The 144,179-nt window shown below is 35.7% G+C and overlaps 6 protein-coding genes and 1 pseudogene across 17 annotated transcripts; 3 read left to right on the forward strand and 4 right to left on the reverse strand.

Annotated features, from left to right (window-relative positions):
- Positions 1-3,160: 3,160 nt before the first annotated feature.
- On the forward strand, positions 3,161-5,176 carry LOC18425165 (expansin-A1). Its single transcript, XM_006829733.4, has 4 exons — positions 3,161-3,220; positions 3,395-3,525; positions 3,655-3,967; positions 4,380-5,176. The coding sequence occupies exons 2-4, from the start codon at positions 3,399-3,401 to the stop codon at positions 4,681-4,683; spliced, it is 744 nt and encodes a 247-aa protein (XP_006829796.1). The 5' UTR covers positions 3,161-3,220; positions 3,395-3,398; the 3' UTR covers positions 4,684-5,176.
- Positions 5,177-17,328: 12,152 nt separating this feature from the next.
- On the reverse strand, positions 17,329-24,360 carry LOC18425166 (alpha/beta-Hydrolases superfamily protein). The gene is made up of 4 exons (XM_006829734.4): positions 23,076-24,360; positions 21,849-22,186; positions 18,722-18,921; positions 17,329-17,676 (listed from the first exon to the last, which is right to left on the reverse strand). Exons 1-4 carry the CDS (start codon positions 23,479-23,481, stop codon positions 17,355-17,357), a joined length of 1,266 nt encoding a protein of 421 aa, XP_006829797.2. The 5' UTR covers positions 23,482-24,360; the 3' UTR covers positions 17,329-17,354.
- Positions 24,361-28,151: 3,791 nt separating this feature from the next.
- On the reverse strand, positions 28,152-37,926 carry VAR3 (zinc finger (Ran-binding) family protein). The gene is made up of 5 exons (XM_006829735.4): positions 37,375-37,926; positions 36,898-37,015; positions 32,113-32,396; positions 31,381-31,479; positions 28,152-31,103 (listed from the first exon to the last, which is right to left on the reverse strand). Exons 1-5 carry the CDS (start codon positions 37,848-37,850, stop codon positions 28,502-28,504), a joined length of 3,579 nt encoding a protein of 1,192 aa, XP_006829798.1. The 5' UTR covers positions 37,851-37,926; the 3' UTR covers positions 28,152-28,501.
- Positions 37,927-42,115: 4,189 nt separating this feature from the next.
- Positions 42,116-44,240, reverse strand: LOC18425168 (Presenilin-1). 2 transcript variants are annotated; one of them, XM_088864041.1, is made up of 2 exons: positions 44,075-44,240; positions 42,116-43,539 (listed from the first exon to the last, which is right to left on the reverse strand). In XM_088864041.1, the coding sequence occupies exon 2, from the start codon at positions 43,521-43,523 to the stop codon at positions 42,153-42,155; it is 1,371 nt and encodes a 456-aa protein (XP_088720167.1). In that variant the 5' UTR covers positions 43,524-43,539; positions 44,075-44,240; the 3' UTR covers positions 42,116-42,152. The 2 variants fall into 2 exon arrangements, with proteins under 2 accessions (XP_088720167.1, XP_006829799.1); XM_006829736.4 differs by having other exon boundaries at positions 42,116-43,553.
- Positions 44,241-46,251: 2,011 nt separating this feature from the next.
- LOC105421900 (pentatricopeptide repeat-containing protein At2g02980, chloroplastic pseudogene) lies at positions 46,252-47,511 on the forward strand (annotated as a pseudogene).
- A 5,569-nt stretch (positions 47,512-53,080) lies between these two features.
- Positions 53,081-68,457, reverse strand: LOC110006450 (uncharacterized). Of its 8 annotated transcripts, none has more exons than XR_016053764.1 (5): positions 68,138-68,457; positions 65,947-68,016; positions 62,363-62,417; positions 53,407-53,496; positions 53,081-53,287 (listed from the first exon to the last, which is right to left on the reverse strand). XR_016053764.1 is itself a non-coding variant. In XM_088864181.1 (2 exons), the coding sequence occupies exon 2, from the start codon at positions 67,887-67,889 to the stop codon at positions 65,976-65,978; it is 1,914 nt and encodes a 637-aa protein (XP_088720307.1). In that variant the 5' UTR covers positions 67,890-68,016; positions 68,138-68,457; the 3' UTR covers positions 65,810-65,975. The 8 variants fall into 8 exon arrangements, 1 of the variants encoding a protein (XP_088720307.1); XR_016053623.1 differs by having other exon boundaries at positions 62,317-62,417; XR_016053720.1 differs by lacking the exon at positions 62,363-62,417.
- A 3,444-nt stretch (positions 68,458-71,901) lies between these two features.
- LOC18425173 (putative apyrase 5) lies at positions 71,902-100,238 on the forward strand. Of its 4 annotated transcripts, none has more exons than XR_016053857.1 (8): positions 71,902-73,152; positions 78,557-78,669; positions 79,503-79,605; positions 81,033-81,075; positions 96,941-97,126; positions 98,694-98,791; positions 98,882-99,078; positions 99,890-100,238. XR_016053857.1 is itself a non-coding variant. In XM_011630953.3 (8 exons), exons 1-8 carry the CDS (start codon positions 72,528-72,530, stop codon positions 100,155-100,157), a joined length of 1,638 nt encoding a protein of 545 aa, XP_011629255.2. In that variant the 5' UTR covers positions 71,902-72,527; the 3' UTR covers positions 100,158-100,238. The 4 variants fall into 4 exon arrangements, 2 of the variants coding, with proteins under 2 accessions (XP_011629255.2, XP_088720483.1); XM_011630953.3 differs by having other exon boundaries at positions 79,503-79,610; XR_016053832.1 differs by lacking the exon at positions 81,033-81,075 and having other exon boundaries at positions 79,503-79,610.
- Positions 100,239-144,179: the final 43,941 nt, after the last annotated feature.

Here is a 144,179-nt window from a genome sequence, read left to right on the forward strand (position 1 = left end):
AATTCAAAATGATGTTAAAAAAGAAGTAACAAAATAAATTTTAAAAAATCAACTTGTGGGTATTTTTTATATAATTAAAAAAAGATTGGAAAATTAAAAAATAAATATTTATGGCCTGAACAATTTTCAATATTTGCGTAAAAAGCATAAAAAATCATAGTCCAAATAAATTTTTTTTATATTTTTATAATTTTTATTTATTTTTTTTAACTTTTTATTAATATTCCTAAGTTGGACACCTCCGCCGAGGAGAGATTAGACAGCCAAGTTTTCAATCACTTGCTCCTAATATAATAGACACCAAAAGGTGCGGTTATTCAAGCCAAGAGTGGCCTCTATGATATTGAGTCTTGGGAATAGAGTGAGGTGATCCGCTTCATAATGGAAGCATGCATGCAAATCATATGAAACTAGAGAAAGAGAGATAAAAAAAACCCGAACTCAAATTATATGAAACTAGAGGAACAGACATCAAAAAAACCCGAACTGAGATCAAAGACCCGAACTCAAAAGGTTAGCATGCTCATCCTCTCTCTAAAATATAAATCAAACAAGAGAGAGAGAGTTCAAACTGGGGGCTTTTGCCTACAGTAATGATGAGCGGTTTGCTCTACAGTTATGTCAACCTGTAAAGACTGCACATTCCATTTATAAAATGGAAGGAAATAGTTTTTGGATTGAGAAGTCCAGGTGGTCACAGCTTGCAGTTGCAAAGTTAGAGAGAGAGAGAAAGAATGTGTGTGTGTGAGAGAGGGAAAACAGTTTCAAATAAAGCGATGACGAAAATTTGAATGGCCCATAAAGAATCAGCTATGCATGTGTATGGTGCTCCCGGGGGAGCAAATTGTTCATTTGCTCCCTCAGGCAAAACACCGAGAAGTATTTTCTTATTTTTTTAAACCAGAAAATTCCAACCCACTTTAGAATCATGAGATGAGTAGTTTTCACATAGGAAAAACAAAGTACTTTGAGTTCTTGTAGACCTGTATTTGACTCGGCAAAAATTAGACAGTCTATGTTCAATCCTGAGGTGTGAATTTGTTTTTTCAGACAATTCCATAGTGCGTATTTAATTTTTTTTGGTTTTTAGGTTGCTCTCTTTGTCAAATAGTACCCTATCTCCAAATTTAGTGTCTTAAAAGTACTACAAGATAGATTTTTTTTTTTTTTTGCCAAGGGAGCAAAAGTACATTTTGCTCTCCGAGGGAGCACAAGTTTTTCTTTTAATTTTCAAAATAGGCTAATTGTCACTCTTTTCTTTTTCCAACTTTTTCAAGCTGGACAATTTTCCACATGCAGTGCATTACAAGCAAGCCTAGGTCTCCTTTTCTAGATCCTGAATTTGAGGGTATTCAAAAAGAAATAATCTTTTCCACAGCTTAGTCATTAACTAACATTAACAAACAATGTTTTGCTCCCTCTCTCTCTCTAAACTTAATTTTCAATGTGAATATCTCTCACTAAAAGTCAGATAACAGTTTCCAACATGGAGGGCCAAAGGAGCAATTAGGGTTTCCTTGACTTAAGGCAGTATTTCATCACCCATGTGCATTGTGGGGGCCTATCAACTAAAGATAATCCACCAAAAACCAACATTGATTTTTAAAATCCTTTGATGAAATTGACCCTCATAAACAACCTCAAATTGATTCCAATTAGTTGATTTAATCCAATTAAGCAAACCCCAAATTCTCCAAACTCCCCCATTTCATTACAAAAACAAAAGCCAAATGGAATTTAACTTTTCTCTCACTTCCTTTCTTTTGCCTTTTCTATTTCATTTCTTTTTCTTCTTTTGAAATACCTAACAACCATTCAACAAAATATGATAATTAAGATGGGTTTACCTAAATTCCATTTAAAGGATGTTCTTTTAGTGGTTTCCAACATTGATGGTGCATGTGGGTCAAAAAGTTTATGTCCCAGCATCAAATTTATCTTGTAGGATAAGGTTCTCTAGGACAATTTTTATTCAAAGAGAACATGTAGGGTGTTATCGCAGGAGCACATTATAGATTTATTCCCTCGGGCAAAAGACATGTAATTTGGAAAAAATTTTGAGTATGAATTGATCTATATAACAATATCTATATGAGTAAACTGAAAAAGAAAACACATTATGAGTTCCAAAACTAAGGATCTAACCTGAAAACTAAACGAGATATGTCGATGATCGGGGACAATTCTTTTGGGCACATAAAAATGAGTATGAAATTAAACATTCAAAGAGAAAATTTTGAGTGCGAAATATCCTTTTTTTTTTGGATGTTGGTCTATGTCAAGCAGGTTAATTATTTTGAGTTCCTAAAAATACTTCTAGATAGGGTTTTTCCTGAGGGAGTGAATGTACAATTTGATCCTTGCGAAGCATCTGATCATTTGAGAATATCCCTAAGACAAATGGAAAATGAATAGAAACACAAAATGGGGAAATAAGAAAAAGAAAGGCCTTAGGAAACAAAAAAGGTCAAAGACAAGAACAAGTGTTTAAAAAGGAAGAGGAGAGAGAAAACATAAGAATAATAGGAAGTCATTTTCAATTGGCACTTAATAATAAAGGAAAAAGTTTATACAAGCAACTATAAAAATGTAGAATTACACATGCATCTCAAAAATATATCGGAAAGACTGTTTTAATGTTGAAAAACCTTCTATTTGATCATTTCGACATCGAGATATATAAATATGTAATAAAAAAAATTTGAGTTTCATAAATAGTGTATCTTGCAACACATTATTTAGGTCGTCCATTTTCAGGATTTTCATATGTTTATAGATCTCTTTTATTTTAACTATTTTTGAAATTTAAAATTTTCTAATTAAATATGAAAATAGATTTTAAGATAATGGTAGAATTTTTTACAATCAAATTACATGTTATGATAAAATTTGGAGATACGCCATAATTGGATTGTTTAAAATTGCAACCTTATAGAAACTGCACCCTAATATAAATTATTATTAGCTTTTAATCTTCTTATTATTTTTCATCCTTTTTTTTTTTTTTTTTTTAACAGTTTAGTAGTGTCGGTTAGTTGTTAGGATACTATTCTTTCTAGTTCCCTTTTGAGATTTAAAAGAGAAATTCATTTATACCTGTCTCCAAACCCCCCCCCCCCCTTCCACCTCTATATATTCAACCCTTCCCCTTTACATTTTTGTTCATCCCTTCTTTTCTTTGCCTTCTCCATATTTGGCAACTGGACTTTCCTCCTCCTTTGTAAGTCTCTCTCTCTGGAAATCTTTCCCCCCTTCTCTGTCTCTCTCTCTCTCTAGATTTCTTTCCCCCTTCTCTCTCTCTCACTCAAATTTATTATGTCCCTCTAGAAGCTATCTCCTTAAGTTTTAACTCTCTAAACACTGAATAACTGGTGTGCTTTTTGGTTTTGAGCAGGGCAATGGCTTTTCTTGGATTGTTCTTGGCTGCCCTATTGAGCATTCTCAAGCCTGCTCTTGCTGATGGTTATGGATGGAATAGTGCCCATGCAACCTTCTATGGCGGTGGCGACGCCTCCGGCACAATGGGTAACTTCTTCGGCATCTTCGTCTTATGGGTTCAGCAGTAGTGGGGTTCTCTCTCCATACAATGAAGTAGGTTCCCTGTTTTATCTGGTTTTGACCATTAATGGCCCTCGTGTGTGGTTTTTTTTGCAGGTGGGGCTTGTGGTTATGGGAACTTGTACAGTCAGGGGTATGGAACAAACACTGCAGCATTGAGCACTGCTCTGTTCAACAATGGACTGAGCTGTGGAGCTTGCTTTGAGATCAAATGTGTTGATGACCCAAGCTGGTGCCTTCCTGGGTCCATTATTGTGACTGCAACTAACTTCTGCCCTCCAAATAACGCATTGCCTAACAATGCAGGGGGGTGGTGTAACCCTCCTCAGCAACACTTTGATCTTGCTCAACCTGTCTTCCAACAAATTGCTCAATACAAGGCTGGTATTGTCCCTGTTGCCTACAGAAGGTATGCCTCTAGAGAGAGAAACTACTCCAGGGAGAGAAAGATTCCCCTGTTTTACTTTAGAGAGAGAAAGTAGAGAGAGAGAGAGAGAGAGAGAGAGAGAGAGAGAGAGAGAGAGAGAGAGAGAGAGAGAGAGAGAGAGAGAGAGAGAGAAATCTTCCCCTGTTTTACTTGACCTATTTACTCTGTTTTACTTTACCCATTTGTAAAACTTAGAACTGCCAAGTGCTGAACACCCTGTTCCACTTTTTACACACTGTCGTTAGAGAAAGACAAGAGGCGTTTTGCCCTTGGACACTTGACACATCTTCATCACAACCAGAGAGAGAGGAAGAGGGCCCTTTTTTATCAAAACCCAATGCAAAGAATTGAATTTGCAGCTGACCCCATCTCACCATTTCCCTTCCTCTCACAGGGTCCCTTGCCAGAAGAAGGGTGGGATCAGATTCACCATTAATGGCCACTCCTACTTCAACCTCGTCCTCATCACCAACGTCGGTGGTGCCGGCGACATCACCGCTGTCTGGATCAAAGGCTCGAGCTCCGGCTGGCAATCCATGTCGCAGAACTGGGGTCAAAACTGGCAGAGCAACTCCTACCTCAATGGCCAAGCCCTCTCGTTCAGAATCACCACCAGTGATGGCCGCACTCTTGAATCAGACAATGTTGCCCCTTCCGACTGGAATTTTGGCCAAACTTTTAGTGGCAACCAGTTCTAACTCCCAACCCCACAATGCTTAAACCACTTTTAAATTTAGGGGTTCCCTCCAACTTTAGCTAAACTCTACTACTACTATTAGTTCAAATCTGATCACCATGGGTCTTTTTTTTTTTTTTTTTGGTCATGGGCTCATTTTTAAAATAGCCCTGATTTTTTTCTTTTTTGAATTGGGATTTTGGTTTTTGGCACTAAATTTAGGGGAAGAGTCTATAGGTGGTGCTAAATTTGGCAGAGGTGGACATTTGTGGTGTCACCCGCCCCCTTAAGCTTTTATGGTTGGTGGGTTTTTTTTTCTATTCCACCTGTTTCAGCTTGGTTGCTGAAATTTGTGCTTGGGAAAAGTAAAATGTAGTTTATATGATTACATATATGGTGTCAAATGAATGAGAGTGTCTAAGTGTGTAATGGACAGGGTCCTCTATGTAAATGTATCTTCCTCAAGTGATAATGACAAACTACTTGAGCTTTGTTAATGGATCTTTATTGTTTGCGATGGCTTCTCTTTGTTTCTCTTGATTTATTCCAAGGCCTACTACATGAGAAGTGCACACTTCTTCTGCTAGAAAGAGAGAGAGAGAGGAAAAGGAGAAGCTCTCATAAATTATGTTGATTGTTCTGAACTTCAAATGAATATATAAAATTATATTGATTGCTCTAAACTTCTGATCAATATGAGAGAGAGATATGAATGAAAAAGTTATCATAAGTTCTCATAAATCAAGTTGATTGTTGTGAACTTCTAATGAATGTCTAAATTATGTTGATTATTCTAAACTTCTAATGAATATGAGAGAGAGATGAAAAGAAAAAGCAGTTGTCTCATGAATTATGTTGATTGTTCTAAACGTCTGATGAATACGAGTTACAGTGACGAAAAGAAAAAGCAGTTCTCGCATGAATTATGTTGACTTTTAAGTACTACTAATAATTGGAATAATTAATAAACTTTTTACTTGGGAAGTGAGTCTTCCGCATTAATTGTACGGGATTTTCCTGGATTCTAACGTTAAAAGAGTGTGTGGCCCTTGTAAATTCCTGCCCTTTTTGACCCATTCCTACGAGTAATGTGAATTGTGAGAATATGAGGTCTCACAAATTCTGTTGAATTCAAGGGAGAGAGTCAATTTTCATTAATTAATCTAATTTCGAATTGGAAAAGGGGCTTAGGTCGTAACATCCGCACACTTTAAACGTCACGTTGTGGTTGTCATTCCCACGATTAATATCATCTGATAATACTTTTAGCCGACTTGAAATTTATTTGAAAAAATAAATAAGGATTGTATTTCTCATTGAATTATTTAAAAAAAAAAATCTAATTTCAAAATTTCAATAGAAAGATTACGAGAGGATGAATCTCAAATTCTAATGATTTCAAACGAGATAAAGAGCGTAATTCTCATAAAATTTATTGATTTGAAGAGATAGAGTGTGTTGTTGTGTTATCATCATCAACCAATTAGGGTCGGCTATACCAATTTTGATCCGTCATTATGTTCTATTAGGAGTTATACTCTCTCTATGGTCATAAGTCTTTATATCGTTTCTCACAACTTTCAAATGATTTTTTTTTTATTTACTTTTTATTTTATTTTAGCTTTCGATTTGAACTAACTCACACTTCCTAACAAATATTGTACCGGATCTGTGTGGTTTTGTATCTCCCTCCCAATTTTAAAATAGAGAGCGGTCTCTTTCCTAAAGTTTTAGCGAGAGAATCCCTCTTGACGTTTATGAAAGAGAGAAGGCTCCCTCTTCTAGTGTTTTACATGATAGAGTCTCCCAACTTCAATAAAAATGATTTAATCTCAATAATTCAGTAATAAGAATCAAACTTGAATTGAAAAGTGGTGCTAAGGGAGATAATACCCTTGCTAACTTTCCCATTAAAGAGAGTTTCCATTTTCAAAAGAGAGGGAGGGAGTCCTACCTAATTTTAAAGGGATAGCAACAGGCCCGGACATGGACTCATACCCAATTAGACATGATTAAAAAATTAATGTATTTGTCTATATTTAACTATAATTTATATATTGTGATTCAAAAAATATTATCAGATCTGATTTCAAATAGTATTTGGGTTCAAAATTTAAACCTCAACCGAAACCTACCGGGTCTAGTTTTTAAAAAAATACCCGGACCTGACCGGGTCTACCCCCGTCAAGTCCTTTGATAGAGAGGAGAGAGAGACCCTCCCTCCAAATCTTGAAAGATTTGACGCTTTGTGTATAAAAAACTATAAGTGTGAGACTTATTTTTTAGCCCATTCAAAGAAAAATTAAAATCGAAGCCATCATCTTCCAAACTCGGGTAAAGAGCCTGGAATTTCCATGCAGTCGAAGAACTTTGGAAATGACGGCCCCCCCTCTCTCTCTCTGTCATTTTTCTTCTCTCTCATCGAAGACCGTGTTAACATGTTCCTCTCTCTCTCTAGAAAACTTTCTCTCTCTCTCTATCTATCCCTTTAGAAAACTACAATTCAGTGAGGTCCTCAGTACTTTCTTGGGAAAGTCACCACATTCTTTTCAATCTTTGGTTCCAAATTTTTAACTGTAGCCCCACAACCGATTTTTTTGAGTTTTTTTTGTTATTGGGAAAATGGTTTGATAAGGCTGTAGCCATATCAAAATAAGGAATACCTCGCTTAATAAATTGTAATTCAAGTCTTGAAAAACCTCTAAATCGACCATCTCGGCTTTAATATTATGATCGTAAAAGAAAAAAAGGATTCTAAACTTTACAATAATTTCTATTGCAAGAAATTGTCCATTTCGTCCTAAAACTAAATGTTCACATATTTACAAGACTTTGTACGATTTTTTGAGTTTCAAATTTTATTCTTGGTATTGAAATTGATTTTAGATCCATCATGAATATTTTCGACGCTTAAAATGCTTTTGGGACGAAGATTTGAGGGGAGGTTTTGTTTTGGTTTCATAAAGCCTAGGCCATCTAGAAACTTGTATCGGTAGGTGAGTTTCCTTGAATGAATTTCCACAAAACCAACCTTTAATATGCCAAATTTAAAATAAGTGAGAAGATTTTGAAAAGGAAAATGGATGTCAAAATTTCAACCTTAGGTCTTGACCCAAATTAGTGACTCTTGAGGCTTAGATAAAAAAAAATTACTATTTTTTTCTTCTCTTTTTTCCTTTTTTTTTATGCTAAGATTTCAAAATTCATACCTCAAGTCTTGGCCCAAATCACGGGTACTGATCCTTATTCTTGGCTCTCCCTCTTGACTCGTGAGAGGGTTCCAGGTCCCTCCCTGGCTCCCAATTTGGGTCAAACAAGGGTCATGAGGCCTTGGGCTGAACCAGTGCTTGCAAAGTCAGCCGGTCCAACTTAGAACCGGCTGGTCAAACAAGTTCCGAGCACTGGCTGATTCAATTTTGGTTAGTTTTGGTGGTCTGATCGGATATTTTTGAAACAATAAATAATAAATATAAAATTTCAAAAAATAAAGGATTTGTTTGTAATGTGTTTTTTAAATTTTTTTTTATCATTTTTTGCTAAGATTGGAAAGTGTTTTGGCCATGACTACCTATTTTTATATTTTTTAGATTTTTTTGAAATTTTTTAAAAGTACCCATTGCCACAAATCGATTTTTTAAAATCCATTTTTTTTTACTGCTTTTCAACTTCATAGGGATGTTCTGTTTTTTAATAAGCTTTGAATACCTCTTTCATATTGTTTTGGGATTTTTTTTGCATTTTTGTATTTTATTTTTTAACACTTTTTAGACCGGCTGGGACCTGCCCGATTAGGGCCGGGTCCGAGTAACCGGTAAACGAACCTTTAAACTCGGCCCTGTTCGATTCTCTTCTCCCTGAAAGAAACTTTGTACTTTGCAATTTGTTAAATAAATACACGAGATATCGCCATTCCTTACAGGATCTCTGCATTTTCGTGCTAGTCTTAAATACCCCTCGTGTCCCATGTGAAATATCCATCCCCCTCCCTATCTAGCACAAACACGCTGGTACTCCGGGATCGGAGATCCGATGGGTCTACTAGATAGGCTTGTTGCGGACCTGGATAATGGACCTGACGAGTTGAGTTTGGGTCTACTTGACCTAGACCCAACTCGGGTTGGATCTGGGACCGGGTCCAAGTTAGACCTTACCGAACTTGACCCTGTATTTATCATATAACTCTTTTTTTTATTATTATTATTTCTAGAGTTGGATCTACGACCAGGGCGATCCAAACCTCAACCTAACCCATTCCTAGCCCAATTTATGGATACCTTGTGTATCCCAATGTCATCACGCGATAGTGTTTTGATATTTTGATAGATTTTGATAATCCTCTAGGTGTCTTTCATGTGTCTGTTTTTTTTTTTATATATATTGGGTAATTTAGTGAGGAAGAGAGGCCCTACCAATTTTTTCAAGTAGATTAAGAGTTAGCTTTTTGAAAGTATTAATGGGGTGGTGTTAGTGGTGGGAATGAGAATGAAAGCCACAATATGATGACTAAGGTATGGGGTGCTACCACCATGACCCTAGCCATTTGTGATACACACAATGTTACCGCACTATGCTATTTCACACAATATCGTCCAAAGTGTCCACAAATAAACACACCTTCACTTGTGGCTTAAATTTTAAAAATAATTTATTATGCAATTTGAACATGAAACCTCTCATGTTTGTGACTGCTATTCTATATTAGTATTGATATTGGAAATTTTTTTAAAAAAATATATAAAATAAATACAAAAATTTACAATCCTTTAAATGATTGTCTTGGCCGTTTATCTTTTGTATATAAAAAGACACAAACTCACAATTATTCTTGTCTTTTAAATTGATTAGATACAAAGTTCACGAAAAAAAAAATTCCTGGACTTCGTAATTCAACTCAAGTTATCAAATATGACATCTAACGAGTGTAAATGATTGTGACATCTATGTACATAAAATAAATGATCTCTTTATAATCAATCTCATTAATATAAAACTCATTTTATCGTTAGGTTTTATCATAATTTCAGATTGTATCTTTTAACTTACACACACATCGCGTATGAATTTTACATGCATAATTTGAAATGATCTTCCCCATTAATAACTATTTATCATTAAAACACAAACTCATTAGAAACGTTGCCTCTCTTAGAAAAGGAGATAATAAATAGGAAATAAAACACCAAAGCTCCACGATGTAATATGTGTAAACTTAAAATTTGGAAATAAATAGAAGTTGTCGCTTTCGTCAAAGGCCTTGCATGTGAACCTTTGTACTCTGTGAGGTTTTATAAGGTGTCAACCTTATACTATTGAAGTAAGATGTACCTCAAAACGATGTCGAAAATGTAGTTTTGGTATGGCAAGGCCTTGATATAAATCTAATGTTTTCTCCAATTATAAAATTTTAAAGTTATAGAAATGTGACGATCAACCAGATCTATAAATACTTGAAAATCTTGAAAATGGACGGTCCAGATAATGTTTTAGAAGATGAACTATTTTAGCACTAGGATTCCTTTTTTTTTTTTTTTTCGCCTATGTATCTTGAGTTGAGATTACGGAGTTGAGGGTTTCCGGTATAAGAACAACCTTCACCATTGGGTTTGTTAAACAATAATAAAAATGAATTAATTATTTTTATAATAATAAAAATATTTTTTTTTGGTATTTTCACAAAAATGAAAGTATTCATTTTTTTTAAAATGAAAATGAAGTTTATTGCATGAGAATTTCGACCTATATTTTGCTTTAAAAAACGTAAATGTGCCTCAAAACTGATTGTACGGCACTCCATTTCCCGGTAAACAAGTACCTAGGGCTTCTGCCCTTTTCCATTAATTTTATCTTGATAAAAGTCCCTCCTTTGACCAACTCCTAGTTTTGGAGAAATCTGTTTATTAAATTTGTTTTCTCCGATCATTAAATCTATTTTTCTGTTAAAATAATTGCAATTTTTTTATCATTTTCTTTCTATTAAATCTTTCTGTCAAATAGGTATTTTTTATATTTTTTGTTATTTTTATTGCAGTGAATTTTTATGTATTATTTTTTGGAAAATATGGATACTTTTATAAAATAAATATTCACCAATATGCAATATGATTATCAAAGAAGAATTTAAATAAAAAAAATTTAAATTACTAATGCATCGAAAATTTAGTAATTAACGAAGCTGACAATTATTATTAATGCATCACAATATAAAAAATTACTATTTATCTTAAGTGGCTTGAATTTATGATTAATTTTTATTTAGATTTTACACCTAATTTTTTTAAAAAGTATATGATCATTAATATTTAAAATGAAAATTAAAAATTAAAAAATAATAATATTTTGAAAAAAAATTTAGACCATTAATATTTACTTTTCTTTAAGAGAAAAATCACCACTTCACATTTAACTTTAAGATTGGTGTGGGGACGGACACAAATGGAGGATTGCATCAGATACGCATAAAATACTTTTTCGAAGCTAAATAATTTTATGATAAACATTTATCATTAAATCTGTAATTATCAGTAATAAATACCCAGCAACTCACCTTAACTAATGAATTAAATAAGTGTTTGAAGATTGATTGAAATGGAGAAATTAAGGAGACAAAACAACTCCTGTGTTTGTCAGTTTGTTTGAGGTGGCGCCGCCCTTAGCGGCGATTCAAGCGGCGTGCTTGTGGCCGCATTTTGTCGCTTATCTCTCTCTAGAGTCTAAGCTTTCTCTCTCTAAAAACCTCTGGACAAAAGTCCATGAAAGTGGAATAGCTCTTTCTCTCTCTACAGTCTCTGAACTTTCTCTCTCTAAATATCTGTCTCATTGCTCTTGATGTAACTCCGCGGCGGGTCGAAGGAGGTCCGGCAATGAGATGACCCTCTCCCAATAAATAGTTGGGAAAAATTGTAAAAATCTCTTTTGACTGAACTTATCCCTAACTAATTTTTAAAATATTAACAAAATAATTATAATTTTATAATTATTTTTATTTTTTGTAAAAAAAAAATTATTTTACCAAAATACCTACATTTGACCTATGTTTGCGATACCCACTTTTTTTTTACTGAGAAATGAATCTATACAGGCTTGGCAAAAAATAGTGCCAAACCATGATTTTATAGTATCGGTCCAACAATGGACCGAAAAATGAGTTTGGTCCGATACAAAAAATATGTTGGATGGGTCCGGCTAGACAAGCCAAGGATCAATAAAAAACAAAACAATAAAAAAAAGAAATAATTAAAATGAAGATGAAAAGTTGGATTGAGTCATCTTTTCTTGTTTTATCAGCATCATGTGTTTATCTCAATTACTCGGGGTTGGCTACATGAATCTTATTTCATGATTATGTTCTATCAAGGGCTTAGATAAACCGGAGATCAATAAAAAGATAGTAAAAAAATTTAAAACATGAAACAATTAAAATGAAGAAGAAAAGTTGTATTGAGTCATTTTTTTTTTATATATACTTATTTCATCATTATCAAAGTCTTATCCCAACTATTCGAGATCGGCTATGTAAATCTAGTTCCTTCATTATGCTCTATAAGAACCCTACCGTTAGTATGACTATAAGTTATTTTATCTTTTTCACTACTTACGTCCCTATTTTTTTTGGGTTTTCTTCATACATTTTTAGAGCCTTTCACTTGAACATTTTTTTTATATTTATTTAATAATCTATATTAGTGTTCAATTGCACGAACTGCTCAGAGAAACCGGCCATGGGCTAGGTCCGGGTTACCTAGAACTGGTTATGGTAACCAAACCGAGTCGAGCAAGTATCAGCTGGGCAAAAAATATGTTAAAAATTAAAAAATCCAAAAAACATGAAATTTTTGTTTAATATAGGATTAAACAAACACATGTAAATATGGTTAAAAAAAATATTAAAAAAATTGATTTGAAAAATAAATTGTGATCGGGGGTATTTTAAAAAAAGATCAGAAAATGTAAAATAAGATCCGTGGCCAAAATACTTTCTAATCTTTGCCAAAATGGTGGAACATGTAAAAAGACATGTTACAAATAGATTTCTTATTTTTTGAATTCTTTATATATTCTAATTTTCTTTAAGATCCCCGAGTTGAACCCCCAATTCGAGACTCGGTCGCGAGCCTGAGTTACTCGACTGGACTCTCCCAGTTAGTCTAACATTGATTTAAATTTTAAATCTAAAAAAAACCTGAAAAACATTGGTAGCAATGTAAATGAGAGAAACAAACTTTTCCCCAACTGAATAAGGGAATCAGCCTGGCTGCATCCAGTTCAATACAGATCAGTGATTTTTAAAACCTTGATTTAGAGTAAATTAGTTTGAATTGATGTCTTCCAAATCCAAACTATATTATTACAAACAATAGAAAGAAGACACAATTGTTAGAGAGAGAGAGAGAGAGAGGTGTTCAGGGCGTCTCCCATGGTTAGAATGAAATTTTTTCCATTTGAAATTTTGATATGTACCTAACAATTACAAGATGAAAGACAGTAAGTTTTTAACTACTTAACTGTCAAGAATTTGGATTGTAAAAATCATACAGTATAATGTTTAATCTAATGATGGTTTTTAAGGCACAAATGTAGGAAATGAGTAAAGGGAATGCTCCACTCAGATCATACAATCTCTTGAATTTCTATATATTTGATGGAAATGGAAAAATTAGAGAGAATACAAGGGCCATAGTCTTGAGAGAGGGGATCATTTTTTTTGCTTACTCCTATATATCCACGAACATTTAATTTTTATTGGATAGTTGGGATCTCAACACAAACATTGTGTGTAGATCAAGTAGGAAAATTCGAACCGGAAAGGTTAATCAGACATAGGGATGGAAGCGGTTATTTGGTATTAATCAAGTTGGTTCAACTAGCCTAACTGGGTAAGTCTTGGGCAGTAAAAAAAGTGATAAAAAAATACAAAAAATCTAATAAAATATAAAAAGTATAACTAAAACATGATCAAATAAAGCACATCCAAGTAAAGTTGAAAATTAATGAAAAAAATAGATTTTAAAAAATCGATTTGTGCTAAGAGTTATTTTTGAATTTTTTTAAAAAAGGTGGGAAAATGTGAAAATAAGTATTAATGGCCAAAACAATTTTCAATCTTTGCCAAAATGATGAAAAATATTAAAAAATATATTACAAACAAAGTCCGTTATTTTTTTAGATTTTATATAATTTATTTTGATTTTTTTTAAATACCCAATTGATTCACCAAAACAGGATCCAACCAGACGGTTAGAATTTAAACCGCCTGATTTTTCCTACACTAGTGGAGACACACATTCCGGTAAAGTCCTCCCTAGTTAGTCACTCACTTCTTTAATTATCAATACAAGATCTCATACTTTTGATTTTGCCACCCATGTCATGGGTGACTTAATCAAGAGAAGCCTCTAGATAATTAAAAAAAAGTGAATGGTCCAATGCATCCTCCAATTTTAGAGGAAACTTATCAAAATACACTAAATGTATCAGTTTCTTAGCATTTTATCCATTTTCAACTATTCTTGATCGACCAGGAATTTTAAATGAATATAAATATATAAAATATTTCATCTCTTACATACATTTTAATAAATTTCTCAAATTTATATTAAGAAATTTGGAACTAGGGGTATTTTAGGAAATAATAAATTCAATAAAAAGATACAAGTATCAAATATGAAAGAGGCATTTTTTTAATACCACAAAATATATAAGATACTTGAGAAAATTCCCCATTTTCTATTAGTGCTCTCATTTTAGCTGGTGATTCATTTTTATGTTTTCAAGGGAGAAACATTTGTCTTGTTCCTTAATTTATTTTGCGTTTTTAAGGGGCAAATCAAAAGAATAGGACAATACCTTTACTTTATTAATTTTTAAAATGGTTTTGGAGATTCCAGTGAAACAAACTGATAGTAAAAGAGACAAAACAGCAAATACAAAACCACAATCACTTGATATCTTTCCTTTGAATCTTTCATTAATTTGTTATTGACAAAGAAGACAAACATGATGCAAAAACTACTTTTGTTTTTTGAATATTTTGAGTTTACAATTATTCCCCATTCCTTATGTGACAGCCGTTTCTTACACCACGCTTGAAAGTTTTCAGTAGCACTTTGGGGTGTGGTTTGCATAAGGCCGTGGCCTTAAACAATCAAAGTAAGGTGTACTTTCAAATAGTGTCAAAAAATGTTGTTTCAATACTGGGAATCTTTGTGATGGCTTGAGATTTTATTTTTATCCTTAATTATAAAATTTAAAGCTCAAAAAACAATGTAGATCGAGCACATCTATGAACACTTAACAGTCTTTAAAATTGACGGTTCAAAAATACATTACAAGATGCACTATTTCTAAGACTTGAAATCTATTTTCTCTCATGTCCATACATCTTGAGGTCCAGATTTGAGGATTTTTGGATATCGAAACAACCTCTTCTAGTGATTTTTGAGGTGCGTCTTAATTTGATTGTGTATGGCCTCACCCTTATATTGTACTTTTTCCTTCTTTATATTGGGAGAACCCTCTTGTTATTTTCCTAAAAAAAGAGAAACCCTCTCGTTATTTACCCAAAAAAAGAGAACCCTTTTTGTTTTTTTTTAATAATCTTTTCCTAAATATTCATAATTTTAAAGTGATCCCAAAATTTCAAATCAAAACATTGCCTAAGTAGGTCATTTGAGTTTTTTTTGCACATATGGAAGCATAGAATATGACTTCGCATGATCATATACAAGATTTTGAAATCTTTTGCTTTTCAAAATTTACATTTCAACTTTGCAATTTGAGATGAAGGATGAAGGCTTAGGTACTTTTGAATATGTCAAGCATTCTTACTCCAATATGCATAGAAGAAAAACCTATGAGACCAAAGAATTTAATATCCAACCCTTGATACCTAAGAACCAGTGTGAGGGAAATTTTTCTATGTGTCTTTACATACATATAACTAACTAATGTACGGTAAGAAATTCACAATTTTTATCAAATGGCTTGGTAAGACGAGAACTATATCACAATTTGTCACTAACAGCCTCTGTCAGATGATAATTGCCATCGCAGCATGATTGAATTGGCAAGTAACACTCAATTGTCCAAACAATAACACGGTAGGATGTCTCGATACATATAAACTATGTGTGTTCATGACTCTCAAAATAAATGAAATTCATTGCGGATCTATGACTGACATTTGCAAATTCGCTAAATATCACTAGGACTCTTAAGACTCTAAAACTGTCTTCGAAGGAAATTGATTTAATCTTGAAAATTTTAAGGCACCGTGCGAGCCGCCAGGTCTATTTTGACTAGCATTAATTAATTTTATTTCATTTATTTGCTCATTTTTGTAAGGAAGTCACCTATATTTAGGCTTCATTTGCAACACTTCTTAACAAGTGGGCTTGGAAAGTGGGTGCATACAAAAATGACAAGGAATAGTTCTCACACCAGCATGTTACAAAAATAGAACGATCAAACTACTCCTTAACACTATATGCAAACAGGAGGAAAGATCTCAATATAACTCCTCTAACATTTCCTTACTGTTGTTTTGGAACAGTCATTTGCAAGAGAGAGTTGATATTAATTGGGGAAGTATTGAAAGTCCTACCTTAGGTAGAGAACTGCTTCCCTGTTGATCTACTCAAAAAAGAAAAAATAAAATAAAAAATGACGAGAGAGGGAGGGATCTTTAGACTCCAAAGAGAAGAGATAAAGAGTTCTTTAGACCAGTGTTGTCAAATTCGCTTCATTCAAATTTTAAGCCTAGACCGAAGCGAAGTGAAGTTTGGTGCTGTTGTTTCAGTGGGTCTACTTCAAGCCGATGCGGCCGAAGCTTCGGCTTCTTCTGCTCAAGCGAAGAAATATTTACATAAAAATATTTTTTTTGAATTTTTTCATTATTCTTATATATTATATATATAAATATTTAATTTATTTATATTAAAATTTTTTAAGAAAAAGTTTGAAGTCTCTCCCCCCATAATCAGCCGAAGTACCGAATTGTTTCATTTTTCTCACCAAACTGGAAAAAACTTTGAAGCGAATATGACAAAATTGCTTTAGATTCCAAAAACAACGACATTTTAGAACCCGTTTGAAGCAAAGAATCTCTCCCACTACAAAACAAAAAAGAATTTGCCGGATGAAAGAGAGAGAGATTTGCTTTGGAAAAGATCGGAACAATTCCGGAACATGTTAGAAGCAGAGAGCATCTCCCCCGCCACTTCAAAAATAAAGAAGCCAAAAGATTTCATGATGCTCCTATAGGAGCATCCTATTTATGGGTCCCTCAGGTTAAACCAATTTACAAGTACTTTTAGGGGCTTCAAATTTGGGGATATTACTGGTCTCAATAAATTTTTTTTTGCCAAATTCACACATTATGGGCTTGAAAAAGATAAAAGTCTCAAAATTGAATGGAGAGTCCAATTTTTTAAAGATGCATCTTGGGCTAGAGATTCAAAACTTTTTTTTTTCATAATCAACAAATGATTCTTAAGTGGTTCTCAAAATTTCATATGGAAAATTTTCCTCCCAAGTAGAAGCAAATCTTCTATCTGAGAGAGTAAATATATAATATACCCCAGAAGAGTTATAATGCATGCACTCAACAAAGAATTGATTTCTTTGAAAAAAAGATAAGAGAGAATTTTAGAACAAAGAATATATCTCTCACTGCTCCATAAACAAAGATTCATTGCTTCAAGTGCTTGCAAAAGCCCAAAAGTGTTCAAGATCTCTGGTGAATTCCCTTTCTCTCTTTAGAATCACAGTACAATGATCTGCATTAGGGATGACTTCCACTTCAGCTGAAGGGACCTTTTGCTTAATTTGGAAGCCACATTTCATGGGGACCAAATGGTCATTCCCCCCTAGCAAAATTTTAAGTGGGCACCCTGATCTCTTTACAGTTTCTAAGTAGTTATCCATGTACTTGGCTCCACCACATATCACATTGTGCATATTGTGCCAAGCAGAATGATGTGTGTGTTTGGTCAAGTCTGAGATAATGAAATGCATTCCCCTGAAACAGAGTGTATAACAATTAGGTCAGAGTAGTTGTAAAACTAATGGAACTACATAAAGAAGTGTATTATGGGTTTGTAAAGTCGTTTATCTCGAAGATAAGAAAGTTGCAATCACCCTTAGCAGTCAAATATGAAATTAGAAAATTACAATCACTTTATTATATGTGATATCAATTGGTTAAATTGTGATGCTTTTCTCTCTGCTTGTATACACGTACACAAGCAAATCAAAAGGCTGAAGATGTGCCATGAATAATTAGATATGTCATTTCTTTGTACAGAGTTCAAGAAATACTTTCTTGGACTTCGAGCGCGGTCTTTGACATACCCCATATCCGCCTGATTGCACATCTTATAGCTAGAGCTAATCATTGTACATCCTGTGGCAGGAGCTTATCGTAATCATATAAAGGTAATGGCGTCATTGTAATTCCCTACAAGTGTTATTGTTGATCACGTATATTATGCCTCCTCCGAAGTATAGTTTATTTCTACTCCTTCGATCAGAAGATCTACTGAGAAGGATTTTTTCAATTTCAATTTCGAGGATTGCTAAAGAATTACTAGATTATTATCAAAAAAAATTGAAATTTGAGTTTTGTAACACTTAGATTTCACCAACTAAAAATTGGATAGTCTCCATTCGACCTCGAGCCATCTTTTTTTTCCAAGTGCATAAAGTGTACAATTAGGAATTTTTATTTATTGAGGTTAATCTATGGGTTGAAGATATCACATTCCCTTAATTTGGAAAATTAATTCTAAGTGGGGTTTTACCCGAGGGGTATGAGAATAGAATATCTTTCGGCTTACTTGTTTTAAATGAATTGGCTCTAGGAATGAGCAGCAACGATGTCAAGGTGCCACTGTCTATGGTTCCATTCCTACCAAGGTCTAAAACAAAAAATTTATGCTCACAGATTGCCCAATTTTTCTATCCTCCTTTCAGCAACACTCAAGCTAGGAGCATTGTGAATGAACTATAGGCCCTTTGAGAAGAAGTGAACAAAAAACTCAGATAACTAAAAGGCACAGAATTACCTATTGAATGTGAAGAGCTTGATGATCCATGCCCAAAATCTATGGTGCTTGCATATTATGAAGCACACAGTTCTCCCCAAATGCTCATACCATGACATTACTGATGACCAGAATAGCAACAATGGCCATATTCGCCTTTCTGCCAATCCGATTAGAGCTGTGAAGCTCGCCTTCTCCATTGAAGAAGTGGGAAAATATGGCTGAATTAAACAAAAAATATATCAGATGAAAATCATATACGAGTATAGCATACTGTCATGAGAACACACTATACTCTTACCCTTCAGGTAAAAGAGCTACTCGAGGATTTTTTCAAAATGAAATTTTGGGATCAATTTTGAAATCACCAGATCAGAATCTTTTGTTTTTTTTCTTTTTTTCAAAGAAAGGATTTTAAGTTCTTAACCGCATAGATCTGACTATCTAAAAATTGAACAATCTCTACTACTTATTTCGGCTTTTTATGTACATTATCTACAGCACACACGTTCGTACATATGCACTATACAAGAAGCAATATAATGTTGCTATCTGAGAAAAATCAACAATGCTTATCACTACATTCATGCCCAAACACTTCTTCTCTTTCTTTCTTTCTTTCTTTTATTTATTTATTTATTTATTTATTTTATTTTATTTTTTTTGTAAATATCAACTTCATTATTGTATCAAAAAATGATGCACAATGAGAAAGATGTTCAAGCTATATACTCAAATTGATACAACTAGACTGTCCCTGTCCTGTGCTGCCCTAAAGGAAAAGGTTTTGTGATGCTTATAAACATGCCTACAAACATACATGAATCTACAGGCAGTGGTATCGATACTCTGCTATACATACACATCACTAATACATTCATACACATATTATGATGTATGCATGTACCATATACCAAATTAGTACATGTGTACATGCATCTCACATGCAAATGTTACATTCACATGTAACATACATAGATTCATTTACATATCCTAATATAAGGGTGAGTTAAACCTATACATGTAATCATACATGACTTGACACAGCCATAAGCCCCAGCCACAACCAATAGTTCATGGTCGGGCAAAGAAGGGTCGTAGGACCATGCGGGAAAAAACCAAGCAATAATTTAATTAAGAAAATTATCTTAATTTCTTTTTTCTTTATTTTAGTTGTTACTTTTGATTTTAGTAAGGGCAAAAGTCCATCATGTTAATAATAGATGGTTAGGATTTCGTAAGATTTTTTTATGGTTTCGAGTTACTTAAATACTTGTTCTTGAAGGTTTAGATAGAGAACAATTACATCATAAATGAAAAATATACAATGAAACCATTTATCTGTGATACAAGATAGTCACAATTAATCTTAACTATTGGATGTGAAATTAGATGGTTGCATTATTCCATTGGCCAAGCTCAAACTTCAAAATAAATTTTTTCGAATTTTGTGACTTACCCAAACTATCAGATTTCATATCAAATGGTTATAAGTAATTATGACTTTTATGTATCAAAAGTAAATGGTCTCATTGTATATAATCCCTTATATATATATACTTGTTCCTTAGAGAACTTTGAGCTAATAAAATTTAGGGGACAAGCTTTCTATGCTTCCTCTACCGCATAAAACTTATATACTTTCCCTTATCCAACCATCCATTCTGAATGGAGGGTTAGGATTGCCCCAACCACAATGTTACGTCAGTACACTATTTTATTTTTAATTTTTTCCTATAAACTATTTTGACACCAAATTTCGGATGTCGATCCTTTATTAACCTCGCACTAACGAAAAATACTAAAAAAATATTTCCAATAAAATAAAGTGACCAAAATATCCCTGAAAGATTCAAGTGGTATTTTGGTCATTATATTTTATCGAAAACTTATTTTTAATATTTTTTATAAGTGCGCCCCAATGAGAAAACGACACGTACCAAATTTCATATTCATACAATTTGTATTAAAAAACTAAATATAAAATATTTTGAAACGTCGGATCTAAGATCAAACGGTGAGTGACTCCATCAAAATTGGACGGCTGAATGGTAGGGAAAGCATAGAAGATCTATGCTATAGGGGAAGTATATAAACCTTTCCCAAATTTAGGAGGTAGAGTACTTTCTGTTTTTACAATTTTCTTCCTTCTCTCCTCTTCTTTTCTTTTTTAAGGCTTGTCATCTCCGAGAGTTTATGTTAATTAAGGTGATGATTTGGGAAGAATTGATCTTAACTTGCATCTTAAAATTTTATTTTTGAGATAGATTTTGTGACTTAATTTTTAAAGACATGTAATCTCTAAAATGGAAATCATGAATATGACAAAATAAATAAATTTTAAAATTAAAATAATAATTCTATTAAAAAATATATTTGGACCACCTATTTGCATCCATATTTAAGATGGATGATTTATACGTTGGAACCACATATTGTAGAAATGTGGTTCAGTCCTCATGAAACAGTTTTCCTAACTTTATATATGCATAAAGTCTTCACCCATACGTAACTAATATGCAAGCACACATGACAACAAAGTACAAACATACACAAGAATGTCATACATGTATAACATGCATATACCACCATTGATACATGCAAACATGTAAAACAAATATATAAATAAATAAATAAAGGGTTGTTAATGTCATACATGTATAACATGCATATACCACCATTGATACATGCAAACATGTAAAACAAATATATAAATAAATAAATAAAGTGTTGTTTTGGGCTACTCATTTGTGGTGAAACTTTTTATGTCCTATGAATGTTAAAGTCCGTTAAATGAATAATACAAGCGGGTCACCGATTTAATGCAGGATTGTCGAGACCGAACCGGTTCTGAAATGGTATAGGTTTGGGCCCGTCTCTCAACCCGCTTTCATTTTTATTTATTTATTTAAGTTTGTCTAATATTTTTTGTAGTCCTCACCAAAATACTCACCCTATAAACCACTATTTTAATTTCAATTTTATTTTATTTGTTTATTTTTAATTTTTTTGGATCACCGATCCAAACGATTCGAGATCGATCGGGATTGCCAATCCAGCCGATCTGGACTGAAATTGGAGGTGGACGATCGGCTTCACTAATTAGTTATTTTAAAACATTGATATACACACATACATATATACATACCGGCCCAATTATTGTGATAGATTTAACAGCATTTGGGTATTTTGCAGCTAAGGCCAAGGCAATGATGGAACCCATGGAATGAGCAACCAGATGGAAGGATTCAATGCCAAAAGGCTTGATCACAGAGTCTTCAATCTTTCCCAAGTGGTCTTTCATTCTGTATAAGCTCTCAAATGGCTTGGGGCTTCTCCCAAAACCCAAAAGGTCCGGCGCGAAAAGCCGGAATTTTCCGTCTGCATTGTTTGAGAGATTGTGAAAGACTGTCTCTGTAAAAATCAGTGACGATGATAGGATCCCATGTATGAGAATCACATCTTCAACCTTGTTTCCTTTTGGACCTGTCCCAAAAAAAAAAAAATTCATAAAAACACTTGCATGTTTTGAATAATTGACCAAAATGGAAAAGGGTGTTAGCCCAAATTGTGATGAATACACTGAAATCAGGTTTAATTTAGTGCCCTTGGAGCTAAATCTTTTCCGTTGTGTTTTGTTATTTTTATTTTTTATTTTTTTAAAAGAGAATTCTCTTTTCTATTTTTTTTTTTACTAGAAATTTTCGGTGAAATTTGATTGAAAATTTTAGAAATTGCGAACCAAGGTGAAATTTAGAAGGGGAGAGAGTTTTAAGTAATTGAGAAAGTAGAAATATGGGTGGTAAAAGAAGTCTGGCAACTGGTGTTGGTTTTTTCACTACACACTGCACATTTGAAAAATCGAACCGGACTCGGAAACCGGCCAAGGGCCGGGTTTGAGTAATCGGTAAACCAGACCCTTCAACCAGCCTAACCGGGTAGGTCCCTGCCCGTCTAAAAAGTATTAAAAAATAAATAAAAAATTATAAGAATTCAAAAAATATATGAAAAATATATTTAAAATATGATTAAACAAAGATAAAAAAACATGAACTTCATAAATCTATTTGTACCCAAGAATGGGAAAATATAAAAATAATTATTCTTGACTATAATATTTGTCGATCTTTGCTAAAATGATAAAAAAACATTCAAAGACGCATCACAAATAAATTCTTTATTTTCAAGATTTCCTTTTTTTAAAAAAAAAATTTAAACAGAGCGGCCGAACCACCCAAACCGGATGGGCCAGTAGGCCATTCCGGTTTGACCGACCAAGTTTACGAACACTACTACAGAGAGAGAGAGAGATAGAGATATGGATGCTTTTAAACTTTTTAAGGAAGCAAGAAATTGAATAGAAGAAATCCTGTACCTGGTGCTGGTTCTCTCACTGCAACATGAAGCAGCTGCTTCTCTTTCCCAAGCCATGACACACAGGCTTCACAGTGACAATCAGACCACCTTGGCCTCATTAAAGCACCACCTGCTTCCTCATTTCTCGCTTTTTCTCTCATTTTAAGGAAACCCATTTTCTGAATTCTAATCAGGAAGGCTCTGAATCTGTTCTCTCTCCGGTTTAGAGTCTCAGAAACCTCATCTTCTTCATCAATGGCATCGCGTACCCTGTTTTCTGCACTATTTTCATGGTGGCAATAACAGGGGAGACTTGTTTCTTCAAGTAATGAATCTGCAAATTTGTAAAAGAAGCAGAGAATAAGGTCCAAGAAGTCTAAGAAAGCAAAAACTATGGAGCTCAGCGCTGGAACAACGGAGTTCATGAGTTCTTGTGACCAATTCAATGAAGGAATACCAATCCATCATCAGGGGTTGGGTAATTTATGACTAAATCTAAGATGGAGAGAGAGAGAGAGAGAGAGAGAGAGAGAGAGAGAGAGAGTTGTAGTTGCTCTGATGGGTAATTTTAACTATTATTTTAAGATATGTAGTTGCTCTGATTGATTGTTCTTGAAAAATATATTGCACTTTTTTTTTAAGAACTTTTGGCGAAATTTTTTTATGCTAATTTCTCATTGTATACTTTTTCTATCTTTAAATCAAAATTCAAAGATATCAATCAATGAAGAGATAAACAGTCATGAGAAATGAGTTTTTTTGAAAAAAAAAAATTGAAAAAAAGATCAAATTCAGATTTATGTCGGTTCCATTAAAACAATATCAATCAATGAAGAGACAAAATCTCACGCTTTTTGTTTAAATTTTAAAAATATATTTTTATTGTGTTGTTCTTCTTTTAACTCTAACTACTACTTTAAGATATATGGTTGTTTTGATGGATTGTTCTTAAATAATATATATTGCACTTTTGTTACGTACTGGTGAAATTTGTTTTATGGCAATTTCTTATTGCATACTTTTCATATCTTTGAATTTTGTGGCAATTTCTTGCATACTTTTCCTATCTTTAAATCAAAATTTAAAGATATGAAGAGATAAAAGTCATAAGGAATAAGTGCTTTTGAAAAGTTTTGTTGAAAAAGATAAAATTAGGAAAAAAAAATCAATTTTTTTTAAAAAAATAATTTTTTAAAAATCTCTTGAAAAGTTAGAAATTTTTAACAGATTTTAAAAATTAAAATTTTTTTTAAAAAAATCATATTTTAAATAAGGACTTGCTAACTATGAGTGTGACAACCTTAGAGAGAGAAAGAGATGAAGAAGTAGATGAAGAGATAGAGAGAGAGGCATTGATGTCGTAGAGTTGGGGAGTATACTGGTGTTGAAGCATTTGCCACGTCTACTTACTTCCATACACAATTTAGTGACAAGCAAAAGGCCCTATTTTGTGAGCCGGCCGGTGTACATATTACTTTTCGCTGAAAGGCCAATATTGAAGGAGATGGGAAGATATGATATGAACGGCCAAGAATATATTTTGTCACATATTTTTTGTGGGGTCAGGTTTGCGTAAGGTGCCCACCTTACACTATACAAGTGAGTGCACCTAAAATTTATGGGAAAATGTAGCTGCGATGTTTGAAACCTTCCATTGGCTTGAAAATTTATGTTCAAACCAAATGATGAAATTTAAAATTTCAAACACGGTACAAATCGATTAGATCTATAAAAATACAAAAATCTTGAAAATAAATTGTCCAAATAAACTCAAAGAAGTGCAATATTTTTTAGTAAGGTATGGAAGTTTCGAATTCCTCATCAAATTCAAGCTTTCCTTTGAATTTTTGTTCAAGAAAAAACTTTTAACTATTGGTAATTTGCATAAGAGATGAAAGATATTGGTGAATGTTTATTTTCTTTGTAAAAGGGATGAGGAAACTTATGAGCACTTTTTTTACATTGGTCCTTTACTAGAGCCTTGTGGGAGTAGACATTTCAGTTGATGGGGGTGCGGTTGTTGTTGCCTAGGAGTCACCCATATATTATGATGCATTTGGAGTTGCCTAATTTGACGAAATGTGAGGGTGCGGTTTTGGGGGTGGGGATAGAAGAGATATAATAGAGTTTTACATGGCTTGTGGATTTGGTTTTCAATATCCAAAGAAGGAGATGGTGTTCCAAAAGTAAATATTTGGACTAATATAAAGAATATCATCTCTAATTGTTGGATATGGTGATTATCCAAAATCACTTACATAAGAAAATCTCATATTATGTGTGATTGGAATTGATATTGATAAGTTTGTCAAATGAAATAGAATCCAAACAGATTAGGACTTTGAGATATATCTTTTGGTTCTTGAGATATATGTAATACCTATATGAAGTTTCCTATTTGATGTTTTCTAACCTTATATATATATGGAATGAAAGAAAAGAGAAAATGTATGCTCTATTTGGATCACTATATGAGAAAGGTGGCTTCCTCTAAAGAGAGAGCTTGGGCCGCCTTTGCTTCAGAGGCAAAGCCCCTCCTTAAAAAGAAGAGAGCTTCCTATAGAGAGAAACACCATGGACGAGCCTCATGTACCTTCCTATGGAGAGAAACACCATAGATGAGCCTGCTATAGATTGAGAGGCTGGTTTCTTGTAGAGAAGCGGTTCTTATGTAGATTTTAGGTGGTTTCCTCTTTTAGTGAAAGACAGTCTTGGCTGCTCTGAAGGGTCTCTTCCTAGAAATCGGTTTAGCTATGGAATAGAGATGAGTCTCTTCCTGGACAGTAGCTTAACTGTAGAATTGAGATGAGAATTCGGCGATTCGTGCCGATCGGGAGAAACCACTGTGGAATTGAGATGAGAGTTTGGCGGGTCGTGCCAATCGGGAGAGCGGGTCTAAAAGGGTTTACTCAATTGGTTTTGTCGAGGGTTAAAGAGGTATCTCTATGTCCCAAAATCTGTAACTTTCATTGGTATAGGTATAGTGGATTTCAATTTGCCATGCCCGTGGATGTCACCCTTTTGGGTGAACCACATAAATCTTTTCGTTCTTGTGCACATATGTTTTATGTTTTATTTTTCGTACTATGGCTCGTAGCCATGCCTATTTTGTTTTTAGCTAAATAAGTAAATGATCTTGGTGGAATCCAATTCTTGATATTCATGTTTCCACATCTAAGAGGGCTCTTAAATCCTACACTAATGTCACTTGACAGCTAAAGCCAAAGGGGAGATGGAGAGTGTCAAAATTGAATTTTGATGGGAGTTCCCTTGAAAATCCGGGGATAACAAGTTTTGGAGGAGTGCTTAGAAACTCCGAGGGCGATTGTTCTTTTGCTTTTGCAGGATTGTGTAGGGTGGCAACAGCAAATGCGGTGGAATTTAAAAGTCCATTGCAAGGATTAAAGGTTTTAAGCTGTGAGATGGCAGTATTAACTGTGTTATTTGGTATTAGTTGTGTTATTGAAGGAGATTCCCAAAACCCAATTAATTGGTATAAGAAGATTAACAAACCACTATGGAAGTTGCTACAAATTTGGGCGAGGTCAGGGGTTGATTGCTTCTTTTCACCTTGTCGATTGGGAAGCTAAAAGTATGCAGCCGGTCTTGCAAAACAGGAGCGCAATTGACATGTGTTCTTGTTGTTGATGAGCTCATTATTGATGTTGTTGTAAGTTATATTTGATTAATAAGATTCATATAATATTGTCAAAAAAACAAAAAACCTTGTTATAACATGCATTATTTTTAAGACGTAAAATTTTTTTTTTCTTTTATATTCATACATCTCAAGGCTAAGATGATTAATTAGAAGGTTTTCCAACTATGAAACATTCTTTCCTACTAGATTTTTGAAGCACAACATACTTCTATAATTTTTGTGGCACACCTTACTTCTATAATTCTATAGTGTGAGGAAAAGAACCCAGGTTTAATTGGCTAGTGTTCTATACTTCTATAGTGTGACGAAAAGAACCCAAAAACTTAATTGATTAGCACTTGACAATTTGCAACGCTATGTCTTAGACTCAATTCCTACCACGGGTAAGGGCCCTCTCCCCACTTACTCACCCAAAAAAGACTCAATTCCTACCACAAGTAGGGGCCCTCTCCCCACTTACCCAAAAAAAATAGCTGCAACCTTGTGTAAACCTTTTCCTTTTTTGTGTATATGTATTTATTTTTGTGTATATCTATTTTATTTCTTTTAGTTAAGAGTACCTAAAAGAAAAGAAGCCAAGGCTTCATTTTTCTCTAAAAAAAATTAGATAAACTCACAAAAAAATAAGAAAGAAAAAAACAATGGGTTATAAAAGTGGGGGAGGGACTGAACCCATAACAGATTCAGTCCAAGCCAATTCCCATTATGGATAATTAAGTTTTATGGACTAGAAATAAGTCAAGAACTAAGCAAGGCGGTTTTTTTGGCAGAGAGAGATAGACTTGAGAAACAAGGAATATAATAGGGTTTCTTGGTAAAACACTAGGTTTTTTTCATCGATGAGAAATAGAGGGTTGAATTCTTGAATTTTGTAGTAAAATTAAACACAAATCAACGTACCCTCTTAGTATCAGATACCACTACAGAGCAAAAAAGGTTTGGATACCTTTGGGACGTACCAGTCCAAGTCGCCAATTCAACTTGGCTCCCCCATAAAGCCCTCCTTACTTTTTTTTCTTCTTTTGTTTAAATTTATTTAATATTTTTTTATAATTCCTGTCCCCATCCCATAAATCCCTATTTTGATTTTTGTTTTTTATTTTATTTACTTTATATATTTTTTAGATCACAAAGGGCCAATCCAAACCCAATTTGGATCCCCGATCTAACGATCCAACACGATGAACAATCCAAACCACTAATCCGGGTTTTAAAACACTGGGAAATACAATTTTAAAGGAAAACGTATTGGCAGAACACAAAAAGGACCCCAACCCCTTTCCATGCTTATCGCACAACCGCAAGTTCTCTACAGTCCATTACCTCCCTTAAAGCCTATGCCGCTTTTGAACAAAACGTCGCTCAAAACCAAGATTACATGTGAAAGGACACTATAATTATGTGATGAATTAGAAAAACAAAATAGAACAGATCTGTTCACAATCAAAATCCCATCTCATAGTAGATAAAATAACAATCTACAATCCCAAGGCACACCACCAATTTAAACTCACTAATACATTAACAGAAGACGCCATTTAGCAGCAGCTATTTTCAGTAGATGACTTATTCCAGACAAATCTCCATATGATAAAGCTCAAGGATTTAACTCCTGCTCCTGCCAATCTGAAATATTCTGCAACAAAAGCTATCTTTTTTCTTTCCTTCTAGGGATAAGTTAAGCTTGCTTCCTACCGACTCAACAGACAAAAAATTCAAGTACTCGAGGAAGCTCGAAAAAGAATTGTTTTCCAAACATAAATAGCATACCTGGGGTTCTTATTTCAGTTTGTTTTGTCTTTCTCAGGATCTGAACTTATAACAGGCAGGTTCCTTCTGTATTGTGGGGAGGTGAGCCTTCTCTCCAACGGAGTCTTCCTCTTGCTTACTACAAATCTGTTAACCCCTTTCCTCATTGGCATTATCTCAGGGAAATCCTCATCAGGGATCTGACTTAGTTCTGATATATCCTTAATTTGAGCCACCCTCCTGAACCATCTTTCTGCTTTAGCTTCTTCAGACATGTCAAGTGGATCTGGTTCTTTCACTGCTGAACCCTCTAAAGACTTCCCAGTAAATCCTTTGTACCCACTCTCTCTCTTACTCTCTGAATTATCAGATTGCTGGTTTCCATAGGCTGAACCATCCAAGGTCTTACCCGTAAACCCATTGTACCCATTTTCTCTCCTACTCTGAAAATTATCGGGCTGCTGATACCCAATCTCTCTTCCACTCTGCTGATTTTTGGGTTGTTGGTATCCATAATCCTTTGGGGCTGAACCCTCCAAGGACCTCCCAGTGAACCCATTGTACTCGCTCTCTCTCTTACTTCCCAAATTTTGGGGTTGTGAGTACCCATAATGATTAGTTCCTGATCCTTTGTACCCACTCTCTCTCTTACTCTGTGAATTATCAGATTGCTGGTTTCCATAGGCTGAACCCTCCAAGGCCTTACCAGTAAACCCATTGTAACCATTTTCTCTCCTACTCTGAAAATTATCGGGCTGCTGATACCCAATCTCTCTTCCACTCTGCTGATTTTTGGGTTGTTGGTATCCATAATCCTTTGGGGCCGAACCCTCCAAGGACCTCCCAGTGAACCCATTGTACTCGCTCTCTCTCTTACTCCCCAAATTTTGGGGTTGTGAGTACCCATAATGATTAGTTCCTGATCCATCCAAAGGTTTCCCAGTAAACCCAGTGTACCCACTCTCTCTCCTAGTCTCAAAATTTTCCCGTTGCCCATATCCATAGTCCTTTATGGCCGAACCCTCCAATGAGCTCCCAATAAACCCACTGTCTCTCCTACTCTGTAAATTTTCGGGTGGTTGTTGGTAACCATGATCCTGCATAGCCGACTTCTGCAAATGCCTCTCCGAAAAACCAATGTTCCCAAATTCTCTCTCTTTGTTGTTTGGAATATTATTATCAGAGTTCTGGTACCCATAATTTTCCATGGCTGGACCCTCAAGAGGTTTTCCAGTGGAATTCATGCATTGAATCTCTCTCGTAATCTCGAAATTTTCAGATTGTTGGGCTCCCCCAACAGAAGAGTCGCTTTTGTTTGTCTCTTGAGTCGTCGAAACACCAGAAGTAGCAGAGGAAGAGGTCTCTGTTGAACCAGATGGCTTATCCTTCTTTGCAAAGTAATCAGGTGGAAAAGGAACAAAAGGGACAAAGTTGGAGGAACTGTTTGCTTGCTCCATGGCAAGGCGCCTCTTGTATTGAGGCGAGGTCAAGGACCGGTCCTTCTTCTTACTTACCACAAATCTATTCTCTCCCTTTCTCATAGGCATTATCTCAGGGAAATCTTCATCAGATATCGCAGAAGCTAAGTCATTAACATCATGGAGCTCTGATAATTTCTTGAACCATCTCTCTGATAGATCAGATGGTTCAGAATCAGTATTCTCAACCTGTTTCACAACTTGTTTCTCAGAGACCAAGCCACTGCTAGAACCAACACTCTCAGATGAATCGCCAAGAACTTCGCTAGATTTGGGGGTCTCTGCTACACTACCACTACCTTTATCTTCTGTCATGGCCTTAGATTTCTTACCAAACAAGCTGGGGTCTAATGGAGTGAATGGAACATAACCAGCATCATTCCCTTGATAAGCTAAATTGCGCCTGTACTCAGGTGATGTCAGCCTCCTTTCAGATGGAGGCTTTCTCGTACTAACCACAAACTTACTCTCCCCTTTACGCATGGGCATGATTTTGGGGAACTCATCATCAGGTGTTTCTTCTTTCTCATTGCCCAACTTCGCAACGTTAGAAAACCAGTCTACACTGGGATCATTATCATCTTTCTCACTCTTACTGGTTTCAGAAGAGAGAGAATTCGAATTTCCTTTTTCACTCTCACAGGTTTCTGAAACATTTGAGGCAGATCCAAGTATTTTGTCCAAACTCTCACTAATTGATGACTCAGTAGGTCTATCAGAATAAGCCACATTGAAAGAATTCACACCATTATCATCAACGTTCCTCCTATATTGGGCATTAGCCAACCTCCTCTCTAATGGTGTCTTCCTCGTGCTAACCACAAATCTGTTCACCCCTTTCCTCAAAGGCATAATCTCAGGGAAATCTTCATCAGCTATGGTGCTGCTCAAGTCAGAGGCATCATTGAGTTGAGAGACTTTACTGAACCATCTTTCTGCCTTTGCATCATTCTCAGCAAGCCTTCGCTCTCTCTCAGCATCAGAGGAAGGTACACTGTTGAATACTTGGTCTCTATTTGGGCTCGGAGAGTAACCATTGGTAATGGGGGGTGTTGTATTATATGAGTTGTCCATGCTTCCATTCACTATAGTACCGGCTGGACATTTGCAGTCACACCTTAAGCAAACAGCATTCCGTCCATAATTGAAAAAGTCACACCTGAAAACAGATCGAAAAATGTTTTTTATAACTTCGCTTTATAGAATGAGAAGAAAATAGGTAAAGCACATGCAAATCGTTACCAAATGAGAAAAAAAAAAACGCACTCTGCAATTTGATGACTCGAATAGAGAAGTTTTTCATTAATAAGAAAATAAAGAAAAAGAACTTTGTCAAAGGTGGGAAATAACTCTCTCTCCTTCTCCCTCCCTCCCTCTGCCTGACTTAGCTTGGGAATACAGAGCAGATATTATGATTATTGCCCGAGAAAACTTACTGAGGGCACTCCCACTCTCCTCCAGTTAGCTGTCGCTTTGGCCGTGCCTCATCACATTCAAGGCACCTCGTGTTCCTTGCAAAGTTCATGAAACTGCACCTGCTCAATAAAAAAAACAAAAGGCGATTATATTTCCTCAACCCAAGAATGCGTGAAAATAGATCTCACAAAGGCTACCTAATTACAAAATCCTCCATGCAATAGATGCTACTGAAACAGTGCCATGTCATTATTGTTGTTGTTAGTGTTTTTAAAGACACTTCGTTAAAAACATTCATTTAGGATTTTTCTGCAAGAATTTTGTAAGAACAAGCAGCAATTTGAGGTTGAGTGTGTGCGCAAGCGTGCACTAGTGCGTATCCATGCTTCTTCACTTTTCAATCTCTTTAATCTACAAGTACAATGAAAAGTTTGGATGGCTGGCATCACCACCACGCAAGTTGCAAACCCATATAACCAGGGGCACAATAGCCTTAGCCCCACTGGAAATAAGATTGAACTCTTGAATTCATAAAATTCCACAAAAACATCAAAAAATTTGCAACAAACTGTATGAACCAACCAAAGTGATTTCATGAAACTGAATCAATCATGTAGAACTATCAAAATATTAAAATGAGGCAACAGAATATCTACTACTCAGATTGGGAATCTAAAGGAATGGCTGTCAGGATATGGGCTCTAGTATACTGAATTGATAATACAACTTTATGACCTCATGCCAAAACTTACTTTGCACATATCCAATCACCTCGCTTCATTTCAATATTTTGTCCCAAAGGCCTTGGTGGCCTTCCATATTTATCAGAAGCCAGTGGGGCAATGGAGTCTGAATAGTCAACCTTTTGGAATGCTCCAGTCACTTCAACCAACTCACGAAGAAGCTTGCGAACAGATGCTTCAACAAGATCCTTGTTCTGTATCTCATTTCCCTCTGTGGAGACAAGAGGACTGGATGCATAGCTCAATAAAAAACGCATCAGATCAATTGTGCCTGCTTTGTCATGCTCCAACACCTAAAAAGTTTTGCAGCGCCATCAGTACTAACACACACAATACAGGCTAACAATACCCATATGAAACTGTTAGCATCATTTGATAACATCACCTACTCATAAAGATGATACAATCATTAGCTTGTGAAGACTTATGCTATACAATTAATCAGAGTCTAGAATCACCCCTGCAAGGCATTGGAAACACATGCAACACAAGTGCGTGCGAACACTTCTAAATTATGTAGAAATTATAAAAAAATCACACCAAGGTAAAATAGTCAAAGATGAGTTCCTTTCCCTCGGCACGTTCCCTTGAGACCATAGAGAAGTATCCTCAGTAACTTGCTTTTAGTATCCATTCAAATCGCTTTGAGTCAAGACCTTTCTTTCATTTTATTCATTTCAAACCTTGACACAAGTGTAGTAAAAATGGATTGGAATTTAATAAGCCCTAGTTGTTTTTGTATATTTTTCAAAGAAAGATTATTATGTATGGCATTGGGGTCAAGTTGTTTCTATTAGAAGTCTAAGACTGCCATCAACATGGTTGCCACTAATATGGTCATGACAATCCACCCATTCAAACTGGTTATTGAGCCAATTTAGACCTTTCTTTTGCCTTACGCATTTACAAACCATGACACTTACGGATAGTCGACATAAACTGCAAGTTCATTAGCTCTAATTGTTTTGCTTGTTTATCACAAAGAATTTATTTTGTATAGAAATCTATGGGGTCATGTAGTTTGGCAATTTTGGTTGATGTCCACTGGCTCTTAAGAGGTTTCACAATTTCTTCACTCAATTATATCATGCAAACATGAAACGTCGAATCCATAGTCCATGTTTGCTATCCAGATATAATTGAGTAACGAAATCAACAGAAAAACCAAAAATTTCCAACCTTACATGACCGATATGTAGCCAAGAATGTATTACAGTACACTAGGGAAGTATTTCCTCTTACAAATTTTCATATTTAAAAATTAAACTATTTTTCAATGGCTTAAAAGAGAAGTTAAAGATTCCCAACTTGACTTGGAACTCAGCTAGGAAAGCTGGCTAAGACCAGGGTGATTCCCAAGCCTTGTCCAAGATTCCTAACTTTAGAAACATGTTGCCAAGTTATCACCTAAAGAATGAGACAAGTATTACACATGCAGCCAATGCATCATGATATGCAAGAAACCAAAGTGGTTGAAATTCACCATCCAATACCAACCTAATGCAGGGAAAAAAGTAATAATCCAGTAAAAATAAATTATAAAATAAGGGACGAAAGAATTATACCCGCTCTCAGGGTCCGCAAGGGAGTCCACCCCAAAGATCTCTTCACAAGATCAAAGAAAACTCTTTCTTTACTCAATTCACTTCCTTACAAAGAAGGAACCTCTTTCCCTTCAGATACCACTTCAAAGAAATAATAAATAAAATAATAATAAAAAAACCCACAAAAATAGACTCATCACGTAAGTACCCTTTCACTTTCCCTTGGCTCTCCAAAAAATATAAGCCTCCTATTACAAGGTACTTTTTTTTTTTAACTATCAACCTATTCTTAAAGATTACCTACTAAAAAAAACACCACTCTATCTTTCTAAAAAGAAAACCCATACCATGTTTTCCCTATCTCTATCCTCACGCACCACCTCCTCCAACCTAACTTATCCTCAAGTACCACTTCCTAATCCTAAGAAAAAAATAAACAGAAAATAATACAATTAAAATTTTGAATTTTCCTAAAAAAAATTTGCATCATTCTTGGGGGTTTGAGAAGCTCGACCTTGAGCTTGAAAAGTCGAACTTGATTCAAAGCGCGCCCCCTTCATCGCCATGTACAAATATTTTTGGAACTTGATCTTCTTCTTGAACTTCATCTACTTCTTTAGCCAAGTGTACCTCCGTCTTCTTTTTTGGGCATTCATATGCACAGTGTGCTGTTTCATTGCACCGATAACAAGTATCATTTGCAATATCCTTTTTTTCTTCACTACATTTTGGTTGGCACGAAAGCTCCTTCTGGGTGCAAAAGCGCTTATCAAAGCTCCATTGGTATTTGGATTCTACTCGTAAAGCAATTTGAAAAGTTTCACTTAAAGCCCATGGCCGATGTAGAAAGACCTCATCTCTAATGGTTGGTTGAAGCCCATTTACCTCAGTCTCTCAGAGGTTGTTTCGAGCTACTAGTCTATAAAATTCCCCAGTATAATCCTCCGATTTCTTTTCATTTTGTCGAAGATTTTGGAGTTCTTGAAAGAAAAATTTGATCATGATACAAAGGAAAAAAATTTATTTCAATTTCTTTTTTTTCTTTTGCCAGTCAGTAATTTTTGCCACCCAACTTATCCTCACGTACCACCTACTAATTCCTAAGAAAAAAAAACAACCAGAAAATAATAAAATCAAAATTTTGAATTTTCCTAAATTTTTTTGCATCATTACAAGCGTCTAGGCACCTTTCTTCCTAACCAGGTGTTTATGAGAGACTGTGAACAAAGTGCCACTTACGTGAAAGTGGAGATTTACAGTACATCCTGTGGGAATGGAGTCGAGGACTCCAAAAATAACATATTTTCCTTGTTTTCTTTTTGTTTGTCCACTCCTCTTCAAGCCTTATTATTCTTCCGACTTCACTCGAAACTGGCGCTCCATCCCTAAGAACACTCCAAAATCCAGGTTGCACTTGTGGTTGGCTCCAGACCCCAGCACCATCAGACTCAATTTTGATTGTTGCTCTCCAGGCAACGTGGACGAGCTTGCTTGGCAGCCATTTCAGGGACAACACTGCCATTGTGTAGCTCAATTTTAAGGGTCCGTCCAATTGGCAAGGCATCTTTGACCGAGGCCAAGAGCCCTCCTCGAAGGCCTGATCGACCCTAGGTGGGTATCTTCTTTGGTTGTAGAGGAGGATTCCAAGAATGTAAGCAAAGAAGAGTATCCATGAACCCTTGGAGATTAGAACAGATGTTTGATCATTCAGACTTCATATGTTGATAAAGGTCTCCTTTAGGCATATATGGGGAGAGTCCAATAAAGCAGCAGATTCTTTAGCCACAAGGGGTGTTTTGAACAAAAGTTTTGTAATAACCAAAGTTACCACAATAATGAGTTCCGTAGTCAAAAAAGATCCGAAATCCCATGTTAGAATCTTTTCCTCAAACAACCACGTCAACCATGAAGTAGCCAACCACATAAAGACAACCTCTCATGTAATCATTGCTCAATGGAAGTCCAATGATTATCCCTCATTGCATTATAACAAGATATAGCCAGATGAATGCAGAACTAGGCTACAACTGCATGGTTTGTGACACACTAACACTATAGCATCCAAGTTCTGACTAATGCATAGAACTTGTGGTACATGCTATGTTACTTGGACACCCCATTCACACTGCCCTTTTGCGTGTCAACACGACACTGTGTCAATGCTTCCAAGCACAAATGAGATCTGGCATTTGAACCCAAGACACCATGTCCCATGTCATGTAGTCTACCACAACATGAATCAGATATAACTCTAATAAATAGGAACTATTTATTTTATGTATATAAAATATACTATTCTATTATAAAATAACAATATCCTCACATGTCTCGGTTCTTGGCTGCTGCATCTAACATGTAGACACACATCAGATTGTGACACCTGTGTGAGTGTACAAGGAACATAGGCTACATGAACCATAGGAAAGAAAAGTATAGCAAACAATACTATAGGAATTCAAGGAAACTGTCCTGCTTCCGATCATGAGTAGAAAATAATTGCAAACACCAGCATTTGACAAAGACTCAGCATTTACAAAACTAAGAGTGAAAGTTTCATGAAAACATTTTTCTTGAATTAGTTCACGAAAGGCATTTGTGCAAAAGAAACTTAATAAGAAAGCATCCAATACAATATTAACTTAAATATGCTACTGTTATTGCCCCTTCATATCCAGAAACTTCATCTTTTTGTTAAAATATCATGGGTCAACATGTGTTGGCACTTGGACACCATGTCACACTTCCAGGCACTGGAATGTTACAAAAAAATGTATATCGTATTGAGCACAAGGAGAGTACAAGGGTGGTGTTTGAACAACAACATCCTGTGCCAAGTTTGTGTGGCATAGCACTGAGCCAACATAATCCGAATAACAAATATGAACAATTTATTGTACATACATTAAGATATCTATTGTTTCATTGTAAGGCAATAATTACAAAGATAAGTCTTTCCATATTGGTTTTCTAGTCCAAAGTACCAGAAACTAAGACAAGCATTAGAGTTCGACACCTGTATTCATGTCAGGATAGCATTACTACACCCAAGTCAACGAATTTGATCAAAACAACTCAAAATTAGAGTTCAGAAAGACATGGACTTGAACAACATCCTGATCCTTTCAACACTCAATGGAAAATCAAAAACTCCGTAGATAATTAATAATAAAACAAAATTTATTTTCTTGGATGATGACTAAAATTCATTATCAATGCTATATAATAACAATATGAAATTCTAAAAGCATACATTTGCATGGTTGGTAATCAGGAAGTCTCTCATCCTCCTTGTTGAGCCTGTACCATCTTTGAACAAGAAAGGAGACCCATTCTCCACTACAACTTCAATATCCCTCCTAGAAAGTGACCTGTGCAACAAAAATGAACAAGTGAAAAATACACCAACTTTGAGAACTCGGAGAAAAACTTAAGCAAAGAGATTTCCATCAAATGTATAGATAACTGAAACTTTCAAGACTGAAACTTTAAAGACTGAAACTTCAACGCTGTCCCATGACTAACAGAGTTGTAAACGCCAAGAGAAAGAGAGAGAGAGAGAGAGAGGGAGAGAGAGAGAGATTCCCTGCAAGGAGGGGGAGACACATATAGAGAGAGACAGATAGAGAGGAGAGCACGCAAAGCCATCAATTTTTAAGGGTGATTACAGATAAAGAATAACAACAAGAAGAAGACGAAGACGAAGACGAAACAGGAGAATAAGGGTTGCCTGATTATATCCGAACGATCGTGAGCAAACCCCAGACAAGCATTCACCGCCACAGCAAACTCATCTGAAACCCCCTCCAGCTCTTTGATGCCATCCTCTTCCCCAAATCTCTGGTCAATCTCTCTCTTGAAGTACCCTCTCTCTCTAAGATGATCCACAAACCTCACCCACTCAGGCCATGGATGAGACGGAACCCTAGAATTCTGAACAAACAAAGGCGTAGCCTCTGCGAAATCTTCTCTAGCCACCTGTGTACAAAACCTCTGAGAAACCCGACCATTAGAGAACCCACCAATCCTGATGGGTCCATTTCTTTTGGAGAGAGAGTGTAAATTCCTCGAATTTGCAGAAAGAAGGGCGGCCCTGGCATGGCGATAAGATGAGCGGGAAGAAGGGGAAAGAGGAGAGAGAAACCTAATGTTAGAGGAGGCGGGGTGGGTAGAGAGAAGCATTAGGAACTTTGATGCACCGCCCATTAGAGAGAGGAGAGAGATAAAAAGAGAGAGGAGAGGTTTACGAGAGGGGTTTAGGGTTTTGGAGCTATTGGAGCTTGGAGATCTCCATTGTGTGGCTTAGGTTTTAGCAGTGGGTTGCCACCCATCAAAGAAGATTCTAGAGCGAGAGTAACAGGGTTGTGGCTTCGACGATAAGAGATATTTTATACGGAGAGAGAGAATGACGAGTTTTACTTTTTTTTCTAAGAAGCCCAAACTCGATTCGATGAGTCGAACCGGCTAGCCAATTATCCCGAGTCCAAATATATTAAAAATAAAAGAGTAAAAAACTTACCAAAGTATAAGTTTCTATCACCAACAATAAAATCCAAAACTTAAAAAATGATAACACCAACAATGAAATCCAAAACTTAAAAAATGACAACACCAACAATGAAATCCAAAACTTAAAAAATGATACCCATCTTGTAGATCTATAAACACTATTTTTTAGGGAGAAATGGACGGTTTAGATAATTTGTTACAATACTTATATTTTTAGAGCTTGGAATTTTTTTTATTTTTATTTTTTAACAACTATAATTTTCAAACCAAAATGATTGAGGTAAAAGTTTTCTAATCCTTAAATTGTAATTTTCGATAAGTTATAATGTGAGGCTTTATTTATTTTGATAGGGTTGCAATCCTATCAAACCATTTTCCATTACCAAATGCAATGTCATTTACTTACGCGCATCACCTCTCCCCTCCCGTTGGGAGGCATCAATTACCAATTGGGATGTTATTTGTCCGAAATTATGAGCACCACCCCTTACTTTTAGCTATGTTTTTTTTTCTTAAGTGGCCCCATGTTCAACGATAGAAACACCGGTGTTTTTTTTCTAGATCTTTCCAATATTGCTCAGTATTCTCAATACCAAACAGCTATATGTTACCCCCAAAATTAATTATTGCCAAAATTAACGAGCCCTCTTTGAATGTAGCAAGCTCATCCATGGCACCTCACCCTACAAATCTTGGGCGTGCACGGAAGCTTTCACACTCATCAATGAATCTTTCTCTATCTCTTCAGTACCCCTCGATCTTGAGCTGACTCATAAGAATATTAGTAAACTTAGCAATTTCATGGTTTTTTGTATTTTAGACGATTTCAAAGTTGGAATTTTTAAACCATCAAAACATAATTTTTTTTGTGTTTTGAGATGTTTGAAAGTTTGACATTTGAATCATTCACAGTGGCATTTTTTTTTTTTTTTTGATGAACAATTGAAAAGTTAGATTTTCGAGATGATGGAGAAATGGAAATAAAAACGCTTGAAAAATAGGGCTCACCATGGATCATTTTGTGGTAGGTTTATCTTTTTTTTTGTTGAGAGAGGTACTTCAGAGTTTCGATGAGAATTATGATCATAGTAGGATATTTTTTATTTTAAAGCTATAGAATTTCCCTTATTCGGAATTCATTTTTAGAGAGAGAAAATCTAGGGAATTTAGAGGAACGAAGTGAATAAAAGAATTCAAATATTGCACCCAAAATTTCCTATTTAGAGAGCGAAGAGCGATCTTATATTTTCTTATTTTAACTCAAATGGAGTTAAGAAATACGAATTAAGAGTACAAATTTCTATTTTTATTTTCACCTAATTTTTATTTTATTTTTTTTGAAACTGCACAAAAAAAATTATATCTAGGGGAGTCATTTGGGAAAAATGAGTTAGGATGAGAAATCAAAATTCACCATCCTGTTTATTTTTCCTCCCATAATATGGACTTCTTCACTCAATGACCAAGTCCAAGCAAATTGAAAAGATTTAACTTTTTGCACTGTGGGAAGAAGTTACTGGTGTGTACATATAAATGACAGAGAGAAGTTTATGATCATGTGTAACAAAAGCATTATGGGGTTGTCTCTTTACATATTTGGGTTCTGTAGATGTGAGAGAGGGGGAGAACCACTACATAGAAACCAAGAGTGTCCTAATTTCTATATAGAAACACGGTGCAATGACAAGAACAACCTATTTAAAAGAAGAAAATGTATACAATGATATCATTTATCTTTGGTACAAGGTGATCACAATTAATCTTGATCATTGGATGTGAAAGTGGGTGGTTGCATTTATTCTATTGACTAAGATTAAAATTCAAAAGAAATTTTCTCGAACTTTGTGACACATCCAAACTATCAGATTTCACATTCGATGATTATAAATAATTGTGACCTCCTTATTCAAAAAGTAAATAGTCACATTATATACATTCCTTCTAAAGAAGCATACCATAATTAAATGTACGGATGTACCACACTAAAATCATAGCAGTTGTCATCACCGTCCAATGGAATGATAAACGCTAATGGAGAGGGAGTGGCCCCACCATAACCCACCATTTTCATCGGAGATGCAGTATCTTTCGATGGTCATTTGAAAGTAGTACAGCTTCCTTTAGTTTTGTACTCTTTCCCAGGCTATCCAAGATGCGTAAAACCCAGAACCAGGCAAATTGAATGCATGACTTCGAAGTTAAAGTCATCAGATAAGTGAATTTTCTTTCTTAGAAAAAAGCAGGAAAAGGTGGCAAGCTTTCTGATTCCTCAATTGAGCAGAAGATACAGGGCGTATGTGAGCATCTAGGAGTAAACCAGAGAGCAGTTTTGTAAAAAGGATGCCAGAAGATTTCCTAGTTGGAGGAAAATCCTCGTAAACTACTATGAGTGTGTATCTATGAGAAGCCTTCTCATGTAAAAAACATGAATTGGGTGATTGTGATGGTCCATTAACTGATGGCCTAGGTCAGGCCTCCCTATGTTCTAAATGAGAAGGGTTCTCATGGATATAGCAAATACAAATACAAATAATCTAATTGAGAATTCAGGACAGAGTTTTCTTCCAAGGATCCCAATGCCACCACCTGAATATATTGAATTACCTATCCAATTTAAAAGAAAACAATTTTCTTTACGACTAGCTCGCAATGACTATTAATAAATCCCACGGACACAACCAATAACCAACATGAGCTCATATTGTGCAGCACTCTTTGAGTCATCCAAGATATTGAGCATGATATCTCAGTTCCTTTGTAGGAGGGCAGGGCTTAGAGATCTCATAATTTGGAGTATTGTCAAAGTCAGGTTATATCACTTTACTGGGCCTCTATGTTGATAAATTCAAATTCTTTTAAGAAAAAATAAGCAAAAAAATATGAAAATTATTTTGGCCAACAAGATTCAACGAAAAAATCATTGATATTCAAAAAGGAAACAGGCGACCTAGAGGAAATCCATGTCAAAAACTCAAAGCCCTGGCTTCCACTCCATAAATGAAATGGCAAGAAGTATCACAAGCATTGAGAATCAAATCCGTGTTATGACTCTAGATCTCACGGATCAGTATCTGAAAACCAAAAATGGTTGAGAGGAGGAGATTGTGGAGACAAACCCCATCTCTCATTGTTCTGAATAGAATTGAATTGCTAGGTCCTTTCCAGGTATCCTACTCTTTTAGTATGCAGTGCTTATTCCTGGAAACCTAATATGACTATGAAAAGATACTGAACAAATGAAAATTTAAGGTGTAAAATGTACATTGATGAACCTCCTTCAATGAAGTAAGAGCAATTTAGAAATGCGTGTAGCAAGGTAAAAAACATGATGACTTTGTGGGTCAGAACAGGATCCATGGACTATTAGACACCAATAATCTTTACCCAAAACAAATCCATTAATAAGCATCAGATCAAACAACCAGAAAAAAATCTCAGATAAAGCCGTTAAAATAATCAGATACCATGAGGAAGTTAGTACAAATTATCATCATAAGAAACACATTCAGAAAAGATCATGAATCTTAATGATGTGAAACCTACTAAAAATATTCAACAACGGAAAGGATACCAAACTCCAATAGACTATGGAAAGAGCATAGTCCATCGCATCTCACCGTCCAATGAAATGAAGGATGGTGTGGGAGAGAGAGGGATCCAACATCAGGCCATCTCCTATTCTGGTGGGCCACACTCTCAGCCCATCACCACCCATCATTACAATGGAGGGCGATGGTCCATAGGATTGTAGAAAAGATCATCTTTTTACAGATCTTAATCACCACTTACCTTGAATAAGAAAGACTCATTATATAGCTTAGTTCCATTGCAAATTAATTTTGAGGTTCTTTATTTCCAGATCTCAAAGAAGCATGATTTGATGATGGTAAAGATTACATTAAAAACACCAAGCAAATAAATTTAAACAAGGTACTTTAACAACAGAAAAGATGTACTCATACTTTGCTATATAAAACGACAAAATTGTATTATTGTGTATCAAAACATCAATAAGTTTGTTGATGCTCCAACAACAAATGGTTCCATTAATAACCGAGTCAAGAAATAAAACATGACACCTAGTGTGATAGAGACTGGAAGAGCAGGCAGAGCGTGGTTGCACAGGGATAGCAAAATAAGTGTGCACCCAAGACCAGAAATTATTGCAATGTAACAAGCATATACCGTCAAGAGATCATACATGGCTGCTCTACCTACAAGAACACTGTAAAAAATGAAATCTCCAAGACCCAATTTGATTCCCCTTGAAGCCTCAAATTCAAGAATCCGACCCTCTCCCCTCCTGCCTCTCTCATGTACACCTGCCCTGTCTCTCTCATGGTTCTCTTCCACCCTCTCTGTCGCATGACTCAGGTCATGAGATTCACCTCCACGAATAACTAATGGGGACATCTCCTCATTAACATGCTCTATCTCTCCATGATCAGCCCTTTGAGCTCCATAGCCACCAAAACTAGAAGAATTACCATCTACGGTCACTGTCGAATACCCACAAGTTTCAGAGGCACGATGGCTATCAATGCCATCGGAAGATTGAACAAATGACCTAGATGGTTGAAGTTCAACTGATAAAGCCGACTGAGACTGTGAGTACATAGTCTCTGAAGACTCTGAGACACCACCCACCAAAAGATTCATAGCAGACTCTCTGGGGCCACTCCCCGTAGAAATTGTAGGCCTTGCCTCATAAATCAGAGCAGGGAGCTCTTCTTCTCGACTCGAAGCAAGATCAACTAGCATCTTCAAAGGCCCACCAGGTGCCAAAACAGCAACCAAATCATATAGAGCCAACGCTACAAGAATAACCCAAGTCGTCCACTCTGGTAATTTTGTGAACCACACAGCTACTATTATGCCCAATAAGACCATATAAACCTGGCGCACGATAATTGGAACACCACCAGAGAAAACTGAGAGGACCCCAATTACACAAAAGTTGAAGAGAAGGATAAAACAAGTGATTGAATCTATAGGGATGGAAAACTGCTCTATAATCGATAAGAAGATGGGTCCTCCCATGGAACCAAGCACGAAAAAGGCCGAGAACCTCATGTAATTCTTCAAAAAACCAGTGAATCGATAATAGTAAAGCATAACCAGCAAGAATGTGACTAGTGCAATGAGAATTACAAAGACCCCAGCATTTAGAAGAGCCCCTTCGAACTTCTGGGTGTTAGAATCAGTGGATTTTTCTAAATAAACCAATGTTGCTGCTGTTCTAATAGTAGAGTCTGATCCTTGAGAGGACATATTGTAAACCAAGAGAACAACAAGGAACATACAGGCTGATACAGGGGCCATTACCCCTATGATTTCAACACCAACAGCCTCCAAAATGCTTTTCTCCATAATTTAGTAGAAGGGCCTTCAGATTTACGTCTGGGTATCAGAAAAACCAATAATTTTGCAAGCAATTTGATGAGAAAAAGAAGTTCAAACTTCAGAACATGATTTGGGCTGAGGGTTTTTTGAAAAAAGAGTTGCAAAAAAGGGCCCTCAAATTGCTTTTCTCCATGAATCAGGTTATGGGTCTTTCAGATATGGACACAGAATGTGCCCTTTTACAGAAAAAAGAAGCAATCAATTTGGGTCATGCAGATTTAGAGAATTTGTTGCAAAATTAAACCCCATAAAATGGGTTTTCAGATTAATGTGTGTCAATAAACAAGTAATTGAAAAACAAATTTTCTATGTAGAACTTACTGCAAAAACAAGAACAACATTCTACCAGAAATGGGTTTTCAATAACAAGTCATCGAATAAGGGGGAACGAAAAAAAACAATATTCGTGCATAGAATATGGATAAAATGATTGGAGGATCAATGAAAATTACACAGAAAATAACAAAAATAACCAAAAAACAGATAATTGGAAAGGTCTTAGAGATTAGAAGACTCACTTCTTTCTAGGCCTTAAAAATTGCTTTTCTTGATGAACGAAATGCATGAATTTTAAGGGAAAAATACTGCATATAAATGAAAAAAAATTATATGAGGGTGAGGCCCTAAGCAATCAAATTAAGGCTTGTGCCTATTGACCAAACACCAAACACTAAACTGGACGTTGTTTCTCAGAAAGCAAGATGATGAGCTTTTTAGAGTGAGAGAAAAACCCTTTGACCAAAGTAGCCATAGATTTGCAAAAATATTACTGTCATTACCCCTGCTCTTGTCATAACGCTCTCTTGTTTAATAGGTTGAAACTTGAAAATTGTTAAAAGTGGGGTGGCAACGGGTCGTGTCTTGCTGGTCCCCGATTCAGACCCAAATGGTATTTGGGTCCAAGTTTTGGACTCGGACCGATTTTTCGAATTCAAAATTTGGATCCATATCTGAATCTGAGGTTAGATCTACCTGACGGGTCCATTGCCTGACTATGAGTTTTTTTTTTTGGCTTTTTTTAATCATCATACACCAATATTATATATTATTGACAACAATACAGTATTGCACAATATTTATAAATACCCGCATTCTTTATTGTTTTACATAACAACTGTAAATTTTTAAGAAACAAACGTATTGGCAACATTTATGAATACCCACATGTACCCATATTATTCGGATTAGGTCCAGCTACACTCTCGACCCGAACTCGTGCTCTGATCCGACCTTTCAAGTCCAAAATTTGAACCCATACCAAACTTGAGGTCTCGGGTCTGGTTGGGTTCATTGCTACACCTACTCCATCTTTTTTGACATGGCAAAAAACACCCAATATTTTCAAGATTGCGGTGCGATTTTTAAATTCGTCTCCATTGCTCTCTTTTTTTTCTTTTTTGAAATTTCTACAAACTTCAAAACTCTCATTTCTTAAAATATTCACATCTTATTTCTTAAAATTTCAAAACTCTCATTTTAAATAAGAGTTATGAATTCTTAAAACAAATAAAAAATCATCATTTATCATTTTTTTATTTTTTGTTATATATCATGCAGTGAATAGGATATTCTTTCCTAAAACTAACTAATTTGAAAACAACTCATATTATAGTTTAAAATTAAGAATTTTATCATATATTAGATACAATGAGGGGAACAATTTTCAATTGTTGTTTAAAAATCCAATTGTTTTATGATAACAAGAATTATTCAACAATTAAAAAAATTATAAATAAAAATGTAAGAAATTACAGCTTATAAATTAGAGCTATGTTTGCCGGCTAGTCCTATAGGTAACATTTTCTTAAAGATACATGAAGAAGTCTACTTTGTATATATGTAAGGATCTCTCTCTCTAAACCATACATCATCACCTCTCTCCATTATTATGTTTTTTATTTTTATTTTTTTAATCCTTTTCTCATTGTGTGGCAAGGGACTCCATCTTTGGCTGAAGCGAGTTATTTTGGCTGCATTCGTGGTTGAAGCTAGTTATTTGGCCAAAAAAACCTTAAATAAATTTTTAAAAAAGGAATTTTTTAAATAAGTAAAATAAAAATTACCAATATTTTTAAATATTAAAATAAGTTTAAAAGAGCAGAAAAAAATAAATTTAAAAAATTGATTTATAATTTAGGATATTTTTAAACATTTATAAAATAAAATATAAAAACAAGAACTATGGCAAATAATACTCGCCACCGAAAACAGCCAAATTATATAAAAAAAGTATATAACATATATAAATTCTTTTAAAAAAAATTTATATGTTTTGTATACCCTTAATTATACACACAACTCATGGTACGTAGTCAAGTTTCTCGCCCAAGTCCAAGTAGACTCGGGCGAGTTATGCCAGTGGGGATGTGGGACTGTTACGGCTCTATTAGAACTATTGTTGTACCGCCGCAACAATAACATGTTTGTGACATTCAATTTTTCATTTTTATCACAACGGCTCTACTATGGTGAATACAATAACAAAATCACTATTTATTTCCGCCTATAAGTATTAAAAAGAATTTTCTTATATTATTATTGAGCAAACAATGTACTGCTCCCACGTGCTTAGAACGACAAAGAAATTACAAAAATCTCTCTTTCTAAATAAAGACATTATTAGTGTTTCCCTCTCTTAAATAAATGAGTGTTAGCCTCTCTCTCTCTCTGGCCAATCCTTGATCTGCACGAATCCATGATCCGGGCTTACTCTTCCTGCCATGGGACCAGCCTTCAATTATACTCCCGAGCTCACAGATGTGGTATTTTTCCGGACCATTTTGCCCTCCCTGCCGCCCTCAAGGCTTGTGCTGAGACCCTTAACATGACCATGGGCAAACAAGTCCATGCCCAAATCATCAAATTTGGGCCTTTATCAAACATATTTGTGCACACTAATTTGATTTATATGTATGCTAATTGTGGTAGCATTAGCGATGCACACTTAGTATTTGCTACTATTCCTCAAAGAAATGTGGTCACATGGAATGTGATGATATCAGGCTATGCTAAGGCTGGTCACATGATGGAAGCCCTAAATCTCTTGAAAAATATGAAAAATGAGAATTTAAGACCTAATGAGATTAGTATTGTGAGTGTAGTTTCTAGTTGTGCTCATTTCGGTGCACTAGACTATGGTGCCATGATGCATGGCTATGCATGGAGACGTGGGTATCATGGGGTCATGATCATCAACAATTCCATCATCGACATGTATGCGAAATGCGGGCGGTTGTGCATGGCTCGAGCGGTATTCAACGAGATGCAGACGAGGAGCATGGCATCTTGGGGGGCAATGATGGGGGGTCTTGCCATGCACGGACGCGGCATGCAGGCACTTGGGTTGCTATCTGACATGCTCGAGGAAGGCGTGAGGCCTGATAGGGCGGCTTTCACTAGCGTTTTGTGCGCGTGCAGCCACTCGGGGCTGGTGAACGAAGGGAGACTATGGTTCGTGAGGATGGTTCGAGACTTTGGGCTTGAGCCGTCGGTTCAACACTACGGGTGCATGGTGGACCTATTGGCTCGAGCCGGGCTCATGGACGAGGCCTACCGGTTTGTGATGACAATGCCTATCGAGCCAGATGGTGCAATGTGGCGCACTATGGGGTGCGCTTGCCTGGCTCATGGTGACTTAAGGATTGGTGACATTGTGATTGAGAAATTGCTTGAATTGGACCCAAACAATGGGGGTGACCTGGTGCTAATCTCTAACATGTATGCATGGTTGGGGAGGTGGGTGGATGTTGCCAGGGTTAGAAAGGAGATGAGAGATAGAGGGGTTAAAAAGAGTATTAGCTATAGCATTGTTGAGGTGAACAATGTTCTTCATGAATTTGTGAGTGGAGATGAGACACACCCTGAAGCTAGAGAGATCTACTGGATGGTAGATCACTTGGTAGAGCAACTTAGGCATGTGGGTTATGTTTCATGGCCTATACTTATGGATACCTAGTCACTGATTTTGTATTTTTAGGGCCCTTCTAATTATTGATCAAGCATTACTTTGAATTGAGCTTGCTTCTTTTACTTCACTTTTCCCTTTCTTAAAGTATCTTGTAGAGTGATTTGAAAATTGTTGATTCGGATAAGGAATCAGTGGGGACCGACTCTTGGCTGGAATTAAAATTGGTCAAACCGGGTGTGTCTGTCATGGAACTAGACAATCCAGAACGGTGGAGTAACCCAGTTCCCATCTATTTTATTTTTTTATTATTTTTTAATTTTAAAAATATTGTTTCAATTTTTTGAATTGGTTCCCACATGAGAGAAGTGGTTGGATTGGGTGCCATATCAAATAATTTGTCTGATCCAGATCGGTTTAGCTGGTGACTTATGTAGCCAGTCTATCTTGGTTTTAAAACACCATTGTCATGTATCCTAATATTTTCAGAGAAAAAGAATTTTCCAGCATTTAAGATTACTGTTGATAGCGGTCGATTTTATGGTAAGCATGCTGCAGAGATGGGGGTATTTTTATGTAGCCGAAGCATACCAAACCCCCATTTCTTTTACTTTAAATTTACCTGATAGCACTTGGGAGGTCGTGTTAGTTTACTTCCCTCCAAACAGGCCTTAATGTTCTTCACAAATTTGTGAGTGGAATTTCTCAATGCCAGCCCATTGAGGAAGCAACTTAACAAAGCATCATATGGGCTACATTGGGCTTGCATCACCCTTAATTATGGATGTTCACTATTTTAATAAAAAAGTTTATATAAGTTCAAGACTCTAAACAATCAAACTGAGACGCACCTCAAATTTTTATTTAAAAATATTTTTTTTTATGCCAAAAGAAAATCATCAAATCCAATCATCTCAACCTTGAGTTGAGATATATGAATGTAAAAGAAGAAAAAAAAAGACTTTAAAATATTTATAAAAAATAGAAAAGGTATATAACGAGACCATATTACTTTTGGTACAAAACGGTCACAATTCATCTTCATCATTAGATGTGAAATTAGGTGGTTGCATTTATTTTATTGACCAAACTTAGGGCTCAAAAGAAATTTATCGAACTTTGTGACACACCTAAGCTATTAGATTTTGCATGGGATGGTTGTAAGTAATTGTGAGATTCTTGCGTCAAAAGGTAAAATGATCTCCTTGTATACAATCCCAAAAAAATATACTTAGAATAGTTGTACTAGGACAAAATTTTAAAAAAGAATTTAAATAAAGTTGCAACCTTAAAATGTAGAAATAAAGATGCACCTCAAAAATCTATCGAAAAATATTGTTTTAATGTTGAAAAATCGTGTAATTGATCATCTCAACATCGTGACATATGAATATGAAAAAAGAGGTATTTTGAGTCCCATAAATAGTGCATCTTGCAACACATTATCTAGGCCGTCCATTTTCAAGATTTTCATATATTTATAGATCTACCTGATTTTAGCTATTTTTGGCGTTTAAAATTTTATAACTATGAGAATAGATTTTCAAATAATCATAATAATTTTTTACACAAAAATTCCAAGATAAAATTCAGAGGTGCGTGGATTATTTTAAGGATGCAAACTTGCAAGAACCACACCCAAATTTTAATAAATAGTTTGATAAATTTTGATTTTTTTTTGTTAATTTTTCTTTTCAAAAAATAAATATCCTGAGAAAGTACCCGCCTTGGACCCAAGCGCTCGGAATTTCTCTCTTCCTTCTCCATCGATTCAAAGCCCAGATTTTGAATCAGTTTTCCCTTCCCAACCCATTTCAGATCCCATGTGAATCCATCTTCTTTCTCTCTCTTCCAATCCGTCTATTACTTTCTCTCTCTTCCCATCTCTGTGAATTTCACACACCCTTCTCCCCATTGGTAATTCATCGCCCTCCTCTCTCTCTCTCTTTCTATTCCGTTCTTTTTTTTGGGTTTCTTTTTATTAATTTCTCTGATAATTTCGTACAAATTTCTGAGCTCCATTAAGGATTTGAGTACCCCAGTTATGGCATTAACGCAAGAACCAGAGTCGATTTACTCTTTGAGACACCGCAAATGCTCCTTTAATCCAATTCTCCTCTCTTATTTTTCCATTTTCTTCTTGAATTTCAACCACTTCTCTGTCAGTGGACCCATTTCACAGCATTCTCCAAATCTCTCCAAGTCTCTCAAAGAGATAGGGTCCGGTTTTTCTTCTTCCTGAACCTTTGAACCTTTGACTCTCTCTAACAAAACCAAGAACCAAGTCATTGAGCTTCTTTTGCTCAAGCCTATTTCTTCTTTTTGTATGCACCTATAAGGAAAAATAATGCATAAATAACTACTATGAGTCTACGATCTTCTTACATTTATGAATCTATATTACAAAATGAACTTATAAACAAAAAAAACATATAAATCGTAAAAGTAAAATATCATCTCAAACGAACTCCAATTGCGCTCACAATCTTTTGGAGGTTTGGAGCGTTACTCCCATGTTGTCTCCACCATTGGGCTGCAATATGTGGGCAACCTTTATAATTAATTTAGGTATTTAACATTATTATAACTTGAAAGAAAATCATACATTTATATTTTATAAAACAAAAGTCAAAAGAATAGTACCTGGTTTGTCTTTGTTTCTCTGTCTTAATGCCATATCTTTCCCAAATGACATCAAAGAACACTTGTACGAAATTAGCCCTTCAATTGATATCTTATCTTGGATATATGGATCTGGAACTAATTTCTCAAAGCACTCATTAAAACCATCCATAATTACCCCTTTTAACTCAATATCTGCATCTGCATAAAAGAATTTGATGTTCAAGTAGTACCCCGCTGCATGCAATGATCTATGGAGCTGCCTATCCCATTTGTCATCTATAATCTCCTAAATTGGGGCAATTGCCCAAATTCTCTGCAAACACATTCTTAGCCCTTTCCATTGTTGTATCATATATAAAGCCCATGGAAAGCTTATCAGCATCAACCAAACGCAAGACCTTCACTAAGGGAATAAATAGTATTATCGCATGCTTCACCCCACACCAAATATATTTTGAAAGAACAATATCTCTTGCCTTTTTTCCCTTAGCATTTCTAGACCACTTACACATGCACCACTCCTCTAAAGCAAACATAGACCTTAATGTGATTCTCCTCCTATAAATGCTCTGTAGACTAAGGTAGGCAATGGCAAATCTAGTGACCTCAGGCCTCACTAACTCTCTTTTTTTTGTAAACTTGCGCATCATGCTAAGTGTAAGTATGTGACTGTATATAAAGATTGTAACATCCTTGGCCTTAAAAATAATTCTTTTAATAGTAGGCAATTCACCAATTGCTTCAAGCATAAGATCTACGCAATGTGCAGCGCAAGGAGTCCAAAATATGCGAGATCTCTTCTGTCGAAGCAAATGACCTGTAGCTAGATTGGGAGCAGTATTATCTGTCACCACTTGAATTATAAGTTCCTCCCCAACCTCCTTAATGCCCTTATCAATGAAAGAAATATATAATGCGCATCATGAACGTCAATGAAAGCATCTATTGAGCGCAAACTAACTGTACCCGTGATACAATTTACTAATAACTTCATGTTACTCCTCCTATCACTCCACCTATCTGTCATTAAATAAACCCCAAATTTAGCTCATCCCTCCTTATGAGTATTGAGATATTCGTTAGTGTACTCGACTTCTTTCTTCAATAGTGGCTCTCTAATCTCATAAGGAGTTTGAGCTTTCAAACCTGACCCAAATTGCCCAATTGCTTCCAACATTGTATGGAAGCTATTCAAGCGAGCAGTGTTAAAAGAAATGCCCGTATGGTAAAACCACCGAGATACACTAAATCACCCTGACTCTATCTTCCTTCTTAAACCTATTTTCAATTGTCACTTGTTTTTTCCTCTTTCCTCCATTGCCTTTCTCAATTACTGTCTCAAGGTTAAATGTAAAAAAACTATCTATAGGCCCTCTCGTACGAGCCTTCTTAGACCCAAAAGCCCTATTGGTCATAGAACTCTGAGTACGACTCATGGCTACCTCTTCTTCCCCATCTTCATCCTCTTCTTCAGTGTCAATATTATCATAAAAAGTATGGACCCCTGACTTTAATTCTGCTATATCCTTTTTTTTTGGCAACTTTTTTACTCTTTTCAACTTCAATGTACTCCAAAATTTTTTTCTTTACAAGATCTGAGACTTTGTTGCATGGGGCAACATCACCTCTAATACCAGCAAGATGTTTCTTAAATCTATTTATGACGGCATTAGAAACATGTCCACAGAAATTTTATTTTTGTCATTCTTATCAAGGTTAACACAATATTTCTATCCCAGATCTCCACCTCTAGTAGACCCCGCAGAAGACATCTCAAATTGGAAAAATAAAACTCAAATAAAGATTACAGACTGACATTTTCTACCCAATCTCTAATCTTTGATATTGGTTACCTCAATCGAGCTACGAATCAACTGACTAGTCTTCTAATGCCATCAATAGCACCCTAAAAATAATTTCAATCAGAAAAACAAACTTTTCAATCCACAAAAAATACTTTCGACTCTCATAAATAAGTTTAAGTTTAAGATTAAGGTTTTCTTGTTTTATACAAACTTGGGGTCAAAATGACCCCCTTGCCCTTTTGGGCGAAGTTAAAAACAAAAAAAACGCCCACTTTCATGGGCGACCGCCTAAGTACAGCCCCCCGTGTTGGGTGTCCAGGTCGAAGCGTGCAGAAATTTTTTTCTGGGCACCTAGGTCTCGGGCGGACCGTTTTTTGAAACATTGGATGGCACAACCAAAATCCATAGGATCCCACTGCCTTTTAAGTTCCCAACAAAACCTGAGCTACAAGAACAAACTTTTTTTTTTTTTTGATGAAAGCTACAAGAATAAACTATATGTGGGCAAATCCACCACCACAATGGTCACTTGTAGGAGGGAAACCATTCACCATATAAAACCAGGACATTTGAAAATCTCCTAATCTAGTGACCTATATCTCACACTGTGACTATCCAGATAATTTCATTTTTATGGACAACAGCACACAATAATTACCCATACAAACAGCAATACCTACACAAGCATCAGCCTGCAAAGATGTCAGTATTACTTCCCTTCCAAAATCTCCATAAAGCAAATTTTTGGCTGGGTTAAAATCTTCATAAACCTATCATTATGCAATTCCATGAAAGAGAATAACCAATCAAGTTGCACGGTAACCAGATCCATTCCAACACCAAACCATCTGAATTCAGTGGCCTCCGCAGACAACTTCAAAGCAAAAGCAAATAACACAATTCAAAACTCTCAATGCATGACAATCATTGAGTTCAAAACGAGGTTTAATGGGTATGATATGCAGCAGAAAACAGAATGTTTGAAGGCATGACTAAAGATTTCTCCAGAAGAAACTCCGCACTCTGACCGAGAAAAAAGAACAGCTGTTTTTAAGTTAGCAGTTTTTAAGTCCTTCTGAGTGAATGGGTCTGTCCTATTTCCATGTGAATTGCAAAAACCAAAGAAATATGGATAATAATAATGTGAGTGTGATCGACTCTGTCAAGCCATGTGAGTGTGGTTAGGTGAATTGGCTCATCAATAGACAGAATTGCATTCTCTTTAATTAACAGTTACATAGGTCATTGAGTTAACTATTACAACAACAACAAAGTGACACATTAATTAACAACTTACTGCACGCGCCAAAATCAAAATATAGCTACATAAATTTTTTCAAATCATACAATACCTGCAACTTAAGGAATGCATTTTCATCTCGAAGAGAGATCACTTCCTGCCAATTAACAGGACCAGCAATCATATCAATGAATAAAAACATAATAAGCATTTCTCAGAGAAATAAACATTAATTCTCTTAATAAATGAAAATCTATGCAACCATACTCATCTAACCTGTGGTAACTCTCCACTAGCCACAGCAATATGTGGTGCATAAAGCTTTCTAATATCTTTGAGCATACATTTCTTCTTACACTGTGGACACTGTAAAGAAAAACTAACCGTTCAATGAATAAAAGATGTAGCAAGGGCAGCATTATTAGCATCCTCACAAAACAAAAAGCATGTTCCCTCACTCATATTAAACAAATACTATCTTTCCATTATTTCTCCCACACTGTTGAATCCATTTTTCAATGCAGGACTGTCCATTTAAGTGCCCACAAGAAAGACAACTGCAATCATGAAACATCAGAAAGTGATCTTTTCAGATGACAAACTATAGAAAAGGAAAGCCAATAGCTGAAGAAGCACCCAAGTGCTCAAAATTTTCAAATCAATTGACAATTGCAAGATATATGGGAAGTACTCAGTGCTTCACAATAAATAGCCAAAAGAAATGGACACATGAAACATATACACATCTATTGCAGGTTCACATCTCACAAACTAAACCTAGAAAGCAACAAAAACTAGAAAGACTGTCGAGATTGCAGAGTCAAAAGCAAAATAAATTTTAAAATCATATTCATCATCATCATCATCATCATCATCATCACCATCATCATCAGAGCCTTTTCCCAATTCTTAAGGTCGGCTACACGAATCCTGATCTGCCATTCTATTCTATCGAAGGTCATACCCTTAGCGGGGCCATAAGTCCCCATATCTTTTCTCACTACTTCCAATCATGTCCTTTGGGCCTACCTCTTGCCCTTTTTAAGCCTTCAACTTGAATCAACTCGCACCCCCCTAACAGGTGTTGTTCTAGGTCTGTATTACACATGGTTATATGTGTTACACATGGTTAACCCACCTAAATCTACTTTCTCTTATCCTATCGCCTACTGTAGCTACACCTAAGTTCTCCTGAATGTATATATTTCAAATTCTATCCCTTCTTGTCTTGCCACTCATCCATCTCAACATCCTTATCTCAATTACTCCCATCCTATGGGTATGTTGTTTCACGACCATCCAACATTCTGTCCCATAAAGCAAAGTTGGTCGTACATTTGTTTTGTAGAACTTCTCCTTCAGCTTTATCAGTATGCGGCGATCACATAAAACTCCGCTTACATATCTCTACTTCACCCACCTGGCTCTAAGTTTATGTGAGACATCATACTCAATCTCTCCATTTTCCTAGATTATCGACTCAAGATATAAAGTGACTCTTTTTGGTATTTCTTGGCCGTCAATCTTAACTACTTCCTCGTCCTTACTCCTATTATTACTAAACAGGCATTCCATATACTATGCTTTAGTCCTGCTAATTTTTAAACTTTTAGATTCTAGAGTATCCCCCAAAGTTCTAACTTTGTGCTAACGTCGTTTCAGGTCTCAATAATCAAAACCATGTCATTCGTAAACAACATACACCATGCTACCTCATCTTGTACGTGCCTAGTTAAGTTGTCCATAACTAAGATAAAGATGTATGGGGTTGTCTCACGTGAGTCGTAACTCTTGAGTTAAGACACCAAGATGTGCCCTTGGGGTTGGCTAGCAAAGTTTCGAAGACCACACATGCAGTTCTTTTTGGCCCCAGGATTTTTGTTGGACCAGCAATCTCTCGCTATGTGGCCCACTCTCTTGCATATGAAGCTAGTTCTAGTCTCTCTCTTTCCCTTATAATCTTTCTCTCTTTTCTTTTCCTCTCCTCTCTTTTAATTTTTATTCTTGTCCTTCCCCTTATAAGGTGTAAAGAAAGGTTGAGATTTTACCATGTGTACCGCTTCCTTGTACCGGTGCATTACATGTGTTCCTCCTTTCTTGCTCACCTTTGAGCAATGTGATGAGCTCCTCCATCCTTGGAGCCATTTCTCGGGCTGAGAGAGACGTGACAAAGGTCTCCCAAGAATTGGGGGAGTGCTCCGGCATGTGAACCACTTGCATTGGTTCCAGGGGTCGCTTATTGATTGCCTCCATCTCTCGAACAAGTACTCGGAAAGTATGCACATGTTCCGATATTTTTGTACCTTCGACCATTTTCATATTGTTGTATTTCTTCATAGCCACTGACTGCCTCATGAGAGAATATTTTGCATATACCGTCTCGTGCATGCCTTTTGTAGTCTTGATTGGCTCATACTCTAATGCGTATGAGTCATTCATAGAGCAAAGTAAGATATGCCTAGCACGCATATTCTTATGCTTCCATGAAGCATATGCAACACTTATAGCTTGAGATAAATTGCTTTTCGGATGATGAGGACGATGCTCAGTTTGTATCTCGTGCAAACCCTCCTCATAAAGCACATAGTCAATCTTGCGCTTCTATGAGTAGTTTGTCCCATCGAACCTTTCGATATTTAGGGTCTCCGACATAAAAGTGTGTGCAGTCATATTTCTTTTCCCAAAGCAAATACAAGACTCAAATAAAAAAAATAAAAACTCCTAACGGCAACAAGAAATCTTGCTTTGATACTAATGAAATTCGGACAAGGTGATCTATCATGGTGTATATAGTTCTTTATTTTTCTTTTTTTCACCGACTAGAACACTTCCAAAGGTCCAAGTACAATAAGCCTTACTTGAAATAAACAAATAAATAACTGAAAGTGGTCCTCACTTGCTGCCACTAATTACAACTTCTTTTATTCATCAAATAAAACCAACATAATGCCTATGGGAAATGAAAGCATAAAAATAGAAGTACTGTAGAGCACAAAATAAAGATGCTGAAAGATTATCTAAACCGAACTTAGTACAACCCACACCAGGTCTACTACTCCAATGGCGCACGGGATTAATGGTCTATCTTGGTTCTACCTAGCATGGAAAGCATTGGCTACTACCCTAATATGTATGAGTGCTATGGAACCTTGGACCACAAACTAAGCCTCAATGCCTTAGGCTATGGGGCGTGTCTCCCCTCTTAGATCTAGGTGGGGCGTGGCCCCTCTTTCTTTCTAACTATTATGCTAAGGGAGAGATGAGAGATTTTAGAGAGAAGAGAGAAGCCTAGGGGTGGCATACCACGCTAGAGAGTATAGAGAGCGAAATGAGAGAGAGAGGTATAGAGATTTGTGAAGAGAGAGCCCCTATTTATAGACTCAAGGGGTCACGATTTCCTTAGGGTTAGCCATCCTTAGTGTGATTAGATCCAAATCATTGATCATAGGAGACTTGTGGGGTAAGAGATATGAGTCATCCAATCTTTAGATCAGTCATTATGATTCAAAGGAAGGTGCTAGAACCTTATTCTTCAGCTTCATAAACCTAATCCCATCAAATAATGAAATATGGAAAATATTATCAATCTTGTTTTAATTTTCTATAATATTCTTACACATGATATATCGATTGAAATCAAGCTTCCTTAATTTCAAATCATATTATAATTTATCAACAAGCCTCGGTGGCTTGACAATGTTATAATAAGTAAGAAGCAATCTAGGTGGGGCGTGCCACCCTAGGTAGCCTCATGTGGGTCCCATCAATTTTTCCCTGTGATTTAATTAATGGTGGGCCTAAAGCTCATCATGGGACCCCAGATGTCTAGTAACTTATAAAATTCATAAATTGATTTTTAAAAGATTGAAAATAAACTTTATTTTTCTCTGTTTATTTAAATACTTAAAATTGAATATCAATTCATTTGCAAAATTAAAATATCCAGATACTCATAAAAATTCAAATAATCATTCTAAAAATTATTTAACATCAAAATAATCAAAATCGAATAATTTTAATGGGAATCAGATCTGACTAAGTCTAGCAATTATAATATCGCTGAAGCACTTCATCTTCTACTGTGAACTATACTCAACACTTGCTTTCTCAAACTAACCTAACAGTTTCCATGACCTACAGACCACTGCAAGGGTTCATGATTGGGCTACCAAAGTCAACCAATAGGCAAGGGCACAATCTCAGTCTATGGATTACATGTTCTCCTCTAGAGACGAGTCCAAGGTCACACAGACCTAATTCAATCACAGCTTTATGGTGAATAGGGGTAATCTCTTGAACATATACATGCTTCACCCTCAATGGTGACTCGCTTTCCCGATACGGCTATCACATGTGCATGACGTGTGCTGGCTTAGTGATGAGGCTTTGGCCCTCATCTCTAGAGGCCTACTATCACCCACAAGGGTCACACAGTCCCTTGGTTCACTCTCCTGAGCAACTCAGACCTCATAAAGGGATGAACCTTCAAACCTTCATTAGTTTAAACCCATGCCAGGCAATAGAGGTTTTCCAACTTGACTGGCCTAGAATGTTAAGCTAAGTATGAGTATACTATTTGCCTATAATGTTATAAACTCCCACTGAGTTTATGTTCAACTCGACTGGCCTAGAACATTAAGCTAAGTCTGAGTATAAACTCCCACTGCGTTTATGTTTCATTGCATCAAATATTTGAATACAAGCTCTCATAAGGCCTTTAATGGCCACAGAAACCTCTCAGATTGACCAATCCAAACGTCATGCCAGAACAACACCCTAAAAGCCTTATGGGGTCTAAAGCGGATACTAGCCTTGAAGAGGGAGAGACTTTTACTGATAGACCTGCAAATGCCTAAGGCATTGCTATTGAGTTACCTCTGAGGAGCCATTCAGAGTTACAGCAATGGTATTTGTGTCTCAACACAGCTAGCCAAAGGTGGTCAAAGTGGGTGGCCGAGCACCACCACCATTTCCCAACGAGGGCCAGATTGTTTGCTCAGAGAGGTCGAATGCCCAGACCACCTTTAGAGTTAGGGAAACAGACATTGACCCAAGAGATAAGATGGAACTTGTGGTCGCCTTCTCCCGAGCAAAGGAACTTACTCATAAGTTGTTCTAGCCTTGTAGTCACTGAAGCTGGAATATGGAAGAGGGACTTTTGGAACATAGGAATATTGGCTAGGGTAGCCTTGATTAGAGTCGTCCGTCCTGAAGAGGAAAGATAACGTCCTTTCTAGCCCGCAGATTAGCCATCCTGCAGAGGAAGATAACGTCCTTTCTAGCCCGCAAATCTGCTATCAAACTTATCTATAAGGTGACTCCACAAGTTATGTTTGGACTTGCTTAGGCAGAGGGGGAGACCAAGATAGGTTGAGGGTAGGTGGTAGACTTTACAACCCCATTTGCGGGCGAGTATGTTGATAATGTTAGGGTCAGCTGCTACCCCAATCATTTTGGTTTTGTCCATGTTTGCTTTTGAAACCTGTGGCCAGCTGGAAATATTTGATGAACAGAAGGAGGTTTTTTGTTACGGAGAGGCGCTGCAGAAGACAAGAGTGCTGTCGGCATATTGGAGATGGGGTACAATGGGACCTTGGTTGGCGATCTGGAAGTCTTTGAGAAGACTATGCTTGAAAAGGCTAGAGATTAACCTACTGAAAACCTCAGCCACAATTGCAAAAAGAAAGGGCGAGAGAGAGTTGCCTTGCCTGAGTCCTCTCAAAGAGGGGAAATATCCTTTGGGTGAGCCATTGATTAAGATACAGAATGAGGGGCTAGAGATGCACCCCTGTCAGTGTTTCAAAAAGCGCTAGGTGGCCCCTAGGCGGCCATGGGGGTCCAAGTCGCCCAACGGCTAGGCGGGCGCCCAGAGCCTAGGCAACCCAGTTGAAAAAAAAAAAAACTAAGACCATAATCCCAATATTTTGATAATCCATAAAACCATAATCTATATTTTTCATACAATGCTAAAACAGTAAAACCATACAAGCATACGCTGATAGTCTAATATACTGTAGACTCTACACACAAAAGTTAGATAGTAGAACTAGAAATTAGAAAGTAGAAACTAAAAAAAAATATACAGAAATTCAGAAAATATACAGACACAATAGTCAACACTCAACACAACAATAACACTTAACACCAAGAGTCTTCAGTCATCACCATCATCATCATCATCAGAAGGAATAGGGTCAGCTTCATCATATGCATCAGAATTGAGACCATCATCATCAGAGTCAGCTCCCTCTTCAATATAACGCTCTTCCTCCTCTGTTCTTCTGAATTTGCCTCTTCCTCCTCTTCTTCTACCTCCTTCTTACTAATATGTGCAGATGAGGTCCTAGGAGTCTGGGCTGCTCTACCCTTTTCTATCTTTTTGTGCTTCCCTGAACTGAAATATTGTATAATTTCCTCCCTGGTAGCCTAGGAACATTTTTACATGGGGCAACGTCCCCCTTAATACCGGTAAGGTGTTTTTTAAACCAGTAAATGCCCCCATTAGTATCATTTCCACAATAATTACATTTAATACGATTTTTGTTATTCGGATTCGGGTTATAACCATACTTCCAACCTGGATCACCACTTCTAGAAGAATCTGGAGAAGATATTTCTGTAGAACAAGGTTTATTTTCATCATTTTCTGGTTCTTTTAAATTCAGAAGTTGTCCAATCTCATCTCGAATAGCTTCAAGAACATTTTTACAGAAAGCAACATTCCCTTTAATATCAACAAGGTGTTTCTTGAATCAGTTGATACCCCCATTGGTATCTTTTTCACAAAAATTACACCTTATACAATTTTTATCGTTTGGTTTTGGGTTATAACCATACTTCCAACCCGGATCACTTCTTCTAGACGTAGCAGAAATAGATCTATTCAAATGACAAGGATTGTGTTCCTGTTTTGGTTTTACAAAACTCATATATTGCTTAATCTCCTCCCTGATAGCTTCAGGAACATTTTTACAAGGGGCAACATTTCTCTTAATACCGGCAATATGCTTCTTAAACCGGTCTATTTCCCCTTTCGTATCTTTTTCAAAAAAATTGCATCTAATGCAATTTTTGTCATTTAGATTCGGGTTATATCCATATTTCCAACCCGGATCTCCACTTCGACTAGATCCTGAAGAAGACATCTCAAAATAAAACAAGCAATCTAAAAAATAAATTTTTGCACTTACTTTGATTGCTCGAACTCCAAACTCCCACCTCTGAGATGTTTTCTAGTACTAAAACACTAAAAAACACCCTCTAATAGGATTATAAATCTCCAAAACTAAATCAAATTTACCTAAGTGATGTTTGGATCCGTTTTCTATAACTTTGAGAAGCACTTCGATCCAATGAAAGTCACAAAATTTAGTTTTCTTGATGTTTCTTTCTCTCTAAAATGGGTTCTTGTGGGTTTAGGTTTGAAATGAACCTAAAACCTATCCTTCAAACCTTTTATATTTCAAAAAAAACAATACAACTTAAAAAAGAAAAAAAATCCGCCCTTGGGCGGGGCTCAGGCCCTGGGTTCCTGCCTGGGCGGGTTCCGTGCTACCTAGGCAGCCGCCCAAGGTTGTTCGCCCAGTTTGGCTGCTGAGGCCTGAGCGATGCGCCCAAGCCTTCCGAACGGCCTAGGTGGGCGGTTTAGTTTTTGAATCACTGACCCCTGCATCCATGCCCACCATCGGAGACTGAAACCCATCCGAGCATGGTTTCGTCGAGAATACCCCAGTTAACATGGTCATAAGTTTTTTCCCATTCGAGCTTGATTACCACCACATGAACCTTGGCGATGTGTCTGAAATGGACGGCTCCATGAGCCACTAGAGCCCGATCCAAGATTTGGCGTTCTTTGATGAAAGCTCCCTAGAATGGGGAGATGACCTAGCCAAGAACTTTTCTGAACCTGGATGCCAAGACTTTGGACAAAATCTTGTAAGAGAAGTTGAAAAGACTAATGGGGCAGAAATCTTTGAGTACTTCTGCCCCTTCGATTTCGACTAATGGGGCATAAATCTTTGAGTTCTTCTGCCCCTTCGATTTCGAGGATAAGGGCCATAAATGTCATGTTCATGACCTTGTGGATGGTGGTCCTAAAATGAAAGTCATTGCAAAAAAACAATAAGTCCGGTTTTAGCACTTCCCAAAAGGATTTGAAAAGAGCAATGGGGAACCCGTCAGGGCCAGGGGCTCGGTCATGGCCCAAAGATTTGATAGCCCTGAGAACTTCGTCTTTTTTGAAAGATTTCTCAAGCCAAGCAGCTATGTCAGGAATAGGATTTTAAATTGAATGCGAGCCATGGTGGGTCTGGGCCCTGTGTGAGCCTAGAATAGAGTGCATATGTGATTAGTGAAGTCTATGTCGATCTTTGAGGCCAGGTTCAGTGTATTGTTTCCCACCTTGAGTTGGGAAATAATGTTATCCCTTCTCCTGTAATTTGCTATTATATGGAAGAGTCTAGTATTGTGATCCCCTAGTTTGAGCCACTTGACTCTCGACCTCTGAGACCACTTCCTTGCTGAGGAGTACCTGGAATAAAAGTTTCAGTTGGGATACGATATCCCTTTCACTTAGGGTGAGGGGGCGACTCTCCTCAACTGTGTCCCAATAACTGATGGAGTGGAGAATGGATTCATTTTAGGGTCTGAAATTTCAATTTCTTTTTTTTTTTTTTTGAACCCAATTAAGTTAAATGGAGTCGCCCGAGTAACTCGGCTCGGTCAAGGGCCGAGTACCTTGGCTGAGTCATTTTTCTGTACATCGGGAAAATGCAATCATGGTATTGGAGAGCTATTAAATGAGCATGATGCAGAACAAATCATTGCAAGGGATCTAAAGCAAAAAAAGGTACACTAGCTTCTTATAGCTACCAATGCAAGTGCCTATAACAAATGGAACATTCCGTACATGGACAGAGATTTACTTTCCATGAAGAGGACAAAAAATCCATTGAGTCCCTCAAAATCCATGATATCAACAGCCACAGAATCAGAGTTGAAGATGACAGCTATGGCTCATATAGATATCCTAATGATGAGCATAATGGGGATGATAATATTATATCACTAGCATGTGTTCATGCCTTAATTAACTTGATGCAGAAGTTGAGAAATGCAATTTAAAGGCTTGAACTGTGACAATCAATCAAAAAGTAGGGGAACTTATGCTTTTGGACCACAACTTACAAGGCAGCAATTCGAGCAGCCAATGATGCTACGAGAAAGAACTCACTGAATGAAGACTGCATTATGGTGCTTGTGACCATGCTTCTCCGTAGATTTCCCACCTAACCAGATGTTCCAAAAAACATATAATTGGATAAACATTAAAATCCCTGGAGCTCATAGTTTCCAAAAAAATTATGATTGGGGAAACATTAAAATATCTAGTGTAGAAAGAGAGAGAGAGTTTAAAATTCCTAGCGCAGAGAGAGAGCATAATAACAAACTTGTGACAGCATTTTGATAAGGAGCAATGGAGTTTCAACTATGTGAAAGTCTCCTACAAGCATAAACCAGAATATGAATGACGATCACTTATTAACAGATTCCAGTCCCACGAAAGTGTGGTAGCAGCCAGTTTATATGAACCTGATCACATGACGGACATTTGAAAGAGTGGGATGTTGGAAAAGGCGGCTGTGATTAGGGCTATGTGGCCCCCCAAGGAGAGAAACTGGCATCGCCAGGTTGCAGGCTTGCACTCAAAACTTTCCACTACCAACCCATAAGGTTGTTGGGATTTGCCTTAGCATGGTGGTAGGCCTAGCTATTTGTTGGGTTGGTCCCACACCCATGCATTAGTCTAATAGGATGATTATTTCACTATATACATGTGTCTAACGCACGCATGCACACAAATTCATACACATGCACGAGCACACTCACACACAGTACAATGTTGAGTGACTCATTCGGCCTCCTCAATAACCAACATAATTCATGAGGGAGCGTACATTTTTTGTTTCTCTACAATGAGCAGGCAAATCAATTGAAATACAATTGGGATACAATAAATGATCACCATGACATAAATTCAGTGCCAAAATAATACAGTAATAATCAAGGCACTATCAAGGTAATAATAAAACTTTCAGTTTAATGATGGATACATTTACATTAGTTCAATAAACATGGATATTAATATCACCAACAGACAAACAGTCAACAAGCAGTTACATGTGGAATGAAACATAATAGTGACCTCAATATAAAATAATGCAAAAGCCTAATACGCCATTTCACTCACCCCCTATAGTTGGTGATGGATCCCCTACTATTGATTAGTCATTCACAAGCTTGACCAAGACACATTTTTCTTGATAAGCATTGAGCAAAATATTTCATGGCAATTGGTTTAGTGCATAAATTTGCAACAGACTAAATGATCCCCAAAAGCAACCTACACTGTATGCATGATTCTCACTAGTACATGGAAGACCTAAATGGAAATGAAGAGAACTATATATTAAATACCAATCATAACCTCTGGTTTTACACTTCTAAAATGCCATAAAATCAAATCTCTTTTTTGTAGTGTTAAATAAAAATCAAACTGTTTACTGAGAAAAAGTTCTCAACTAGCACGGTAGCTGAGTGCTTCCAAGTCATTGCCGAGTGTGGCACCCGAAATTCAGAAGGCTGTTGACTAATCTCGAAATCCCAGAATTTCAGGCCCTAACCTCCCTCCTCCACTCCACTTTCTTGCCTTTTGAGGGGGATGATAAAATTGATAAAATGATTTGGACCCCCCCCTCCCCCCCCCATCTCTCTTCTAGTTCCCCTACGGTGGTCAAGGCCTGGTTCCCCTTGGTTCCTCCCAAGATCCCAAATGTTCAATTGGATCACATTGTCTGAGAGAGCCGTGACTATCGACCAACTTCAAAGAAGAGGTTTACCTAATAGGTGCACTATGTGCCTAGAAGAAGAGGAGACTAATGCCCATTTGTTCATCCATTACCCTACAGCCAGCTCTGGTGGGGGGCACCTACTTCAGCTCTTTGGCTGGTCGTGGGTGACCCCATCATCCATTTCTCAGCTGGTCAACACCTTCCTCTCTCCTCCATGGACCAGACAGGGGAGATACCTTGGCGTGCAGCGGTTGCAACTACCCTTTGGGTGATCTGGTTAGAGTGCAACAATCACACATTTAGATGGGAGAAGTTGCACCCAATGGCACTATTTGATAAAGTTATAGCGCTTGTTATATTCTGGGCTAAGAATCATAACCTCTTCGAGCATTGCCCACTCTCATACTTCCAACTCAATTGGAGAAACTTACTCTCCCTCAAAACAGCTCACATATCTTGTTCCTCCCTTTGGAGACCCTGGAACAGGGCCAAGTCAAACTTAACTTTTGACGATTGCTCTCTCAGCAACCCTGGCCCTGCTGGTCTTGGGGGCACCTTCGGAGATTCTGGGGGCTCCACGCTGTTTTTTTTCACCCACTTCGCGGGATTTACAGACTCCACGGTAGCCGAAGCCTTGGCCCTCTTGGTGGGAGTTCGCTGCTTCAACCCCACATTGGGTGCAACTCTGATTGTAGAGGGGGATTCAAAGAATGTAATAGCTTCGGCTACCAGATCCTCCCTTGGCCCATGGAGATTGGAACGCATCTTTGATGAGATTTTCCACCTTTGCAAGGCTATGCAGCTGGTTCGGCAACATACTTGGAGGAAGGCCAATGCCATCGCAGATGCCCTCACTAAGGAAGGCGCCTCTCAGCAGAACTAGTAGGAGGCTTTTGAACATCTTTTTGAGCTCTAGATAGCACTTTTGTTTTACTTATATACTTGAGCATGCATAGCATATATAGCATTTTTTGGACCCCATAAGGGGTTTTTGACACCTGAACACCCAGTCTGTGGGTGGTTCATTATCTTGTACACCTCCCAAATCAATACAGTTAACCGTTTCAAAAAAAGTTCTTAACTAGAATTAAAATCAAAATCTTTGCTAAGAAAGGTTCTATACCTAGCACTAGAACATCAGTCATAAAGGACTCAAGCCCAGTCAACATGAAATAATGAAGTATCTCAAGCAAACCAAATGAAAAAGAAAACTACCAATTGTCACTAGCTTCAATGTAGCTGTATTTTATCGATAGAGGTCTAGAGGCTTCCCAACATGACCATCTAGTGGCATATAGAGGGCCAAAAAAAAAAAACTTTCATATATATGGGGATAATTTACAATCCACAACCCTTCAAATTACAAAGGTTAATGTTAGAGTGAGCTGTGAAAGGTGGATTTACTATGTGGTTTCTTTTCTAAACAAAATTATTTTTTGTTATATCTTGTGCTCATCAAGTAAGTGTGTTTATATTATTAAAAAACAAGAGGTACTTTTGTCATTTTTATAAGGGATAAAGTTAATTTTTTACTGAAGGACAAGGTACCATACAGATAAAATTTCTCGACACTGACTTCTAAACTACCATTATATTTTTAAAAAAAATGTAATTTGCCCTTACTTAATGATTACAAAAAGTAATGATCTTTTTTTGATAAATACAGTCATTACAACTCATTCTAACATTAACTTTTGTATTTTGAGAAGTTAACTCTAAACAAATTCATATATATATATATATATATATATATATATATATATATATATATATATATATATATATATATGCAGAGAGAGAGCACCTGACTAGCAAATCGACACAATTGCTGCTAGAAAAAAGCAACTCAATACAACAAGCAATAAGGACACCATGACTGGTTGTCATCACTCTTTTAAAACAAAGAATAACAATGTACAACAATAAAATCCAAGGAAAATAAGAAAACAAAAAGATGGGTTTTTACTCTTTTGTCTCTCTTTACCAGGTCTCCTCTCAATGGAACCTGGACCCCCTTGACTGGTACAACTCAAGCCTTCCTTTAGCTTCGGGTAAAAGCTCATCCAGTATTGGGTCCTGAACCCTGGGCCCCTGTTTTGAAGCCCGTTCTAGCACAGTCAAAACCTCTGCTTGAGCAAGAGCCTCACTGTCAGGGACATTGAGAGCAATGTAACAGAGCAAAACAAGAGATGGGGTTTGAACCATGGATTCAAAATACACCAATTGAACCAAATGCTTGGCTCCACCTGCTGCTATAATGGCTTTAGAGTGATCGACATGGAGATAATTCTCCGTGCAAGCGAACTTGGTCAACGCAATGGCTGCCTCTCTCATGATTTTCTCTTCTCTATCGTCTAAAAGCGTAACCAGAGGACCAATGACCCTGGTTTCTCGAGCTTGAAATGTTCTAGCCAAGCAACCTATGGCAATGATACATGGGACCAATAGATTGGAATCAGCTTGCTCAACCACTCTTAGTAATTGATCAACCACTGCCTTGGCGGCTGGTGAATTGGGTTTGAAGGCCGACCGCCTAAGCTCGGCATCTTGCTCTGCAACCGAAGCTATCTCCATTAAAGCCATAGCCGAATTTTTCTGAACCTCATCAGGGCCCTTTTCGAGCAAAACAGCAAAACAGAGCAAGGCTTTCGATTCAGTTATACTTCGACAAATGACCACATTCCCTTTGGCCAATTTCGACAAGGCCTTGGCAGCCATGGCCTTCATAGAAGCCTTAGTCGCTGGGTCCTCATACTCTCTCCCCTTTAAGCTCACACCTGACAGCGACAACCCCTGTTTCCCATTCGACGAGGTTAACGAAGATGAAGATGACGAGTTCTGGTGATGCGTTTTGGTGGTGCTAGACACAAGAGCATGCATTCGAGACTGACTAGAGGACGGATGAACTGGGGTGTGGTTTCCAATACTATGGCCACGGTCATGGTGATGATCCCCGTGGTCCTCATGTGCATTGACAACCTTATTCGCCATGACCACCGAGTGAATCGACATGCCTCCCACCCTCTGCGGTGCCGCAACCGTGTATTTGCTATGCTCTTGCACTGTCTCAAAGGCGAGGTGGCTCACCAACAACCTAATTGAATTGTTTTGGGCGAAATGGTCCTGGCACTTAGGTTGATTGGCGGCAAGCTCAGAGACCGCCCAGGCCACCACAGCTTGGACCTTCATAGGCCCATCTTTCAGAAGCTTGGCGAAAGCTGAGCACACGCCGGCATGTATCATGTGATCGACACTCTCCGGATCTCGCCCCAACAGTCCAATCGCCAGAGCTGCGCTCTCTTGGCCTTCAATTTTCCCCTCCTTCAACAATTTCAGAAGAGGGGGAACCCCCCCCTCCTCAATAATAAGCTTCCCATAGCGATCATTATCCCGAGCCAAAGATACCAGAGATGCGGCGGCGTCTGCCTTCTCCTCCAACGATCCAGTGAACAAAGTAGCGATTTGCTCCCAAATAAGGCAGAGAATTGGCTCGTTCTGCGCAATAGGAGGGAGCCCCAGATCACCTCTATCCTCGCCACTCGCCGAGACCCGCAAGAGCCACGACACATCCCCAATCGAGTTCTCAAGCAGAGCAAACATCTTCTTGAAGGCAGCAGCCGGTATGATGGTGAAGACCCTCTTGACCAGGCCGTTGCCCTTGCATTTGCAGACAAGGGCATAGGCCTTCTCCAGCACCTGCTCAGTGTCGTCGATGATGCGGCGGGTGGGGCGCTCGTAGAGATCCGCACTGGCCCTCGCCGCCTGCCGGAGGAGGGCGGCGAGCTTCTCGGTCTTCGCCTTCAGCTCATGGCAGTCCTGCTTGCACGTTTGTGTGTCCTCGGCCGCCTTCGAAACGAGATCCGCTAATTGTATGGGCTTTACCAATAACTGCTTCACATTGTCAGCCATATTGACTTTGCAGTGACAAAAGCGCCACCTCTCCCTCTCCCTCTCTGAAACTCTACCTCTTCTTCTCGACTTTGCCGAGACAAAAGCGCCGCCTCTCCCTCTCCCTCTCCCGCGACAAAAGCGCCACCTCTCCCTCTCCCTCTCCCTCTCCCTACGAGGATCTCAATTACCAGAAAGTGCGATCTTTCGACTTTGCCGAGACAAAAGCGCCACCTCTCCCTCTCCCTCTCCCACGACAAAAGCGCCACCTCTCCCTCTCCCTCTCCCTACGAGGATCTCAATTACCAGAAAGTGCGATCTTCTTTGTTGGTTCAATCTTATGGAAAAATAGGAATAGACCTGAAAGAACGTTATTCGCTCATTTTTCTGAACATTACTTATGAAATAAGATCAGTCTCGAGCTAACATCAGTCTCAGTCCCGTGCCGCGACGCCACCTCTCCCTCTCTCTGAAACTCCTCGTCTTCTTCCTCTCCCTCTCTCTTCCGACGCTCTTCGTTCTGTCCTCCGCTTCTTCCTCTCCCTCTCTTCGGACACTCGTCCTGCAAATACGTTTTTGTCTTCCCATTGGTCAAAGAATGGGAAGGTTGTTATTTATTTATTATTGGGAAAATGACCTGCCCATGGATACTCCTGCGGGTCTGCCTAAAACCTGTAGTCCCCCCTCCAACTCAATAGGAACAATTGTTTCTGGGACCGCATTTTTGCAATATGCGGTCTAGAGGTAACCTCTAGGGGTATAAAGTATCCATCTTAAAAACCATTGTAACTAAGGGTCCAAATGTTTTTTTAATATAATTGGGGTAGGGTTTGTATAGAGCCAAGGCTCCGAACAATCGCGCACCTTCAAATAGTATCAAGAAATGTGGAAATCTTTGTAATAGCATTAAAATCTAATTTTATAAAAGTTAGAGCTTAAAAAACAGTGTAAATCGAGCATATCTATGAAAACCTTGAGACAATCAAAAAATGCGTTACAAGACGCATTATTTCCGAAACTTGAAATCCATTTTTTTCTCATGTCCATGCATCTTGATGTTGAGATGATCAATTTGATGATATTTCGGCATCACAATAACCTGTTCTAGTGAAATTTTTGAGGTGGGCTCCAATTTGATTGTTTAGAGCCTCAGCTCTATATAAATATAATTATTATTTTTATTTTTAAATAATTATATTCATGATCACCATATGAAATATTATATATTTTTTTAAAATTAAGATCAAATTATATTTAAAAAATATATTTATTACCAAACCCGCATTTCTACATATGCAAACTAGGCCACAAGTCAATCCTTGTCTGAAAAGTACTTTGAAGATTGAACATGTAAATTCCATTGTGGCTTTAAAATCAATTTTCAATACTCATTATAAAATTTGATGCACAACAAATTATAAGTACGAAAGAACACTTACTTTTGGGGTCAAAATAAACATTCTAGATATATTATAATATATATTTATTTTAAGGATGAAATCTTAAGTACTTTTTAATACTTTTTTTTATAGAAGGTCAAGATTATCGATTTGAAGGTTTTTCAATGTCTCCATATTTTTATGAGTTTTGAGATGAGACTTCACTTATTTCAACAAGGCCGCAGCCTCATCAAAATAGGTTCTTTTATTTATTTCCGTATAATATTATTCAAAACTAGTAAGATAGGGAGGAGAGAGGATAAGCCCAACGCTCATACTATGCTCCCGCAAGACCAGAGACTACAAATGCTCCCTGGGTTTGAAGGCTTCCTTGCTAGGTATTGACCACGTCAAACGGTTTTATTTCTTTGGAAAAGGTTAGGGAGAGGATGAGTCCGGCCCACCATCTGCTGGATCATAGTGTACATATGTTCCGTCGGTTAGAAAGCCTACGAGGTATATTTTTTTAATGTGACATTTGGAATCACATATGACTATTTTCAGAAAAAAAGCATTGGATTTTTAGTTTCCTAACCCTTAGATCTGACCCTCAAAAACTTAGATGATCCCAATTCAGTATTGAGATAGTATATTTTTCAAGAGTACATGAATAGCATAATTTATGACTTTGTTTGACATTAGTCTGTAGAGAAGGGATGCGCTTTGTATAAAGCTGGGCCTTAAACGATCAAAATAAAGCGTACTTTCAAATAGTATAGAAATATGTTGTTTATTGTGCTGAAAATATATGTGATGGTCTGAAAATTTATTTTCATATTTAATTATAAAATTTAAAGATTAAAAAATAATGTGGATGGAGCATACTTATGAATAATTAAAAATATTGAAAATTGACAGTAAAAAAAAATGCATTAAAAGATACACTATTTTCGGACTTGAAATACATTTTTTTTCTCATGTCCATACATCTCGAGATTGAGATAGTCGATTTGAGGATTTGTAGGCATTGAAACAACCTCTTCTAGTGAATTTTTTAACTGCACCTTAATTTGATTGTTTAGGGCTTTACCCTTGTCTAAACTTTTTCCATATGGAAAAATTACATCTAAAAATTAAGGGTCCTAAGATTAATCTTAGAGTAGGTTTCACCGGCGGGAGTAAGTGGACAGTTTACTCCCTCGGGAGCATATCTTTGTGACGGGTGTCTTCAAGCTGTCTCCAAGCCAAGAGCTATTTCCGACCGCGAGGGGCCCGTCTCCGTCTCTTTTCTGACGTGTACCCGGTCCACGTCAACCATTGTGATGCTGCCACGTAATTCATTCGTCTTCTGATTTTACACGTGGCAAAGACCCAGATGATCAAGCCCATGCAGCCTCCCAGTATTCACTGTATTCTCAATCCGATGTATTAGTCAATAAATTTCTCATCTTGAAATAATTTCAAGAAGGATCACCACTGTTTCCCATTTTTTTAAATAAAATTTAAAACTAGGCAATTATTATTAGAAAAAGTTTATATACGGTGTTTGAAGTAAGTTCCCCAATTTTTTTATTACAATTTAAAACTAGCAATTATTATTAGAAAAAGTTTATATAAGGTATCGACCTCGATCTATTTGAATCAAGATGTATCTCAAAAATTCTCTAAAAAGGAGTATTTCAATGTTAGAAAATCTTTCAATTTAGATCATTTCGACCGTAAGATATATCGGTACGAAAAAAAAAAAGCATTTCAAATCTAAAAATAATATAGCTTCTAACAAATTGTTTAGACCGTCTATTTTCAAGATTGTCGAGTGTTTATAAATTTACTCAATCTGTACTTCTTTTAAAATTTTAAAAAAAATTACAACAAAAAAAAAGATTTTCGAGCTATCACAAGGTTTCTGACACTAGAACTATAACTCCAAACAAATTCAGAGGTGTGCTTTATGTCTACAATATAAGGATATAAGGAGGATGCCTTATACAAACCTTACTACCTATTATTATTTTTGATTGGAATAGCAGGAAATTTAGCCTTTTTTGCCTTATCTAAAATCACTTTGGATTTTATAACGAAACAACAAACCTTCTTTAAATAAATTTGGTATTTTCTTGATATTTATTGTAAAAGATGTGAGTTTTATATAGAAGGTTACAATAATTTTTTACCCAAAAATTACATGTTATGATAATGATAAATTTTGAAGGTGCTTACCTTAATTGGATTGTTTAAGGATTCAACTGTATACGAACCACCCCCAAATTTTAATAAAGGAAAAAGTTTATATAACTTTGCAACTTTAAAATGTAGAATAATAGATGCACCTCAAAAAACTATTAGAATGTTGTTTTAATTTTGAAAAACCCTCTAATTGATCATCTCGACATCGAAATGTATAAATATGAAAAAAAGAAGTTTTTGAGTCTTCGAAATAATGCATAATGCATTATGCATCTTGCAACACATTATTTACGTCGTTTATTTTCAAGATTTTGATATATTTATATATCTATTTGATTTTAAGCATTTGAATTTTAATTTTTTTAATTAACTATAAAAATAAATTTTGAGATAATTTTAAAAATATTTTATAATAAATTTATATGTTATGATAAAATTTGGAGGTGCACGTTAATTGAAATGTTTAAAGTTTCAACCTTAGAAACCGCACCCTTTAATAAATATTTTGATAAATTTTGATTTTTTGTTAATTTTTCTGTTAAAAAAATAAATATCCTGAGAGAGAAAGTACCCGCCTCGATCCAAGCGCTTGGAATTTCTCTCTTCCTTCTCCATCGATTCAAAGCCAAGATTTCGAATCAGTTTCCCTTCCCAACCCATTTCAGATCCCTTGTGAATCCATCTTCTTTCTCTCTCTTCCAATCGGTCTATTACTTTCTCTATCTTCCCATCTCCGTGAATTTCACACACCTTTCTCCCCACTGGTAATTCATCTCCCTCTTCTCTCTCTCTTCCGGTCTCTTTTTTGGGTTTCTTTCTATTGATTTCTCTGATAATTTCGTACACATTTCTGAACTCCATTAAGGATTTGAGTACCCCAATTATGGCATTAACGCAAGAACCAGAGTCGATTTACTCTTTGAGAGCCACTCCAAATGCTACTTTAATCCAATTCTCCTTTATCCCTTTTCCATTTTCTTCTTAAATTTCAAACCACTTCGCTCTCACTGGACCCATTCACATCCTCCAACAACCCATCTCTCTCTCTCTCTAAAACCCATTTGCTCTCCCTCTCTCTCACTCTCTCTCTATAATGGATTTCCCCAACCTTCAGTCTCGTTTATCAGTACCTTACATCCCACCTCACAAAACCCAAGTCCATCCTCGAATGCACGCTTTCTCTAGCTTGCCCCCACCAAATGCAAGGCCTCCAAATTACCTATATGTCTCCTCCAAGATCTGGTGGGTCATTCTCTCTGTAATGATTTTCTTCTCTCTCTTCTTCTATGTTTTAGCCATAGCCAGAGGGATCTATTTCTCATCGAATTACCACACCCCCAATACCAAAAGCTATGGCCTCATCATTGATGCAGGCTACAAAGAGGCTCGAATCCATGTCTTGGAGTTCTTTGTGGATGGGAGATTCCCTTTTATGGGGTTCGAAGGAAAACATTCAAATTCTTTTGCAGTGAAGCCTGGGTTATCAGCTTTTGAGCGTAATCCTAAAATTATGGGGAATTCAATCGATGGGCTTTTGGAATTCGCAAGGAAAATGGTTCCAAAGAAGGTTTGGGGTGTTACCAAGGTTCAGTTGATAGCTCATGGAGGGCTTCGATGGCTAGGAAGTGACAGTGGTGAACTCATATTGGAATCCTGCAGGACTAAGTTGAGATCATCAGGGTTCCAGTTTCAAGACGAGTGGGTCTCCTTTTTAACTGGTCTCTCTCTCTGTCTATCCATCATGATGAAGCATTTTGATGGCAATACTTGTAGTGGTTTGGTATAATTAAGTTGGTTTGTACAGAATTAAATGTGTAATTCATTTATTAATAGTTGCCTGCTTCATATCCTTGATGACATGATTGTTTCCTTTTTCTTATGTCCTTCTTTTTATTGATATATGAATGGAAGCATTGCTATTGATTTTCTTTCTTCTTTTTGGAAGTTTGTTCGATTGCCTTTGGCACTTTATTAGTTGAAGACTCTAGGATGACATCAATTATAATTGGTTTGGGTAAATCTTTTTGCAATAAGTTTGTTAAAGTTCAATGATCCTTATATGGAATCAATTATGGGCCTTTTTGTCTCTGAAGTTATTGAGAGAATTATTGTCATTGACTGCAAATTATTGAATGAGAGTCTTTTGTTTTGAGAATGTGGGCTGTAAACTGTCAATCCACTAGGTTTTCATAGTTTATGTTTTTCTTACCATCTGTTTATGGCTGATCAGTATGAGTTTTCTTATGCAAATTTACTCAGCTAGTCTGTTGCAAACAATTGCAATGAAGGATGAAAAGATGGAACGTCGATATCTAGAGACATGTGATATGTGTCTATTATGATGTTATTACTCATTGTGGCTCATGGTTCTAATCTATGTTGTGGTGAAACAAAAATTTGGATTTCAAACCCTTTTTCTGGCTGAATTGGGTCTTGAGAAATTGATGTCTTAGTCGAATAAAGGGGGAGTTGGCCAAAATCCTGGATAAGAACTTTGGTGAAATTTCCTGTATCTGACTGACAGAGAAGGTCTTAGAAAGTAACCCATAACCTGAGTCATTAAACATGTTGCATTATGATACACTATAGATTATTGGCTTTGCCCTTGTGTGTGCTGGAGCCGATCTTACTATCATCCTATTATTTCATCTAAATTTGAAACAATTTTGAAAGAGTAATGATCCTATGAGGCCCTCCCACACCCATGTGTGTAGGACCCCAAAGGATCACCATTAAATTTGGCACAAATCTCTAGAAAAGTTATCACATGGGTGTGGGACTTGACTTTTTTAGAGATCTGTGCCAAATTTAATGGTGATCCTTTAGGGTCCTACACACATGGGTGTGGGAGGGTCCCATAGGATCATTACTCATTTTGAAATTGAAAACTTTTATAATTTGCAACCTCAGCTGAGCAAATATTGTTGGATTTATGGCCTTTCAAGGCTTTAAATCTAAGATTCTCTCACTCAGTGGGAGTGACTGAGAATGAATCTAAGTACTTGATGCACTGGGGCTCATATTCATGTATCTCGAGTACATGAGCCAATGAGCGTTTTACAATTTAAAAGAGAGAAATCTCTTGGGGAGGTGTGAGGGTCACCTCCAAGTCAGGGCTATGTTGATGAGTATGCCTCATGGTTAGTGTGATTGGCTTGGGCTAGGAGATCCAAAAAGAATAAAAGAACTTGAGTAATTTTTGAGTATTGGCCTTGTGTGGGGTGGTCATGACTTATGGGACATGAGTCCGTACGCTGACAGGAGACCACCATACGGCATGTGCACTCACAGTCACATGGAAAGCCACTCTTCTAATATTTGATCCAACTAAGAAGAGCTAGTGCACATGTGCCATGAGAGGACCCCTGTATATGAGCATTTATATATCCCACAGGGGTGCACCTGTAATCCATTGAAAATCGGGTGATGGAAAGCTTGATTGGGTTGACTTTGATGATGCCAAATTATGTGTCTTTGCCATAAATTGTAGAACATAGGCCTATTGAGTCATTATGAGATAAAGTGGACCACCATTCTGGACTAGTCCAATAGAATACTCAAATGCTTAGATCTAAGCTTAGAGATCTCATTTACCAATTGTCCCATTTTATTATGATGCAAAAATATTTATTTATGGTGGGGAATCATTAGGAAATTTTTGGGAATTTTTGAGAATTTTTGAGATTTTTTTTGGAATTTTTTCAAAATCCAAAATGTGGTTTTTAAATTTTTTCGGGGGTAATTCCAAGGAAGGACAGCTTGTGGGGTGGTCCCACGTGCCACCCAAGTGGCCATAGGGTGGGCCACGTGGCTCTTATGTCATCCCCACACTGATGACACATCATGATGTCATCACAAGTGGGAGTCTTGTTTTTAGAATTATATTATTTGGTCACTTAAGTTGTATAGTTTCAAGTAAAAGTTTATTTTATAACTTAAGTCAAATTATTATGTCACACAGAAATTTGACACATGTGAATTGAATAGCATATGCCAAGGGTTAAGGCTAGACATGATATTTTGGCTTAAACCCTAATCCATGAGAGAAAATGAATTTAAAGTGGCTTTTTCTGTGTCATTATCTCATTGGCTAAGTCAATATGAAGTTTATGAAATGACACATTGTGATTGACCAATCTATGGGATATTGTCCTAGTTGGAATACCTTTTTCAAATTACCATTACGACATTGCTCCTACCCTTATGATTTTTTATTATTTAATAAAGTTCTATGGTTAATTATGGAATGGTTAAAGGACTTATAAGAAAACCTTTTATGAGATAAGAACAATTGGTAAAATGGCTAATCTAGGTAGGGTTTTATGGAGTGATAGTGGTGTGCAAATCACATCTATTGATCTTGATGGCTAGATATGGGTGTGTGGCTAGGATCAAAGTTTTCTCATGAGCCATAGATGAAAAACATCATTGGTTAGGATTGACTCACCCAAAATATCTCACCACCTCACAGCTATAAATACCCTTGCTCACCCCCATTCTCTACACACTTTTGAGTTATTGTAGAGAGAGAAATAAGAGAGAGAATTACGTTCCTTGAGTCTCTTCCCTTTTCTTTGGCGAACCTCCTTGTCATAGTGATGGTGTATGCCAAATCTCATGGTGTCTAGTTCTACTCCTTCAAGGTAATCACCTCATCCATTCTCTTTCATTTTCTTGCCTTATCCTTTTTATTTCCTTGTTGTAATTCATCATTTGTAACAATATTTTAATTACATTTCATTAATCTTTGGTGACCCATTATAGTCCTCATACTATGCATGTATACTTTGAAGTATACATTGTGTAGTCATCACCTTCTATCACTAGACACTATTTACCTTTGAGCTTTAACCCCTGTTTATTTTTTTACGAGATTTGGAACTTTATTTTCATAAATATTAGTGAATATTCATGGCATTTTAATCATTATTAGCTGGAGATTGGAGTTGGATAAAAGTGTATGATGTTATGCAACTATATACTTCACTACATTATCATATAACTAGTGTTTCTTATGAGCTGATTTTCTAAGCTTTACCAAACCATTTTGGGCCTCAAAATTACATCCCTCTCTCTCTCTCTCTCATTTTGGACAATATAAAGTGGTGAATTAGTGATTTCAAGCTTCCCATTGGTGTGAGTGAGTAGGCCCTTGAGTTTGAGCCATCCGTGCTTTCATCTATGGGACAATAGTAGGTTCCTAAAAGATCCAATTTGTAATCCGGGCATTAAGGATTCAATTGTTGGCTCCCCTTTGCAATTTTGGTACTCTATTCACTGTGGTTTTAAGTTCATAATAGTTGTGAGTCATTGAGCTTTGAATTTGTGTTGTTAGTGATGTGTATTCGATGATGGCAAAGTTACATGTGTAGTCTATGTAAGAGTGCTTGTAATTTGATTTTTTTATACAGCGAGTGCTTGAGGTTTTATGTAGGGACTTCATTGAGTTGTAATTTTGAGTTTTTCAAGTGATATGAGAGTCGAAAGTTGTTGTACTTTGTGAGTGTAACAGCTGTGAAGTGTATTTGCACTTTCATTTGTATGTATTGGTTGTATTTTTTTTCAAGTGATATTAGAGTCAAAAGTTGGTGTACTTTGTAAGTGTAACAGTTGTGAAAGTGTATTTACAAATAGTTTGTCATGTATTTGTAACAGTTGTGGATGTCCTTTGCATGTTTATATATTGGTTGTAAAATTTTAAATTACATTCACAAGTCAAGTATTGTATACTCGAACATCCCACCCTCTATATTACTTCAGATATTACTTGGGTAAGTTGTTAAGGATAGTTTGAGATTAGTTCAGTTAGAATCCAGAGGTGTGTTAGGGGACCACCTTGAAGGGCTTGAATGTGAATATGCACTAACAAAATAGTCTCTCAAGTGATCCTGTTAGAAGTAGACATCAAAATAATTTTGAGTGTGAGAACTTGAAGATGTGAGGGACAGATACTGAATAATGTGCATGGGGAGATGCTTGAAAGTTGAAAACAGCTTCGTATGGCATTGGTCTCTGTTGATTCACGTTCTTAAAATGGGGCTCTATTACTGTAAAGAATTTTCCTTTATTCAACTTGACTACAAGGGTATGTTAATTAATTTGTCTTAAAATTATGGTATCTATAAACATGGAAAGATGAGTTTTGCTAATCCATTATTGACCTGAAACATTGAGTAGATCTTGACATTTTTAAATGTATGAATGCATGTTTCTTAATGGACAGATACAGACCCTAAACAATGTTTAATAGGCGCCATGAATTTCCAAGTACTGTGAATTGGTAGCAACATTACATGATACCTCACGTGAGTGTTTGCTGGTAATAACTCCAGAACTTGAACTTTAAGCATGGATATTGACAATTTGTGCCAAAATTAGTATTTTTTATGTTATAGGAAAAAAGTGAAGCTGGAATATGTGAGTGGTTTGACAAATTATAAGGAATATTTGAGTGCTGGTGGTTGGATGTTGGAAAGAGTGCTTGGGTGGATCCTCTTGCAAGGTTGCTTGAATCCCATGCCCCCTGCCCCCCCCCCCCCCCCCCAAAAAAAAATAAAGAAAAAAAAAAGGAAAAAAGAACTCTAGTGAAATAGTACTTATCAAAAAAGAAGAGAAAGAACTTATCAAAAAGAAACAGAAACTAATGAGAGGAAATAGTAGATGGAGTGAATAAAAGAAAGTCTCTGAAATATTGTGACAGGGAAAGCCTATGGTCTGTATCTATGAAGTTAATAGTTATATGATATGTGTATCACAAATGCTTCATAAATTGAGTGGTGATACTTTGTGTAAGACTGTGCTTTTTGGAGTCCCTTTCAGAAAGGATCATTGTTGCCTTTAGAATAAAAAACAAAGTAAGGCACCTTCTCCAGATTGAAATTTTTTAGGGCTTCAAGTACATGTTTGGGAAGTTCTGATCACTCACATGCTTGGGGCTTAATTCGGTTCTTTAAGCTCCAAAACCTCTCACATGTGTATGCAATCACAAGGTTTTCATTTATTTAACATGTGTATGCGATCACAAGTTTTTCATGCATTTTTTTTTTAGACTTCCAGAAATATTTGCAGCTTGCATTTTCTTGTGACACGTTGATCCTTATGATTTTTAGGGTCCTGGTGCAGGCCCTGATGAAGGTCTTTATACTTGGGTTGCTGCAAACTATGCTCTCGGAACCTTGGGAGGGGATCCTCAGAGGACCACAGGGATAATTAAACTTGGAGAAGATTCTACTGAGGTTTGTTTGCTATCCTTATTGAGCCCTATGGATTGACGGATTCTTATTATCGTTCCCCTAATGTTACTCACACTGCATGAAAATGTTGTTTAAATTTTATGAATAAGTTTTTTTTTTTCAAAGATTAATGTTCTCACAATCAACAGAGGGGAGAAATCTTGTATAATTTATTGTGTTTTTTGCGATGCTTTTATCGGAGTTTTCAGTAAATTTCGAGTTTTTTGGTTGTTTTATTCCACATATCATGGTGAACTGCTTGTAATATGTGATTTATCATTTTTTTTTTTTGATTGTTTACTGTGATTTCTTTGCCTAAAAACTGATGCACAAGTATGATCTTACATGAATTGAGGCTTTTAATGGTCAAACTCTGCATTTAATTTGGTGTAACATTTCGATATTAGTGCCATTTCATGCTCCGAGGTGCTTGAAACATATCACCACAGTTTCTCACTTCTTTTATTTATCATATCTCTTTCTTTATATGTTCCACTTGCCCATCCATGAATCCATATGTCCTGTCTCCTGTCCATGTTTTTTCCACCCGTCCTTCCTCTTCATATATGACTTTCTGCAGAGAGCAATCTATTCCATTCATTTCTAGGCAATGATGTAACAGAAAATATTCATATAGAGAAAATGGAGATTATTGTTGTATTCTGGCAACCTTTTTTTCTCTTTAAGCTTCATGCTACCTTGCCTTAACAGTGTTCAGGAATTTGTCTCTAATATATTGCCTGTGGGTGAATTTTGAGCCATTATAGAATATGTTTGTTTTGGCCAAGAATAAAGTTGGACTTGTATGTTTTGTCGACGGAATTGTTATTCTGCAGGTCACTTTTGTTCCGAGGGAACCAATTCCATTGGAGTTTTCTCGAACGGTGAAAGTGTCAGGAGTCACATATAATCTTTACAGCCACAGCTTGCTTCAATTTGGTCAGGTTTGCTTGTATAATTTTGCTGCTTTCCTTCAGTAGCTTGTCGTGATTTTTTTTCTTCTGGATTTTTTAACAAATAGAATGATTAAGTTTCATATTTTTTATGCAATCTACACGTTGCGACATGGATTTTCTATGTAATTTAAAGGCACGTTTGAAGATTCTAGAGATTTCTTTATTCACATGGAAGTCAATGATGATGCTGTTTCTGTAGCCTAGTTCAAGAGGGATAGTGTTACGTTTGAGATTATCCTCCATCCTTTGTAACTTGACCTGTATTATGCGCCCTTGTCATATCACTTAATTATTGATAAGTTAATCATAAAAAGATGTTGCACAAAAAATTAATCATTAAATGATGTTGGGAAATATGTTGGACAAGAATAACATGAAGAGAGGGGCCTTTACTTGGCAAGAGGTTGACTTGGGGGATGAGTAAATCGTTGGAACATATTAATTTGAATGAAGTGATTGCTGTGATATGGTTAGGCATTACATGTGTATATAAGGTTCATGGCTCTGTTGTGTTGGTAACAAAGGCCACAGTGGGTGATCAGGTTCTAAATAAGAACTCCCTCCTTTACATGGTGTGTCTAAATTTATATGGGTGTCATGTAATCCATGTGACTGCATGGGTGGCATGAGGGTCATCACTGTCCAATGTAAAGGTTGGATGGTTATTGAGACAGAGAGTGGGACCCACCTTAACATGGTTATTTTTCACCATCATCATCATTAGAGCTTTTTCCCAACTATTTGGAGTCGGCCACACGAGTCCTTGTCCAATATTATACTCTATCAAGGTCCATACTAGCACATGGTGATGACACATGGTGATGATGGTGGTGGAAATTTAGGTGTGCATTTTGTGTTCTCGTGATTGGTAGGTTCTGCATGTCTTTTCTGAATGGATATGCATTTGAGTTTGAGTGTTTCATTGAGCAATAGATGTTTAGTTTTGTGGATCAAAATGTTATATAGCATTTCAAAATTGCATTTATTGTGTTTGATATCATAGAGATATTATATTTATGTTATTTTTTGATTATTGGTGGTTCTTTTGTGTGCTATGTCTCTGAAATTGAATCATTTAATTCAAAATGGCATTTAGAAATTGGCAGCAGTATAATAATATTATAAAATGTGATTGTTAGTATTTAGTGTTTACATATAAAAATATCAAATTACCATTTATATCCTTCCTATAATTTTTCATGTGATTTGTTTGAGAAAATAAAGTAAAAAAAAAGACTTATTATGTTTTTTGTACTCAATGGGTCGTATTGTGTAAGAATGATGGGAGCTACAAAACTGAAGTGCGTCAGTGTTACTTTTGTATTGATTTGTAGGGGGGGAAAAAGTTATTTTTTGATGTTTTAATGATGGATATCATGTAGCTGTTTGTGACCTACATTCCTTGTGCAGGATGCAGCTTGGAATTCACATTTTAGTGGAAGAAGAAACTTATGTAAGCAATTTAAGTTCTTCTTGATATTAAAAGATTGAATGATTCTATAATCTAATGAGAACAACGAATTTTCATAATGATTGATGCAATCTATTTTGTTGATTATCATGCCAATCATTTTACTTTTGTATCATCTTAATGTGATTTTTCTTTCTTGATTTTCAAAGACCAAGTAACGATTGACTTTTAAAAGAAAAGGCCAAGTAATGGTTGATTCTCTTTGTTGCACAAAAGATTTTCTTAATGTTTTCCTTTCATGAAGTTAACCTTTCCTCAAAAAAAAAAAAAGATTTTTCCTTTCATGGTTGTTTTATGTAATGTTGTTTTCACGGTGGGTTTGTGTACTAGAAGAATTTGATCTTCGTTATTTGATGCGGAGACAATATATCTCATGGAATACTTGATTTGTATATTGTATCTGCATTGATTATCGTCAGTTTTAGTTTTTTCCTTGATAGCTATTATATATTAAACAAGAGGAGGACCTCAGTTATTCTTTCACTAAGTGCCCATTTTATTTTTCAACTTTGTACTTTTAATTCTAATTTTATACCCATTTTGTCCTTATTGGTTTATTCTTTCCAACTATTTATCCATATTTCTATCTCCCTCTCCCTCTCAATGGATTCTCTCTCCCACTCTTTCATCTTTATCTCTCTCCTATATTCATGGAATATTTATTCTCGCTCCCCTCCCCTAACATGCATGCCTTCTTACATGTAAATTTAAGTTCCTTCTATTATTTTGGAGACATTTCCATACTCTTTCCCTCTCTTTTTCTCAAAGGATTCTCTCGCTCTCTACAATCTCTCTTAAAGAATTTCTCTCTCAATATTATGTATGCTTACTATTTTCAAAGAATCCTCTTGAAATGGTAACCTGCAACTATTATTTTTCATAAATAATATTCATATTTTATATTTAATCATGCATTCTTTTTATTCAATACTTTTGCCAATAATTTTAGTTAAATGTTATAAATTTAAATAATAATTTGAAATTATAATTTTTAATTAATAATTATAGGATAATTATTCCATTACTTTTAGGGAAAATTGTCTCATGCGGTCTAGACCGCATGATTACATATGCTCTTCAAAAAGTGTAAAGCATTAAAGATGGATGCAAGTAGGTGTTTCATGTAAAAACAATGGAAACTAAAGGTCCAAATGTTTTTTTACTAAAATTATTATTTCTGGTTTTTTAAATTTACTTATTTTTTCATATTCATGATCTCCATGTTAGAGATTACATGTTCTTAAAAATTAAGTCCAAAAATCCATCTCAAAAATAGATTTATTAATAGGCTCGCATTTCTACATATGTTGGCTTGGTCGCATAGAAACCGGGTCCTACTTTTAATATTACTAAAAGTGAAAGTATTGATACAATGTGTTCACAATAATCATGACCATTGGATGTGAAATTGAGTGGCTGCAATTATTCCATTGACCAAGCTCAAACTTCAAAAGACATTTTCTCGAACTTTACGACACATCCAAGCTATCAAATTTCACATCAAATGGTTGTAAGGAATTATGACCACCTTGTATCAAAGGTAAATGGTCTCATTGTAAACAATCCCTTACTTAAATTAGTATTATTTGATGATATATCCCCCATATGATGTTCTATATAGTAATACTCAGTTAGAAATCATATTTTGTTGATTTAAGTAATAATTTTTGGAAAAAGTTTATATAAGGTTGCAACCTTAAAATGTAGAACTACGGATGCACCTCAAAAATCCATCGAAAAAGGTTGTTTTAATGTTGAAAAACTGTTTGATTGATCATCTCGACATCGAGATGTATGACCATGAAAAGTAAAAAGATTTTGAGTTTCAGAAATAGTGCATCTTACAACATATTATCTACACCGTCCATTTTCAAGATTTTCATATGTTTATAGATCTACTTGATTTTAACCATTTTTGGAATTTAAAATTTTATAATTTGATATAAAAATGGATTTTGAGATAATCCTAATAACATTTTACATCAAAATTATATATTATGATAAAATTTGAAGGTGCACCTTAGTTGGATTGTTTAAGGTTGCAACCTTCTGGAAACCACACCCATAATTTTTAGTTAATATTTGCTAATAATTTTAACTTAATAGTTATATTTTTAATTAATAATTTTTGAAAATTATAATCTATAATTAATAATCGTTACATAACTATTTCTAATATTACTTGTATGAGTAAATATATATTTATTATCGAGTAAATTATAAGTTAAGCTTACCTTTTGTATTGTAAATTTTGTAATTATAATCATAATTTCTGTCATGAAGTTTCTTTTGCAAGGAATATTTCGATGATGCTATAAATTTGGTAAGTGTATATAATTCATGCCATGGTAAAATTATGACATTTATGAATAATATAAATTATGGTAAAATAAATATAAAATTATTCCTAATTTCATTGTAATTAAAATAAATACATTTTGTATTTTATAACGATCAGATATGCCCATATAAGTAATTAAGTGATTGTATAGTTATTAGTAGTAAAATTATCATTATTATAATTTATAGTAGAACAATTTTTAATATTAATAGTATATATTTTATATACACATTTGTCTGTCTATCTATCTATCTATTTATTGTCTATCTATTTTTCCTTTCTCTTTTGTCTTTTTTATTTTAAAAGTAATTCCTATTTTGTCAAATCTCCAATAATCGACTATTCATTTGAATAGGTCTGGATTTTGTAGGAATATGTTTTTCATCAAAATTTGGGTCATATGGCAGTTCCACCATATGTTGCTTTCTATTCCAAAAAGTATTAGGAATATCAGCACAAACTTCTTTTTCAAGCTGTTCTTAAAATATTTTGATTTCATTTTGAATAATAGAAGATTTTAATTTTTTCTCTATTATTTTATAATTTGTTTCTTCTTTCAGGGAGAATAAAAATTTTTATTTCTTTTTCAGGTGATTTTGAACCTAATTTATTTCTTTTATTTTTGGTTTGTCTATAAATTCAAATTTTACTTTATGACCGTCAATTTCTGATTCTGACCTGTATGGTCTAAAAGTTTTATTGGATATAAGAGGTTCAAAAAGGTGTTCTAAGTATGACAGCTTGTGATAGACCTTTAACAATTATAAACAGAAGTATAAAACAGGCTCCATTATTGTAAATTGCTGCATCAGAAAGTTCATAATTAATTATCATTCTCTTACCATCATCAGTATTCAATATTTGTGTAGTACTGTCAAAATATTTAGAAGGGACAAGACCTTCATTGATACAATTTAAATCGGCGCCTGAGTCAATTAAGGCGACGGTCTGGAAGTTGAATTCTTTATTTACAACAATTGTAACATAGGTATGCCATCTTTGAGATATACCTTTATCAACTAGATTGACATATGTTGAGGTTTTCAGATTTTTATCAGAAATATGATTGTTTTCAGTTAAAGGGATATTCAGATCTTCAAATTCATCCACAAGTGAGACAACAGGTTCATTTCCTCCTGTATGAAGAGTTTCTAACTGTTCAATTCTTATTTTAAGTTGTTTTATTTCTTACTTAATATTGTTTACTTCATATTTCAATTTTTCCATAGTGGTATCTTTGGAAGTTCCTCTTGATTTTTCCTTTTATTTCATCATACTTATAATATTTTTAAATTCATAAGTGGGTTTAGTATAACCATCTTTTTATTCAAGAAAATCTTCATTGGGTTTTTGCTTAGAAATATAAGTAAGTAAAGCTTCTCTTTTAACAACAGGATCCTCAATTTTGTCAATAATATTCAGAATAATATTTTCTTCCTGGGTTAGAGTATTTATTTCTAATCCATTCGTAAGACATATTGATTTATAATAATCACATTAGCAATTAGAAGTATTGCCTAATTCTTCCTCAGTAGAAGAGTCAGCTTCATCAATAATATTAATAGCTTCTTTTAAAAAGGAATCCGAGTCATCATTAGAGGTTAGGAGAACCTGACAGAGTTGCCTTTTAAGGCCCTCATCAATATTTAAATTATTAATCTTTCTTTTGGTTCTACATTTATTAAAGCAATGTCCAAATTTACCACATTTTCTGCAGATGATGGGTTTTCTTTTATGCCTGGAAGGTTTTCTTTATTATCTTCATCAGTACCTGTCTTTTTTTTTTTAGAAAATTTTTCCTAAATCTTTTAGATTTTTTCTTGTATGCGGTTTTATCTTTATAGATTCAAAATCAAATTGTTCACAGAAATCGCCTAACTCTTTTTTTCTTGTTAGGTTTTGTTTTTCTAATTGTTTCTTGAGTTTAAGGTCTGTACATATTTCTAGGCTTGTGGCACATACTTCAGCAGACAATTCTCCTAGAGTATAAAGGTCATAATTCAGTTCACCATTATTTTTAGCTTTTAGCTTGTTTTTAGCCTTTTCAGCAAATAATCTAGGAAGTCCAGCAATGAATTGTCCTTTCTAATAACTAGCTTTACAGTCCTCAACTGTAAGGAGTCTGGACGTAAACGTATCTTTATACCATTTGTAATGAGAAAGGGTAGGACATTTGAGGTTTTGCAAGAGATCTGACTGTCTTTGAGTTAGTATACTTGTATTCCCTATAAAATGCAGGGCAATAGTATAAATTAGAGTATTCACAAACTCATCTTCAGTAACCTGAACTGTTTGTATTTGGTCAGGTTGTATTGCTCTAGTTCTTGTGTATTGCTTCTTAGCAGTCAATATAATTTTTTTCTGGCTCAGTAAGATAATTATCCCACCATCCTCTAAGTTGTCCTGTAAATCCTACTATACTTGCTTTGGCCACATCCAGGTCTTGATTTCCATTATTAATGCTAGCTGTGGCATACATCATCATGTGTCTAAGCAAGGTAAGAGTCTGATATTCATTGAGAGTATCTAAATTCCATTCCACGATGGCTTTGCCATCATACATGGCAGATGCCATTAGGATGTCTTCTTCATGTTGGATATCAACAGGGGAAGGTCTCGGATAATACATTTTTGTAGGAGCTGTTGGTCTGGTTTTAATCCCATATCCTACTTTATTGATTTCAGCAGGCTCAATGTTGATTGATTGTTTAAATATTTGCTCTAGACTGTCAATATCTTGTTCAGAACAGTCATCAGTAATGTCTTCAATCATGTTATTAGAAGTCTCTGGAATTTTATCAAGGGATTTACCTTTTTCATCTATTTTCAGATTTCCTAATCTAGATATAATTTCATCCAAAAATTCTGAACTTACAGGCTGTAATCTAAACCTGTTTTTAGGTAATTCAAGTGAGGGTTTAAAAAGTAAGGGAGCAGTAGTTTTTATGGAAGATGGTGTTTTGAAGATGAAGGTTTATCTTTCAGAGTAACTTACTTAGATACTAAATCCTCTATTTTGTTGGCTTGCTTTCCTATGGATTTGAGTTAGAGATTAATATACTTATGTTGTTCGATAATTGTTTTAAACCCTTCCATATTAGGATTATCAGAAGGCTTTTTATACGGGGCAGCAGTGGTTCCCTTAACATCTAATATAATATCTTCTGGAGGATGCCTAGATTTTATTTCTCCTTTAGTAGTTTTGTAAGAATTGTATCGAGAATTTAATGTATTGGTATTAGGAGATTTTCTAACATATCTTTTTCCTATATATTCGAATGAAAATGTTAGTTTATGTTGTCTAACTAAGACTTACCTAAATCATCTAAAAAAGAACATGTTTCCTTTAGCCGTATTCATGGTTTCAATATATTTTTCCTTAATATATTGACGAGATTTATCCGTTCCTTTATCAAGAAACCATTATGTGATATCTTTATTATGATCATAATTAAAATCAGCTTCAATTTTTTTACAATTAATTTGAAATGTGCTAATTTCAATAACATTAATTTGAAGATCATATTCCACATTAGAAAAAGTTGGTCCAGGTGATATGGGCTTGGAATTGTCTGTCTTTGGTGTTTCAACATCATAAATGGGTTGTTGTATTTCACCAACCCTTCTTAATTCCTATAAAATAGCATTGATATGCTGATGCTCATATTTCGTATTTGGAATAGATGAAGTAGAACTCCTAGCAGGGATTCTAGGACTTTGTGAGGCTATATGAATTCTAGCACCCCTTTGGGGATTGAATTGAATTTGGACTTCCCCATTAGGGAATTCAACTATAGAGTTGACATTAGAATTCTGCACAGGTCTAGAAGGAGTTTCATTTTGTAGATTCCACTGTGCTGGTAGATTAACTTGGTTCCAGGTTGTAGTCTTAAGAACATTTAAATTTGATTTTTGAACATTAGTTTGAAAATATATAGTTTGGCCTCTTTTATCCATTTTCTTGACATCAGGGCAAATTGTATTCATAACCTTATAACAGATACGATAAATTATAGCAATGTTTTGTGAGCCAAAATCCATATCAAACCCTTGAGTTTTAAGGTTTAAGGTTAAAACCTTTAAAAGGTTGGGATCAGTTAAAGAAACTGAGAAATTGGGATAGCAATTAAAGTAAATTGGGCCTTCACAAAGTCTAGATTCAACAATTCCTAATAAAGAATAAGAAAAGTTTATATGTCTAATATCTCTTAAGCAGAGAAGGACATAATTATTTAGTCCGGTGCGAGTAAAGGGTTTAACAGCAATTTGGACTAATCCTATATGCAAATAGTTGTATCCTTCTTTCTATGTTCTTCTAATCTGTCTTTAGATAGAAGAGAAAAGGTATCTTGTGATTCAAGGATGGAAACAGTTTTTTCAACTGTTTTTATAGCATAATCACTTTTAAATTGAAATGATCATTTTCTATATATTTCACAAATTGGGACCTTAGGAATGTTTCAATTTTGTATACTCTTTTCTATATTGGAAATAACAATTTCTTCAGTATTCTTGATACTACTAATATGAGAGCTAGAAGAACTAGCTTCATTGTTTAAAGTTTGAGATCTGTTCCTAAATAGATTAGCCATTGAGTCAATATTGCAGTTATCTTTTTTCTGTTTCACAGTCAATAGGCTAAATGCACTGGCGACTTATCTTATGCGCTTATGTGCTCAGCCACGACTTAGGGTTCCATAGGATTAGGCGTACTGTCTTTTACGACTTTAATGGCTGGCTTATTTTGGTTTAGATCAAACTTTAAATAATAAACTAATAACTTGGCTCTGATACCATTTTAGGTGCAAATATATAAAATTGGACAATCAATAAATTTATACAATACACAAGTAATTAAAACAAGCTATATTTGCGAGACAGATATACCATCAAGACAGATATACTATGCATATAATACAAACTTACATTTCACAGATACAAAAACTTGTAAATAGCTCTAGCTGCTCTGGAATGTAGTTTGTTTCCTTCCAAAAGCAGTCACACATTCATAACAACACTCTTAAAACTTTTCAAAGTTTACAGACTCCAATGACCTCTAACTGAAACATTCAGAAAACACACTCAGAAAAACACTTGGACTGAAACACTCAGACTCTCAAAATCCCTTCAACTTCGATGCCTTGAAATGAGGCTTCCTCCTCTTTTTATAGGCGAAAGGCGGACTTCTAAATTTTAATTTGGAGTCCAGAACGAGATGAGGATGGCAGCATCTCCAGGTGGTAAAAGGTAACAATAATCTTTGAATTATTGTGCCGACACTACAGTAACATGTCCTTGCTATAGTGCCCTTCAATTGTTGTGCCGACATTACAGTTGTCCTTGCTACAGTACTGCTACAGTACCCCATGTCGGTGGAGAGTGTTGTCTTGGCTTACGTCATCCTCTTTGGGCCTTCGTGTCCTAGATTGTTATGGAGTCGGGCCGGCCCATTGTATTTGTTTATCTTCTAATAGGTGTAAGAACTGCATAGGAGTCATCTTCATTTTTTTCAGCATGGTCTTCCTCTCTTTTGAGGAGGTTAAGGACATATCATCTAGCTCTTCTTCATTTAGAGTTAATAATAATTATCTTTTAATTTTTTTATCTGATAAACTCGGATTATACTCTTTTAAGAGCTTAAAATACTCATCAATCCTATTAGGATTTGGGGTTTCAAAATTAGCTTGTATAAGCTTTTCAAGTTTTATATTTTGTGGGTGAAGATAAGTATCCTCGAATGAATCCCACCATTTTATCATGACCTTCATTTCCAAATAAGGGAGATAATCTCATTCATTATTATTAGGAGTTATTATATATTCCCATCTCAGAATCCAAGGGATTTCATATAGTGCTGAACAATGCATACATATATTTACTTGATTTATTCCTCTATTAGAGGCCTGAAATAGCTCATTCTTTTGGGGTTTTTGGATAGATGTCTGGAGTAGGTCCCCAATACAACGTCCATCTTTTAAACCATTGCGGAAATGCACTTATTTTAGTGATTAATTGGAATTGTAAAAACCAACTATGGGTCCTTTGAGGATTTTGAAATAGCAAGACTACATCCCAAGCTGTAATGTAGTCATGATAATTATAAGCCCTGACGTTTAGGGCTCCTGAAAGATATTTATGTTTCAGGGGATCAAAGCCCCATTCTTCATAAGTAATGATCTTTAAGATCTGAAATTTTGAATAGCCAATAATTTTACTATTCCTATTATAATGGAAAATCCTTATTGACTCTGTTTCAGTCAATATTTTTTCATAATATTCTCGGGTTTTATATCCTGTTTCAGGATGCATATTATCTACAAGATAAAGATCAACTACTTGATTAGACTATTTTAGAGCATGCTTATTTTCAATAACCATTATAGGTATTAATGCCTTTTCAATATAAGATGTTCTAGGCTTCGTATTTGGGCTTTTAGCCTTTTCACTAGCTTCCTTATTATAAGGAGAAGGTCTATTCTGATGGCTGCTGCTGGATGTATTAGCTTCTATTTTCCTTTGAGTGTCCCTGTAAGAACTCACGGGTTAAGAAGTCAGGCAGGGAATTAGACTGTCCCTTTATATATTCTATTGTAAAATCTTATGGAGAAAGAATGGCTTGCCATCTAATAAAAATCTGTTTGGATGCTATGTTTTTAACATCTTTTTCTAGAATATCTTTAGCAGCTTTGCAGTCGACTCTTATTAAAAATTTTTGATTTAAAATTTTGTAACACATTTGACTATTGAAAGAATTTCTTTTTGGTTGAGTAATTTTGTTGTACTGGGTTCCAAATTCCAGAGGTACATCTTACTCATTTTTCTTTTTCAGTTGGTTGAAACCTTTGTTTTAAGATTCCACCGTAACCTAGTTCTGAGGCATCGATTTCAATAATTTTGAAGCTTTTGGATGAGAAATAACTAAACAAGAGAGTTGTTTAGCTTTTGCCTTAATCTTCTTTACTGCCAGAGTATGCTGCTCCCCTCAATCTGACGGATTTTTTCGAAGTCTTTGAAAAAGGGGCTTACAATCAACTGCCATATTTTTATAATAGTCCGCAATATAATTGAGGGACCCTAAAACCCTTTGTAATTGGGTTATGTGGAAAAGGTAGCAGAATTAGAGAGAAGAGTACCCATATTAGTAATTAATTACAAACCGCTAAACAAGGCGTTGAGATGGATTCGCTATCCAGTCCCTAATAAAAGGGATTTGCTGAACAAATTGTTTAAAGCAACTATATTTTTAAAATTTGATATGAAATTAGGTTATTGGCAAATTCAAATAGCTGAAAAGGATAAATACAAGACTGCATTTACCGTACCATTTGGGCATTATGAATCGAATTTTATGCCTTTCGGACTAAAAAATGCTCCTTCTGAATTTTAAAATATTATGAATGAAATATTTAATCCATATACCACTTTTATAATTGTTTATATTGATGATGTACTTATATTCTCTGAATCTATAGATCAACATTGGAAACATTTGCATCTTTTCCATAAGATTATTATGCAAGCCGGATTGGTAGTCTCAGCCAAAAAGATTAAACTCTTTCAGTAGTAAAATTATCATTATTATAATTTATAGTAGAACAATTTTTAATATTAATATTATTTATTTTATATACACATTTATCTATGTATCTATCTATTTTTCCTTTCTCTTTTGTTCTTTTGATTTTAAAAGTAATTCCTATTTTGTCTTTTCTAATATTTTATTTTGAAGAATTCTCTTTCCTATTTATTAGATATATTTGATATGCATGCATATTTGCAACTCAATCTAATTTCCTATGTCCATGTTTCTCTCTCTTTCTCTCTCTCTCTCTCTCTCTCTCAACGGCTCCTCATTTATTTCCTACATCTTATTAAAAACTCTTATAATTAATGGTAGGCAACTTTCTCTCTCCTATTTATTAGATTTACTTTTTAATTTATTAGACACATGCATGGTTCCAACTCAATCCAATTTCCTACATCATCATCATCATCATCATGCCATATCATGGTATAAGCCTTATCCCAATTCAATTTCCTACATCCAAATTATAATATTGTTAGGCATACATGCATTTTTTATGTAGTATTGTTCATCAATAAAGGAAAATATGAGATGTATTATAGTTGATTATTTTTGTTTAAATAAGTATTATAATTTCCTACATCCAAATTATAATATTTATTTGGCATACATACATTTTTCATTTGTATTGCTCATCAATAAAGAAAAATTAGAGATGTATTATGGTCGATTATTTTTATTTAAATAAATATTATAATTGGTAAATATAAAATAACCAAGCATAAATTGTTATTAGTTTAAATTCCATTAATTTGAATTTTATGAATTCAATGTTATAAATTAAGAAAATTATACGAAAATATTACTTAATCAAATGTAATTATTTAAATAAATTCTATAAGTTTATTGTTAACTAATAAAATTATAGCTGAATAATGAAATTATGGTAACCATTATAATTTGGGGAAATTATCAAAATACCCATGTGAGATGAACTATTTAACATTTTATCCATATTGTTTGATTTATTTCAAAATACCCATGTGCAAGGAATTATTTAACATTATATCCATATTGTTTGATTTAATTTCAAAATACCCATAGAAAGACACATGATCATGAGGTGGAATCGTGTCAGAAGTGTAAAATGCTTAAATAGTGCATCTCTCATTGGTATTTTGATCAATTTTTATAAATTTTCCTTATTATTTTATATTAAAACGATCGTATTGTTCGTCATTGAGAATTAATATAATTATGAATTAAATTTTCTATTAGTAGAAGTCTTTAATTCTAAATTATTATAAGATTCATAGTCGTCATAGTTGTAAATACTAATCATATAATAATAATATTGTATCAAATATGATATTAGTGTTTCAAAAAGCGCTAGGCGGGTCCTAGGCGACTTGGGGGCTCCAGGCCGCCCAACGCCTAGGCAGGCACCCAGAACCTGGGTGGCCCAGTCGAATCCAAATAAGGATTCTGCAGTTATGTCAATGTCAGTTATATGTATTGCAGTCCATAATTCAAATTATACTACATATTAGCATTTAACACACTCCATAAGCATGACCAGAATCCATAAGTCGGCTCATGCTCCATATCCAATTAAAACTTAGAATTTTCCAACCAACAGGGTTATCAAATAGTATCACACCAGTACTGCAGTACACCACCATGAGGAAGAAAACAAACTTGAATTATGAAACTATGAAAGTAATACTTGAAGACTCAAAAGAATCTTCAATAGTTTAATACACAATACTTCAATCAAAGTTCAAACTTCGAAGTTTAATAATTATTCAACAATCAACATTCCATTCATCATCAGAAAATCTTGGGTCAGCTGCATTGGCATCATATTCCTCCATCCTTGTTCTCTGTGCAGAAGATCTAGTGGCCTTAGGAGGGTCAGTTGATGTCCCTGAAGCATCCATGACCATGTCCCATGTTAATCTTTCATACCCCTCGACCTCATCCTCATCAACTAACCACTCCATAGCATGGTCCATATTTTTTTATCTGATGGGGTCTCTCTTATCTCTCTTAGCAAACCTGTCCTTCAAGAATCGATTGTACTTGACATAGATTAGGTCATTGAGCTTCTTTGATTCAAGCATGTTCCTTTTCTTTGTATGAATCTAACAAAATCAAATGAAACTCATTAAAATCTAATATCTATGGTTCATGTATTATTTATAAAATTATACAAATTACCCTTACGGCCTTACCCCTTCAAAAGTACTCCAATTGTGCTGACAACCGGCTGAAGAAGTGGTTAGGTTTAAGATCCGAATGGCCAACTTTTGTAAATTTGGCGAACTATACCCATGTTGGCTCCACCAATGAGCTGCAAAGATATAAAAAAAAATCATAAATAAATAATAGAATTACTTGATTACTTGAACTTGATGAAGATGAACTTAAGAAAATTATTAATACCTGGATTAATTTTGGTCATTTGCCTCATCGCCATTGGACTCCCAAAAGACTTTAATGAGCACTTGTAATTTATCTGCTCATCAGCGCATATAATATCTTGAATATCAGGATCAGGTATAATATCTTGAATATCAGGATCAGGGACTAGCACCTCTACACACTCATTAAATCTATTTATAATTGTGTCATTTGTTTGTATATCCTTGTCAATATAAAAAAACACTGGGTTCAAATAATAACCAGCTGCATGCAATGGCCGATGTAGCTGCCTATCCCACTTCTCATCAATAATTTCCCAAATAGGCTTGTAGCGGGTTTCTTTATTGAAATTTTGGGCTATCACTCTTTTGCATTCCTCCATAGCATCATATATGTAGCTCATAGGAGGCTTGTCATTATCAACCATGCGAAGGATTTTGTCAAGAAGAAAAAATACCTTAAGAGCGCCCTTCACCCCTCTCCAAAAAGCCTCAGAAAGTATAATATCTCTCACCTTCTTCCCAACCTAATCCTTAGACCACTTGCATGCTCTCCACTCATCCAAGATAAACATTGGCCTCAATTGCACTCTCCTCGAATGTATGCTATCTAGACATAAGTACTAGGGCGCAAATCTTGTGACTCCAGGCCTCACAATCTCCTTCTTCTTTGTAAAGGTACGCATCATGCTGAGGGTGAGCTGGTGGCTATAAATGAAATTTGTAACTAACTTGGCCTTCTTCATTGCACCTGATATCTCGGTTAAACTGCCAAGAGCCTCAAGCATGAGGTCTATATGTCCAAACGATTCTAGGATAAGCTATGCGTAACAAATTAGATGCAACAACATCAAGAGCAGTATTGTCTGTGACAACCTGTATAACAAGATTCTCCCCAACCTCTTTGATTCCCTTCTCTATCACTTAAAATATGTAATGAGCATCATGGATATGATCAGAGGCATCAATAGACCTCAAAAAGACAGTCCCTGCCGGGCAATTCACAATCAAATTCATTTGACTTCTTCTCTTCCTATCACTCCAAGCATTAGTCATAATAGAAACCCCATACTGAGTCCATCCATCATTCTTAAGTTCTACAGCTTCCTTCGTGATACTCATTGCCTTTTTTAAAAAAGGCTCTGAAAGCTCATATGGGGTTGGAGGTTTCATCCCAAGGCCAAATTGGCCAACTGCCTCTATCGCAGCATAGAAGCTGCTTAAGCAGGCGGTATTGAAAGGCATGCCCGCCTCATAAAACTATGTAGCAAGATAATACGCAGCTCTATCTCTCTCTTCCTTCTTGATTCTATTTTTAATGGTGGTTTGCTTTTTTGTTTTCTCTCCTGCAACCTCAGGGTCAGGCCGAGGTAAAAAACTATCCATAGGGCCTTTAACCCGAGGCTTCTTAGTCCCAGAACCAGAAGCAATTACAACTCCCTTACCCTTTCCCTTAATAATGGATTGCTCAACCTCATGACATCCTTCTTCAATCCTTTCCTCATCACTATCATCATCATCAAAATTGACCCGAACCCCGGACCTAATCTCTGCTATAGAGGCAAATCTCTCATCTTTTTTCATTTTCACCATGTTCAAAAAATTGTTTATTTCCTCTTTAACAGCATCAATAGTCCCTTTACATGGGGCAACATCGCCTTTGATTCCGGCAAGATGTTTCTTGAACCTGTTTATGCTCCCTTTTGTATCCTTTTCACAAAACTTGCATCTTATGCAATTTTTATCAGTAGGATCTGAGTTATAGCTATATTTCCAACCGGGATCACCACTCCTATTAGATCCCGAAGAAGACATCTAAAAAATAATGCAAATTACTAAAGCAATAAAAAAGAATCACTTACTTTGAGTTTGATTGCTCAGTCTTCAAACTTCCACGCCAAAGATGTTTCTAAATATTCAAAATCGTCTAAAATACCCCCTAATAACTTTACAAAATATCAAAAAGTAAATCTAATATCAATGGGTGATGTCTTGATCAATTTTTGTTAACTTTGAGAAACCCTTCGATCCTAAAAAATTCACAAAAACTAGATTTTTGGGGGCTTTCTCTCTCTAAAATTGGCTCCAACAAGTTTAGGGTTCAAATGAACCTAAAAACTTACTTTTTGGCTCTTTCAAAAAAAAAAAAGACCAAAATTGCCCCTACCGAAATCAATTTCAGCCCCTGAGCGGCCGCTCAGGGATTGATTGCTCAGATTGGCCGGCTAGGCCTGGGCGATGCGCTCAGGCCTTTCGGACCGCCTAGGCGCTGGGCGGTCCACTTTTTGAATCATTGTAGTATAACAATATAATTATGAATGAATATTTTCTTGTGCGCCGTATTTTTTAGTACACATGCCCAAAATTTCATCACCCGTTTTCTAGAAAAAGATTAAAATTCAGATAGTGATATATATTTTAAACCACCTAATGAAGATTTGACGGCTGAGATTCTACCTATATTATTATTCATTATAGCTTTCAAGTGTTTGTTAGCTTCTTATATATATATATATATATATATATATATATATATATATATAGGAAAACGTTTATATAAGGTTCCAACCTTAAAATGTAGAAGTACGATGCACCTCAAAAATCCATTAGAAAAGGTTGTTTTAATTTTGAAAAAACCTCTAATTGATCATCTCGACATCGGGATTGTTTGAATATGAAAAAAAAAGGTTTTTGAATCCTAGAAATAGTGCATCTTGTAATACATTATCTAGACTGTCTATTTTCAAGATTTTCATATGTTTATTGATCTACTTGATTTTAACCATTTTTGGAGTTTAAAATTTTATAATGAGATATGAAAATATATTTTGAGATAATCCTAAAAATATTTTTACCAAAATTACATGTTATGATAAAATTTGGAGGTGCGCCATAATTGGATTGTTTAAGGTTGCAACCTTATAGAAACCACACCCATATATATATATATATATATATATATATAAGTGGGGTTTTAGTGGACAATTGAGCCAGGACCATACCATCTCGAAACCAGTTTGGCCATGACCGATTCCCATCCAAATCGGAAATAGTTGGGTTTTAAAATGTTATGTTATAGAAATGGCAATTCTTACTGAGAGTCGGCATTGTCAATTGCAATTCTTGATCTGGATCGGCGGTTTTTTATCTGCTTCGTCAAATTTTTAAATCATAGGTATTATCTTGTATTGACATGAAGAAGGCTTTTTCAAAGATTGGTATTATCTTCTCTGGACATAAAGAATGGCTTATAGCCATTATAATAGTTTTAAAACTCGAAATTCAACCTTAATGTGTCATTTGTCCAAAGTCCCAAATCAAGTATCGATGTGACTCAAAAATATCATCTACTGAATTCAGTCAATAGAGGTAATTGAGTTTTCCATGCTAATTCTTTCAAGGTTTTTCTACACCTTTTCTTGGTTTTGTTTTCGTTTTGACTTGGATGAGGTCCCTTTAGCATAAGGTGCCATAATCTTAATATGATATAATGATACTTTGTTACTGCAACTATTGAAATTCAAATTGATTTATCTATTGTGTTCATCAATTTTGCAGCTTTACATCATGGTCATGCAGATGGAGTCGCACTTGACCCCTGCATTCCAAGAGGTTATACCAAGAGTTCAAAGCTTCTGGGTAATCGAGAAGCTGTAGTGGATTTGGAGTTTGCAGTTTTGCACTCAGCTGGGAACTTTTCAGCCTGTAGATCTGAAGTTTTGGCATTATTCCAAAAAGAGCAAGGTGACGTCTCATTTGAACTCAGATGTCTTCAACTAATATCTAGCTTATGTGTTGTCTCTATCTGGCCCCTATACTATATGTTAGTATAGATTAGTCTCTGTTTGTTGTTATTCTCGAGGATAGCTTGATTCATACACCTCTCATTTGACGAATGGTATGTTACCGAAATTTAAAAAAAGAAAAACAATAAAAATAAAGGAAAAATAAACATTGTACATCAGATTGGGTTAGTGGAGATGAAATTCCTCCCATATATATTAAGTGAATATGCCTCATATATTCCTTTCTTTGGCAAGTGAGCCATTTAACGGATGAATACTCGAGGCATATTAAGGAATGTGACTCATATTTCTTCCTCTTACGCCAATTTCATTTGGATCCTCATGTATGTTTTGTGCTTATTTTATATAGCTGAACCTTATCAAATGAGTTTACTAGTGCCTTTTGAGCTTGTTAGATTAAAAGGTGGAAGAACTAACCTAGAGTATATTTTTTCAAATAATACAATCTCACTCAAATAAACAACTAAATACTCGGTGTCAGTGATTCAATAAGCGGACCGCCCATCGCCTAGGCGGTTCGAAAGGCCTGGGCGCATTGCCCAGGCTTAGGCGGCTAATTTGGGCGGTCGATCCTTGGCCGGCCACCTAGGCGGTTCGGAACCCACCTAGGCGGGCGCCCAGCGCCTAGTGCCTGCTCCCTGCCCAGGGGCAGAAATAACTTTCGGTAGGGGCAATTTTGGTCATTTTTTTTTTTTGTTTTTAAGGGCCAAGAATTAGGGTTTTAGGTTTATTTGAAACCTAAAACTTGTTGGAGCCAATTTTAGAGAGAGAGCCCCCAAAAAACTAGGTTTTGGTGAATTTTTTAGGATCGAAAGGTTTCTCAAAGTTAACAAAAATTGATCAAAACATCACCCATTGATATTAGATTTACTTTCTGATGTTTTGCATAGTTATTAGGGGGTTTTTTAGAAGATCTTGAGTATTTAGAAGCATCTTTGAGGTGAAAGTTTGAAGATTAAGCAATCAAATTCAAAGTAAGTGATTTTTTTTTATTGCTTTAGTAATTTGCATTATTTTTGAGATGTCTTCTTTGGGATCTAATAGGAGTGGTGATCTCCATTGGAAATATGGTGTACTGCAGTACTGGTGTGATGCTATTTGATAACTTGGTTTGATAATTTGGTTGGTTGGAAAATTTTAAGTTTTAATTGGATAAGGAGTATAAACCGAATTATGGATTATGGTTATGGTTATGCAGTGTGTGCTAAATGCTAATATATAGTATAATTTGAATTATGTACTGCAATACATATAATTGATATTGACATAACTGTCGAATCCTTATTTGGATTCAATTGGGTCGCCCAGGTTCTGGGCGCCCGCCTAGGCGTTGGGTGGCTTGGACCCCCCAGGCTGCCTAGGACCAGCCTAGCGCTTTTTGAAATACTGCTCGGTGTCTCAAAAAATTATTTACAACAACAGAGAGAGAAATCACAAATGAAATGCACCTATGCACAATGGCCGTTCACTTTATATATGCTAACCTTTTCTACATGTCTATACAGGCGACTGCTCATACCCGCATTGCAAGATAGGATCTGCTTTTGTTCCTGAATTGCAGGGCAACTTTTTTGCAACCGAGAAATTCTTCCACACTCCAAGGGTTAGTGAACCAATTATTTCAGTCATATATTTCTCTGGTTCCTGTTCTGATTTTCTAATTAAATGTTGCTTTTGCTCTTTCTTTCCACAGTTTTTTGGGCTGCACCCAAGGGCACCTCTCTCCGATTTCAAGATGGCTGGTGAACTTTATTGTGGGAACGATTGGTCCAAACTCAAGGAGAAAAACATTGAAGAAGATGAGGAAGATTTGTTGAAATATTGTTTTTCTTCTGCCTATATTGTGGCACTCTTACATGATGCGCTTGGAGTCTCTATGGATGATCAAAGGTATGCATCTATATCATGAACAATTCTTGATTGCACTCTCTTGCTTCTTTTCGATGTTTCCATGTGATATTGGTATATTATTAAATGAGTTTGCTCATCATGTAATTGCTTAACTTGTGTTAATTATCTTTTCAGTGGTTTGATCTATTTGAATTGTACTCTATTTTTGGAGGTGGAGACTATTTCCATGCTCAAAATTTGATCATAGTAGTTATGAAATAATCAAATGAAATGTATGATAAGTAGATGATCATCGTCATTGGGATAAGTTGATCATTGGTTTACAGGGAGTCTATGTAAGGGACGACGGCTACACCAATGTCCAATTTTTGAAACCCAATTTGCTAGACAAGGAATCTCTCTCTCTCTCTCACAAACACACATATGCACAAATCTACATTTTATGAAACTGTATAGGCACGGGTATCTATTCCTTGATCCCCCAAAAGCCTGCATATATGTGTGAGCATGCATGCCTCTGCATGTGTCTGTGTGCTTGTGTGTGTGTGTGTGTGAGAGAGAGAGAAATGGCTTTTTGACCTGGGTGGTCAGGGTAGCGGGGTGCCACATCGTGACATCTAGAGTTCCATTCTTTTTACAGCCCCATGTTGACACTAAAAAACGGATAAAAGAAAAAGAAAAGAAGTGGGTCGGAGAGAGAGAGATCATGTCCACCTGTGTGCATTGCAAATTGGAGACTTGAGAGAGTTGTGATTTCACAGTGCACATCTCTTTACATTAAAACTACATATATATGTGTGTGATTTGTTTTTAACTCTCGTAGATTTTTAAGGGTTTTGTTTTGTTGCAGGATAAGATTTATGAATCAAGTGGGCAATGTCCCCCTTGACTGGAGATTGGGAGCCTTCATTCTACAGTCAATCTTAGAGCCTGACCTCCCACAGGAAAAGCCAGTGTGGATTCTTGGGAAGGATTTTCTCACCTTCTTCTCTCTCTTTGCCATTTTTGTCCTTGTGATTGTAATTGCCTTCTCTCTATGGAAATGGAACAAACCCCAAGTGAAGACAATTTACGATTTGGAAAAAGGGCATTACATTATCACGAGGATTCCTCGGTGATCATCGCATCAGTCTGTACAATTCTCAGAGTGGTGTATTTGTAACCTAGCATTTGAAACTAGTGAGAAATGTTTTTGGAAAGTTAGAGCCCTGCATATGCGAGAGAGAGAGAGAGAGAGAGAGAGAGAGAGGGGCTTCGTGACTTCACGACCACTGCTGCCCAGTGATTTTGGGTAAATCCTGTGAGGTGTCATTTGTACCGATTTTGGAAGGTCTCTTTTGCTAGTTTCTGATCTTCTTTTTTGTGCTTCAAAATTTTTCCCTGTGTGGTTTATACTGGTTTTAGAGGTCTTTTATGTTGGTGGTAGTGGTAGCACCCCTACACTCTAGTCACAACATTGTGGTTTCAATTCTTACCGACATCACCCCACTAATACTTTCAAAAAACGAACTTCTAAATTAATTGAAAAAACAGGCAGGGGTTTATCTTCTCCACTGAATTAACCTAAAAAAAAAAAAGATGATAAAGATAGAGGGAAAATGGGAATTGAACTTAAATTCTGAGTTTCTAAGTCCCCATAAAAAAGAAATTACCTACGCAATTCTGCAATGAAGTGTTCGCAAGTTAAACCACAAATTTCTTCAGTTTTGGAGTATATCTCTCTCTCTCTCTCTCTGTGTGTTAGGTTTGGTGTCAAAACCACTATGTTAATGTTTTCTTCTAAGAGATTAAAGGTGTTATGATAAAAAAATATATAGGCTTTTTTATGAACCTAGCAATAAATCTTAATAATATTTATAAAAGCGGGTAAAGACGGCATAATAATCGGCCTTTTGGTCCACTATTGGGAGTCCTGGGGAAGGATTTCCAAAAACATAAATCTCCTAGAGAGAGACATGGCCTCCTAAAAAGGTGGTATTTATATTGAGTTTTAGGTTGTTAACACTTAAACTTCTATTTTTAGGGAGAGATTTTTTTGGTTCTCATAATTTCTCTTTTTGGTATTAGTAAAGCAGTGAGAATGATGAGGTTGATCAATGATGTTGTTCAGTCAGAGAGATGGTTTAAAAGAAAAGACCGGTTATATTTGTTTCGATGTTTAGAGATATGTATTTTATATAAATCCAAAACAATAATTTTTATTGTGATAGTTAATTTTTACTTGCCGATGTAGCCTTTACAAATGAACAACATCAATGTTGTCGTTGTTGTGGTGTACTTTTGCTGTTTATTTATTATACTTAATTTGTTATTATATTATTTATTTTGTATTTAGCCGTGCACCCTCTCTCTCTCTCTAAATTTGCCATTATAAGGTGCTTTGTTGAGGTAAACAACTCTCTAGAGTTTTCCATCATAGTATGCGTGTTGAGGTAGACAATTCGCTCTCTCTCTAGATTTGTTATTATGGTATGCTTTGTTGAGGTAGACAACTCGCTCTCTCTCTCTAGATTTGTCATTATGGTATGCTTTGTTGAGTAGACAACACTCCTAGGAATCTCATAAAATTGTGGACAAGGCTGCGGTATTTGTCTTCATTTGCCTTGGTGGTCAATTGGTGACAGGGATGGTAATTGATCCGATCATACTTGGGACGGTAATGGATCCGATCATACTTGGGACTCACCAGATAGACCCGCTTTGAAGTTTGGGTTCGGGTATGGGTACAAATTTTAGACCTAAATACTATTATAGTTTGAATTTGGGTGCAGTCAGACTTGACCTGTACCTATACTTATAAGATATACAATTACAATTATGTATCTTTAAGTGCGCGTTAGATATTCATATTGTCACAATATTGGCAATATTTACCATATTATTGGTAAAAAAAAGAAACTTATAATCATAGAGTATATAATGGTAAAAAAAAAAATGGACAGAAAAACAACTCGTATCCGGATATAGATCTAAATTTTAGTAAACTCCTCAAGCGGTTACCAAGGCTCCTATTCACTATTTCGGTCTACCCATCTGTTTGAGGATGATAAGCACTAGAAAATTGAATTTTGATTCCCATGTGCTTCTATAAAGTGCGTTAAAAATGATTTAATAATTTTGTATCCTGATCAGCTGTAATAAACTTAGGAACACCATTAGCCTTACAATATCTTTGAAAAAGAAATTGGCAATATGTGTAGCATCCATAGTTCTCTTACAAGGAATAAAATGTACCATTTTCAAAAATCGATCAACAAGAACAAAAATAGAGTCCATACCTCGTGTGATACGTGGAAGTCCAAGTACAAAGTTCATAGAGATATCAATCTATGGGGCATCTGGAACAGGAAGAGGAGTATGAAGACCTATATTTTGTGTGTGACCTTTAGATACTTGGCAAGTTTGACATCTGGTTACAAATTAATCAACATCCCTTCGCATACGTGGCCAAAAATATTTTTTCTCAAACCATAGCTATAGTTTGGTCGTTCCCAAAGTGCCTACCTAAGCCTCCACCATGAAGCTCCATGATTATCTTCTCCCTTAAGGAGCAATCAGGTATACATAATCACACCTTTAAATAAATAACTATTATGCATGAGATACTCACCCACAGGGTCTCGCCCATCAACACATCTTTCAAGGACCTTGTTAAAAATTGGGTCAACTTTATATAGGTCTTTTATTACTTCAAACCCCAACACTTCCATAGATAAAGTTCTAAGCAACACTACCCTTCTACTTAAAGCATCAACTGCCTTATTTTGGGTTCTAGCTTTGTGCTTTAATAGGAATGCTTGAAGGAAGGTCATCCACTTAGCATGTCACGCATTCAACTTCTTCTGAGAACTCAAATACCGAAATTCTTCATGATCTGAGTATAGAACAAATTCCCTATGAATTAGGTAGTACCTCCAGTAACACAAGGCTTGCACCATTGCATAAAACTCGAGGTCATGATAGAATACTTTTTACGTGCTTCATTTAACTTCTTGCTAAAGAAGGTCACTGGTCGCCCCTCTTGACTTAGAACTGCCCCTATCCCAACATTTGATGCATCAGTTTCAGCCTCATACACCTTTAAAAAAATTTAGTAAGGCAAGTACTGGTGCTTGGATCAATTTTTTTTAATTAGAATGAAGCTCTTTTCAGCAGCAAGACTCCATGAAAACCTTACAGCCCTCATACAATCAGTCACTGGTACTATTAGAGTGCTGAAATTTCTAATAAATTGGGATTAAAAGATTGCTAGGCCATGAAAAGAACGTACCTTAGTGAGTGACTTTGGCACCGGTCACTCAGCTATGGGCTTCACATTTTCTTGATCCAGTTTAATTCCCTCAGATGAAACAAAATACCCTAGAAATATGACATTGTCCGTCATAAATGAGCATTGTTTCAAATTTACAATAAGTGATTCTTTCCTTAGTACATCAAAAACTTGTTCCGAGTGGTTAAGATGATCTTGTGGGTTAAAACTAAAAACTAAGATATCATCAAAATAGACCACAACAAATTTACCAATAAAAGAACAAAGTACCTCAGTCATCACAAGCCACTCATAGAGTCTATCTCGAGTTTTGAATGCGGTATTCTATTCATCCCCAGGACGAATCTGAATTTGATGGTACCTACTCCTTAAATCAATCTTTGAGAATACCTTAGCTTCATGAAGCATATCTAGTATATCATCGAGCCTGGGTATGAGAAATCGGTACTTGATTGTAATTTTTGATTGCTCGACTGTCCCCGCATAGCCTCCATGACACATCTTTTTTTGAAGTCAGTAATACAAGGACAACACATGGTGACATGCTTTCTCTAATCAATCTCTTCTTAAGTAAATCAACAACTTGTCTGTGCAACTCTTCGAGTTCTATGGGGCTTATTCGATAATGGGCCCAATTTGTTAGGCTAAAACCAGATACCAACTCAATATGATGCTGAATATTTTTCATTAGAAGAAGACCATCAGGTAATTCTTCAGACATCAAATCTTTATACTTCTCAAGTAGAGGTTCAAGAGACCTAGGAATTGTAGTTGGTGCAGAATTTTCTTTTGCAAACAACATATAAATCACACATATGTCCTTGTTGCCCCTTTTTAATTTTTGCACATTAAGCAATTTTGGACCATCCTCTTTAGTGGAGTTCAGTTTAGGAAGTTGCTTCATAGGGTGGAGTGTGATATTAATATCATTATTGACAAAAGAATACGTGTTTGGTCTAGTTTTATGCACAATATCATGATCATAAAGCTATGGTCTACCAAGTAATATGGGACATGCATCCATAGGTGCTACATCACACCACACTTCATATTTATAATTGGTACCAATGGAAAAAGCGATTAAACATCGAGTAAGAACTGATACCTCACCTCATTTCTTAAACCACTAGATGTGATATTGACATAGGTGCTTATGCTACTTCCATTGAAGTTTATCCACCATCTCTTTAAATACAATGTTTTCACTGCTCCCACCATCAATTAGTATTGTGCATAACTTGCCTCTTGATGTGCAAGTTGTTCAAAAAATATTGTGTCGCAAATACTTCTCTTCTCACTCGGCCTTGGAGTTAATAGCATGGTTCACTAGACAACTAAGGCTTTCATCCATTTCATCTCCATACAACTCCTTAATCTCACCTTTGAAAAGCTCAGTCCCTGCATAAGACTGGCTCGTCCCAATATCACCCTGGCCTTCATAGCTGTATCCTTCATCAACATCTACTTCTTAATTTTCTATTGCCAAATTAACTTTGATAGGAGATTGACGTGAGGGGCAATTGAATGCTCTTTACCTTGGTTGTTGGCACTTGAAACACACAATTTGTGTATCGTCACGAGGTGTTTTGGGTGCTCCCAGCCCTCTCCCAACACCACCCCACCCCATATTAGGGTTTGGCCTAGTTTGGAAATTTTGAGAGGTTTGATTTCTACGCATCATAAGTGGTTTTCTAAAGGTTAAAGCTTGCTGCCCTTGTGTGGAAGTAGAGCCTCTTGTCATTGAATTGTTTCTCACAAGACCCAGATTGACTATTTCCTCTGCTTTGAGGGCCAAACTATAGGCATCATACATTTTATAGACATATTTGAACGCCAATTAATTCTGAATGCCTTGATTTTGCCCATTCAAGTAGCGACTTATTTTTTGATCATCATACTATTGTAAATTTGCCCTAAATGTCAAAATATAGAACTCTTCAGTATAGTCACTTACCGATTTTTCACCTTGCTTTAGGCTTTGACACCTCTAGTATAAGGCTCGGGCATAATTTACTAAAAAACTTTTGACGCATATTCATCTTCATCTTTTCCCACGAATTAATATTTTTCTTGCCTTGTCGATGACAATCCTATTGCAAATCATCCCACCAAACCAATGCATGGCTAGAAAATTTTGAAGCTACTAATTTTATTTTTTTGTGATCTGCAGTATCTTTGTACTCAAACACCTTCTCTACTTTATTTAGCCAATCAAGAAAATCATATGCATGCAATCTGCCATGAAACTCTGGAATATCAATTTGTATTCCAAGTTCTCTTTCTCTTTTCAACAACCGAAGAATTTAGTCATTGAATTCCTCATTAACAGGGGCCGCCCGAGGTTAATTAGGAATGAGATGCATATCTCTTTTACCTTTGTTGCCTTGAGTTCCAACACAGGTCTCCGGATTCCTTCCATCTTGAAGCTGAACGAACTTTTACACAAGCTCATCTACTCTCTCAACTGCGGGCATGAATTTGTCTACTCTCTCTGCTAGGACTTGAACTACTTCAGTCAATAACTTTAATCCATCGAGGGGTGTCTCTTTTGAAGCCATCGGAACCCGCTCTCATACCAATTGATGCAAATTAGGATTGGTTTTCTACAAAATCAGCACCTTAATTTGCAAAGAGATATCTAAAGAGCAAAATCAACAAATTAATTTGCAGAGAGATCTCTAGAGAACAAGTCTTAAAGAGAATAAGAATAGAGAAAAAGAAGGAAATATCACAAACCAAGAGGAATCCACCTCCCAAAGTTTATTCACCAACGTAATATGCAAAATAACAATCTACCTCCCTTAAATCCTTCAATAACAAGTATTTAAATAACTCATAATCCTAAAAAGTTCCTACAAAATCCAAATAATCCCCCGTATTAAAATAAGCCTAAATAATCCCCCTTATTACATCATTGCTCCTTTTTTCCGTCTTGGGTCCTACGACTCTTCTTGGCATAGCGACGAACTATCGACTAGGGCATGGCTGCATCAGAGGGGTGGGGGCTTTCTCACTAGCCTCTGTAAGAACCCATCAAACAACATGGCTACCCAAGTTCTTGTGAAATATTTTGGCATGCGAAAGGACAAAACCTTTGGCCTCTCTCTCAATAGGCTAAACTACAATCTTCTTTGGTGTCAATCCGCTACCTACTACAATCCCTTTTGGTGTTCTTTCTCTAGGGCTGGAACAGGCCGGGCTTAGGTCGGATCACCCTTGGCCCTAGCTTGGCCCTAGTCCCCATAGGTCCCAAGCTTGGCCCTAGTCCTCATAGGTCCCAAGCTTGGGTTATGGTGGGCAAGTCAAAATAGAATTAAAGAAAAATAAAGGAAAAAAATACAAAACAAAGGGGGCTAGATCGGGTTGGGCCAGGCCGCACATAGTTGGATTGTCATGGCCCTAGCCTTGGCTCTAAGTGGGTCTTGGGGCCACATTTTGTGGCCCCAGCCCTAGTTTTTCATGCCGCCCAGGGCCATCCGGCCCATTGCCAACCCTGTGTCTCTCAACTCTCAAGAAAAAAAAAAAAAAAATTAAGCAAAAAAGCCATTTCTCCCTCTCATTATCACCCCCCTTTTTTTTAATCCCTTTGAGCTTTCTGTCTCTCCATAAAATCCACTTTAGCTCTCTCTCTCTCACTATAACCCCTTTTCGTTCTCCTTCACTCTCTTCTTTCTTTTTTTTTTTTTTTCTTTTTGGATAATTTAATATGTATGGAAAATATGCCCTGCCCATTTTTTCAGATAGATCAGAGAGTTCGCTTTTTGAAAGGTAAAGTGGGTGGTGTCAAAGATATGCCCTACCCATTTTTTCAAATAGATCAGGGAATTGGTTTTTTAGAAAGTATAGTGGGTGGCATAAAAAACTAGGTATGGAATTAGAAGGTATAGTGGGTGGTGTCGAAACCACAACGTAGTAACTAATTACGAGGGTGTGTGAGTTATGGCTGGCTCTCTTCATTGTGCCTCAACTCATGTTCTTCACTTTTCCATTGGTATTGATGACAACGGACCCCACCAACTAAACTAACCATGTTTTTAGGGTAGGGTAGGGTAGGGTGGGGAGGGGTGGAGTGGGGTGGCGTGGGGGATTCGGATTTCAAAGGGGGTGGGGTCACATGTGTCCTCGTTGTCGGACACGCATGTGTTCTCACTCTCGTCTTTTATTTCTTTTTTTTTTTAAAAAATAACCGGTCAGGATTGATCGAGCAGTTAATTGAGTTGCCGCATTATTTGGGTTTTAAAACAAGGAAAATTGTTTCATGTGGTGGGGACCGCGTTTCTATATTTACGGTCCCCGAGGTGTAAAGCATCTATTTTAAATATGGATGTAAATAGGAGGTTCATTTAAAAATAATTGAAACTAATGGTTCAAATGTTTTATTAATAGAATTATATTTTTTTATTTTTTCATATTCTTGATCTCCATGTTAGAGATTATATGTCCTTAAAAATTAGGTCCAAAAATCCATTTCAAAAATAGATTTTTAAGAAGTGACTCATTTCTACATGGACTCATGGACACTGTGTCCTTAAAACAAGGACCTGGTTTCTATGTGGCTAAGCCTGCATATGTAGAAATGCAGGCCTTTTAATAAATCTATTTTTGAGATGGATTCCAAGACTTATTTTTTAAAGACATGTAATCTCTAACATGGAGATCATGAATATGAATAAATAAATAAATTTTAAAAACTAGAAATAATAATTATAGTAAAAAAACATTTGCATTGTTTTTAGATGGAATAGCAACTTGCATCCATCTTTAAGATGGATGCTTTATATTTTCTGGACGGCATATGTAAAAATAAGGTCCAGCAGCATGAAACAATTTCCTTAAAACAATGATAGTAATTTTCCTTAAAACAATGATAGTAATATTAAAATAAAATTATATACGGATAGTGGTTCCATCTTTTTATTACTAGATGAATACATTTTTTGTGTAAATTATCATAACCAACACCCCATTCTGCAGCCCCCCTCTTTTTTTTTTTCCTACCTGTCCGACAATTACAACACAGGACATGAGAAAAATACAAATGTTTTTTTATAACTACTTATTCGCGTAGGAGTATACTATATGTTTATTCCCGTAGCCAAAATAACGCCAAAGATAGCTTTTAGATCTCAAATTTTGAGGAAATAAATTCTATGACCTATTGAATAATCTCAACAAAAAAGATTTCAGAAATAAAATCTCTATGTATTAGAAAAAAGAATTCCTTGATATTGAATAGAGACCGTCCAATTTTTTAATGGCTCGATCTAAGTATCACGAAACTCCAAATTCATTTTTCTTTTGAAAATATTCATCTAATAATTGCTACATGGTCCATAAAAGTTTAGATTAAAAATATCAATATGGCTAGGTGTTTTGACTAAGGAAGTAGATGCACAGTAGGCTCCGTAGGAGTATACTGTATGCAATGCACGAGGAACATTTGAGAATATGTGCATTTCCCTCCAGTCCGGTGTTGTAATTTCCAGATAGGTGGGCAGAAAAAAAAGGGCCGCCAAAGGACCTGTTCTTGGCAATTTACACAAAAGACGTACTCATTTGGTAATAAACGAGTAGAAACAATGTTCGTACGTAATTTTTTCTAACAATAACAACATTAAAAGTTGTTATCTGAAAATTATTTTATTTATATCTTAAAATGCTCTTATGGATTTTCTCCAAAATATAAAGGATGGCTAAATTTTTCAAAAAACGTAGTCCATTTTGCTTATATCGTTTTCTTCTTTAAGGTTTTGATATCTCTTTTATGTAAGGCGCAACTTCAAATAGTGCGAAAAGATGGCGTTTTAGTATCAAAAATCTTTATGATAGCTTAAAATTTTATTTTTATCTCTATTTATAAAAATTTAAAACTTCAAAAACGGTATAGATCAAGCAGATCTATGAGCACTTGAAAATTGACGGTCCATATAATGTATTATAAGATGCACTATTTCTAGGCTTGAAGATCTTTTTTTTTCCCCCTCAATATATCTCAATGTCGAGATCTGTAGTTTAAAAAGCGGATCGGTGACCCGGATCGGGCACTTCAAAAACCCATCCGGATTGGTGAAAGGGTGATTCGGATCCGGAATCAGCTGAATCGGTTGGATCAAGCATTAAAAAAAATCCGAAAAAATTATTAAAATTCATTATAAATGTTGTTTTTTACGAATTCAATAAGAAATGTGGCTCCATTAAAAAATTTCATTGCTTTGCATGAATATGCAAATATTGATATGTTCTCTCCTTGCATGAACTACTATTTACCATTTAATTTACATCACACAAAAGGATAAACATAGAATTATCATCGATTAATTATCATGGATTAAGTATTTCATCATACATGGACTACAATAAAGCATACAATTCGTAACATATGATCTAAAAATTAAATGACAGATGACGTCATTCTTCATCTTGGTCACGATGGTGCCATTAATTGAATTTGTGTGGCAATTCATTGATTCGTTCTAAAAACGAATCATCCAAATTAGTGGGCACCTGACTATATCCAAATCCCTGAGTGTTAGTGTTTTGTTGTGGTCCTAATCCAAAATCCCCGAAGCTTGTCCATCCTTCATGCTCACCTACACTGTCTTGCTCATCCTTACCCTCTTGCTGTTGGGACTCGATATGTGAATAATTTGACTGGGATTGGGTGGCCTCATAATCATCATCTCTCTCATTTTCCCTTAGACCCCCTTCCCACTCTCCCTCATTAGGTGCAATATCACCGACATCTATGACGAATTGTGGGCATGTTGGCTGGTTTCTTCCTCTTTCATGCAGCTCATCACCTTCTTCAAGATCTTCCTCACCGTTAGCCTCAAGGAACGCTTTCTTGTGCAATACTGGCTCCTCTTCTTCTACTACCCATTGTTCTGTTGTGTCTGTGACAAATATTGTGTCAAAGTCTATCAGCCCATAGTCTTCAAACTTTCTTCTTATTTGTCGCTCTCGGAAGTTTAAGTTGTAATGAACGTATACTAGTTTATAAAGATTATCCGAAGCGAGTCGATTCCTTTTAGTAGTGTGCAACCATTGGAACGCACTCCAATTTCGCTCACACCCAGTGGCAGAACATATCTGGGAGAGCACCTTGATTGTTGCCATCTTTAGGTGAGGTGCAACATTATCATATATCTCCACCATTCAGCTGGATTAAAATGCAAAAAGCATTGTAAGGGCAAGAACAATTCATAAGATTAAATATATGAATGAACAAAATATTAATTAGGGGATAGCCTAGATCTATCTTAGTTCGAGAATTCCTGGCAAGTCTAGTTCCGAAGGATCTTATAACATCTCTATACAAAGCAAGCTAAAACAAAATATTTCATTTTAGTGCATTACTCCTCACAAATATAATAACTTAATCAAGTTCTTTCCCAAATATTAAATAATACCTCTTGTATTGCTGCTACCTGGTTTCAATGGCTTCTCTCAAACCTGACAATAATATATCTGACCCCTTCCATAATCTTGTGGGGATGTTTAGATGTCAAATAGAAAAATTTTGGGTTGAAGTAGTAACCTAGCAAGTATATAGATAGAGAAATGTCACTTAAAATTTCATAAAAAAATAATTTAGAATGAAACATTATAATGATATAAATATGTATTTCCCTCCCTGCATAATGAATTGGACGTCCAAATTTGGTAGTCCAACTTCTTTCTATAATCTTGATAACTTTACTAGAAAAATTACACTTCTCTCCAATAGTTGATTTGACCCTCTCGATACCTTCGTAAATGATGTCCATGGTAGCTTTCTTGTCAGCATCCACTATTCTTAACAACGTGACCAAAGGGGCAATGGCCTCTACGACACTGGAACATCAAGACTAGAACCTCTTATTTGAGACTATGCCGTCCACTTTTAGCCCGGTACTAGACTTTGAAGGATAGTCATTTAACCACTCTTCACTGGTAAACAATCTTTTTTTTTTTTTAGACTATTCTCTGCATAGAAATTTTTTTTTAGAATGGTTATATATAAATCTTGATACCAACCTCGCTTCCTGTAGAGTCTCTTTGACAATTTTGATCTCACCGATCTCCTCTAACATAAGATCGATGCTGTGTGCAACACACAGGGTCCATACTAGATGCTTCTTCTTATCCATCAACTTGCTGCCTGCAGAAACACATGCACGTGCATTGTCCGTAATAAACTGAACTACATGCTTATCTCCCATCTTCTCCACTATCTGATCATATAGTCGTACCAAAAAGTTTGCATCAATCTTTATCCCTGATATGTCTTTGCCAAACAAAAAAGTTTTACCTTTTGGAGAATAGGCTAAGAAGTTAAAAAACTCTTTTTTGCTAACTTTATTCAACCAACCATCACTATGAGAGTAATGCCTTTTCTTGGCCAACTCTGTTTATATTCTTCAATCCACTTTTTAACTTCCTCTACCTCTTCATAATATTAGCCTACTGAGTTCATATGGCGTCGGGAGTTTTACCCCAGGCCTGGCTCTCTGGATTGCGTTGACCATAGGTGGAAAATATGGGCTATTGACTACATATAAAGGGGATTCTTCTATCGTATAATCATTTATCAACATATCTGCCCAACATGTTCCTTGTACCTTTCATCATGCCTTTGAGGGTTATCTGTTGTGACTTAGGCTTTGAGATAAATGGGTTTATACGATCATGACCTGCAATACTGACACTCCTAGATAAGCTAAAAATAATTCTTTAATGTCTGATTCCCTTGATACATATTGCCACGAAACCCTCCATACATATTTGAGATGAGCCCACAATACATGCTCGAACTAGGCCTGCCATACATGTTTGAGCTACGCCCACCATGCATGCTCATGTCATAACCACCGGGCATTCTAAACCCGCATTCCCTCTGGTATATTTCCTGTAAACTCATTCTTGTGGTCATCTCCAAATCATTATTATATTGCTCTTCTGGATCATTCCCGCTTGATGGCATGTATAAACTAATTATCTTCTCATCCATCATTTGCTTTGCAATTTTTTTACCTTTGGTAACTTTGAGAAATGCCGCCATCTGCTTTCTTATATTACTAGGGACACTATTGCACACATAAACATCGCCCTTAACCCCTGCCAAGTGTTGCTTGAACCTATATACCCCACTACTTATCACTCTTTGGCAGTAATTACAAATAATTTTATCTTTTTTGTTGGGATCAAGTCTGACCCCATGTTGCTATGCAGGGTCTTCCACAGATATTGCCATGGTTCAACTGTTTTAATATGTAAAGGGTTAAAAATTAACCTGACAGTTCAACATGAAAAATAATCACCATGTGTAGTGATAATATGTAAGGGTAGTTCATGAAGTTATATTTGTTGTTAATGCAAAATACTTCCATTGATAAAAATATTTTAGCTCCTACTAGCAAAAATAATTTATTTATGCAATATTATAAATAAAAATAGCCTATATTAGCCACTACATATAGAACAAAAATTTACATTGATATAGTATCAATAAAAAATATATTTACAATGGTATAGTAATTCACATTGCCAGTACATATGGACTTGTCACAAATCTTCATTTCAACAAACATGAATTAGTTCATACTGAGAAAAATAATATATTTATGCAACATTATAGATAAAAAAAAGTCCTTATAAGTCACACTTAGAATCAAGAAAAAAATTACAATAATATAGTCATCTATAATGTCACTACATGTATATTTGACACAAATTTTGTTTACAATGATATAGTCATTCACAATGCCACAAATAAAATTTACAATGATATAGTGGGCGCAATCCCAACTCAATTGAAATGATCACAAATAGTCGCACATCTCAATTACAAATATGCAAGATAATATAATAAAAAATGCAAGCTCCAAACATGGCTACAACTCAATTATCAAGAATATATATACAATTTATGTATCAACATATATTTTTTGCATTAAAAATTTAATAATAAAATTGAAAAATGCAAGATAATATAATTTTCATACATGCCACGATTTTTTTACAATGATATTCACCTTAATTCCTCATCATAATACAATTTAACAAGTATTTTTTGCATTAAAAATTTAAAAAATAAAAAATACATTTTTAGTGCAAAACTATATTAAAAATATAATATAGTTTAACAACATGTATTTGTTAATGTATTTTTTTGCATTAACAACAAATAAAAAAAATACAGTTTTGCATTAAAAATATAATAACATGTATTTTTTTGCATAAATAATCTATCAACATGCAATTTTTTGCACTAAAAATTTAACAATAAAAATTAAAAATATTGTTTAACTCCTCATGATAATCAAAACCTGGTCACGATTTTCACAATTTTTCGAAAAATCATGATTTTTCAAAAATATTGATCATGATTTTTTTTAAAAAAAAAATTGCTGTTCTTCATTGACCCACCTAAACTCAGTCATTTCAACTCAAAAATCCACCTCAAATCGAATAAATTACATCAAATTGAATACATTTTTTGATAAACAACACTATAAGGAATCAAAGCCCTATAATATTAACATATTATTATCAAAAAATTAAATAAAATCAATAAAATTGAGGGAAAAAAAAGAAATGTGATTCCTCACAGACATCAGTTATTCAATCTAAAAAATCAAGCTCAAATTGAATAAATTAGATCAAATTGAATACATGTGATGATAAACAACACTATAAGGAATTAAAACCCTATAAATTTAATACAATATTTGTAAAATATTGAGTAAAATTGATAGAATGGAGGAAAAAAAAAAAAAAACCGTAGTCCTTTTTTTCTTCACAGACATCAGTCTTTTTTTTTTCAAAAATCAAGCTTAAATTGAATAAATAAAATCAAATTGAATAAATAAAATCAAATTGAATACATGTGATGTAAACAACACTATAAGGAATCAAAACCCTATAAATTTAACACATTATTTGTAAAGTATTGAGTAAATTTGATAGAATGGCGGAAAAAAAAAAAAAACACGATTCTTACCTGTTTTTCGTGCACCTATGGCTTCAAATTCAAATTTGATAACCCTCATATTTTATTCGATTTGAGGTGGAATACATTTATCAATACATTGATCAATACATTTTTTGATAAACAACACTATACATTTTTTGATAACCCTCATATTTTACAAAAAATGATGCTCTCTTTTGCTTGAAATCAGAGAAATGACGGAACCCTTAAACTCACGCTTTGTTCTTCACAGATCCAAATTTTTGTGATCAAAATCAGCTAGTTTTACTACATTTTATTGACTGAAATGGCTGAAAAATTTAAATTAAAGCCTGCAAGGTTCGATTATAAAGCTGAAAAAGATGAAAAATGATAAAAAAAATGACAAGAAACCATGAAAATCGTGAAAAACATTGTACAGCCCGTGTTCTTGGGCTAGTCACTGTTGAGAACTGGCCCGACTCGGCGATTCACTGTTGGGAATCGCCAGGTTCTCTCTAGACATGAGCGATTTCTGGTATTGCAGTGGAACCGGCACGAGTGTGCTAGTTATTGACTCGAACCGAGCGAGTCTGGTTCGACTCGTCGTGTTTTCAAACCATGGTCGAGATTATCGGATTTGAGGGTTTTTGGGCATCTAGACGACTTCTTCCAGTTGAATTATTGAGGTGCATCTTAATTTGGTTGTTTAGCGTCCCAACCTTATATAAATTTTTTTCCTTTACATTAATTATAAATTACTAGATAACAAGAGTAGGAATTACGTTTAGCTTTTCTCCCCTAGTCTACATCTTAATATAGTGTAATAGTATAATGTAACAAAGTTGGAAAAGGGTGTATGTGAAAGAAGGACTTGTGTGATCCAACTGGATTGTACATATATATATATGAGGTAGTATAACAAGTTTTATGCAATAAATAATTCAATGCCCGTTGGTTTCACAATATACAACACCTTCTTGAACCATAAAGGTTCAACCACACTAGTCTTCTTGGTAGCAAATCCATACAAACCAAGTTATCTAATCAATCACAACATGTGTCAATGAAGCTTAGCAAGATGGTATTCCTACAACATTCTCTATGGTTTAAAGTCTTAGGTAATCGAGGATTTTAAATAACTAGAAACATGATTGAAGGCATATAGGTATGTAAAAACCAGTGTATGAATAAATGATAGTTTTCTCTTAAGTTTATAAATACTTTCAAGACACATTGTTTCACTCTTTAATAAAAAAGTTATTGACATGGTATACATACATTTATAAAAAATAGTTAGATAATATTATGACGGTTTAGAATGATGTTCCATAAAGATTTAGTAGATCTAGCAAAATTATGAGGTTTTCTCAAAATCATATTCATAAACATAGGTTTTTCTCAAATTCTCAAATTTAATTTTAAAATACATTCTTACTCTTGAGAAACCATTTTATCGCATTCACCTACCAAGTCATGTTATAAGTCATAAAGTCCATATTACAATTTTATCCAAAATACAGCATGGCTTAAGAATGGTTATCGAAATCTTGACAAAATACTTCCTTTTGGCAAATATGAAGACTTTTTATCAAGAGATCATCATCACAACTTGTTCATTATTGGGAAGATGGTCATAAAATCGAGTTCCATTAGAACACTCCCTTCGTACTTACATATTTAAATGAGCCACGTCCATCTTTCATTTTTCGTACTTAAGCTCAAAGACCTTGATTAAACCACATATTCATGTGTGTCACTATCTTAAGTAGTTCATACTCAAGCATTAGGAGGCACAAAAACACATGGAATTCATAAATTGACTCTTACAAATTTGTTAGCACCTATCACCTAATGTCCATATACTCCATACATAAAACAAAAAGCCAAAATATAACCAAAGAAGTATATGAAACATAAAATAAAAGGTTATTGAATCATCTTTCTCTATATGATATTACCATGTAATTTGGAGCAGATTTCATAGTTCAAAACCATGCAGTGTAGTACTTTATTGATTATTTTCTTTTATTTGTTAACAAGCTTTTGTGATCTCGAAGAGCACACAACTGATGGAGAATTTATTGGTTATTGGTTTCACATGTCACTAAGTGTCAATCTTTACAGCACTTGGATTCTCTCTTTCTCACACCGTGAAGAAATACTCTTCTTCATTCCATCATTCCAAATAACACAAATTCGATTCTCCCGCTGATATTTAGAGTTTCTATGCAAGCACCAAGTCTCTTATATATCCTTTCATTTCGAATAAACCAATATGCTTTTATAGGTATTGTTTTTCTTTTTCTTTTCTATTATTCTCAAATCAAACACTCTTCATATAGATTGTCATTTCTTGTCAACTCTATATTACCTATCTTTAAAGTTTTACTATTATAAATCATATTCATGCATACTATAAATTTTTTAAAATGAACCCTAAAAAGGTCTCGATTATGAAGAATCCAAAGATGTGCCTTAACATGCTACATCTTTTAATTTACTGAAGAATAAAGCATGAGTATCCTATAATAACAATATGATATCTCTCAACTCATAAAGAATTTATCTTTAAATCATTTTGAGTATTGAAATAGACTAAAAAATATAAAATAATGCTCAGTTCCATCCCTAAATCACACCATTTAGTGGGTTTACGATTTAGTGACATTCATGTCACAATACAATTGCGCACATCTCAATAAAAAATTTGTTTTTCTCAATCCTCAAAGAATTTCATCCTGAAATCTTTTGTATTGAGAAATAGACTCAAAACCAAAACATAAGATTATGGTATAAATTCCAAATAATATTTTTCTTTAGAGAAATAAATAAGTGACATTCACGTCACAAAATAAATCATACTGTAGAATTTCAGAATGAACACTATCTAGTAAAATTACCTTTTCTCTCTATCCTCAATGAGTTCCTTTTCAAACCAATTTTATTTGAAAGTAGACATAGGATGTTAACACATATATTTCCACAAGCTTCATATCACTATGTTAAGTAGGCTTGATAATATAGCTATTCACATCTTAATGAAAATATACCAATGCAGAAATTCAGGATCAGTTATTTTCAATCCAAATTTTTTATTCCTCTTTTCCCATAGATATTTATCTCTCAAATAAATTTTATTAAAAACTAGATTTCCAAGTCATTGAGACAGTTTTGGTTGTAGTAAACAACACTTGCGCACCTTTCAATAAAATGATCATATCTTTCAAACCACGGGGATTTTCTTCATGAAACCCTTTTTTTTTTTTTTTTTAAAGTAGATACAATTTGGTGAGTTACAATCAAATTTTACCTAAAAATAAAATCATATGATTGACGAAAAAAATCACGAAACTCAATGGGTAGTTAAATAACATAGAATACCCATTTTACAGAGTTCCTTTTTCGGTGTTTAAATATTCCAATAATTCTTAATAAGATGTGTATTACTTGACCAAAGAGATCATTAGCTTTCTTATATCTTATTCCCAAGTTAGATCTAGACTCAAATAAAGAGAAAATACCACTAATAACAACAAGTACCAACAAAAGATTGACTTGTATGATCTAATCGGAATATATATTCTTTTTCTTTCTTTCTTTTTCAATTCTTTTTCTTTTTCTTCTCGGCTTAGATCACTTACACTAAGTAGTCTTTTTACAACAAAATAAGTTCAAATAAAATAAAGAAAAGAATACAGCTAAGATATCAAGAACTTAAAGCCATTCAAAACATTTCTTTCAATAACAAAGAAAAGATACAACCAATGCATGAGAATAAAAGATATAATAAATAAATATGAAACAAACAAAAGAGGGTGACGGTGATTACCTCAAACAGGCTTTTTATACCCCACACAGAGTCACTACCTTCCGATGGCGTGGGATCTATTTGTCAACCTTCAATTTCACTTGAGAAAGCAAGTTTGGACAAGCCACACTAATGAAACATGAACCCCTTTGATCACAAAACTCAAACCTTAAGTAAATCCCCTTAGCAACCTAGTTTGAGAGAGAGATGCTTCTCTTTTCTACCACAACCCTATAATCTAAACTCCAAAGAGAGATTAGAGATCATGAGAGATACTATGAGGAAACCCTAAGATGAGAGAGAGTGGGGCGTGCCCCCTTTAAGGCTTTCAAAAGAGAGAGAGAGAGAGAGAGAGAGAGGGGCATGCCCCTTTTGGTAGGTTAAGAGAGAGAAAGATAGAAACTATGTGTAAGAGATAAGGTGTAGAGATTTGGGTAGGGTTCAATCCCTTTTTATAGTGCTTTAAACAAGATTAGGGTTTTTGAGGGTTTTCCTTAGCTTGCCACTCATGTGAGATTGAATATGCAACATTGATCTCGGATGACTTATGGGGTGAGAGATATGAGCACTTTGAAAAAACAAATAAAACAATTAAGAAATAAATAAAACAAATTTTGCTCAAAATCATGGGGGAAACAAAGACCAAATGCTATATTTTTTTTTGCTACCAGACCATTATTTCAAAATTCAAATGGTAATGCGCCTAAAAAATATCAATTTTTCTCTCTCACATCACAACAACATCAAATACATGACAATTGAGATCATAAGAGCAAAGCTCAAACCCACCTCTAAACCAATATTTCCTCCCTCATCATCTCTAGAGAGAGAAAAAAATCCCAATAAAATAATGGGCAGAAACACAACCAGAATGTGATCAACATACATTCAAACAGGAAACGACATCTCAGTATTCCCATATTTTGTAAGATAATGAAAATTTATAATGTATTACCCATATTTTTTCTTAAAAACTCAAATAACATTACTTATACTGGTTTTTTTAAAATTGTGTTGGGCTGAAACCTGCTGATCCACTTGATTCTCTGATCCCGATCGCCGATCAGTCGATCCGACATAATTTTTAGGGTAGCCGATCCAAGTCACCAATCTATTTTTCCAACCCTTGGTTGCAATCTTATTCACAGAAATAATATTGTGATACTCTACATCATCCATCTTATTTGGACCGTATAGATTAAACATATCTTTTAAGACAATGTCAACATATGGCACACCTATTAAGATAATACCCAATCTACATTGTCCAAATAAAATAGACGGTGGATATTTGCAACCTTATTTCTTAAAATAATGTTATAACCCTATATAAACTATGAAATTGTGCGTGCATGTAAAAGAAAGATTTTGTCAACCTACATGTTGATGCAATAGTGTACATGTAACGGCCTAGATGCAATTTGAGTCTGATGGCCACAATTGTGTTTTACCTTTGAATTTATTTTTTTATACAAATCCAATTATACAAAAATTTTAGTGAATACTCTTGAAAAATATATACACCTAAAAAAATATTAAAATATAATTTATAAAAATAAATTAACCAAAATTGCCCTTAATATTTCTGAAATATATGGGGTCAAAATATTTCTTTACGAATTTGATCTAAGAAGGGTGAGGAGCTTAAACCTTCCATTAACATGTCCCAAGTTCGGGTAAAGGAGGTGAGTTGTGTTAGGTACGTAGCCAACACAAACTTCGCCAAAATTTTTCATGAATTTAGAATATATGTTATTTGTTTATGCTAGGACGTTCCCCATAAGTAACGCATTGTACCAAGACATAGGTATAGTGAGAAATGCGCAAGGGTTAGATAGGCCGTTTTTTCAAAGTGACACGCCGCAATCCTGCTCCATTATAGTGAAAAATAGGCAAAGGTTCCCGCGACATTTAGACAAGTGTGAGTAAATAAGCTAGTCCAAGATAATAGGATTTGCCTAGCTACATGAGTATAAGAACACTTGACAAGTAAGAGTAAGGAGTTAGTGGATGCAATGAGCCAAAGAAAAGTAAACATAGTTTGTCTACAAGAAACTAAATAGAAAAGAGAAAATACTAACGAAATAAATGGATATAAATTTTAGTATACAGGAAAGGATAATAACATATGCATAGTAGTAAACAAAGATTTAAAAGAGAAAGTAGTTAATGTCAAGAGAGTATGTGATAGGCTGCTATTAATTAAACTTGTACTAGGGGAAAAGATAACTAATGTAATTAACGATTATACACCACAGGTAGGACTAGAGGATCAAATTAAGAGACAATTTTGGGAGGACGTGAATGGACTAGTTTAATACATGCTAGATGGAAATAGGACTTTTTTAGGAAGGGACTTAAATAGACATGTAGAAAAGGATAATAGTGGATATGAAGGAGTACATAGGGGATATGTATTTGATGAAAGAAATGAGGTGGGTGAGGCTATCCTAGATTCTGCAATGGCCTATAATCTATATAGCAAATATAAAACAAGAAATGTGAAAAAAATGTCGTCAAATTTTTTAAAAAAGAAGAGAAAATAAGTATGGGGATCAAAAGGTTTTGGTGAAGGATGAAGAGGTAAAAAAAAGGTGCAGAGTTTATTTATTTTAAAAATCATTAATTGATGAATACAATGAGAGCTTGGCATTGACTGGCTAATCAAGTTGTTCAACAAGGTGTTGAGAACAAGAAAATGACAGATAAATGGAGAAAAAGTATTGCGATACCCATTTATAAGAACAAATAAGACATACATAATTGTGTAATCACCGATAGATCAATCGTATAATCCATACTATGAAGTAGTGGGAGAGAGTAATTGAGCCACAATTAAGGCATGAAACAGTGTATCAAAAAACCAAATTGATAATGCCAGGGAGGTCAACAACTAAGGCAATTTTTATGATTAGGTAACTGATTGAAAAGTTTAGGGCAAGGGAAAATGACCTCCACATGGTATTTATTGATCTAGAACAAACTTATGTAGAGTACCTCGAGATTTGATTTCATAGGTGTTGGAAAAGAAAGGAATCTCTAGACACTATATTGACTTGGTGAAAGATATGTACGAGAGAACGCTAACTAGTGAATGAACAACTATAGAAGAGACATGTGAGTATTTAGTGACAATAGGTCTACATTAGGGGTCAGCATTGAGCCAATGCCTCTTTCTATTAGTTATAGACAACTTAACTAAACACATTCAAGATGAGGTACCGTGACGCATGTTGTTCGCATATGACATAGTTTTGATCAATGAGACCTGAAATAACATCAATACAAAGTTAGAATTTTGGAGGGGGGCTCTAGAATCTAAAGGTTTTAAAATTAGCCGGACTAAAACAGAGTATATGGAATTCAAGTTTAATAATAATAGGAATAGAGGCATGGAAGTAGTTAAGATTGCCGACCAAGAAATACCAAAAAAAACACATTTTTGATATCTTGGGTCAATAATCCAGAAAAATGGAGATATTGAGGAAGATGTTCCATAAAGAATTAGAGCTGGGAGGGCGAGGTAGAGATGTGTAACCATAGTTTTATGTGATCGACGCATACCAATGAAGCTGAAGGGCAAGTTCTATAGGGATAGTTATGAGACCATCTTCACTTAATGGTGTAGAATGTAAAGCAGTCAAGAAATATACCCATAGAATAAGTGTAGCTAACATGAAGATGTTGAGATGAATGAGTGGTGAGACAAAAACAAATATAACTTAGAATGAATACAATCAAAATGATTTGGACGTGGTACCAATAGGTAATAAGGAGAAAGAAAATAAACTTAGGTAGACTGACCATATCTTGCACAGACCCAATACAACACCTATTATGATGTATGAGTTATGACTTTACTTAGGGTATGACTTTTAATAGAGTAAAATGAAAGACCAATATTCGTATAGCCGACTCCAATTAGTTGGAAAAAAATTCTGATGATGATGATGATATTTCTTTACGGATTATTTTTAATATCTATTATATATTAAGCGAGTTGAGGTCATCCTTAATTATTTTCACAAGTGACTTTTTAAATTCTAAATTTTCCCATTTGATTTTTATTTGTACTATATCGGTCCATTAATCTTTCTATAAATCTCTTCCTCAATTAATATGCATCTCATTACATATGTATTAATCTATCTCTCTCCCACAACTAATCCCCAGTAAATTTGACTTGAATTGATATTGCCAAATTGATCATTAACTAATGTAGACACTCCTTTTTTTTGGAATTGGTTAACCTTTTTTGAATTCCTGAACCCTAAGGACCACAACAACTTAGTAAACCGTAGTCACCTTTTTATACATAAAACCCAAATTTTAGACCTATTCAAGCCCTAAAATAATCATCGTAGATAGGCCTAAGCGTAATAGACATAGTAAACCAACCCAAATATCAATCCAACAACTCAAAACCTATAACCAACACCTGAAAGTTTTTTATCCCTTTGGATCCCTCTAAAATCAACCAAATTCTTGAATTCCTAAACACCAAGGACCACAACAGCCTAGTAGACCCTAGTTACCTTTTAAGATATAAAACCTAAATTTTAGACCTATTCAAGCCCTAAAATAATCATCCTAGATAGCCCTAAGCGTAATAGACATAGTAAACCAACCCGGGCATCGATCCAATACCCAAAAACTTATAATCAATATATAAAAGTCTTGTCCTTTAGTCCCCTCTAAAATCAACCAAATTGGGCTAAATTGAAGAAGAGATCATAATATTTCTAACGGTACAAGAATCGTCTGGATCTGATTCACTGTTTGAAAGTTATGTTCCGAACGAAATTGTTTACCAGAAATTTCATAATAGTCCCTGCAAACATTTCAGAATGCCTCATAATTTTTTGGAGGCTGTTGTGGTTGGTTTTGGCTTATTATTATTATTATTATTTTGGAGCCCCTACCCGTTTTGGAAAGTTAATAGTTTTCAAATGTATTAGTGGAAATAGAAACTTAGACTGGTAGTTGTTGCTCAGGTGGTGCTACCACCACAACCTCAACCTCATTCTCGGTTTTTGCTTTTGATAAGCATGCTTTTTGCCCAAATTTCTGATAATTAAAAATATTTTTAGGATAACTAAAAGCATTTTTTAGAATTCTTCAAAATTACCATTGACCTACTTCTATTTAAAGGCCTTCAAACAAATACCAAACTATAGAAAAATATCAAAAATAATTCCAAAAATTCCCTAAAGATTTAGAGAAAACCCAAAGATTATAAATGCACGTAAAATCTTATGAAAATACCTAAAAATCCCCTAGGCTAGCAACAACCTCTAAAACCCTAACCTCTTAGATCTAGGAAACCCTAGCCCTAGGTGCAAGAAACCTTAGCCTTAGGTGCAAAAAACCCTAGCCAATTCTCTTCAAACTCAAACTCCTAATTTTCATTGTTAAACCCAAACCCTAGAAAGCTAGACCTAGGTATCTTCAAGAAAAAAAATGAAGGAGCATGGTGTAAACAAACCGTGTCATATTACGGCCCCAACTCTAGGTTCTCAGGTAAGTCCTTTAATTTTTTTAGATTAATTTAATTTTATTTTCATATTAATTTAAATTAATTAGTGCAATTTAATTTATTTGTAGTTTTAGGGTTTTCGGATAGGATTTTCGTGATCTTGAGCTGAATCTTCCACCAGTTGTTAAATAACCTTGATCTCCCCTGGGTTTTTTTTTGAATCGTAGTTTGACGGATCCTACTCATCTCTACTTATCTTTATTTTTGACTTGTTGAAAACATAATTCTGTGAGGTTTCATCAGAGATCTCACCGGATATGGCTGTGAACAAGTATTATATTAGTAAAGATAATAAAAAAGTTAGTATTTCAAGAAAAGATAATCATATATTAAATATGTATAAATAAAATCATATGATAAAAATGCAAATGCATAGATGTTTTCATAATAACATTTACTTAGAAGTAAATAAAATATATTTACTAGTACAATTGAAAATAATTTCAATTATTTAAAAAATGAAAATACAGAAAAGAGCTAATTCTATTTATACAATTTGATTCTCACTATCATTTTGTTACTATTTTTTATAATAAAAAAATTGTTATAATGTCCAAAATCATGATAGTCAAAAAATTAAAAGTAACAGAAATTATGTAATATCTATTTATCTCTAGTTATTATATATTAAACGAGAAGACGTTTCCCTTTTTATTTTGACAAGTGCACTTTCAAATTTCAAATTTCAAATTTCCCCCCTTAGTTTCAATTTATAGCACATTGATCCTTTAAAAATGAGGATTCACTAATTTATTTGAGTAGTCGCTATCTCTCTCTAAAGTAAGATAAGCATCTCTCTCTCGCACATCACCTAAAGATAATTTATCATTAACTAATCATACTATCACAAACCTATAAGTATAATTAAATATTAAAATTAGTTTAGTCAACTATTTTACGTTTTTACAACTAATCTATTTTTATTACAACTATTCTATTTTTTTTACGATGTAATTTATTAATAAATATTTAAATTTTTTATTATAATAACTAAGTAAAAGTAATTGTTATAATGTTAAAAATTGTGATAAATATAAAGAAAGAGTTTATATAAGGATGCAACCTTATAATGTTGAATTACGGATGCCCCTTAAAAATACATCGAAATAGGTAGTTTTAATGTTGAAAAGCCCTTTGATTGATCCCCTCGATATCGAGATATATAACTATGAAAAATAAAAAGATTTTAAGTTGAAATAATGTGTTTTACAACATATTATCTGCACCATCCATTTTCAAGATCTTCATATGTTTATAGATCTACTTGATTTTAACCATTTTTGAAATTTAAAATTTTATAATTAGATAGAAAAATATATTTTGAGATAATCCTAAGGACATTTTACATCAAAATTATATACATGAAAAAATTTGAAGGTGCACCTTACCTCTACACCTATGGATGCATCCGTATGCCAACTGCACCCTAAATATAAGTACCATTAATGACATTAACAATAGGGATTGTATACAATGAGACCATTTACCTTTGGTATAGGGAACTCACAATTACTTACAACCATCTGATGTAAAATATGATAGTCTGGTGTGCCATAGAGTGCAAAAAAAGTTCTTTTGAACTTTGAACTCGGTGAATGAAATAAATGCAGTTACCCAATTTCACATCCAATGGTCAAAATTAATTGTGACCATCTTGTACCAAATGTAAATGGTATCATTATATATTTTCCCTTAACAATATAACCTTTATACATGTTCTAATAATCACAAAAATAATTAAAATTCTAATTAAATATTATTTATTAATAGTAAACAAATCCTAATTAATTTTATGGAACGAAGTATAATCATAATAATATCATCTCGAAGTGACTTAGTTGGTTACATTAAATTTATATGTTATTTTAAATAGGAAAAAGTTTATATGGAGCCTAGGCTCTAAACAACTAAATTAGAGCCTACCTCAAAATTTTGACTATAAGATGTTGTTTTGATGTCCAAATATTACTAAATTGATCATCTCGACATCAAGATGCATGGACATGAGAAAAAAATAGATTTCAAAATTTGAAAATAGTGCATCTTGTAATGCATTTTTGGACCGTCAATTTTCAAGATTTTCAAGTTTTCATATATCGACTGGATTTACACTGTTTTTTAAGCTTTACATTTTATAACTAAAGATGAAAATATAATTTAAGGCTATCACAAAACTTTTCAGTATTGAAACCACATTTCTTGACACTATTTGAAGGTGGGCTCTAATTTGATTGTTTAGAGTCTCGGCTCTATAAAAACCGCACCCTTTTAAATATCATATAAATAATATACTCAATTTGCTAAACTTATAGAATATTCAATTATATAGTGTGAAAGAGACATAGTCATATTTTCTAAACATATTGTCCCATAATATTTGTGTCAATTAACACATTAGTAATAAAACATTTGGATGAGGCCTACCAAGCAGGTGCATCTCACTAGAAACTATGTAATCTATCTATTATACTTAGGACAATTGGTTCATGCGGGTTGGACCGCATTTCAACATATGCAGTCTAAATAGTGTAAAGAATCCATTTAAAGATTCATGCAAGTAGGTGTTTCATCTAAAAACAATATAAACTAATGGTCTAAATTTTTTCTTACTAGAATTATTATTTTTAGTTTTTAAAATTTATTTCTTTATTCATTTGCAAGATCTCCATGTTAGAGATTACATGTCCTTCAAAATGAAGTCTTAAAATCCATCTCAAAAATAGATTTATTAAGAGGCCCGCATTTTTACATATGTGGGCTTGGCCGCATAAAAATTGGGTCTTTATATTTATACTATATTATTAAGCCATAGTTAATGGATGGGCAGATGTACCAAAAATAAAGAGGGACCCTATCTCTAGAGTGTATGTAGGGCACATAACTTTTAGATAAAAAAAACCTTGGGTGCCAAATCCTTATCTTTAAGTAATAGAAACGAGAGAGAAAGAGGGAGAGAGACATGAGTGTGTATGTGTGCGAGAGAGAAAGGCAGAGAGTACTTAGAGAGAAAATTATAAGAGAAAGACGAAGAGACAATCAAAAGGAAAATAGGTTTCCATATTTAGGAGAGACTAAGAGAGATGAGTTCGTGAGAAAAAGAGATAGGGAGAAAATCAAGATGAGAGATAACTAAAAATTTATCTTGCTTAAATGTGTAGGTTCCTTCTAATTTTAGATAAAGATGATATTTTCCTTTATGGTAATCTATTCTTCTATTCCAAAGGAATAGATATTATAGGAGATATCATTTACTAGATATCTATAAATCTTTGGAGCTATAAGAAGCTCCCCTAGAGCCTCCTAAAATTCGTGTATGTTAATATATCTTGCAAGAAGCAAGGGCTAGCCTAGCGCGGCACATCGCATCGTTCCATTTTCGCTTCTAAAGCGAGGGCTACTCTTGCTTTGTCAATGGTAGCAAGGTCTAACTATTGGTTGGGCATTTTGCTCTTGTTTTTTTCGCTTCTAAAGCAAGGGCTTTTTATTCTTGCTTTGTCAGTGGTAGCAAGGTCTAACTATTGGCTGGGCTTTTTGCTCTTACGAAGAACTCTCAAGCTTGTGCTTTGCTTCACTTGTAAAGCACTCTCAAGCAAGTGCTTTTTTTTATTTTTGCAAAGCCAGCCCTCTAAGTAGCGATTTTATGTCTATCCTATGCGAAACAAGCCAGTGGAGGCAACGTCAAAGCACTCGTTGTTGAGGGCTTGACATTGCTAGGGAGAGAGGTTGGAAGAGGTGAGCGCTCTACTAGAAAGTTCTTTGCCGCATAAAAGACAGGAGCCAATGGCTAAAGGGTGATATTAGAGTGATGGAACTTCATCTCCAAGCGGTGAGCGTGAAAGGCATCCGGGAGGTTGAATCCTTCTCGAGGAATAACCTAATGTGAAGAAAAACCAAGTAGTTTCTCCAATTACCGCATCGTGGTATCCATTCCTACCACTGACGCCCAATTAACACTTTCAAAATGTAACTCCCTAATTTATTGAAAAAACTTCAAAATATAACTCCCTAATTTATTGAAAAAACGGGTAGGGGCGTATCTTCCCCACTAAATTACCCAAAAAATAAACAAAAAAAAGAGAGCTATATTTTTAGTTATAATTATTTTTTGTATGTTATAATATATAATATTTTATTACAATTTATTTTGTAATATTATATCATGTATTATTATTATTATTATTATTATTATTATTATTATTATTATTATTATTATTATTATTATTTATGTAATGTTATATAGTATTTGCATATTTAGTTACGTTATTTTCTATTGAATACTACAATATTTTAGAAACATCTTTTACTAGATATTTTGTGATATTATTTACATGTTATACTTCAAAACTCATTAGTAGAAGTCCATGTTAATATATACTTTTATCTTTGTGTTTTTCATTTTCTATAGTCCTGTTTTGCGATATTCAAAATCCACCCCGAAATAGGGAAAAAAAAAATTAAAGAGAGAGAGAGAGGTCTTTGCTACCATGAAATGAAGAAAAATAAGTAATACCAACATTAGGATTACTTTTAATTGCACTAGATATATCTTTATTATCTGTTATTTATTATATGTATCATTTTGCATGTTTTTGTATTTTTATTTTCTCTAATTTTGCATGATACTATTTATTTATAAATAAATAATATTTTTACTAATTTAATTGAAAATAAATTTTAATTATTTTTTAAAAATAATATAATTGTAATATAAAAATAAAATAGAAAATGATTACCCAAAAATACAAATTATATAGGTTAGTAATATATAACTATATAAAAAAAATGTTAATACTTATATTGGGAAATATAATAAATAAAAAGATAATTGGTTCTCTATCAAGGAGTTATATACTCAGTTAGACCATAGGTAACAATATCTCTTATCAGAAGTTCCATGCTAGTAATATAATTGAAATTATTTTAGAAAAATAATTAGCTCACAATGCAATTATAAATAGATCTATAGTTGTATTTTAAAGTTTATATAGTATTGTTATATGGGTCAATTTTGACGTACTTGTATCCTCGATACGAATAAGAAGAGAGTCAGTAGAAACATGGTCCTGCCAATACCCAAGACACCCGCAGACCACGGGAATACTACAACAATAAGCCTAAAACTAGACGACCTCTAAAGAAGTGATATAATGGCTTCAAAATTGCACGAGAGGGTAGTTTAGGATACCTATAAAGTTTCATCGTGTTCTGATAAGTCTTGACATGATCAGGACGAAACTTGGTTTTCAAATCCATATTCTATCGTGCTAAAAATAGACCCTACAACTACATCCCTATTTTTTGGGTCTCAAAACAGGACCAGACCACCGCCATTAGATCCATAATGTCAAAAAACCTTCGGGTACCAAATTTTGGCTCAATTGGACCCTCCGGGACCATTCTAGGCCTAGCTTATCGTAGAAGGGTGGGTTTTACATTATTACAGTGCAGCCTCAATGAACCAGTTTTCATTTATAAAAATTGTGTTTTCTCATTTCAGGATGATTTTTAAATGATCATAACTTGCTCGTTTTGAGTTTAATTAAGCCCAAATTTGGACACGAGCTAGATCTCAACGACCCTATCATTTTGACTTAAGGCACGCATCGTGGCGTGGTTCGAAACGAGATAATTTTTAGAGAGAAAATGGGCTCAAAAACATGAAAATTCAGATTTTATATAAGAGAACATCTAGCTTTTGGAAAGGCCATAGCTCAAGATCTCAATGTCAGATCGTCGCAAGTACAGGTCCATTGTGATCGTGCTTCGAAGAGTTACAGGCCATATGACTTGAATTTTGAGTTTGAAAATGACATACATTTTCGGTCGACAGAATGCCATTTTTCGGTGACTTCCCAAATTTTGGAATATGCTCAAATGAAGACCAAAACGGAAGAAATTTATTGTAAAATGATTGACACTGTCCTCTTTGATTTATGATAAAAATGAAGACTTGGAACATAATAGATCATATCACATTGCTGGTTGAAGAATTGAAAAGTTAGACTTGGCCGGATTTTGGGTTCTTCCTAAAAAGTCTATTTCAATACGATCAAAGGGTATAAAACGTTCACAAAAGTTCATGCATCGACTCTACGACGATTGATCGTCTGAATTAAAGCTCCCGAAGACTAGCAATGGCAAGAGGCCCCTCATGGAGGGATGATTTCGTCATTTGTTGAAAAGTGCTTAGCGATATTTTGGTCCTTTCGTCCAAATATAGGATTATTATTTTAATCATTAAATGTGTATTTTTTTAGGTGCTTTTGAGCATTCCACCCTTGTTTAGTGGTTGCTCTATATAAGGAGACCCAAGTCATTTGTAAGAGGGCCTTTTTTTGAACTCTTGATCACTTGGTAATACTTGAGCATTTGGAGTAAATTTTAGCTTGTTCCTTTTGCTTTGCTTTGATTTGCTCGTGAGTTCAAGACCAAGAAGAGAGGAGAGCAATAGAGAGAGAAAATATCCCTAAACCATCTCTTTTTCTCCAAAACTATCTCCTCCCACTTGCCATCTCTCTCTAAGTAGCCAGAAAACTTGATTGAAAAACCAACAAAGTTCTTCCTCAACTGCCTCTTCTTCTCCCTGCAAAAAATCCCCCGGCATTTTGGTTATTCCATGAAAGGATATATGTTAATCTCTTTTCAGTCCCTTTGAATTTGCTCGGTTCTTTCAATTCCAAATTTCCTAGATGGTGGCAAGAGTCGTGAGGTGATTTTCCAGCAACGAGATAAAAGAGAGAAGGAAAGTGCTAGCCTCTTCAATGGTGAGACGAAACTGAAGGTTGGGTGTTCTCGATGGGTAATGAGTTAGGGTTTGGCCCTGACAAACTGTTTGGGGAAGACAGTGGCTATAATGCTATTGCCATTGTGAAGATGAAGTTCCTGTAATGGAGTTGCCGCCTAAAGCGCTTGTGGAGAGTAATTTTGTTGATGACACTAGGTCTCGGACTAGCTCTGTAGTGGTGGGGTCTTTTTCTCCACCATCAAATGATGTTTTTTGCTTGGGAGACTGGGCGAAGAGGGGATGGGACCTCTCTTATCCGCCGAAAGTTCATCCGCTGTGAGTTAATAAAGTTCTCTATTTTTCTCAAATCTGCAGATGAGGTAAAGTTTGTACTTTCTCTCTCTAGATTCGTCCGGGTTCGTGGAAAGCTTCTATTGTTGAACTCTTGGTGTCCTTCTATTCATGGCTCCCTCGTGGAAAAGGAATGTGTGTGGGTTCGTTTAAGAGGTAACCCTTTACATGCTATGAAACTGGTCATTTTCCAAAAATTGGCAAATGTTTGTGGGTCTTATTGTGATGTCGATTGGATCCTACTGAAAATGGGTGCACTAGACTATGTTTGTGTTAAACTTTGGTGTTTGGTGAAGTACCCCTTTCCTTCTAGGATTCACCTGGTGATTGGTTCTGATAGGTTTCTCATTGAATATGTGTTAAAAGATAATGGTCACTCCCCTGATAAGCAAGCTCCCCCTCCTAAAGTAGTAAACTCTACTAGTGATGAGGGCTGGACCGTTGTTGGCAATAGAAAGCATAAGAAGAACCAGAACCGTGTCAATGGCAATAGTTTGTCTCTGCATGTTTACTGCCAGCTCTAGCTTAGGTGGTTGAAGAAGACACATGGACTTCCATTGGAATCTAAGAATTTGAAATTCAAAAAACGATGGATATCGGTGGGCCACTTTCCTAGCAATTACTTGATTATTTTTCATCCACACCCAATGTTGTGTTCAATTCGATAGATACAGATTTCGGTGATGATCCTAAGGGTCCACCAAAAAAGGTGTGTTTAATAAAGGGGATAAGACGCAAGCAATGTTTCAAAAAGTGGACCGCCCAGTGCCTGGTCGGCCGCCTAGGCGGTCTAGAAGGCCTGGGCGCATCGCCCAAGCCTAGGCGACCAAATTAGGCGGGTTTCCTTAGGCGCCTACGACGCCTGGGAACCCACCTAGGTGGCCCAGGGCCTGCGCCCCGCCTAGGGGAGGAAATGCCGCTCGTTGAGGATATTTTTGGGTCATTTTTTTTAATACTAAAGGTGCAAAAATTTGGGTTTTAGGTTCCAAATGAACCTAAAACCCATTAGAGGCTATTTTAAAGAGAGAAAAACCAAAAAAAAAAAAAAAAAAATTTACTAGGTCGCCTAAGTTCTGGGCGCCCTCCTAGGCGCTGGGCTGCCTGGACCCCCCCCGACCGCCTAGGTGTCGCCCAACGATTTTTGAAACACTGGACACTACGGTGTGCAGAGGGGATCCTGAAATTTACGGTGGAGTACTACTCCCATGATGGATTGGACGTTCCCTAGTCCTCATGCTTCCCTTCGGCGGCATTTGAGCAGGGGTTACAACTCCCTATGCCAGTGGGAAGTTCATTCCGTTCGAAGCCTGTGACGGTGGACAGGTCCTATGAAAGCCCTATCACTGCTCTGCTCAAGCCTGGAAAAGCTCAGGGTTCCCCTTGTGCAATCATAACGCTTCTCTGGTGGAGCTTGCTTCTAAATATGAGGATACTCCCCTTTCGTCGGTCCACTAAGAAGAAAAGGATGTTGCAATGTGGGCCGGCCGAGCCTATCAATCCCTTGGCTCTGATTATGATTGATGAAGTAGACGACAAGGATAACTTGGAGGTGGTGGATGGTGAAACCTCTATGGAAGCTGTTAATGGTTCTATGTCGGGAGTGGAGGGCTTGGATTTGGTGGAAGTAGGATGGGAACATTTGATTGAAGTGGTTCCACAACTCAGGCCTATGCTCCTTCATTTCGTCGAGGGTGGGGATGCTGCGAGTTTCGAACCATTGGAGATGATGGTTGAGGAGGCGAAGGTTTCCGATGAGTGTGTTGGCTCGGTTACTTCTAGCCTTGCTAGGAATGTCCGGGAAGCCATGAGCATGGGACTTTTGGAGTTGATGACTAAGGAGACGAAGGCGTCCAGCGTGATGGCTGGCTCTGATGCTCTTCCCTCTGTCAGGATGTTGGACTCCCTAGAATTGCTGGACCAAATAGTTCTGGGGGAGAGCAAGAGGCTATTATTGAGGATTATTATATAGCATCGATAATTGACGATTGTGGTCTCTCGTTTGAAGTTCCTCTTGCTACGGTGGTTCAAACACCCTTTAGGCGAAGATGAGGGCCACGAAGAAAGCGAAAATGGAAGCTACGAACGTTTCCTTCTCGACGCCCTCTAAAGGAAAAAAGGTCGTGCCAGAAGCAATCGATAATTGACGATTGTGGTCTCTCGTTTGAAGTTCCTCTAGCTGCGGTGGTTCAAACACCCTGAAGGCGAAGATGAAGGCCACGAAGAAAGCGAAAATGGAGGCTACGAAAGTGTTCTTCTCGACGCCCTCTAAAGGAAAAAAGGTCGTGCCAGAAGCAATAAAAAAGGAAAAGCATTCTGTCAGATTTTCAGCATGGCTTGCTGCTAAAGGAGCGAGAATTCAGCCAATGGAGGGTATCAAAATCAAGGAAAACATTGTGATTGAGGTTAGCAATGAATCCTTTAGCTCCAGCGATGACCAGGATGAAGATGAGGCCACTGTTGCTGCTGATGACTATGGAGGGACCTTCATGGAGGGGCCAGGTTCTTCTTCTTATCCCTAATGATAATTATCTCTTGGAATGTTAAAGGTCTGGGAGACACCAGACATAGAAGTGATATTAAACTGCTTATTCAAAAATATATACCTGATAATGTTATTTTACAAGAAACTAAAATAATTGCTCCAAATTTTGCAATGGTCAAGGAGTTATGGGGTCAAAGGGCAGTTAAGTTTGAAGGTATTGATGATGTAGGGGCTTCTGGGGGTCTGTGGGTTCTCTGGGATCCATTTTCTTTTCATTGTGTGCGTGTTGAGAGAAGGGATAGAATTTTGGCTATTTTCTTTCAAGGACCATCTTCTGGAACGTCCTGGGGTATTGTTAAGGTATATGGTCTTGTGATTCCTTCTCTCAAAGAAGGCTTTCTTACTGAACTTGGAGATATTTTGCTTTCTCATAATGATGTGCCTATCTGTTTTGGTGGTGATTTTAATTTCATCTGATGACCAGATGAGACAAACTCAAATATTACAATTAACTCCATGACACATTTGGTTAATTCTTTGTTTGAGCGCTTCCAGCTTTTTGATTTGTCTCTGACAGGGGCCACTTTTACTTGGTCCAATAGCAGTGCTAATAATATGATAATGTCCAAATTGGATTGATTTTTGGTGACCCAAGATTGGATGGAAGCATTTCCTTTGGCAATTGTTAAAGCCTTGCCGAGCCTTTCATCTGATCACATTCCCCTATTACTTAATACTATCGATAGTAATAATGGGAGTAAGCCTTTCAGATTGGAGCTAGTTTGGTTAAAGGAGCCAGGGGTTGTGGACCTAATTAAGTCCACTTGGGGGAATTCTATTAGTTTTGGATCCGTCGATTTTCAGCTACATAAAAAGCTCCTCAATGTTAAGCACAAATTGCTTGTTTGGAAGTCTGAGAATTGGTCCTCGATTAAAGCAAAAATTATTATCCTTGGTGAAATCCAAATGTGGGATCAGGATATTCAACAAGCATGAATCATTTCTGAATTTGCTCTAGGTGTGAGGAATAATTTACTTTCGCCCTTGAATGCCCTTACTAGAATGGAAGAGATTTATTGGAAGCAGTGATCAAGGGTAAAGTGGTTAAAAGAATAAGATCGTAATACTAAGTTTTTTCATGCTATAGCTAGCGCTCGCAGGAGACAGAATGACCTGTTTGGTCTGGTGATTCCTAGTATTCATGAAGATGATAATATAGCATGGGAGAACAGTATTGTGTCTCATTTTCATAAGGCCTTCTCCATTGAAATCCCGTTCAAGCCTAATTTGAATGGGTTGACAATTCCCTCCTCAGTAGCAAACACTATGGAAATAAGGGTTTCAATGGAAAAATTAAAGCGGGCGGTGGAGATAAGGCCTCGGGTCCAGATGGTTTCCCCTTAACCTTCTTCCAACGGTTCTGACCATTGCTCAAATTAGAGCTGTTGGAGATGGTTAGGGATTTTATAGAGACGGGGGAATTTTTTAAAGGTGTTAATGCTACTTTTATAGTGTTAATTCCTAAGAGGTCGGTGATTTCTTCTCTTTCTGATATCAGACCAATCAGTCTCCTTACCAGCCTACATGAAATTATCACTAAAATCCTTGTTGAAAGATTGAAAACGGTCCACCCTATGCTCATTGCAGATATATAGTCGGCCTTTATTCAAAATAGGTTGATTTCAAATAGTGTAATAATTGCTCAAGAGTGTATTCACTCAAGATTGTTAAGCAGAGAACCGGTGTTGTGATTAAATTGGATTTGGAAAAAGCTTATGATAGGGTGAAATGATGCATACCTTTAAAAGTAATTAAACAAATGGGTTTTGGTCATAGGTGGATAAAATGGATTTTTGGATGCATGTCAACTGCTCATTTTTATGTTCTGATTAATGGCAGCCCGAAAGGCTTTTTCAATGCCTCTAGGGTCCGAGACAAGGTGACCCAGTATCACCTTTTCTCTTTACATTGTATGTGGAGTGCTTTAGTAAAATGATTTACAATATTGTGTCTCGTGGGTATTTTTCTGAATTTAAGGTATCTCATAATGACCTTCCAGTTACTCACCTACAATATGTTGACGACACACTCATCTTTTGTGATGCTGATAGGCAGCAAAATTGATAAGATTGAAAGATTCTTGATTTGTTGTGAGTTGTTAATGGGGTTGAAAGTTAATTTTGGAAAAACGACAATGATTTAGGTGAATTGTGATTAGGAGCTAGTTAGAGATCTTGCATTGAGATTTGGTTGTAGAGTGGACAAATTCCCTTTCAAATATTTGGGCCTGCCAATCTCCGATGGGCGCCTACCCATTGCTATGTGGGACAATGTCATACAAAAGGTGTAAGTTAAGCTAGACCTTTGGAAGCCTAAGTATTTATCTTTGAGGGGCAGAGTTACCTTGTTAAATTCTTGCTTAACAAATCTCCCTATTTACCAAATGTCCCTTCTGCGAATGCCAAGGGCAGTGACTAAGCGTATTGAATGTATGATGCACAACTTTCTATGGGGCTCATTTGGAGAGGAAAGAAAATACAACCTTATTCGGTGGGATAAGGTTTGCACACCGAAGAGAGACGAAGGCCTAGGGGTGAGAAGATTACTGCTTATGAATGTTGCACAGCTATGTAAGTGGTGGTGGCGGAGTCTCACTTACAAAGAGCAACTTTGGTATAAAGTGATGCTATCAAAGTACGGAGTGGATGTATTTGTGATGTGGTTAAAAAGAAGAGAGGGAAGGGAGAGCACCTCCCCTATTTGGAAATATATATATGCCCTCAAACAGATTTTAGACCTCAATGTCTGATGGCTGCCTGGTTCGGGATCCGTGGTTTCCTTTTGGCATCACAAATAGCTGGGTAATGGACCTTTAAAGTATGTCTATCCCCTCCTGTTTGATAAGGTTAGTCTTCTCCAAGATATGGTGGCAGACTTGTTGGAAGTCAGAAGCGAGAAGGCTTATTGGAATATCACTTTCCCTTACAACAGACTTCAAAGTTATCTCTTTCTTCTACTTCTTAATTTGCTACAACAGCTTGAGCAAACTTTCATTAGGCAGCATGATGAGGATGAACTGGTATGGGAAATTGAAAATGACGGTCAATTCTCTGCTAAGTTGTCCTATAGATTACTTTTCTTTGACAGAGTGCGCTAGTCTCTTCCTAAGATAAAGCAAATTTGGAATTGGCCTATTCCACATAAAGTGCAGGTCTTTCTTTGGTTGGCGGCCAAAGATAAAATCCTAACTGTTAACACTCTGATTAAAAGAGGGAAGTTTATCACTAATGTTTGCTTGATGTGCAAGGAAGATGGTGAGAGTGGGGCGCACCTATTTTTCCATTGTTCATTTATATCCAAAATCTGGTGGTGGTGCTTTCAATTGCTGGGGATGAACCTAACCGTATCGCAACATGTGTTGGATTTGATCACTCAATTAGAGGTGCCTTCACCGAAAATTGGGAACTCTATTTGGAAGATCCTTCGCACTGTTGTTCTATGGGAAGTATGGTTGGAGAGAAATCGAAGGCGTTTGAAGGGAAAGTCTATTGTTTTGACAGGGTACTAAATAATATTAAAATCTCCTTTTGGTCATGGCTAGCTGTCATCAAGGAAGGCAAGGGTTTATTCAATGTTGATGTTTTTATTAATCTCTCTAACCTTTTTCAGTTGGATGTGCCTAAAGTTAAACCTTGTACTAGATAGAAGCCACCTGATCCAGGAGTGCTTAAGCTGAATTTTGATGAAAGCTCGCTGGGCAATCCAGGCCTAGCTGGCTACGGTGGTGCAATACGTGATTGTAAAGGAAATTTCTTAGCTGCATATGCTGGCCTGTGTAGAATCACTACGGCAAATCATGCGGAACGTCTTGTGATTTTTCATGGCCTGAACAAAAAATACAATGGCAGGTGTTATCATTGAAGGGGATTCGATGAATGTGATAAAATGGTGCTTAAAAGAGCAACGCTTTCCTTGGCAACTTAAATCCATTGGGTTTCAAATCTTTCAACTGATGTCCTCTTTGACCTTATCATTACCTCATGTGTATAGGGAGGCCAATGATTTGGCGGATTCTTTAGCTAAAAGGGGTGATTCTCTTACTGCACCGGTGATTGCTGATGATGTATCTGCTATATTGTAACTTGCTTAGATATCAATAAATTCTAAACGTCGTCAATAAATTCTAAACCACCATACACCGTAACTTATTCCCTACACCTTACTCTACACCATAAACCCTAGACCGTCATATATCATAGTCTATTCCTTACACCATAAACCCTAGACCGCCATACATCATAGTCTATTCCCTACACCTTGCCTTATACCATACACCTTAGAGCTCCATACACCACACCCAAACCCAACTAGCCTAACCCATTTAGGACCTAACCTTGACCCATCAAACCCAAGCTTCTCTCTCTCTAATGTGCATGCAATGGGACCAATAGATGTGCACCTAAGCTCAAGATCACCCTAGGTCTTCCCTACTTTCTCTCTCTTCTTTCTTCATTCTCACCCTTCTTCCTCCCTCTTCTCTCTCTTCTCTTATTTTTTTGCTTCCCGGCTCAAGCACCTCCCTTCTTTCCCTCGTTCTTCTCCTTTCCTTTCCCCAGTCTCTCTTGTCCGAAGTCACAGACCTGTGCCTAGGGTGGGCCCGGCTCCCTTTCCCTAATTCTCCCAGGCTTCTTCTACCTCTGCTCTTTTGTTTCTCACTCTCTCTCACACTCACCCATGCCGTCATATCACATCCTTAGCCCAACACTCACCTATATCTCTTATCCCCACACCCAGGACTCTTCTATGCCTTCACTCCCTCTCACCCGCGCCTAACTTTACAATCCCCCACTTGCGCTTAACCTAGAATTCCCATCCATGCTCAACCCAAAATCCTCTGCCCGTGTCTCTCCACTTGCACACCTACCCGTGTCTATCCACTTGTACCAGCCCGCACCTATCCATTTACACTTGCCAACGCCTATCCACTTCCACTTGCCCGCGCTTATCCACTACCACTTGCTCATGTCTAACCTCATATGCGCCTCCCTACCCACGACTATCCACTTACACTTGCTGGCGCCTACCCACTCATACCTGCTCGCGCCTATCAACTCATCTCTTCAAGCACTATCAATCCACATCCCTGCCCATGCCATCACACATACACCCCTGCCCGCGCTATCATCCAACATTCACCATCTGCACCATCACTGAGCATACCTCTACCCACACTAATCCATCTCACACACCAATTCGTGCCCACCCCTAACACTTCCTAGCTTCTACCGGCACCTTCGTCCACCTTAGCACCTACACACCTCCACAAATCCCTAGCCTATACTATCCTCTATCCGCCCTTAATCTCTCATCACCCCTAACTGCCCCTTAGTATGAACATTTGTACCTACACTTTATCTTCTCTTCTCTAAACCATACTCTTTTAATCATTCATTTATTTCATTTTATCATCTTTTTATCTCCTCTTCTTCATTGGTTGCTTCATTGCCTAAATACTTGACTTAGGGTCATCCTGAGATAGTGTCTTAGGGTCCTAATTCTAGGATTGCTGCTCTAAACACCTTCTCATACAGTAAACTCTGGTCATAAGAGGCATTGATTCTCTTACACTCAGTTACTCGGGTTAGAGTCATTTTGAGACAACTTTCTTAGTATTTTTTACCCTCTCACTACTCTAACTACCAGATCACGCATTGATAGGGTCATGAGGGGCTTCCTTCTCTCATTCTTTCTTCCTTTGCTCTCTCTTCTTCAAACCATTCAACCGTTAAGCTAGAGCCACTCACCCATTAAAAGGTATATAAAAAAGGAATACATTTTATACAAACTCCATCAGGAATTTCTTGAGTGAGATTTTGAGGTGAGGTGCTGAGTTTTTGAGAGGGAGTCGTACCAAACTAAGCTGCTAAACAGCCGGAGGGCTTTAGCTTGCTGATCTAAGAGGGCATTAACCCGAGCTTATCCCATGAACTCAAATTACGGTGAGGTAAGTGCTTCAGTCTATCTCTTCATTGCTTTTAAAATCCTCTCACAGTTGGACATACCTATCCACAAAGTGACGTACGAGCCACGCAAGCGACCCACGCCAAGTCACACTGTTGTTTGAGAGGGGGTCGACCAAGAATGTTTCTACATTTTTATTTTTCTAATATTTCAGAATAATATTTACTTATGAGTAAATAATATATTCACTAATACAATAGTATATTCACTAATATAATTAATACTAATTTTAGAGTAAGTAGAAAATAATATAATTAAACACAACAAAATAATATATTTACTAATATAATTAATACTAGCCTTGGAGTAGGTAGAAATTAATATAACTAAAAACACAGTAAAATAATTATTATCTAATAGAAGCCCATATGTGAAGATGGATCATCACATTCTCTCTCTTCTATATACTCTTTCTATAAATGGATTTTATCTTTTCGAAAATTTTATTTTAAGATCGAAATTTTATTCTAGTCATTAATATTTAATACACGCAACACATGCACATCATTAGTTTTTATTATGTGCAATTTAATGAAAAAAATAGACATTTCAAATTTCAAGTGATTTAGATTTATATTAAAATATTAAAATTTAAATACCGAATGCAATTGTAGATGTCAGATCAGCAAATATTCAAAGGAAAATTATAAATACCATCCAAAATTAACTTTCTACATATCTTATCCCCCAATACTTTTTGTATTATATCTTAAACCCCAACACTATATTTCTTAATATTTACCCCGCAATAAAAAAGTAAATATTTTTTGGGACAAAATTGTCCTTTTTCTCTTTCTTCCCGTTTTATCTCTATTTTTTCCCTTTATCTCTCTTCACCCGTCCTCTCTATTTCTCTCTCTCCACTTGTTTCTCTCTTTCTCTTTACCCTTCCTCACTCTTTCTCTCTCTATCTCTCTACATTTTTTTTATTTGTTGCCGGGCCGCAAAAAAATTCTGTCTGACAAGGATTGTGCTGGATCGCATTGTGGGTAGGGGAAAAGCTATTGAAATTTATGCGGTCCGCGGTCCAACACACTACTTGTCGGACTGAAATGTTTTTGCAATCTGGCATGTTTTTTTGCCGAATTGCAAAAAAGATTTCGGTCTGGACCGCATAAAAAAATAGAAAGAGAAAGTGAGAAAGAGTGATGGGGGGTAAAGAGAGAAATGGTGAGGGAAGGTAGAGAGAAAGAGTGAGGGAAGGTAGAGAGAAATAAGTATAGAGAGAAAGAGATGATGGGTAGACAGAGGTAGAGAGAGAAAAAAGTGAGAGAAAAGGCCAATTTTATTCCAAAACTCATTGACTTTTTATTTGGGGGTATATATATGGAAAAATAGTGCTGAGGTTTAGGGTATAATACAAAAAATATTGAGGGATAAGATGTGCAGAAAGTTGATTTGAAGGATACTTATAATTTTCCTAATATTCAATCCACATTGTTAACCATATACTATTGCATGAGTGTTTGGGCATATACAAGTTACTCCCTATATTGCATCAGTGTTTGGGCATATACAAGTTATTCCCTATATATATGGCTATATATAACTGAATCGTGAGTAAGTCGACTCATACATTTTCTCAAATTTGCCAAGGATTTAAGAACCAAAGCACATCTCAAATTATTGTAATACCTTGAATCTATGAATTTCAAGCTAAAAAATAATGCATATCCAATAATATCTACATAATTAAAATGTACGGTCAACAAAGAGTAAAAAAAATAGAACCTTTCGGATATTCAATAGATGATTTTCATTAGATTCATGATCATAGTCTAAGTGATAGATTTGCATAATTTCATATGCACAGTACACTACATATGTATTTTGGGAAGGTGGACTCACTATAATAAGTACATCTCAAAGCATAACAAATCGTACCCCATATAGTGTATGAAAGGACTTTATGATAAAGCACGATATATATACTTTTTTAAAAAATTATTTACCCCTATACCTGCAAAATCATTTATAATGTCCAATTATAATTAAACCACTCTTGAAATAAATAAAATAAAAATAAAATCGGTTCTCAATTACTACCTCTTCAAATAAAATTCTTTTAAGAAATAAAACTAGATTTTTCTTTTCAAGAAATAAAACTAGATTTTATTGCTTTATGAGAAGAGAAGTAAATATGTAAAATGGTAAAATTGTCGGAGATTATCTCAATCGGGCTTAGTACACCCCACGCCGATACTCCTCCTTCCGATGGTGCTTGGGATCTATGATCAGTATGTTGATTTCCCTACTATGGCAAAAATCCACTCAATGACTTAGTCTTGATTAAGTCTCTTAGCTTGATTTTAGAGAGATGAGAGATAAATATGAGGAGAGAGAGATCTACTAGCAATGGGTTCCACCCCTTTGCCACCCACAAAAAATAGAGGTGGTGCGTGCCACCAAAACATGGTACAACTTGAAGAGAGAGATATGATGCAACTTGGAGAGAGATAAAAAATTGGGGCGTGCCTCCCCTTTCGAAGAGAACAGAATTTTAGGTAGGGAGAAAGAATGGTTCAAAAGAGAGAAGAGAATGCGTGTCTCATTGGGAGACCTTTTTTTTATAGATTTTTTATGCTATAGATTTTTTCTCAATTCGTATGGTCAAATCTCAACCGTCGATTTAAAGAGACTTGTGGGGTGAGAGATTTGAGTCAATAATCTCTTTGATCCACCATCAAGATTAAAGAGATGAGCTAGAGCATTATCCTCCCTTTCTTAAATCTATTCGCATCAAATAAGGAAAGCTTATATTTTAATATATCATTAATTATTGAATCAAGATTGTCATTAAATAAAGAAAGTTTATATTTTAATATATCCAATCATTAATTATTGGATCAACTAATCTTAATTCAAAGATTTAGTAAATATCTCAAATATTTAACTTTATCATGGCTATACCAAAAAATAAGCCAATAAGGGATAAACATTCTTCCCAAGAAGAATACGTGAATGGGTAGGGTGTGCCTCCTAATCCACATGTATTTAAATTTTTGGGCCCCATATTTTATGGAGGTCCCATGTATTTTTAAAAAATATTTTATTTCATATTTAGAAATTTTAAATCTTATATTCTATTTAAAACATTAAAAAATTAATTTCTCTTAATTTATAAATCCAAATGATAAAAATAAAATATTATAAGATTCACAAATATTCAAATAGACATTCTAAAAATCACATAGCATAAAATTAATTAATTTTGATGGGAATCAGATCCGTTAGATCTAGAAGATTATCAATATCTGGAAGCACTCTACCTTCAACTGCGAATCACGATCCGCCGAGCTTTCTCAAACTGACATAGTAGTTCCCATGACTCACAGTCCACTGCAAGGGCTCATGATTGGACCACCAAAGTCAGCTAATAGATTAAGGGATGCAATCTCAATTTATAGATTTCAGGTTCTCCTCTAGATACCAAAAAATCATGGTCTTCCAGATCATGATGCAACCATGACTCTATAGTGCATAGGGGTAATCTCTTGCACATGTACATACTTCACTCTCATTGGCGAATCTTAAAACGGCTATCTATGTACATGCCGTGCGACGATATAACGATGAAGTTTTAGCCTTGTCTCTAAAGACTATTCATCACAAGCAAGGGCCACACAGTCCATTGGCTCTCATCTGGGCATACTCCGACATCATCAAGGGATAATCCACTAAACCCTTCTTGGTACATCCTTATACCCAAGTATCTTGGGTTTTTCTAAACCTCGATTGGCCTAACTCGTCGAGCCTAGTCCGAGTATCAACAAATAACATTTAGTTAGTATGATCCACAAAAGGACCACACTCCCACTGAGTTTATGTTCCACTATATAAAATGCTCATACAAGCTCTCACAAAGCCTTTAAAAGCTACATAAACCCAACATTATAGACCAGACAACTAAGATCGTAGAAAAAGAGAAACAAACTGGACGATTGAGATCAGTAAACTAATGTGCACAAGAGGTTTATCAGGCCTCCTACTTTTCCTAAAATCCTACATGAATGCAAAAATGTCATGAGCCAGTGTGCTCATAGAATAAATTTCTCTCCATGTGTATACATATAAATGCTTGGGAATGTGTATATGCTCATGTAGACACAAATGCACATGAGATGCTATAAGCTCCACATAGCTGAGTACTTGAATAGGAAAGCAATATTTATGCTTTCCAACATACCATATTTAGTTGCTTGGACATTGACTAAACTAAGTTAGCCAAAAAATGATATTATTGACTGCATCAATCTTTGTGGGCTTAAAGGACCAATGCATTTAAGTTACTTGCACCACATTTACAAGCAACCAAGTTTTCGCCTTTTATAGAAGGTTTATTGTAAGGGTTTCTTGCCAATGACCATATATATTTCAATGTATTCTAAGGTTTAATATCACAAAATGTTGTCTGTATCTTTAACAAGAAATGCCTTTATTTGTCAAATATAAAGGGGAACCACTAACGATGATTGTGCAAAATAATTGATATTAAGTGTTTAACATCATTCCTTCATTTAAATGATTAAATTTGGATTTTTCCTTGACAAATGGTGGGATATTTCTTTATGCTAAGATATTTTACCTTCCATGAAGAATAACATTTTAAATAAAAAATATAGAAATGTAGAATAATACTAAGTAAAATTGATCGTTAGAGTCACATTAACTAAGGGACCCCATATATGTGTGTGACAGCGTGTGTTTTTTTTTTTCTTTCAAATGTTTTGGAGCCAGCTTAGCTCACCCATTTTACTAGTGCTCCCAAATGTGGCCCCAGAATTTAATGTCCAAACCACAAACTGATTCCTATCAAACCCCAACTTTTCACCAATTCACATGATCACAATGAATTCTATTTTTCTCACTGCAGCAAGGAAGTTAATTTATCTACAACTTTTTATTCATTTATTTCAATGATTTTTAATGAGTAAACTTGGGACCATGAATCTCTCTCTCTCCCCCACACCCACACATTTAAATTCTTTCATCAGAATTTGAACTTTTGAACAATA

Source organism: Amborella trichopoda, chromosome 1, assembly GCF_054954075.1.
Source record: "Amborella trichopoda isolate Santa Cruz 75 chromosome 1, AtrichopodaSantaCruz75HAP2 v2.0, whole genome shotgun sequence".
Taxonomy (NCBI): Eukaryota; Viridiplantae; Streptophyta; class Magnoliopsida; order Amborellales; family Amborellaceae; genus Amborella; species Amborella trichopoda.

Coding starts and splice junctions, on each gene's coding strand:
- LOC18425173 (XM_011630953.3), top strand. CDS start 72,528: ATGGATTTCCCCAACCTTCAGTCTCGTTTATCAGTACCTTACATCCCA. Junction 79,611..81,032: donor GCTTGCTTCAATTTGGTCAG/GTTTGCTTGTAT, acceptor TTCCTTGTGCAG/GATGCAGCTTGGAATTCACA. Junction 99,079..99,889: donor GTCTCTATGGATGATCAAAG/GTATGCATCTAT, acceptor GTTTTGTTGCAG/GATAAGATTTATGAATCAAG.
- LOC18425165 (XM_006829733.4), top strand. CDS start 3,399: ATGGCTTTTCTTGGATTGTTCTTGGCTGCCCTATTGAGCATTCTCAAG. Junction 3,526..3,654: donor CGACGCCTCCGGCACAATGG/GTAACTTCTTCG, acceptor TTTTTTTTGCAG/GTGGGGCTTGTGGTTATGGG. Junction 3,968..4,379: donor GTCCCTGTTGCCTACAGAAG/GTATGCCTCTAG, acceptor TTCCTCTCACAG/GGTCCCTTGCCAGAAGAAGG.
- LOC18425166 (XM_006829734.4), bottom strand. CDS start 23,481: ATGAACTCCGTTGTTCCAGCGCTGAGCTCCATAGTTTTTGCTTTCTTA. Junction 22,187..23,075: donor AGTGAGAGAACCAGCACCAG/GTACAGGATTTC, acceptor TTTTTGGGACAG/GTCCAAAAGGAAACAAGGTT. Junction 18,922..21,848: donor CTATCACAATAATTGGGCCG/GTATGTATATAT, acceptor TGTTTAATTCAG/CCATATTTTCCCACTTCTTC.
- LOC18425168 (XM_088864041.1), bottom strand. CDS start 43,523: ATGGAGAAAAGCATTTTGGAGGCTGTTGGTGTTGAAATCATAGGGGTA.
- VAR3 (XM_006829735.4), bottom strand. CDS start 37,850: ATGGGCGGTGCATCAAAGTTCCTAATGCTTCTCTCTACCCACCCCGCC. Junction 32,397..36,897: donor TGATTACCAACCATGCAAAT/GTATGCTTTTAG, acceptor AAAACTTTTTAG/GTGTTGGAGCATGACAAAGC. Junction 31,480..32,112: donor GGTGATTGGATATGTGCAAA/GTAAGTTTTGGC, acceptor TTTATTGAGCAG/GTGCAGTTTCATGAACTTTG.
- LOC110006450 (XM_088864181.1), bottom strand. CDS start 67,889: ATGGCTGACAATGTGAAGCAGTTATTGGTAAAGCCCATACAATTAGCG.